This window comes from Phyllobates terribilis, unplaced genomic scaffold (genome assembly GCF_046119375.1).
Source record: "Phyllobates terribilis strain yellow unplaced genomic scaffold, ASM4611937v1 Scaffold_11__3_contigs__length_659146591, whole genome shotgun sequence".
Classification (NCBI taxonomy): domain Eukaryota; kingdom Metazoa; phylum Chordata; class Amphibia; order Anura; family Dendrobatidae; genus Phyllobates; species Phyllobates terribilis.
The window spans coordinates 348,875,532-349,019,710 of record NW_027362771.1 but is presented as its reverse complement, the minus strand read 5'-3'; the positions used below and the strand labels follow the sequence as shown (position 1 = coordinate 349,019,710).

At 42.9% G+C, this 144,179-nt stretch overlaps 3 protein-coding genes and 1 non-coding gene across 4 annotated transcripts; 2 read left to right on the top strand and 2 right to left on the bottom strand.

Annotated features, from left to right (window-relative positions):
* Positions 1-4,498: 4,498 nt before the first annotated feature.
* On the bottom strand, positions 4,499-4,570 carry TRNAD-GUC (transfer RNA aspartic acid (anticodon GUC)). The gene has a single exon. It is a non-coding gene; the product is annotated as a tRNA-Asp (tRNA).
* A 112-nt stretch (positions 4,571-4,682) lies between these two features.
* On the top strand, positions 4,683-14,986 carry NEIL1 (nei like DNA glycosylase 1). The gene is made up of 10 exons (XM_073652870.1): positions 4,683-4,831; positions 5,433-5,850; positions 7,803-7,922; positions 8,016-8,079; positions 8,888-8,987; positions 9,071-9,198; positions 9,300-9,327; positions 11,462-11,517; positions 13,030-13,435; positions 14,735-14,986. The coding sequence occupies exons 2-10, from the start codon at positions 5,435-5,437 to the stop codon at positions 14,752-14,754; spliced, it is 1,338 nt and encodes a 445-aa protein (XP_073508971.1). The 5' UTR covers positions 4,683-4,831; positions 5,433-5,434; the 3' UTR covers positions 14,755-14,986.
* An 11,788-nt stretch (positions 14,987-26,774) lies between these two features.
* Positions 26,775-95,032, top strand: MAN2C1 (mannosidase alpha class 2C member 1). The gene is made up of 26 exons (XM_073652874.1): positions 26,775-26,956; positions 28,276-28,401; positions 30,383-30,506; positions 32,575-32,645; positions 32,881-33,058; positions 42,326-42,515; positions 46,829-46,935; positions 48,137-48,247; positions 62,173-62,265; positions 62,361-62,477; positions 63,619-63,714; positions 63,996-64,141; positions 68,440-68,563; positions 69,912-70,033; positions 70,491-70,576; positions 71,143-71,304; positions 76,072-76,154; positions 76,795-76,889; positions 77,827-77,931; positions 78,003-78,159; positions 78,537-78,680; positions 84,463-84,572; positions 88,792-88,871; positions 89,677-89,822; positions 93,037-93,140; positions 93,919-95,032. Exons 1-26 carry the CDS (start codon positions 26,817-26,819, stop codon positions 94,034-94,036), a joined length of 3,135 nt encoding a protein of 1,044 aa, XP_073508975.1. The 5' UTR covers positions 26,775-26,816; the 3' UTR covers positions 94,037-95,032.
* Positions 95,033-96,578: 1,546 nt separating this feature from the next.
* LOC141166311 (long-chain fatty acid transport protein 2-like) lies at positions 96,579-143,610 on the bottom strand. Its single transcript, XM_073652876.1, has 10 exons — positions 143,046-143,610; positions 129,881-130,090; positions 124,089-124,247; positions 121,955-122,079; positions 117,051-117,245; positions 116,154-116,244; positions 115,554-115,752; positions 98,630-98,727; positions 97,995-98,125; positions 96,579-97,226 (listed from the first exon to the last, which is right to left on the bottom strand). The coding sequence occupies exons 1-10, from the start codon at positions 143,548-143,550 to the stop codon at positions 97,050-97,052; spliced, it is 1,890 nt and encodes a 629-aa protein (XP_073508977.1). The 5' UTR covers positions 143,551-143,610; the 3' UTR covers positions 96,579-97,049.
* Positions 143,611-144,179: the final 569 nt, after the last annotated feature.

The window sequence follows — 144,179 nt, the reverse complement described above, 5'->3', positions numbered from 1 at the left end:
GAAGAGAGCAGTTGTGGAGTACCAGCTGCAACAAGGCCGTCGATATTCAGGTCAGACTCCACACATGAGACCTCAGGAGTGGACCTGGATGTCTGACATATGTACCATCTTGACAAACTTTGAGGAGTCAACCAACATGGTACGTGGCGATGACGCCATCATTAGCGTCAGCATTCCACTTGTCTGTCTTTTGCAACGCTCTCTGCAGAGAATTAAAGAGGAGGCATTGCAGCCAGAGTATGATGAGATGGATGAAGAAGCCGTAGCGGTCGATTACACACAGCCCAGCCTCATCTCATCCCAACGTGCATTGGGGGACAATTAGAGAGAGGAGGAGGAGGAGGAGGAGGATGAGGAGGAGGAGGAACAGGAGCTGGTATCATGCGCTGTAGACGGTAGTACCTGTACAACTGTCATACCGTCGGTTCAGCGTGGGTGGCCTGAGGACAGGGAGGAGGAGGAGGAGGAGGAGAGCATGGTCAGTCGTCATCTTGGTGAGGACACGGAAGTCTTGCCCATTACCAGTCTGGCACGCATGGCTGACTTTATGTTACGCTGCCTTAACCGTGACCCTCGCGTTGTCAAAATGTTGGGTGACAGTCATTACTGGTTGGTGACACTTTTAGACCCCCACTACAAGGAGAATTTTCACTCTCTTATTCCTGAGGTGGAGAGGTCTACAAAAATGGGGCAGTACCAGAAGGCCCTTGCTGCAGAACTCTTAAAAAAATTCCCATCTGAACACGCTAGCGGCAGAGGTCACAGTTAGTTGACCAACCAAGGCGTACAAGTGAAAGAGAGGCAACTCCAATCCAGCAGAGGCAGGGGAACACTGTCAACATTCTGGGACAGTTTTCGGAGACCCGCCCAGCTTACAGGCCCTGAGGCGTAGGGTACTCTCACAAGGAGTGGAAAGTTTCAAAAGATGGTGAGGGAGTACCTTGCCGACCGTACCAGCGTCCTTCGTGATTCCTCTGTGCCTTTTAATTATTGAGTATCCAAGCTGGACACTAGGAATGAACTCGCTCTGTACGCCTTGGAGGTCTTGGCCTGCCCTGCCGCTAGCGTGTTATCGGAGCGTGTTTTTAATGCCGCTGGGGGAATTATAACTGATAAGCGCACTCGCCTGTCAACTGACAATGCTGACAAGCTGACCCTTTTCAAAATGAGCAAGGGCTGGATTGGGCCAGACTTCTCATCACCACCAAATGACAGCAGAGTAACAAAGTTAAATCCACTGAGTTATTTCGGGAGGTGTATTCACATGCACAGCTTCACACCCACACATGGGTATACGCTTCCTCATTTTGGCAGTTTTATGTTCTTCTCCTTATCCTCAGCCTCTACCACCACTATACCATCAGGGTGACCGTGGTCCGTGTTGCCATTATTGAAAGTTCCTCCGTCCTTATTTTTGTCAGCTTTTGCTTGGAAGGCATAAGCAAAGACTGTGGGAAACCCACTCCCCAATAATGGGAATAATATTTTTAAGATACTGTACTGTATGGCTCTTGGAAGGGGCATTTAAAGCGTCTTGTTAAGCTACTGCGACCTCCACCACTTTTCCGAGGGGCATTAAAAGCGTCTTCTTAAGCCACTCTGAACTCCACAGCTCTTCCAAGGGGTATTGAAATGTTGTTTTTAATTACCTATAACCTCCACGACTCTTCCAACGGGCATTGCATTTCCTCCTAATTTTAGTCAGCTTTTGCTTTTCAATGCAAAGGCGAAAACTAAGGGAGACCCACTCCCCAATAATGGGTAGAAGGATTTTAGTACGCTGTAATCCACGTCTGTTTCAAGGGGCATTGCAGTTGCTCAGAATTTTTGGAAAGCCTTCCATTCACAGCTTAGGCCAACAGTGTACAGGAGACCCAGTTGCTATAAATGGAAAAAACTGTTTAGTTAAGGCCCTCTGACCTCCATGTCATTTCCAAGGGGCATTGGAGTGCCTCAAAATTTTTGGTAGGCATTGCACTCACTGTATGCCCTATAACTGTGTAGCCGAACCGCTCCTTTTGTTACAGAAAGATATCCTACAAGACATATGTGGTCGACTGGCCTGATATTGATGTGAATGGTCCCTGTTCCTCCTGCTCGTTCTCCTTTGCCACCACCTCATCCATCATTTATCACCCGAAGCTTTGTTTTAACGGGAGTCATAGAACTGGGATAGTAGCAGGAAAACATCCAGCAATCCTCGGAGGAGGTAGGATATGCGCCAAAACGCTGACCACCTCAGGCCTAGCCGCTACTACATACATGCGCTTGGCATTCCAAGAAAACAAAGCAGATGCTAACTTCTATCATCATCATCATCATGCTCCTCACCTTGGCACTCAACTCCCCTGATGGAGAAGCCAGGGCCCACCGGAGGAGTCTGGTTCTCTGGTGGGCTCGTCCAATGCTGCCCTAAAGCAGGCCGGGCTAAGAAAAGTGTGTGTGTGTGTGGGGGGGATGTTCCAAGGAGAAATAGGGGTGGCTGGGGACCGTTTATGGACACCCGGCTGCACCCAGGCGGCTGGGGACCGTGTGTGGACACCCGGCTGCGGGGCGGCGGGGGACCGAGTATGGACACCCGGCCGCCCCCTGGTGGCTGGGGACCGAGTGTGGACACCCGGCCGCCGGGCGGCTGGGGACTGAGTATGGATACCAGGCTGCCAACGCAGCCATGACGTGGTGGCCAGATTCCGCCTCCACATGCCTAAAAGGCCCAATTTCAAGTGCAAGAAAGCAGTATGGTATTGCAGCCTGGGGGTGGATGGGTGGATGGGTGGTTGGCTGCATATTTGCGCTTGCATTGCAAGGAATGGGGGAGGTACAATTGAACACTGCCCTGGGACAAGAACTTGCACGGGGATAGCTGCAAGTCTGCATCTTCTGATGCGGAAAGGATCACTTCTGATGGGCACACTTTTAGGCAGTGACCTGGGTGTCAGAGATGCTTCCAGGGGTCTTCCCCATGCTGTTCCCATGTCTTTTCAGCCCTGTATGCATGTGTCACACAGCACATGGCCAGATAAGGTTGTAAAATGTTAAAATAACATTTCCTGTTGAATGCATTTGTCACGGTTGAAAGCAATACAAAAGTGCAAAAACGCATAAAAAAATGCTACTTGTGAACATAGCCCAAGGTGTGGAGGAGTATTTTTTTTTGGTTATTTATTTTACCTTATACACAAGTCTTTACCCTGGAAAGGAAATTCCTTAACATATTTCACAGGAAAGCAGTTTCAGTTTCGTTTTTGAACGTTTTATTGTGAGCCCTTAAAAGTGGCTTAATACCTCTGACCACGTTGTTGACAGCAGTGACCTGGGGTCAGAAATGCTTCCTGGGGCGATCCCCATGCTGTCCCCATGTCATTTGAGCACTGTCACTATCGTTTTGGGCACTTTTTAGGCTTTTAAAAGACTGCCGGGGGTGCCGCCGCAAAAATGCTCGGGTCTCCCATAGACTAACATTGGGCTCATTGCTCGGGTTGAGCACCCGAGTATCACGGCGAGCTCGGCCCGAGCTTCGAGCACCCGAGCATTTTAGTGCTCGCTCAACACTAACGGCCAGCACCTTTCAGCCCTAATATGCAGCATTCTATAATGCTGTATATCTGCCCCCAACCCGACCTGAAAAAGACCCTTTATTATACACAGTTGGGGGGCAGTCTGGTCCGATTCGTGTCGCTGGTCCGGCACCTCCCATTTTGTTATGATCGCCATCCTCCTTCTTGCTTCGTGCGGATAACGCGTCAGTACGTCATCGACACAGTGTCTCCCCAGCATTGCAGTCTTGCCCTGACGAGGGCAGAGTAAAGTACTGCAGTGCGCAGGCATGGAGATCTTTGACCTTTCCAGGCACCTTCGCACTGCAGTACTTTGCTCTCCCCTCTCCAGGGCAGAGAAGTCCGCCTGAGCAGGAGCGCAGTGCTGGTGACCCTGTGTGATAGCGTAGGACCAAGGGCAGACATATCATTAGTGCAACCTGTGCGGCCGCACAAGGGCCCAAGAGGTAAGGGGGCCCATTTCTACCTCCAAAGCATGTGCAATTTTACATTTTTAGGAGCTCTTGGGCTGCAAAGGGCCCATATATAGTTCTTGCACAGGGGCCCTTTTCTGTCTGTGTCCTCCAATGCGTAGAACGCATCATCTACACGAAGCAAAAAGGAGGGCGGCGATCGTAAGAAGGGAGGTGCTGGACCAAGACGAGTGACACCCATCGGGCCCGACCGCCCCCAGGTGAATGTAATAAAAGCTCTTTTTCTTTTGTCAGGTCGGGTTGGGGGCAGATTTACTGAAGTTATATACTACAGATAGACATGAAGTTGTGTAGGAGATTGGCTCTTTTAGGTTTTCTCAATAAGCTGGGTTCATAGTATGGATTTGTGTTTTTATGTAGTGTGTACAACTGTACTGAGTGACAATAAAAATGATCCTAGAAATGAGTACAATTTGGATAAAGTAAAACTTACCGATATTTAGAAGTGCAGTAATAAAAACCACAACCCTCCCCGTCGGGGAATTGAACCCCGGTCTCCCGCGTGACAGGCGGGGATACTCACCACTATACTAACGAGGATTGGCTGTGTGCTGCTCTGCACATTCCTCACTAGGAGCTGATCACGAGGCACATGTAGGGATGTACAGAGTGCGCATGTTCTATTTGTTACTGTCTGTTCCCACTGAGAACCAGTCACATGTACCAACTAGAGACTACCTATACCAGCAAGCAACGCGACGTTAGAGCCCGCCTCCTCAACGCAATACAACAATAAGAAGTCAGGAGGGCGTTACCAGGTGGAAGTCGGAGACGTCCGGGAGCGGAGTGATAACGGGGCAGGTGAGTGATGTTACCGGGCAGGAAGAGTAATGCCCCGAGTGTACGGCGATGCCGTGCAGCATGATGCACCTTGCATAACCTCCACAGGGGGGCGTGGTTCCGGGCAGTGCGACTCGTGCTGTGTCCTGCTGTAAACATGTGGGGTTCTGTCCTGTGACCGGGCTGGGGGGCACTGATCACATCCTGGGCGCTGCAGCTCGGGTAAGCCGCTGTTCACACTGGCCGCCTGGTGATCGCTGACCTCATGTGACTTGTTAGGAGTCAGATTCCTCATGGAGCAAATACAAGTTCTGACTTGTAAGAGGATAATAAAATCACATCCTGGGCATAATCCTGCCAGACGCCATACTCCAGCCTGTGGTGATGATGCCTGGCCACCGGCATGTGAGCACCAGACACCAGCTATGGCTGCAGACCAGAATACGGGGTCCGCTGAGGGATTAGTAACTTCTTAGTTCATTTTATACTGTAATTTATGGTATTTTATACTGTAATTTATGATAAATATCTATCTATACACATGCACATGGGGGTCCTGCTGAGATAGGTGGGTGTACGTGGCACTGCTTATCTTTCTCACCCGGCTTCCTCTCCATTTCAGACATGCCGGAGGGTCCGGAGCTTCACCTTGCCAGTCTCTATGTTAACAAAGTATGCCATGGATTGCATTTTGGGGGAGACGTGGAGAAATCGGCTGTTAGCAAAAATCCTGAAGTGCCGTTCAGCTGCCCGAACTATACCATCAGTGCAGTGTCCCGGGGAAAGGAGGTGAAGCTGCTCCTCACGCCCGTGGCCGGTGCCGTGGCATGGGTGGTCTTCAGATTTGGCATGTCTGGAAGTTTCAAGCTCACCAGCGAGGAGGAGATCCCGAAGCACGCTCACCTGCGCTTCTACACTCTGGACGTTCCCCGGCAGGTGCTGAGCTTCGTAGACCAGCGTCGCTTTGGAAGCTGGGTATATAATGGCACGTGGCAGCCGCAACGTGGGCCTTGTGTGATGACGGAGTATGACAAGTTCAGGTGCAGAAACGCAAGATCTTGGGTGGGGTCGTGCCGCTTTGTATGTGGTCACCTCCTTTGGACAATACTGACCTGAGCTTAATTTCTTCTTTCTTTGTAGCACTCACATTCCCTTTCATCAGGGGTGTATGATAAGTGACTGCAGCTTAGCCCACCTGTCCCTACTGAGTAGGTGCTCGTACACACACCAGTGATTTTCTTATACAAGAAAATGTGTCTGATTTTGAGTGAAAACATTTTTTTTTCTTAACAGTCTGTGAAAAAGGGACAGCACTTCGATGGCCTCTAAGTGCTGTCCAATTTTTTATTCTTTCGCAGACCCATAAACTTATTTCTGAGTTTGATCTGAATCGCTGATGAACATCAAACTTGTCTCCACCATTCTACATGGACCACGCAATTCGCAAAAAAATCAGACATGTGAACAGTCCCATAGACCGGATTCTGTGAGAACATGGATAGCACTAATATGCAAAAAACAGACGTGTGAGTGAGGCCTAAGTATAAAAATCACCCCTGTGTTATCATAGGCTCAAACTACCGCTCAGTCCATCCCCCATACTTCACACTGCAGCTTTCCGGTTCTTATTTGCTGATGTGTATAAAGAAATCTGCTACAATAGATGTGCTCAGTAATGGGGTATGTATCTGTGTGCTCGCTTCCTGAAGAGCGCAGAGATGGGATACAAATCAGAAGGCGCCTTCTAGTGGGGTGAGCAGTAGGCCTGAGGCTGGCCATATGTGTTAGATGAATGTCAGACAAACGATGCTTCAGCCGACAGCGATCTCTGCCAACATCCCCATACATAGGAGTGTTTGCTCTGCCGAGTGTTTCTGTGTTTTCTATGAGAAAGCCGCTGGCTGACACGTCAGGTGGCAGCTTATCTCCAGGAGAACAAGGAAATCGTCAGGTGCCAAAATGGGACATGCGCTATTGACATCTCTTCCGACCGTCAGTCGGCCACCGCCCCCATACACCTAAAACAGTCAGCTGAACCCATCGATAATGGTGGGTTCAGACGACTTTAGTCTAATGTGTATGGGAGAACTAAATATCTTTAGAGTGTTTTATATACTGAACTTCCATAGTTCTCTTTTCTGTATATGGTTTGAGTATTCCTGACCCACTCATCACCACCTGGAAAGACTTCTATATACAGCTGGCGATGAGGGGGTCGGGAATGTATAGGAAAGACTTCTATTTACTATACATTTCCGACCCTCTCGTCACCCACCCCCTGTATACAGAAGTCTCTCCTGGGCCTTCCCGACCCTCTCGTCACCCACCCCCTGTATACAGAAGTCTCTCCTGGGCCTTCCCGACCCTCTCGTCACCCACCCCCTGTATACAGAAGTCTCTCCTGGGCCTTCCCGACCCTCTCGTCACCCACCCCCTGTATACAGAAGTCTCTCCTGGGCCTTCCCGACCCTCTCGTCACCCACCCCCTGTATACAGAAGTCTCTCCTGGGCCTTCCCGACCCTCTCGTCACCCACCCCCTGTATACAGAAGTCTCTCCTGGGCCTTCCCGACCCTCTCGTCACCCACCCCCTGTATACAGAAGTCTCTCCTGGGCCTTCCCGACCCTCTCGTCACCCACCCCCTGTATACAGAAGTCTCTCCTGTAATAAAGGTGAATGAGCTTAAAACAAGTCACTAAAATTCCTTATCGAAGGATAGAACAAATTGGACCAAACGTCTACATGAGAACAATAGGGTCCAGTCCTGGAGGTTAATGCTCCTTCCCATCCCTTTAAAGCCACAACTCCCGCTTCTCTCTGTCACATAAGATAGGTGGCCGGTCCCACATAAGTTGACACATTTACACAACTCCTCGCTTTTGTATAGGCATAGGGCATCAGGACAGGAGTTGTTTTCATGAGGAAGCCCCTTTTAAGTCTTCAATTATTTAGAAATATTCTGTCTTATCTGCCATTTCCTTTATTCACATAGGGAGAATGTTTTAAGTCACTTAGCTGATAAACCGTTTGACAAGGCTATCTGTGAAGTTCTGCTGAACCAAAAATACTTCAATGGTATTGGCAACTACTTACGAGCAGAGATCCTGTTTCGGTTGGTATATGGATTTTTTTAGCAGTAGTATTATGACACTTCCATGTTACTGTAATTACCTAAAATGAATAACTTCATGTGTTTTATGGCAAGGTTGAAGATTCCTCCATTTATGGCAGCTCGTACTGTCTTGGAAAGCATTAAGGATCAGAGCCAGGTGAGACACAGACGCCCACAGTCTTGATACTGAATTGCTGCTCCTAGTCTCTCACTAGATAAGTTGTGTGAATATAACTCTGATCATTTGTATTGCCAGTAATGGCCCAAATTACCTACAAACAGGTCATTTTTGGTGGCTCCCAGGAGGACATTACATCATTTTCGCTCTATAGCAGAACTTTTAGTAAGGTGGCCAGAAAGCATTATAACTAGTGATGAGCGAGTATGTTCTATTAACCCTTTCGGTGAGTATTCTTGGGCCGAGCTCCGAGTATTTACAGCTGCTCGGTGATATGGTTAAATCGCTCCTGTGTCCATGATTTGCAACTGTTTGACAGCTTTATTACATGAGAGGAATGTCTATTTCTTACACATTTCTCACATATAATAAAGCTGTCAAACAGTTGCAAATCATGGACACGGGAGCGATTTAACCATATCACCGAGCAGCTGTAAATACTCGGAGCTCGGCCCGAGCGTACTTGGACAGAACATACTCGCTCAACCCTAATTAGAACACTATTTACCTGTGGATTATGCCTCTTATCAATGAGTTGGGCACATGCTATTTCTGCGCAACTCTCATTAAAATTGGCCATCGAGACCCCAGTCTTAAAAACATAGGCCCCAATTAATTAAGATAGCACACGGATGAGAAATGTGTGAATGTAGCTTTAAGCATATTGGTATTGTATTATTTACTGAAATTAAAAATTCTCAAGTGAAAATAATCCATATTTGCTGGAAATGACATGAATGGACTGTACTAAGGGATGGATGCTAACGGTTATATGCTGTTCCTACAGAATGCAGACCTCTCTCTAAGTAAGAAAGTCAAAATCAAGAAAGAAAATCCAGACCTCCTACAGCTTTGTAATTTGGTGCCTATGGAGGTTATTGAATTGGGTAAGCATGAATTGCTTATTTCCTAGCCATGTGGATGGTAAGAATTCATTGCCCTCTGACTACCTGCTTTTTTTTTTCTTTAGGGGGTAAAGGGTATGAACCTGGTTATAAACGAGAGGACTATAGTGCCCTAATGAAGTGGATGCAGTGTTACTATGTTCCAGGAATGAAATCTTTGAAAGACCATAATGGGAGGATGATCTGGTTCCAGGTGGGCTATATAATTTTACAGTAAATGTGTTGCAAACAAGTCTGTATTATGGGAATTTCTAGTTTGATGCTGCTAACTTTGGCTGTATGATGATTTTACAGGGAGAACCAGGTCCACTTGCTCCAAAAGGTACCTTTCTCTATACCAGTTGTCATATTCACTACTCCTGTTATTTTCGCAAGCTTTTTAGCTCACGTTGAAAACCTGCACAGATCTGTATTCTTCTGCTTCGGATATTCTCATTGTGCTTATAATTCCTATGCATATCCATGGTTACAGACTACAAATAAACACTTTGTAGTCTGATCCAGTGGTCATGTTAACGGTTTCTATCTGCCCTTCTTATACAGGGCAGATGCGTAACCCTTAAGATTGCAAGATCAGAAAACACACACAGTTCCTGCACAAAGGGGTAGAAGTGTTAAAACTGCCTTTTAAAATCTGTTTTGTATAATCTAATTAAAGGGAATATTTAATATGAAAACTACCTACTGTTTCAATCAGGCCTTAATGTTAAATTTATTTTTATATCCTCATCTGTATCAAATAGCTTACAATTTTCACACTGGCCACTGGAGCTATTTTATACTACTACTTACTGTTTTTTTTCAGTAAATCCACATATACATTACAGCAGGGGTCCCCAACCTGTGACTTGTTAGCCACATGTGACTCGCGGCTGATTGACAGCTTAGTGCATTACTATCAGGTCTAGCAAAAAGGTTTGAAGAGCAGTTCCCAGATGGTGACCTGGCAACAGCAAAGAGCAGATCTATAATATACATAAACTTGTTTTAAATAGGGGAGTGAATCATCAGAAAAACGACCTAACTCCTTCCTGACATTGGATCTACTGGTACGTCCAATGCTGGGTCCCCATGTTTGCTGTGGGTTCAGGAGCTGAGCCCGCACCATACCTGGTAGATCATAGTGGTTTTACACAGTCAGCGTCTGTCGATCGACAGCAGTGAGCAGAGCTGAGCTCCGTCTGCTGCTCTTAGCCCCTTAAATGCCGCTGTCATCCTTGACAGCGGCATTTAAAGTGTGCGGTCTGGGGAGCATATGCTGTAGGGGGTTGCGATGGCTGCCAGAGGCCTGTGAAGTTCAGCCTGTGAAGACTGAATCTTTTACTGTATATTAGACCAGAACATGGCAAGTTCCAGTCTCCTATGAGGACTGAAGATTTTTTTTTTTTTTTTAAATCTAAAAAAAAAATAAAAAATCCCCAAATTATAACTACTTGAATCACCCCCACCTCTTTCCCCCCATTAAAAATCAAGAAATATTGGAGATAAACATGGTATCACTGTATAAATCAGATCTGTCAAAATATAAAACTATCCAAATCAGTAAAACGCCATAAAAAGGGAAAAAAAAATGCTAAATTGAGGTTTTTCAGTCACTGCAACTACACCAAAAAATGCAATAAAAAGCGAAAGTCATATTTACCCCAAAATGGAATCAATTAAAATTTGGCCTGTACACATTAAAAAAAAAAAATCCCTTGCACAGCTCCAGTGTCCTAAAAATTAAAGCGTTAGAGGGCCGAGGAAATGGAAACATAAACAATATATCAATTGTAGGGGTTCTACTCACTTAGGTGCGTCGAGAGGCAAACAGGAAACGTTTTCGTTAAAATGTCCATGTCCATTTATTCCTTCATAAACCCAGCAAAAGCAAAACAGGCTTTTGAGCAGGTAAAACAAAGTAAAGTAAAGAGTCCTTTAAGTAATGTCTCTGGTTAGCCAGTCCTGTGAGCACACAGGCTGGGTAGCGTCCAGTACACTTGCTCGGTCTGGAGACAGCAACACACAGGAGGCCTTCTCTCTCTCTCCAAACACACAGACCATGTGCCAAACAACTGCCTCCATTTTATATCTTAACCACACCCAGAGGTGAGGTATGTGGGTAGCAAGACCCACCCATCTCTCATGGGTATATGGAAGAAGAAATTAAAAAACAAACAAAACAAAAAAAAAAACATGGCTCTTATAGGATGTGGCAGAAAATCATCCAGTTGGGAAGGGGTTAAGGCTCTATTAAGAAACCATGATGCATAGACTGATCCATCATATGATGATTACCTGAGCTATCCAACAGTTCCTATTGATTTGAAATAAGTTCTATTGCGTTCTGCCAATGTGTCCCTCATTATTAAGGGATAAAACAATGTTACAGCAAATATGAACAGGACCTAAACCATAATATATATATATATATCGTTTTTTTTTTATTATTATTAAAATACCTATCTAACTTGTAGGGAAGAAAACAAGACAGCAAAGCAAGTCTGTGGCCGTCAAAGGCAAGCCAATTAAGGTACCATTTAATAAAAAGTAACTATTACTTGAAATTATTTTAATATGTTTATAGTATATTACTTTTGGGCCTATACACCTTGGACATATTTATTTATTTCCATGTTGTCACCCATAAGTGCACACAATAAAAACCCAATGCTGACTCTTGAATACCTAATTAATGATAGGAATTTTTCTCTTTTAGAGTATGTGCACACATCACCTTTCCTGCCCAAAAAGTGAACATAATGTACGGAAATGTAAAAACGACATTGCTGCACACATGTTCCCTCTTTTACTACTGCTTTTCAAAGGGGTTGTCCTCTACTTTATATGATTCCCCCAGGGCCCATAAGTGTTTCTCTAAATACCTTGTGGTGCCTTTTCTGCCTGTGAGCGGCGCTATCACTAGCTGCTCACAGGCATCATGTGACCATCCGCTGACGTCACAACAAGTCCAGGCTGCAGCCGAGGGTCCCTCTTCCGCTTTCCACCGGTGGCTGCTAGGCTGTGGGCGGAGTTACCCCATGCGTCACACCCGGCATCCACTGCACGCTCTCCCTCTCCTCATTCGAGAGAGCGTGCAGTGGATGCTGGGTGTGATGCGTGGGTTAACCCAGCCCACAGCCCAGCTTCCACCGCGGGGAGCGCATCACTGATGTCACGCCTCACTTGACGTGACATCAGTGACGGGTCACGTGATGCCTCTGAGCGGCCAGCGATAGCACTGCTCAGAGGCAGAAAAGCTACCGCAAGGTATTTACAAAAACACTTCTGGGCCCCAGGGGGATACATTGGGGGGTTCATATAAAGTAGTGGACAACTTCTTTAACTGTGCTAAGGTCCAGAGACCATTATACTGTTAAAGGAAGTAGCATGTTCATTTTTCAGTGGTATCTGCTAGAATGCCTCTTGCAAATTATTGTTTAAAAGGATAGAAAAAAGTTGCTGCTGGCTTTTTTCTGAAGCAGCTTTGTTTTTAAGAGGTTTTCCTACGCGATCTGTCAGCAGGATTTCAACCCCCACTCCCAAACAACTTATCTGCCCATGTAGCTTTCAGCAATACTGAGAAATCAACATTTGAATTCATATGCAAATGAGTCTGAAGGGCTATGGTAGATCTGAAGCCTCTGTCACTCCAGCTCTATTCCATGCCCAGCACTGTCTCCTGCTGCTTGACTGATGACTCATTTGCCTGAAGTCACACAGCATAGAGGCTGTCAGTCTAGCAGGAGGAAGTGCTGGGCAGGGAATAGAGCTGGAGTGACAGATGCTTCATATCAACAGCCTTATTTGTATATCAGTTCATCCATTACCGACAAATCAGAGTTTGAACAGACTGTGTGTGTGTGTGTGTGTGTGTGTGTGTTTTTTTTTCTCTCTCCATTACTTCTTGATCTTACTTTGGGTTCTCTTATATGTTAAACACATTTTGCTAGCGAATGCTTTTCCTTGTATTTTTTTTGTATAGAAATATTGTTTGTACATGTGGGAAAAAACACCAATTTTAAATAACAATGTGCACTCCTAGGTTGAAACTAATGCAACTAAAAGGAAAACGAGGAAAAAATTATCCTCTGTGAAGAAGGAATGCAAGGAAGATGTGAAGGTTGAAGTAGAAGAGGAAACTGCTGTCAAAAGAAAAAGGACAAAGATGGCTGAAAATCCAACTGAAGATGCAAAAGTGAGAAATAAGGGGGAAGGAGTAAAGAGGTTGCAGAGAGGAAAGAAAACAATGGATGACCATGAAGTGAAGGTCACAAGGCGAGTGTCCCTTCGAGGCCCAATGCCAAAGACTCCGTCAAAAAGAGGAAAAACTTCAAAACAGTCAGAGGGTTCCCTTACACCTAAACCCAGCCAAAGGAGGCTGAAGTCTGAGGAGGACAACCTGCCATGCAACGCTCCGAAGTTGAAACCTAGGACAAGAGGAAAATCTGGTGAGTTATTCTTCTTCTTAGGCTGTTGTGGTGTCCACCCCAACCCTTCCCTCAAGCATTAGAGACATATATGCTCTTGTGAGATCATCTGTAGGCCTTAGCCAAGGATTTGCACAATGCCCCAACTTTTGAGGACAACTTGATGCTACAGTTTAATGAGCTTATGTTGAATGTCAGTGTGTTTTACAGAAGGAATCCTTACAAATAAGCGTGACACTTTTAAAGGGACTTTGTCAGCACAGAATGACAGTTCAAACCAAGTACAGGCACATGAGGCACCCTTGGCGTGGCCAAATATTTAAATACACCTTTCGACATATTTAGTTTGGACAGTCACTCTGTGCTAACAGAGTACCTTTCAATACATTGTTAAAATAGATCTAGCTGGCTGCTTGAGATATCTTGTAATGTAACACGGCACCTAAGAAGAGGTTTTGGGGGGAAGAAGGGGTTTGAATTCTTGTCTGATGGAAGCTGTGATGTCACCTGAGCACTGCAGCCAATCAGTGGCCTCTAATGGACCTCTTCAGTCTCACTTCCTTAGGATGAAACTGACACCTGGAATAAGTGAAAGCTGCTGCTGCTACTCTCTGACTTCCTCTGGACGTCAGTTATGTCTGAAGAAAGTGAGAGTGAAGCGGCCCATTAGCATTCACTGATCGGCTGCAGCCAGTGTCACTCAAGCCCTAACATTGCTGGAGCTGCACCGGCACTAGAGGAGAGTACGCTTACGTTTTACTTGGGTTATGAATAAGAAGCACAATGCTTCAAAACGCATCAGCCATTTTGTTCTATTAAGGGACTTTTAATTCCTCTTTGTTTTTTTGATACTTCATCCTTATGTTGCATTTTCTGGAAAAAAAATAAAGGTCACGGGTTTTTTTTTATCTATCCACTGTGGATTTGGGACCCTGTGCATTCATGGGGACAGGTGAGGCAGTTATCCCATTTACCTACTTAGATGACACTATTTTGATGTGCAAATTTCCTCTTCAGAGAAAAAGAGGACTTGTACTCTATAGCGTCACCTATTGGAAGCAGCAATACTACAAGTCACAATCAACCCTTTAACGAGTCGTGCAATATGAATTGAGATTCTGATTTGGCTATTATCCTAATTTGCAGACACTGTGTTTTGGGCTGTTGGCCTTCGTCAGTGTGTGTGTGTGTGTGTGTGTGTGTGTGTATAAAATATATATATATTATATTATATTATATTATATTATATTTTTTTTTCTTTTTTTTTTAAATTTCTAAACGACAATTTTATTCTTTTATTTTTTTATTTTTTATTCCCAGCTGTACAGAACAAGACATGAAGAACACCGAGGAAGAAACCCGGTGATTCTTTTTATGGACTATGATTCTTGAGAGGGAAAAAAATAGGTGGTGGTTGTTTTTTATGTATGTCTTTTAAATGTTTCCTCTCCCAAATACCGATTTTTCTGTTTTCTTTCTTTTTTTTTAATTGAAATGGATTTTATGACTGCAAAATATCTTACTCCTAAAATGTTCAATAAAATAAACTATAGTTTTATTATTTTGATAAAATTCAATGTGTGCATTTTGTTTTAATATTACATACGTATTGCTGAAAAATAAAGTTAGAAAGATTTTAATAATGTCAGTGGGGGACATTTTCTTAAAGGAAACCTGTCATGTCTGATTAAAGCTATTAATCTGCAGGTTAATAATGTTATGAAGGAGCCCGGCCGCTGTACTGAAAGTGTGGAACCTGGGAGAAAATGAACATTTTTCTCCCAGGAGCCTCCAGCTTTCAGTCATTCCGGAGCAGCTGAAGCAGGCCTCGGCACTTTGACTTGCCCTGCTGAGCCAGTTGTATCAGTGCAGAGCTAGCTGTCTATGCTGTGAACGGTGACTGAAGCAGTGCCAACACGCCTGTATGACTGAAAGCCGACGGCTCCTATTAGAAATAAAGGTCCCTTTCTCCTGGGTGCCACACATTCAGTACAGCGGATGAGCATCTTCATAACGCTAGTAACCTGCAGACTAACCCTGCAGGTAAATAGTGTCAGGCTATGTGCCCACGATGCAGAAATGAAGCAGAAAATTTCTGCAGCATTTCTGCATCTCCCTGGCAGAAAAAACGCATGCAGATTGTGCATGCGTTTTTCCTGCAGAATACGTGCGGATTCACATGCGTTTCCGCATGCAGATTGACAAGCGCTTTCCAGGCGATTAGCATCACTTGCAAAGTGCTTGACAACTAGGTCACACTGTATAAATCCATGCAAACAGCATGGATTTATACAGTGTGAACCGTAAAAATAAAGCTATACTCACCCCCGATTCCCCGGCGTGGCTGCAGCGCTGCTTCCTGGCTGGTTCCCGGCTGCCGGCATATCGCGAGACAGAGCGTTGAAGGGCCTGCGGTCACATGACTGTGACGTCACCGAAGGTCCTTCAGCGATGCCGGCTTGCAGAGAAGCCTTCGGAAAGGTGAGTATAAACTTTATTTATTTTCTTTTTTTTACAGGTACAATGGTACCCAGGTCTGGATGAGAGTCTTCTCTCCTCCAGAACTGGGTACCATCCGCACATAGAGACGCATAGAATTCGCTTGTAGAAATGTACAGACGCTCATTCTATGCGTCTCAATGCAAGTCAATGCCGGCCATTCCGCTGCGCTTCCGCAAAATTAAATGACATGCTGCGGATTTTTGTACGCAGCATAAACGCTGCGGAAAAATCCGCAGCATGTGCATAGAACATGCGGAATCCCCTTGGAGACCATGGGGTGCGGATTACCTAGCGTTTCACAAGCATTTACGCTGCGGAAATTCCGCAGCATAAACGCTTGAAAAACGCTACGTGGGCACGCAGCCTTATCGAACATGACTGGTTCTCTTTTTCTTAAGGGAAAAGTACAAAAAATTAATGAAAATAAACTTATCACATCTTGCTTGTCCATGAAAGAAAGCCAAACCTATGGCCTGCTGTAGATATTACTCTGTAGTTTATGCCAATTTCTGGTTCTACACATGTATAATACATTTTTTTTTAGGTGTAACCCTCAACTAAGACCCAATCACTCCTATATTTAATCCCTTAGTGACTGATATTTTTACCCTTAATGACCAGTCCACTTTTGTTTTTTTTTTAATTCTGACCAGTGTCACTTCATATAATAATAACTCTGGAACGCTTCAACAGATCCCACTGATTCTGAGATTTTACTTTCGTGACACATTGTACTTGGTTAGTATTTAGGTCGACATGTTTAGCATTTATTTGTGAAAATATAGGAATTTTGGCCAAAATGTTGAAAAATTCGAAACTTTCAATCTTTATATCCTTAACCCCTTTGTGACGTGAGGCGTAATAATACATCCCTGTGCCCTAGGCCTTAATGACCAGGTATGTATTATTACACCCCGGCAATCGCACCTACACAGAGGCTGTCCGATTCAATCAGCTAACACCCGGTGCCAGGAGCGGTCCCGCATCGCTTTCGGCACATTAGCCCCAGAAATGCAGCATTTCGGGAGCAGGCAGAGGTAAGACAGCTCCTCTTACCTTGGATCGGAGGCCTCACGACATCATCGCAGGGTCCTAATCGTTTCCATGTTGACCCGATGTCATCATGACGACATCTGGGTCACCAGCAGGTTAGTTAAATCATGCACAGTGCATCATCTATCCAACGTGTCAGTGCAGCATTGACGGGCCGCATAGCATAGGGATGCTCCAATAGTGGGACAAAGTAATAAACTGAAAGACCTAAAAAACAAAACAAATTGTATAAATTGTAAAATAATATTGTACCCATAAACAAATATTATGAAAAAAAAAAAATAATAAAATGAACAATAAGGCTATGTGTGCACGTTCAGGAATTACTTTCAGAAATTTCTGAACCGTTTCTGCACCTTTTGGCAGCAAAAAACGCTGGGGAAAATCCACAGCATTTTACATGGGTTTTTTGTGCGTTTTTGCCATGCGGTTTTTCCAATGCATTGCATAGGCGAAAACGCATGCGGAAACGCACAAAGAATAGACGAGCTGCGTTTTTTTTCTGCACATGAAATCCGCTCAGGAAAATTCCTGATCATGTGCACAGAACTTGCAAAATGTCATAGGAAATCATGGGATAAGGTTTGCAATGCGCTGTTGGCCCATTTCCGCACTGAAAAAACGCCCCAAAAATGGACTGTGTGCACATAACCTAAAAGTACACATTTGGTATCTCTGCATCCAGAACGATCTGACTTATAAAACTGTCCTGGTAGTTAACCCCTTTAGTGAACACAGTAAAAAAAATAAATAAAAAACGGTGCTTTATCATACCGCTGAACAAAATGTGGAATAAAACGCAATCAAAAAGACGAACATAAATAAAAATGGTACCGCTGAAAACGTCATCTTGTCCCGCAGAAAACAAGCTGCCATACAGCTCTATCAGCGGAGAAATAGTTATAGCTCTCAGAAAAAAGCAATGCAAAAATAATTATTTTTTCTATAAAATAGTTTTCATTGTGTAAAAGCGCCAAAACATAAACAATATAAATGTGGTACCGCTGTAAACGTACTGACCCAAAGACTAAAGCTGCCTTATCAATTTTACCACACATGGAACGGCATAAAAAAAAAAAAATCCTGAATTGTTGGTTTTTGTTTATTCTGCCTCCCAAAAATCGGAATAGAAAGCGATCAAAAAATGTCACATACCCGAAAATCGTACCAATAAAAATGTCAACTTGTCCAGCAAAAAACAAACCATCACATGACTCTGTCGGCTGAAATATAGAAAAATTATAGCTCTCAAAGTATGGTGATGAAAAAACTAGTCTTTACAAAAAAAACGTCTTTTAGTGTGTGACAGCTGTCAATCATAAAAACCCCATATAAATCTGGTATCGCTGTAATCGCACCGACCCGAAGAATAAAGTCGTCTAATCACTTATACCGCACGAGGAACAGCGTAAAAAATAAATCAAACCAATTCTTCACCTACTGTTGCTTTGTTCATTCTGCCTCCCAAAGATCGCAGTAAGGCTCAACGCACATCTATTCTACACTCTGGGCTAAGAGCTTATACCGGGGTTTCAGTGTAAATCTCTGAAATACGTGATTCAGATGCACTCCTGGCAGAGGATTCCCTGTAATGAGGCAGATGGAGGCACTGTGGACTCCGTCTGGCCTGTGATCCCACGGTGTCCGTCTTTATATTAGGGGTGCATAAAAGTGCCATCAGACAGTTTTGTGAACCTCAAGGAAAAAAGGACATCGCTGAACAGAAGCCAGACTGAGGCAGAGTAACTCTGCTGCCTCATTATACTGAATGGATTCCTTGGGATTAGGGTTAGGGTTGAGTTGGGGTTGGGATTTTTTCAAAAGTAAAGAAAAAAAAAAATGATGATATGGTGACTAGTGTTGAGCGCAAGTGCTCGCTACTTAAGTTTGCATCGGGTACTAGGGTATGCACCGAGTATAGCGGGTGCTCAAGTGACATGCTCGAGTCTCCGCCCCATATGCTTCGCGGCTGTTATACAGCCAAAAAAACCTTGGGGGATTGCCTGCCATGCATGAGCAATCCCGCGTGGTTTTTTTTTTTGTTTGGTTATCTAACAACCGTGAAACATGCGGGCGGGGACTCGAGCATGTCACTTGAGCACCCGTGATACTTGGTGCATACCCGAGCACCCGATGCAAACTCAAGTAGCGAGCACTTGCGCTCAACACTAAGGGCAACATATTCAATATGATGACCTAATGTTATCAAATTCTGTGTCGTACCTGTGGGTTCGAAATGTTCACTATACCCCTTGTTAAAATCCATTTCCAAAATGGTGTCACTTGTGGGAGGTTTCCACTGTTTAGGCGCATCAGGGGCTCTCCAAACACAACATGGCGTCCACTAATTATTCAAGCAAATTTTACATTCAAAAAGTCAAAGGGTGCAACCCAGCAGCAGGACCGCTACATCCTCCTTTGTGCAAGGAGGAGCAGTGGCAGAGCCCTGCAAAATGACCACCAGCAGGCCACTAACATCCATGTGTCTGCTTAAACTGTCAGAAACAGACTCCATGCGGGTCCTACGTTCACAAGTGGGTGTTGTGCTTACAGCCCAACACCATGCAGGACGGTTGGCATTTGTCAGAGAACACCAAGATTGGCAGATTCCACACTAGCACCCTGTGCTCTTCACGGATGACAGCAGGTTCACACTGAGCACGTGACAGAGTCTGGAGACGCCATGGAGAACGTTCTGCTGCCTGCAACATCATCCAGCATGACCGGTTTGGCCAGGCTCGGACTGGCCTGGCGGGGTGCTGGGAAATTTCCTGGTGGGCCCCGGGCCCCCTGAAGAAAAGACAGAGGAGAGTTTTAAAAAAAAAAAAAGAAAAAAAAGTGGTTGCGGGCTTTTTAAGAGCGCGCGCACGCACTTTCACCGCCGCGATGCCCAGGACAGTAGCGGAAGGGGCCTGGGAGCAGGAGAACAGGGGCTGCACTGCAGCGTCATTTAGCAGACAGGGCCGCACATCTGCTAAAAGTGACGTCACAGCGCGCCCTGCACTGCAGTCTCCCGCCTTAGGAGCGCGTCTGTACATTCTATGGGCCGGACTGGAGACAAGCCAAGGTAGTGTACAATTTGTGTGTGTTTGTATGAATTTTTATGTATATGCTGCCTGCATGTGTGTGTATATGCCTGCATGTGTGGGTGTGTACAGTGTGTGTGTATATGCCTACATGTGTGTGTGTACAGTGTGTGTATATTCCTGTGTGTACAGTGTGTGTATATACCTGTGTGTGTACAGTGTGTGTATATGCCTGTGTGTGTGTGTGTGTACAGTGTGTATATGCCTGTGTGTGTGCGCAGTGTGTATATGCCTGTGTGAGTATGCCTGTGTGTACAGTGTGTGTGTATATGTCTGTGTGTGTTCAGTGTGTGTAGTGTGTATATGCCTGTGTGTGTGTACAGTGTGTGTATATGCCTGTGTGTACAGTGTGTCTATATGCCTGTGTGTATATGCCTGTGTGTGTGTATATGCCTGTGTGTGTACAGTGTGTGTATATGCCTGTGTGTAGTGTGTGTATATGCCTGTGTGTATATGCCTGTGTGTGTAGTGTGTGTATATGCCTGTGTGTATATGCCTGTGTGTACAGTGTGTGTATATGCCTGTGTGTATATGCCTGTGTGTGTACAGTGTGTGTATATGCCTGTGTGTGTGGTGTGTATATGCCTGTGTGTGTGTAGTGTGTATATGCCTGCGTGTGTGTATATATGCCTGCGTGTGTGTATATGCCTGCGTGTGTGTGTGTATATGCGTGCATGTGTGTATATGCCTGCATGTGTGTGTGTATATATGCCTGTGTGTGTATATGCCTGCGTCTGTGGCTATATGCCTGCGTGTGTGTGTATATGACTGCGTGTGTGTGTATACGCCTGCGTGTGTGTATATGTCAGCATGTGTTTGTGTGTCTGTATTTGAGTCCCTGCATGTCTGTGTGCGTGTCTACGTGTGTATATGTGTCTTCACACGTGTGCGTGCTTCCCTGCGTGTCTGCATTTTTGTGATTGTTTGAGTGTGTCTGTGCATGACTGTGTGTACATGTTCCCATTTCTGTGAGTATCTGTATCTGCGTGTGTATATTAGGGCTCTTTCACATGTCCTGATATTTACGGGACTGGAGATATCCGTTTCCACCTGTGTGTCATCCATGTGACACATACCGGCGCTTGGTAATCAGTGTACAGTTAGCGCTGTTCCCAAGACCTGGGTGCTGAGCGCTGCCCTCATCATAGATCCCTGCCAGCGCTGCGATCAGCAGCAGCAGGGTCAATGAAGAGAGTAGTAGTCTACTCCCACCGTGTCCAACTGTAAAAATAGGAATAAAATAAAAAAATCCTTATACTCACCTCTCCTAAGTGTCACCCGCAGTAATCCATGCGAGCGCTCATGCCAAGGAGAATGACTAATGCAGCGAGCGGGCCCCGGAGCTGCGCTTAGTGAATGACAGGGCACCGCTTGTTGAACGCAGCTCCGGGGCCCACTCGCTGCAGGAGTCATTCTCCTCAGCATGAGCGCTCACACAGATTACAGCGGGTGACACTTAGGAGAGGTGAGTATAAGGATTTTTTTATTTTATTTTTTACAGTTGGACACGGCGGGAGTAGACTACTACTCTCATCATTGACCCTGCTGCTGCTGATCGCAGCGCCGGCAGTGATCTATGATGAGGGCAGCGCTCAGCACCCGGTGCTTGGGAAGAGCTCTGTCATCAGTGTGCGGGACGTTTTGCGGCAGGTGCAGCAGGTAAAAAACAGACATGTTAGCGCGTTTTGCCCACGGACACCACATGGTCTGTGGAAAGTGGAAACACACTGACATGTGCATAGACCCATTCATTTGAATGGGTTTACGTGCGTCAGTGTCTCTGGTAAGTGTGGAAACTGTCACCGCACATACTGACGTGTGAAAGAGCCCTTAGTATGTGTCTGTGTGCACTTGTTTTCGTGTGTGTAAGCGAGCTTCTGCATGTCTGTGTGCTCTTCCGAAGATTTATTATATTTGGGGAGAGATAGGAGAGAAATTTTAGGAGACAGAATGGGGAGATGTGTGAAGAAACAGTATGGTGAACTAGGGGAGGGGTGGGAATGGGTGCGGTAACAGAATGGGGAAGGGATGTATGAGACAGTATGGAGAGTGGGGGAATAGTGTGAGGAGACAGTATGGAGGGAGAAAAGTGTGAGGTGACACAGCACAGAGACTAGGTAGTGTGGGGGAAGGTATAGAGATGCGGCAGTATGGGGGAACAGTGTGAGGGCACATCAAGGAGGGAACAGTATGCTGAGGAGGGGGAGTGTGATGACTGGGCAGTGTAGCGAGGACACCATATTAGAGAACAGTGTGAAGAGGGTGCCCCATATGGAAAGGAGAGGACAGTGTGTAGAACATGTACCATAAGAGGGGTAGAGTGTATGTCATGTTTTGTGCAGGGAGCATTGTAAGAGTTAGGTTTATTCAGGGGCTCAGTGTAGATATTTGTATTCAGGAGCATTATAATAACACTGCTATCTTTAAGGGCATCATGACGGGATGTGCTGCAGAAGACAGGAGAAGATGGAAGTCTGCAGAGACGAGCTGTGGATGAGAAAAGTCATCAAGGGGTCTGGACAAGAGGAAGAAAAGAAAGAGAACGACTCTAATCAGAGAAGACGTCTCAGGTAAGATACCTGGATGTAAATGTTCATTTGTGATCCTGCCTGTGTCTCATCAGTACTGTGGTTCCTGTATGGTCCGCAGTCTGATGATGACTGATAACAACTCCCAGTATCTCTATTGTTAATTACATACTGAGAGTTGTAGGTTTATGTGATACAAAGATATATGGGGCTGACCTGATATTGCAAATGATAGTGGTTCAGATGATTCATGTACTGATGTGTTTGTGCGCGTCTGCGCATCTGGAATAATATGTATATTTGTAAGCTGCGTGTATGTAAGAGTCCATTGTGGTGTGTAATAACATTCATATGCTTGAGGCACCTTTACTAAATCTATTAGGACTCTTTCACATGTGTTAGGGAATTCCATTTGTCTTTCCACATTTGGGAACAGACAAGTGAAATTTGCTAACCTTGTCATAACTGTCACCATAGGGATGTGCTTGTATGGAGCGGGTTCAGGAGCTGAGCCTGCTCCATACCGAGCAGATGTCGGCTGCGTTACATAGCTGGCGCCTGCCTGTAACAGCAGTGTTCAGAGCTCACCTTAATTGCTGCGGTTATGAGTATTTAAGTGCCCTTGTCAATCACTGACAGCGGATAGCACGATGGCCGGTGCATGCAGTCACCTACTCCCTTCAGCCCCCTGTGACGCAGTTCCAGGTTGCTTATGGGTTGCCAGTAGTGATGAGTGAACGTGGTCGGATAAGGTGTTATCCCAGGATGCTCGGATATTATCCGAGTATCTTGTAGTGCTCTGCTAATGTGCTCGAGTCCCTGCGGTAGCATGTTTTGCGGCGGTAAACAGAAGCAACATATGCAGGATTACCTAACAAACAGGCAATTCCTGCATGTGTTGCGTCTGTCTACCGCCGCAAAACATGTAACCGCAGGGACTCGAGCATAGTAGCAGAGCACTTCAAGGTACTCGGATAACAACTGAGCATGCTGGGATCACACCTTATTCGACCACGTTCACTCATCACTAGTTGCCAGGTGCTGCTGCCATGTTAGTCATTCAATGAAGCTCAGCCTGAGGTTGGGCTCCATGGAAGATGCCACAATCAAGGTGCTGGAAGTTATTGCAGCACGCTCACTTTGTAATTTGTGACTGTAATGTCTCCCTCCTTGCACCGACTCTATGACAGGAAGCGAATGGCGACAGGGAGAATAAAACGTAGTTTTCTCCGTGTAGCCAACGCTTTTCCATTAAACCATCTAACCAGGCTTTAAACCCTATTTACCTGCAGATTAACCCTATATCTGCAGATAAATAGCGTTTTTCAAGGTGACAAGTTACCATTAAAGGGACTCTGGCAGTATGGAATGACTGTTCGAACAAAGTCTGCTTGGTGCTCCACAGCACGGCCAATCATGTAACTATAGTACAGTCATGGCCAAAAGTATTGAGAATGAGACAAATAGTAATTTTTCCAAAGTTTACTGCTTCATGTTTTGTAATGGCAATTTGCATATACTCCTGAATGTCAAAGAGTGATCAGCTTAACAGCAATTACTGTACTTGCAAAGTCAAAATTTGCCCAGAAAATGACCTTTAACCCCCAAAACACATTTCAACATCATTGCAGTCCTGCCTTAAAAGGAGCAGCTAACATCGTTTTAGTGATTGATCCATTAACACAGGTGTGGGTGTTGATGAGGACAGGGCTGGCGATCAATCAGTCATGATTACGTAAGAATGACATCACTGGACACTTTAAAAGGAGGCTGGTTCTTGGTATCATTGTTTCTCTTCAGTTAACCATGGTTATCGCAGCTACAAAGATTGCACCTCAGTCAACAATCTATCGCATCATCAAGAACTTCAAGGAGAGAGCTTCCATTGTTGTCAAAAAGGCTCCAGGGCGCCCAAGAAAGACCAGCAAGCGCCAGGACCGTATCTTAAAACTGTTTCAGCTGCGGGATCGGACTGCCAGCAGTGCCGAGCTTGCTCAGGAATGGCAGCAGGCTGGTGTGAGTGCTTCTGCACGCACTGTGAGGCGGAGACTCTTTGAGCAAGGGCTGGTTTCAAGGAGGGCAGCAAAGAAGCCACTTCTCTCCAGAAAAAACATCAGGGACCAACTGATATTCTGAAAAAGGTACAGGGAGTGGACTGCTGAGGACTGGGGCAAAGTCATTTTCTCTGATGAATCACCTTTTCGATTGTTTGGGACATCTGGAAAACAGCTTATTCGGAGAAGAAGAGGTGAGCGCTACCACCAGTCTTGTCTCATGCCAACTGTAAAGCATCCTGAAACCATTCATGTGTGGGGTTGCTTCTCAGCCAAGGGAATCGGCTCACTCACAGTCTTGCCTAAAAACACAGCCATGAATAAAGAATGGTACCAGAATGTCCTCCAAGAGCAACTTCTCCTAACCGTCCAAGAGCAGTTTGGCGCCCAACAATGCCTTTTCCAGCATGATGGAGCACCTTGCCATAAAGCAAAGGTGATAACTAAATGGCTCATGGAACAAAACATAGAGATTTTGGGTCCATAGCCTGGAAACTCCCCAGATCTTAATCCCATTGAGAACTTGTGGTCAATCATCAAGAGACGGGTGGACAAACAAAAACCAACAAATTCCGGCAAAATGCAAGCATTGATTATGCAAGAATGGACTGCTGTCAGGATTTGGTCCAAAAGTTGATTGAGAGCATGCCAGGGAGAATTACAGAGGTCTTGAAGAAGAAGGGGCAACACTGCCAATATTGACTTGCTGCATTAACTCATTCTAACTGTCAATATAACCTATTGGTACTCATAATATGATTGCAATTATATTTCTGTATGTGATATAAACATCAGACAAACACTAATAAAAACCAGAGGCCAGCAGATCATGTGAAAATATAATTTTGGCGTCATTCTCAAAACTTTTGGCCATGACTGTACATTATAGAAAAATATAACAAGTAATAAAACCGTTTATGGTGGGCTGTAGTGTGGGCCCCTAGAGTCAGTTCCCCTGGTGGGCCCTAGGCACCCCAGTCCGACCCTGAGTTTGGCAGTGGGTCAGTAATAGTGTGGGGTGGCATTTCTTTGGAAGGCCGCACAGCCCTCCATGTGCTCGCCAGAGGTACCCTGATTGTGGTGATCACAGCGTGTACTGAAATACTGATGAGAGGCTGCGATCACCTCACCCCGGACCTCCTCTCCCCGCAGGCACTGAGCAGTATGAGAGATGACAAGGGAAAAGTGCAGCCCACAGCATACACTGCGGGCTACACAAGGATGCTGCTGAAATCCTCATGTGCAGAAGATGTCTGCAAACTCCATGAGTTTTTTAGTTGGAAAAAAAAGTTTCTCCATTCTGTCAGTCCGTGAAAATCAGACCGCACTGGGATGTCACCTGAGAGTGGTCGGATGTTTTCCACGGACCCATAGACTTGCGTTGCCAATTTTGATCTGACACTCGGATCAAAATCGGACGTCTCTAATTTTTTTTTTCTCGGACCGCTCTGTCCAAGTTAAAAATCGGACATGTGCACAGCCGCAGAGTATCATAGGTACGAGTGCTGTCCGTGAAAACCACAGATAGCACGGATACAAGAAAATCTGCTGTGTGCACGAGCCCTAACAGATCTGCTCCACCATAACATGTCCATGTGCCCCACAAGAGTATACTGGTAGCCCTTTCATGCCCCTTCAGTGCCACACAAGCAGGATGAAAGCTATGAGACAAGCTCTGGTTTGGGGGCAGTAAGGTAGACAGTGAAAGGAAGAGGGTGCTGCCCCCAAGGTTAGCAGCAGACTACTGGCAATGATAGAGGGGCCGGGATTGCACCAGAATGTGTAGCTGGGTTACATAATGGGGCACAGGTGAGCCAGCCATGTTACTTGTCCTCTATCAGATCTGCACTTGTTTAGTAACTGCAGGACTACAGCCACAGCTGGAGCAGTTGCCCCTGGCAACCGACCACATCACTATTGTCCTACACTAGAAAATGAAAGCTTAGTCCTAATGAGTCTATTGGAAAACTGAGCACATCCTCTAATTACAGAGGGAACTCGGGCACACACTCCCAGCACAACTGCCCGGTTTATTATCCTGCCAGCCACATAGCCGCCCGCAGGTGCACAGCGGAGTCCGCCTGTTCTGCACGCACTGTCAGCCCTGCTCTGCTCCTGCTCTGCTCCTGTCAGCGCTGCGGCACTTCCGCTTCCGGTGTCTAGCTTCAGCGGTCACGTGATGAGTATACCGCTCAGCTGCTGTGCCATGGAGGAGCCGTCATCCCGGCGCCTGGTGCAGAAGAGCAGGAGGGCGACTCTGGAGCGGGTGGAGAAGTTCATCTCCGCGCTGTACTTCACTGACTGCAACCTGCAGGGGAGGTAACGTGCGGTGCGATCGCTGCTCCCCTCCCCCTCCTGTCTGTGGAGCTTAAAGGGATAGCTTTAGTTCCTTTTTAGTTTAGAGGGATTGTCTGGGTTCATTTAAAACGAGCATGAAATGTTTGAAAATATTAATGGGGTCTTTCTACTATTTGACCCCCCCTTGATATGTCCACAATCCTCATAACCATGGCTTTTCCAATATACTGTTATCACCTGCGCACCTCGGTGTGGGTCATGTGACCCTTTTGCTTCCTGTCTATGTCCGATCTACCCATCATCTGGGCACAGGGTTTGGATGAGATGACATGAGAACGTCACTCTGCTGCTGACGTCACATGAAGGGACTGAAGCATCATCAGGATCCATAGAGACTGGTCTGAGCTTGCACCTCAGTGATCCTCGCCAGGAAACTGCATGCATTCATCATGTCTGATGGTCACATGACTGCTGCAGCCAATCACTTGCCACAGTGGTCATGTGCATTACATGTAGGCATCATTGCCAAGACCACTGATTGTCTGCAGAAGTCACATTCAACATTGAAGGTGGGGACCACCTGGGAATAGCAATTACTGAGTTTTGTCGGTGGTCTCCTTGGGTGCCACTTTGGAGGAGCACAGACCAACCCATCTGTCCTGGTCCTCAGTTCAGCCAAGCCACCCCATGGGATTTTCCAATGTGTGACAGAGCCTTTGTACTCTTTAGATTCCAAAATCTCACAAGTTATTCCCTATCAGCAGGATAACATGCTTATTGCATAAGGGTCTGACTGATGGGACACCCACTGATCTCGAGTAAAGAGCTCTGGAGACGAGTGAACAAAGCTCCGCAGAGTCCCGTCTTCAATGGAGCGGAGGTGCTCGTGTTCTGCTTCCATGTCATTCATTGCCTATATGACCTGTCAAAATGGCTGAACTCTGTATTCTGCTTTTTCTGTAAGTCCCATGGACAATGAATGGAGCGGAGGTCGAGCATACAAGACAGGTCCATCCTGGTCTCTGCTCCATACTCTGTAGAGCCCCATTCTCAGATTTCCATAAAAATGTTCTTGGGATTGCTGGAGGCCCCTTTGGGTAAGTGGTAGCTTGTTATTTTGGGAATATTTCTCACTTTCTCCTATATTCAGTACTCAGCATGCTGCTGTGGGCAGGCCTCTTGTAGTCCATATTAAACAGTCTGTAGTCCAAAATTCCTTGCTCCGTGGCTTCAACATGTTGCACAAGCAGATGTGATCACATATACATAATATAGAATATATTTATATATTGTCACATAATCCCACATTACAGTGACTTTGATTTGGGTGTATTCCACAGACTGTACGGGTCGTCGTGCCCAGTGGATTCTCTTTCTTGCTTCCTTACTGAGAAGAGGATTTCATATGACGATGCGGTGAAGGGTGATTTTCAGACGGCTCATGTTGGACAAACCTTTGGCCCTACGTAAGTATAATAAAATCGCGGACTATGTTTATTGGACTTAATTATTATCCAGTGTTACAATAAAGGCAAGTATGTATAACAGAAGGCAAGGCAAGTATGTATAACAGAAGAAAGGAGTCCCAGCATCTATAAAGTATAAAACCTCCGAGCATTAAAAGGCTGCGAGGTCACCACTGACGGGTATCAGGCCAGTCCTTACTCATAGCATTCAGCTAAACGGCTTGCACAACAGTACACGGATAAGATACCAATCAGATATGTGGAAAAATATTGTGAAACTGATACAAAAAGCACACTTCTAGTAAAAAAAGAAACCCAATGTTACAACAAGAAACGTAAAAAAGCAAATGAAAATGTCACCATGAATAGAAATCTGTAACACGGGGACTCATTGATGTTTAAAGGGTATGTGAACCATAACCCGCCTGAAAAGCACTAAAAAATGGTAAAAAGAATGAACCTGAGTACTGAAATATAAGATCGGCTTGCTGTACATTTGTTCATTGTCTTGAGATTCTGTTAACCTTTGCAGATTTCCAAAGCCGCAAAGCGGTAAAAAGAAGTGATCTGATCATTCTTCAGGCAGCTAGCTATATAAACCAGTAATAAAAATAAAACAAAAAAACGCCGGTTGCAAAGCTATCACAAAATAATCGAAAAGACACCAACCAAAAAATGATCACCTATATTTCCTGAAGTGTCTTCTGCTTGAAAAACTTAGCGGGTTCGCCCAAGTTTAGAAGATGTCATGTGCATGTACCCAAATGCTGTAAGATTAAGCCCTGCCTTCTTTTAAATTATTTTGGTGCACTATTGTTCAATAGAAATAGATAAAATGCCGTCTAGCTTAGTAATTCCCTCCTGGGGTCTCCACCATAAAGGGAACAAATGACTCTTAGTGTTCTGCACTCGGAGCAATGGTGTGTCTCCATGATGCGGTTCTGCAATGTGGATGATTACTGCAGGCACGTTAACGGTGTGAGAAAAGGTGTCCAACCACCATATTGTACCAGTAGTGAGAAGTCTCATGTATTGTTTTCCAGTATGCTGGCTGTTATTAGCTAGCACCTATCTGTTTATAATGGAAACCAATATGTAGATGTGAGCAGAGAATTACCCTGTGATTAGTTTAGCTGCTATGATTTCATTGTGGTAACCTTACAACTTATTTTTAAGAGTTATAGGGGTTTTCTCAAGGTTAATTTTCAATCAATAGATCTTTGAATAATAATAATTTACACAATTGGATGTGATTATAAAAAAATGTTCCTGTGCTGAGATAATCTTATAAATGAGCCCCTGCTGTGTACTGTGTAATGGCTGTATCTGACTGTACAGGAACATGGTCTGATCATACCACAGCTCCTGGGCAGGGGAGGAAGCAAAAGACTATACAGACATTACAGCAGGGGATGACAAATTACTTTTTCTTTGAGGTAAAACATTTCTTAAAAACGGACAGGCAAATGCTTTACCTTAGGCTATGGTCCCACTATCAGTATTCGGTCAGTATTTTTTCTCAGGAGTGGGTGATAAATGCAGGATTGGTGACTTGTTTCTATTATACCTTTTTTGATTGTTCCTCACCTGGTTTTTGCTCCCACTCCTGACTAAAAAAACCTACCAAATACTGATATGGGGCCGTGGCCTTGCAAAATGAATCCTCTGTGATCCCCTGCTGTCCTCTCTGTATAGTCTTTTGCATCCTCCCCTGCCCAGGAGATGTGGTATGATCAGACCATGTTCCTGCACGGTCAGACACGGCTATTACACAGTACACAGCAGGGGCACATGTATAAGATTATCTCAGCACAGGAACATTTTATTTAATCACATCCAATTCTGCAACTTTTTGGGAAAACTCTTAAGTGACTTACTAAGGTGTTTTTTTTGCTTACCTGTAAAAAAAAAAATAATGCATTTTTTGTCTTTTCTGAGCAATTAATTTCTGTTACCATTAATTTGGTTTATTTTCCTTAAGATGGTGGACATGCTGGTTTAAAGTCCAGATTCTTATCCCCAAAGAATGGTCGGGACAAGAGGTTCATCTCATATGGGAAAGCGATGGCGAGGGTTTGGTGTGGAAGGATGGCATGCCAGTGCAGGTAGGAAATGATTCCGGACATATTCCTAGAGTTTGTATATGTAAACCCTTTTCAGTAATCATAGATCAGCAGATTATTTAATAGGAACATGAAGGACTTGTGGCCACGGCTGTCATCCAGCACATCCACACTTTTATGACTTGTTTGAGTAACACTGTGGATTTCTCCCAACTACTTTTTAAAAAGGATGAAATTTGCTGCAAAAATATAAATCAGAAATTAACAGGCTGCAGATTTTAAAGTTCACACCGCTGGTCAATTTCGTTGTGGACAAATTCCACAGTGTATGAATGCGAGTCCAGAGAAACTAAGTACTCCCTCTTTGAATTTTATGGTTTCAGGACATAATAAAACACATTTTGGTCCTTAGAAGGTCTTAAAATGTGATAAGTAGAACATATGACAAATTACAGAGTGTCCTAATTTAACAAAAACTAGGCCAAACGTCAGAAGCAGTGTGTGAAAAATTAAGTACACCCTTACCTGCTTTTAATTATTAGCAACCAGGCACTGCTAAACAAATGCCCTTAATTAACTGTTCATCAGCAAGTGTGACTAGCTCTATAAAATCCAAAATATTACCATTTTCTGGTCTGGAGCATTCAGGCACAATACCAAGGAGGAAAGACATCAGAAATGATCTTACACAATTAATAGTTGCTGCCCATTAATCTGGGAAGGCTAATAAGGCCATTTCCAAACAATTTGGAGTCCATTATTCTACAGTGTATAAGATTATTCACAAGTGCAAAACTTTCAAGACAGTTTACAATCTTCCCTCAAACTCACCCCAAGGTCAGACCATGTTTGAGAAGTTTCAAAAACCCAAGAGCAGCTAAGACTCTTAAGGGTCTCAAAACACTAAATGTTTAAGTTAATGACCGTACAACTAGAAGAAGACTGAATGAGTATGACTTCTTTGGAAGGGTTGCCAAGAGAAAGCATCTTCTTTCTGAAAAGAACACAGCAGCACAAATAAAGTTTGTAAAGTTGCATCTAGACAAGCCAAAAGACTTCTGTCACAATGTCCTTTGGACAGACTAGACCACAGTGGAGATGTTTTACCATAATGCCCTGCGTCAATTTTGGCGAAAGCCAAACGCAGCATATCAGTACAAACACCTTATACCAGCTGTGATGATTTGGGCCTGTTTTGCACCCACAAGACCTGGGCACTAAGCAGTCATTGAGTTCATCATCAACTCCCCTGTATAATCAAGTATTTTAGAGTCAATTGTGAGGCCATCTATGCAAAAGCTAAAGCTTGGCCAAGATTGGGTAATGCAACAGGACGTTGATCACCAGCAAATGTACATCAGAATGGCTGAAAGATTAAAAAAAAATCTAATTGTTATAGTGGCCAAGTCATAGTCCAGATTTCAACCCCATTGGAATGCTATTTCTCCGTGCATGTATCTTGTTCAAAGACAAGTCCAGTAATCTTTTATTTGGCCAGTCCGTTCCTCTATTACTGAGAAATCTGCATTTGAATTCATATGCAAATTGGGTTGAAGGACTATGGTAGATCTGAAGCCCTCTGTCACTCCAGCTCTATTCTCAATCCAGCGCTGCCTTCTCCTGCTTGACTGACAGCCTTTTGTGCTGTGTGACCTCAGGCAAAGGAGTGATGTGAGAGACTGATGAGGCCATTCACAAAATAATTACTGATCATGCTGGTAAAGCTACAAGCTATTCATTTATGGGATGTACTTAAATTTTTTCACACTGCTTTAGCATGTTGGCCTAGTAGTTCCTAACTAAGTAATGATCCATTGTAATTTGTGATATGTTGCAGTTCATCAGAGATTGTACTTACCAAATTGTAAGATCTTCTAAGGATAAAATTATAAAATGTGTTGTTTTGTTTTTTTTTAAATTGTATCCTGACATATAAAACTATAAAATTCACAGAGGGTGTACTTACTTTTTTTATTACTGTTTTAAAGTCCTTACTGTACTGTCCTTTTTTTGTACAATTGGGCATGGTGAATGGATACATGCTATGTATATCGGTGTTAGTGGTTAGTATAAAGCTATGAAGCCTAATCATGAATTTCTGTGTATTCAGGGTTTGACGAAGGAGGGTGAGAAGTCCAGCTTTATATTATCCCGCCATCTGAAAGTAGAGGACCCATTAAGGTAAGATACTTTTAAGGGATGTGGTTGCAAGTGATGTCATCAAATGTGACATCCTATCTAAAGGTCATATGGGATTCTACACGCACAATGCTGGAGCGCTAGACTGGATGATGCATTGTGGGATAACTTCTTATATTTCATATAGTATTGATGAATCCATTCTGTTTGACAAATTATATTAATGGATATTTTAGCTTTACACAGTTTTTGTTTTGTTTTTTTTCTTTTGTTTCAGCATGACCCTGTACATCGAGATGGCTTGTAATGGTCTTTTTGGGGCTGGTCAAGGAGGCATGATTGCTCCTGTAGATCCCAAGAAAACATTTACACTACAAAGAGCTGAGCTCGCTGTATTCAATCGTGATGTACAAGAGCTTCTTCTGGACTTTGAGATTTTGTATGACATGGCCAGGGTAAGTTGTTTTTTTTTTGTTTGTTTTTTTTGCCACACCTCAATTTAGATATCTGTAATGTATTAATTGCAAAGTTTTATTTGTTTTACTATGGTGGCAGACTCTGACTGGCCCACAGGGGAGCAGGAGAATCCTCTGGTAGGCCCCAGTGAAGGAGTGCTAATGAGTAGTGTTATTACACTTGATTCACAATTTGTTGAAAAAGGTTTAATCTAATCATTCACAAAACAAGCTAGCCAAATTAATATTACATAGAAGCAAAAGTAAATTTGTGTACTCGGATCAGGTTATTTTTGTATGTAGCTGAACAGTGGGCCCCAAGAATCAATATTACTGGTAGGCCTTTGCCAACCCAGTCCGACACTGTATGGGGAACATCATGACTCATTGTTGGCCATTGGGAGGGAGTCAGGTACAGTGTTGCATCATTTCAACCGGTGTTCTATCCTTCTTTAGGTTTATTAACTGCTGTGCCTGCCCTATGCCAAGCATCCTGCTGTACAGGAGCTGTGCCATTCACAGTGCCATTCGCAGTGAGAGCTAACTGTTAAATGCAGCTTGGCTCCCTCTTAAAAAAAAAGTATTTCTTTAAAATTGCTGCATCCATAAGGACCCATTCTATAAAACTATAATGAGAAGCGATTAAAATGTTGAATCTACCCAGAAATGGTATCAATAAAAACATCGACTTGTCACACACGGGCCACGGACTGTGCTTACCCTGGAAGGGCGAAGCTAGGTGTCTACTGGGTCTTTACCAGAGCCTGTTGTGGTGAGGATAGGCTGGGCTGCTGGTAGACACCTGGTAACACTCCAGGGCGGTCCCCGGGACTGCAGCAGCTGACTGGAGGGTCAGAGGCACTGGTACTAGGTACAGGAGGCAAAGACAAGGACGATGTCAGACAGTCTGAGGTCAGGGCAGGCAGCACCGATTAAGGATAGAGAAAGTGACACCGCAGATATCAAAAACTCAATGCATTTCAAATTCTTTAGTGTTAAAAAAAGGCCCAGGGGCGTGAGATTTACATACATGTCAGAAGCAAAAACATGCAATGATTAAGACAGTTATCTGAAACGCGTTTGCATAAATTTTTAATGGTTTTTAGAGATGAAGTTGCGACTTCCTTTCTCTATTTTTGCACTATAAGGTATGGCTTTTAATAGCAGATTCTGATGCTGGATCACTGTTTTTTGCTTCTGCCTACCTCTCACCACATTACTAGTCTCCGTGCATGAGTCTTCTTATGGGTAAGCTGACTTTTTTTGCTTTTTTGATTATATGCATGTTATCCTCTTTGCTGGAACTGTAATACACTGTAATTTTTTGCATGAAAATATGCTGCAGAACTTAGCCTAAATAAGTGCGTCTCATACTTGATGCAGTAGCTGGTTGTAAGTGAGGTGAGGATACGGAGGCCATTATCATAGAAGTGATCATATGCTGCACAGTCTTTCCCTGGGAGGGTGAGGAAAGTGCAGTATGGCCAGCGGGGGAGATGAGTTTTTGAAACCAGAAAACTTCTTTTAATTTTTGCAACCTCTGCTGCTTCATTGCAACTCAAACTGCCAAATCAGTCAGTAAGGATTTAGGGCACTTTTACATGGCGATATTTTGCATCAGTATTTGTTAATAGACGCCAGGAGTGAATCCAAAACACAGAAGAGGTGAAAATGTTTCAGTTATTATTTTTCTCTGTTTGTTCCCCTCTGGTTGTTAGCTTAAAAATACTGATGTAAATTACTGCCCAAAATACTCACTGTGTTAAAGAGGCGAGGAAGCTGCTTGTAATACTATAATATAAATCCTTATTCCGGGGATGAGTGCACACTTGCAGGTGCTGTGGTGCAATGCTTGTCTTCTCTGCTCCATCATACTCCCCAGAGCAGGAACAACCTCTGGGGCAAAACTCCTGCCGGAAGATGTCCAGACGTATCACTCATTGATATGTGATGGATCCAGACTCCCAAATAAAATTAATTAGACAGAAGCATACATAATAAATACACAAAGCATTGCAATTTGGTGTCAAACGTTCTCAACTTTATTTTAATTTACATGACACTGAAAATGGCACAACCCCTGACTCACGAAGAGTCACCCCCCACCACTCAGGAGAGGAAAACCCCCTGTGGAGGAAACCTCTAGGGAACCATGGCTGGAGAGCTGCCCTTCCCTTGGGCTTAGAGAGTTAGTGCCCATATAATAGAGTTTTAGAATTTGTACCTTTTACTAGATTTACAGAGAAAAACATAAAAAACATAAATATCGACTATAAATGTGATAAACTGGATGTGGTAGAGATCTGACTGTGATATCTGCCACCACATTGATTGCTGGAATGAATTTGGTTGATCTGATTGCCCAGGTGGATGTACCATTTCTCTCTTACAGATGCAGGTCCGCCTCTTAAGAAGTTGGACACTCTGTTAGAGTTCTTTATGGATAACCCCTAATAGGATAAATATCCCCCCCCCCTCCCAGTTTGTCACCTATTAAAGTCATACATTCGTCCATGAACCCCCAAATGAGAGCTGCTCTATGTAGAGGGTAACAGAAGGCGGATCCTGTGCTGGGGACCCCCTTCTGTTACCTTCCCATGCCCTGGGGCGTCTAAAGCAGACAGCCCCTTTCCTTGCTAGAACCTCCAAATTGCATCAAGGTTGGCACATTACGTGGGGTGGTCAAGCTCAAGGTCCTCAGGCGCATCAGTAATGGCGCTGAACATGGCAGCTCGGCATTCTTTTATGGAATCTTCTTTATGAAACTTGTTTATGACCTCAAAACAGTTGTCATGGTTACTACAAGGTCTATTACTGATGCAGGGCCCAAGTATTAACCCTTTCATCATTGGTAATTTGCTTTCATTATAGAGGCAAATAACTGCACTTGTTACCAAGCAGGATCCTTATCGTTATGGTTCCGTTAGACACCATATAAATACAGATTAAACGTGCAATTTTTTCTGGAGTGCTTTGCACTTTTTAGATCCAGAGATTGGGTTATAAGTAGCACTTTACAAAGAAAAAAATTAACAGGAAATTACTTGTAAAATAATATTATAGGGAATTGCAATTGAAGCATTTTCCTAATGTACATTCTACATAGTTATATACAGTGCATTGTGAAAGTATTTGGCCCCCTTGAACTTTTCTACCTTTTGCCACATTTCTGGCTTCAAACATAAAGATATAAAATTCTATTTTTTTGGGAAGAATCAACAACAAGTGGGACACAATCGTGAAGTGAAACGAAATTTATTGGATATTTTAAACTTTTTCAACAAATTCAAAACTGAAAAGTGGGGCGTGCAATATTATTCGGCCCCTTTACTTTCAGTACAGCAAACTCACTCCAGAAGTTCAGTGAGGATCTCTGAATGATCCAATGTTGTCCTAAATGACTGGTAATGATAAATAGAATCCACCTGTGTGTAATCCAGTCTCCGTATAAATGCACCTGCTCTGTGATAGTCTCAGGGTTCTGTTTCAAGTGCAGAGAGCATCATGAAGACCAAGGAACACACCAGGCAGGTCCGAGATACTGTTGTGGCGAAGTTTAAAGCCGGATTTAGATACAAAAAGATTTCCCAAGATTTAAACCTCTCAAGGAGAACTGTGCAAGCGATCATATTGAAATGGAAGGAGTATCAGACCACTGCAAATCTACCAAGACCCGGCCGTCCCTCTAAACTTTCATCTCGAACAAGGAGAAGACTGATCAGAGATGCAGCCAAAAGGCCCATAGTCACTCTGGATGAACTGCAGAGATCTACAGCTGAGGTGGGAGAGTCTGTCCATAGGACAACAATCAGTCGTACACTGCACAAATCTGGCCTTTATGGAAGAGTGGCAAGAAGAAAGCCATTTCTCAAAGATATCCATAAAAAGTCTCGTTTGAAGTTTGCCACAAGCCACCTGGGAGACACACCAAACATGTTGAATAAGGTGCCCTTGTCAGATGAAACCAAAATCAAACTTTTTGGCCACAATGCAAAACGATATGTTTGGCGTAAAAGCAACACAGCTCATGACCCTCAAAACACCATCCCCACTGTCAAACATGGTGGTAGCAGCATCATGGTTTGGGCCTGGTTTTCTTCAGCAGGGACAGGGAAGATGGTTAAAATTGATGGGAAGATGAACGGAGCCAAATATAGGACCATTCTGGAAGAAAACCTGTTGGAGTCTGCAAAAGACCTGAGACTGGGACGGAGATTTATCTTCCAATAAGACAATGATCCCAAACATAAAGCAAAATCTACAATGGAATGGTTCAAAAATAAACATATCCAGGTGTTAGAATGGCCAAGTCAAAGTCCAGACCTGAATCCAATCGAGAATCTGTGGAAAGAGCTGAAAACTGCTGTTCACAAACGCTCTCCATCCAACCTCAATGAGCTCGAGCTGTTTTGCAAGGAAGAATGGGCAAGAATTTCAGCTTCTCGATGTGCAAAACTGATAGAGACATACCCCAAGCGACTTGCAGCTGTAATCGTAGCAAAAGGTGGCGCTACAAAGTATTAACTCAAGGGGGCCGAATAATATTGCACGCCCCACTTTTCAGTTTTGAATTTGTTAAAAAAGTTTAAAATATCCAATAAATTTCGTTCCACTTCACGATTGTGTCCCACTTGTTGTTGATTCTTCCCCAAAAAATTAGAATTTTATTTCTTTATGTTTGAAGCCAGAAATGTGGCAAAAGGTAGAAAAGTTCAAGGGGGCCAAATACTTTCACAATGCACTGTAGGTTGAAAAAAGACCTAGTTTAAACTTTATGTTCCTATCTTCAAAGTTATACATGTTCTATTGCTAGATTATTTGTAACTCACAATGTTCTGTTTTGTTAAAGTATTCAGCCCTTTTTTAAATGTTGCTATAGTGTCTGCCATTACTATCTCTTGTGGTTGTCGTTCCACAGTCTGACTGCTCTAACTGTAAAGAAGCCTTTCCTATTTAGCTGACAGAATTAGTCATCAGAAGCACATAACCATGAAATATGCAGTGATTATACACTACCCATTATAAAAGTGTCTAGTGTGCTGCTTACTACCGTGTTTTAGCTAAGATACCAGACATGCTTGTTAGGAGAGATGAAAAAGGTAATGGGGGATGACATAAATATACTGATGAACTCTATATAACATCAAAAGGGAAGACAGGCCGGCACATCTATTCTTAGCCATATTATATCCAGTTTTTTAAAAATGGTTACAGCCGTTAAAGGGGTTTTTCACCCCAAAGGAAACTTTTAGCAAGTGCAGCTTATGGAATAACTGAGTGTGCAGTATATACAATGTTAGGATTCAGCTCTGCTTATTTTTGGAGCGGTTATCACTGCAGGAATGTGTTTTGCGCTAAATCGTGGTCATGTTCTGACGAGATTGTCATCTGCTTTACTCAGCAGAACATTGAGGTGATGAGAATCTACTCAGCATGTAACTGCGACTGTATAAATCCCATACTTACAGTTACATGACAAAGCGGTGGAAAGCCGTTGTAACGGCTGCAGTCTTCCGGTGTAAATGCTCCTTTCTCCTGGTCTAGATAATCGTTGAAGTCAGTATCTAGTAAAGATAACAGCCCATAGTCTGCAATGTTTATTGGTAATGATACGGCGCAGGTATGTGCACATAATCTTTTTGGTGCAGAAATATCTGCAGCAAATATTTGTCTCTTGGCAGGAAAATCTCCTTGATATTGCTGCGTTTTTTAAGAGATTTTTTTCCCCGTCCTTACAATGGGTGAAAAATGCAGAAAGAATCGACACTGCAGACATGAAACTGCTTCACATCTGCAGGGAGCCAATAAACTGCTTTTCCATGAGATTTCAGACATCTCATTCACTTTTCTGGTACAGCGTTTTTTTGGATTATGGAGCTCTATATTACAAATATGTCCGTCCCTCCAGATGACAGAAATTAACATTTTCATGGAGGGAAATTTATATTTTACTTTGTTAATTCAGTTTTGTCTGTCGATGATAAAGTGAAGTTTGCAGCAATTTTTATTTAAAAAATGTGACGAAAATATTTCGCATTCACTACACATCACGTGTGCCTGTGTGCTCCCAAATGCCAGGGCTGAGCTTCCGTTTCAGTCCGGCCCTGGTTAAAAGCCATGTCAATCGGGTGACTAGTCCAAAAGGCCGATCCTTGGTGGCTTCTCCTTGCCAGTTTCTCGTGGGTGACAGAATTCCTCTTATGTGTGTCACTCAAGGAGAGTGGCCCAAGGACCAGTCTTTTGGACTAGCCATCCTAGGGGCACGGCTTTAATATGTATGTTTTTCTATGAAACAAGTACACAGAAAAAGAAGTATGCAAAGAGAGGGATCACCTAAAAATAATCAATATTGATTAACAAACTAGCCAAACATACCATATTTTTTGAACTATAAGACGCACCGGACCATAAGACGCACCCCAAATTTTGGGGTGGAAAATAGGAAAAAAAATATTTTTTAGAAGATGGGGTCTGTCAGGTATCTTACCTGGGGGGTTGGTGGAGTGGGGGTCACAGGAGGCAGGTTCCTTCAGGAAACTGGCCCAGCGGAAGTGGAGGAATGCTGCTGACCCTGGATACATGAAGCCGGTGCTCCTGCAGTTGCGAGTTGTGGTGATGGTGGAGCAGGATCACAGGTCCCTCCATTCCCCGCCTCAGGAACCCAGCGGCGGCAGCAGAAGAGGCGAGATTCCGGTGTCTGGCTGGGGCCTGTGCCGGGCTGTGAGCGGCGTCCGGTGGTGCGGCAGAGCAGCGTGTGCGGCTTCCGGTGGCCGCAGCCATCTTCCTGAGGCCGTGATCTATAGGAAAAATGGCCGCCCGAGCTCCCGGTCGGCACATGCGCCGACTCGGGTGGCCATTTTTCCTGTAGATCACGGCCTCGGGAAGATGGCCGCAGCCACCTGAAGCCACACATGCTGCTCTGCTTCACCACCGGACATCGCTCACAGCCCGGCCCAGGCCCCTGCTCCTCTACTTCACCGCCGGATGCCGCTCACAGCCCGGCACAGGCCCCTGCTCCTCTGCTTCACTTCCTGACACCAACCACTCCAGCACAAGTACAGGCCCCGGCTCCAGCCGCATCTCACCTCTGCCGCCGGCGAAGGACCCTGCGATCCCCGCTCCACCACCATCAGTAAAGTAAAGTTTGGACCATAAGACCGACCCCCCCCCTCCCATTTTCCTTCCAAATTTGGGGGAAAAAAGTGCGTCTTATGGTGCGAAAAATACGGTATTTAAAAAGCACAACTGGCTATGACAAAAAGACTAGGGTCTAACCTGTCTGTAAGTAAAATAATTTAGGAAACCAAAAGTACCACCTTAGTGCTAATACAATACAGATAATACTTATACCAATAGTATAAGGATGATGTTCTCTGACCCAGACCCTAAAATAAGGGCCAGTAGTGATACAAAGTGCATAGAAGGTCAAAGGTAAATAAACATACAGTACATGATGTGTATAAGGCACAGAGTATATTCTTCAGTTATATGATACAATCAAAACAAAAGGGGCTCAAAAATTATACTGCCGGTACAATACAGGGATGAAGAGGCCCCACGCGTATCGCCACTAAGAATGTGGCTTCATCAGGGGTAGAAGTGTCACTTGGGTTTTCTTTTTACAGTGTTCAATTTGCTATAATTGCCAGGTAATGTGATTTTTCCACATCTGTTTAATTACAGTGATCCCATACTTCTATAGTGTTTTTTTATTATTTTTATTTTAGAAGTGGTTATTTAAAGAAAATGTTTTCTGTTCCTATTTTCTGAGGCTCATAGGTATTTTTTTATTTTCTCAAGCAATTAATCTGTGTGAGGTCTTGTTTGTTACTTGGCAAGTTGCCATTTTTATGTGCACCTTTTTTTTTTTTTTATTATATTTTTTGGGAATACGAAATATGGCAATTCACACATCGATTGGGAATACGTGAAGAGATTCCAATTTTTTATTTTTAGTCCCTGTAGAGAACTTGTACCGCCATTATTGGATTATACAGTAAAAATCAGCCAGGTTCTGTGCTTCATACGAGTACAAAGATGGCTGTGATTGGGGGTCTTTAGTAGGCCCACAGCTGTTATGGTAACACATCAACCCACAATTAAATGCTGCTGTTAGAGTCTGACATCAGTGATCGTAGGTACCTCCGATTGTTGCTGTTAGAGGCAGGTCCTGGCTGTATAACACAGCTGGCACCGACTTTGATGGAACGGGATCAATCTGAGCCCACTCCATGCACCTGCATGAAACATTCCTACACTGGGAAGTACCGCAGTTAACATGTTTGTATGCTTGAGTCTGCATTATTTATAACATATATGATAATTGGAAGATTTCTGTGATTCATAGACTGGCCTCAACCCAAATTCAACAATCTCTAGGGCATTTATGTAGCTGTCAAGGCTTGGTTAGGAGACTCACGGTCGGTCTTGCATTGCTGTCCATCTTTGGACCTTGACATGCGGATGCGTGAATGCAGCATAAGCCTGACATATCCTTAGATGTACGACATTATATGTTAAATAAACCTAAAAAATATATATATTTGTCATATGCCATCAGTGTCCCATGTTAAAAAAATAAATAAATAAAAGCATCTTATTGTATACAATGTATTGTGGGGTGTTTTTATGACCCAACTGTTGTGATAGCTGTAGGCTGTATCTGACAGATGTCACCTATAGGTTGCCATACTGAAAAGAGTGCGCTAATATATAGATTTTTGTGGCGTGAGCGTCTGGATTGGCATCATGGCAAATCGTACATCGATTCAAGGAAGGACATCTCTATCTTTATTGTATTCTTTTTATGAAACGTGATGTTTAGCTATTTCACTTTACACCACAATGCAGGGACTGGCTGCGGGTCTCCTGACCCAAGTGTGACAGCTTCATAAAAATATATGAAGCCATCAGGCTCGGGTTGGGAGAGCCACGGCCAGTCCCTGCATTAGCGGTCCATGTTCAGTCCGATTGCCATGAACGTCTGAATGAGCCCTTAGGCCACGGCCCCACTATCAGTATTCGGTCAGTATTTTTCTCAGGAGTGGGAGCCCAAACCAGGTGAGGAACAATCAGAGAAAAGGTATAATAGAAACAAGTCACCAATTCTGCATTTATCACCCACTCCTGGTTTTGGATCCCACTCCTGAGAGAAAATACTGATAATGGGGCCGTGGCCTTAGAATGGTTCTGGCCGTCTGACAGAAAATATTTAATCTTTATTAACATTGCAACACGCAAATGCTATTTTTGTGATCCTTTTTCCAGTTGCTTGGTGAAGATAACCAAAGAAGCTTCCAGGCTCTTTATGTGGCCAATCAAATGGTTAATTTATGTGACGTCAACGACCCTGGCACCTTTGCCACTGTCCGCAAGTTGTCTGCTAAATTCTTCAGCCAAAAAAATGGTGACAGCCAGCACACTATCCATGCCATGGGGCACTGCCACATTGATACTGGTAATTCTGACATTATAAATGTGGGCCGGTGCCCTTTTTGCCTTTCTCCTGAAAAATGTCTGTGCTTTATAATTATTAAGACCGGCATTCGGTAAGTAGGTGATTTTTCAAAGATACACAAGTTCCATTCATTCTCTTACGCTTCTAGATGTGCTTGGTTAAAAGTCCTGTATACTGTTAAGGGCAGTTTTCTCTATTCTTAAAGGGAACCTGTCATGTTTAGAAATGCAATTTATCTGCAGATATGGAGTTATTCTACAGGTAAATAGTGTTAAAATCATGCCGGCCTTACTCAAAGCACGGCTACATTTAGTCGCTTGCTTTCAGTCATCGGGGTTGTTCATTGAGCGGTTACTGGAAGCACGGCTACATTTAGTCGCTTGCTTTCAGTCATCGGGGTTGTTCATTGAGCGGTTACTGGAAGCACAGCTACATTTAGTCGCTTGCTTTCAGTCATCGGGGTTGTTCATTGAGCGGTTACTGGAAGCACAGCTACATTTAGTCGCTTGCTTTCAGTCATCGGGGTTGTTCATTGAGCGGTTACTGGAAGCACGGCTACATTTAGTCGCTTGCTTTCAGTCATCGGGGTTGTTCATTGAGCGGTTACTGGAAGCACGGCTACATTTAGTCGCTTGCTTTCAGTCATCGGGGTTGTTCATTGAGCGGTTACTGGAAGCACGGCTACATTTAGTCGCTTGCTTTCAGTCATCGGGGTTGTTCATTGAGCGGTTACTGGAAGCACAGCTACATTTAGTCGCTTGCTTTCAGTCATCGGGTCGGTTCAGGGAGCAGTTACAGTTACCGCTGACTATACTGAGTACAACTGTAAAGCTCCTCAGTGAGAGTGTGCAGAGCAGGCTGTCAATCAATGTGTCAGGGATTGATAACCTTGCGCTCACTGTATAGTCAGCTGTGAGTATTACCGCTCCCTGCACCGCCCCATTGATTGGAAGCGAGCGGCTGCTGGGAGAACATAGCTTTATTTTCTCCCTGTAACCACTGTACAGTAAGGCAGGAGAAACAAGATTTTAAGACTGGGTTTATCTGCAAATTATCTATATACAGGTGCATCTCACTAAATTAGAATATCATCAAAAAGTTAATTTATTTCAGTTCTTAAATACAAAAAGTGAAACTCCTTATATAGAGTCATTACAAACAGAGTGATCTATTTCAAGTGTTTATTTCTGTTAATGTTGATGATTATGGCTTACAGCCAATGAAAACACAAAAGTCATTATCTCAGTAAATTAGAATACTTTATAACAACACTTGAAAAATGTTTCTAAAATCCAAAGTGTTGGCCTACTGAAATGTATATTCAGTAAATGCACTCAATACTTGGTCGGGGCTCCTTTTGCATCATTTACTGCATCAATGCGGCGTGGCATGGAGGCGATCAGCCTGTGGCACTGCTGAGGAAGCCCAGGTTGCTTTGAAAGCAGCCTTCAGCTCGTCTGCATTGTTGGGTCTGGTGTCTCTCATCTTCCTCTTGACAATACCCCATAGATTCTCTATGGGGTTATGGTCAGGCGAGTTTGCTGGCCAATCAAGCACAGTGATACTGCTGTTTTTAAACCAGGTATTGGTACTTTTGGCAGTGTGGACAGGTGCCAAGTCGTGCTGGAGAATGAAATTTCCATCTCCAAAAAGCTTGTCAGCAGAGGGAAGCATGAAGTGCTCTAAAATTTCCTGGTAGACTGTTGCACTGACTTTGCTCTTGATAAAACACAGTGGACCTACACCAGCAGATGACATGGCTCCCCAAACCATCACTGATTGTGGAAACTTCACACTAGACCTCAAGCAGCTTGGATTGTGTGCCTTTCCACTCTTCCTCCAGACTCTGGGACCTTGATTTCCAAATGAAAATTGGAACTCTGGGACCTTGTGGAGTGTGTCAATGACTGCCTTCTGGACATCTGTCAAGTCAGCAGTCTTCCCCCATGATGGTGGAGCCTACTGAAACAGACTAAGCGACCTTTTTAAACGCTTAGGAAGCCTTTGCAGTTGTTTTTTGTTAATTCTTGTAATTTACTGAGATAATGACTTTTGTGTTTTCATTGGCTGTAAGCCATAATCCTCAACATTAACAGAAATAAACACTTGAAATAGATCACTGTTTGTAATGACTCTATATAATGAGTTTCACTTTTTGTATTGAAGAACTGAAATAAATTAACTTTTTGATGATATTCTAATTTAGTGAGATGCACCTGTATATGAAAGTAAATAACATTTCTCTATGTGACAGGTTACCTTTAAAAATCTATGAAAAATGGATCCGTTAATCATCCATCCGCTTTTCTTTCATTTGTAACGAATCCAGTAAGCAAAAAATTGATCCATTACAAATGAAAGAAAAACAGATGGCAGAGATCAGCTATTAAAAACGGACAACTTTTTTGCCAACAAATTGTTGCTGGATCTGTTCTAACAGATCACTACTGGACATGTGAACATAGCCTTACTTATACAGTTAGGTCCATATATATTTGGACAGAGACAACATTTTTCTAATTTTGGTTCTAGACATTACCACAATGAATTTTAAACAAAACAATTCAGATGCAGTTGAAGTTCAAACTTTCAGCTTTCATTTGAGGGTATCCACATTAAAATTGGATGAAGGGTTTAGGAGTTTCAGCTCCTTAACATGTGCCACCCTGTCTTTAAAGGGACCAAAAGTAATTGGACAGATTAAATAATTGTAAATAAAATGTTCATTTCTAGTACTTGGTTGAAAACCCTTTGTTGGCAATGACTGCCTGAAGTCTTGAACTCATGGACATCACCAGACGCTGTGTTTCTTCCTTTTTGATGCTCTGCCAGGCCTCACTGTGGTAGTTTTCAGTTGCTGTTTGTTTGTTGGCCTTTCTGTGTGAAGTTTAGTCTTTAACAAGTGAAATGCATGCTCAATTGGGTTGAGATCAGGTGACTGACTTGGCCATTCAAGAATATTCCACTTCTTTGCTTTAATAAACTCCTGGGTTGCTTTGGCTTTATGTTTTGGGTCATTGTCCATCTGTAGTATGAAACGACGACCAATCAGTTTGGCTGCATTTGGCTGGATCTGAGCACACAGTATGGCTCTGAATACATCAGAATTCATTTGGCTGTTTCTGTCCTGTGTCACGTCACCAATAAACACTAGTGACCCAGTGCCACGGGCAGCCATGCATGCCCAAGCCATCACACTGCCTCCGCCGTGTTTTACAGATGATGTGGTATGCTTTGGATCATGAGCTGTACCACGCATTCGCCATACTTTTCTCTTTCCATCATTCTGGTAGAGGTTGATCTTGGTTTCATCTATCCAAAGAATGTTCTTCCAGAACTGTGCTGGCTTTTTTAGATGTTTTTTAGCAAAGTCCAGTCTAGCTTTTTTATTCTTGATGCTTATGAGTGGCTTGCACCGTGCAGTGAACCCTCTGTATTTACTTTCATGCAGTCTTCTCTTTATGGTAGATTTGGATATTGATACGCCTACCTCCTGGAGAGTGTTGTTCACTTGGTTGGCTGTTGTGAAGGGGTTTCTCTTCACCATGGAGATTATTCTGCGATCATCCACCACTGTTGTCTTCCGTGGCAGCCCAGGTCTTTTTGCATTGATGAGTTCACCAGTACTTACTTACTTTCTTTCTTTCTTTCTTTCTTTCTTTCTTTCTTTCTTTCTTTCTTTCTTTCTTTCTTTCTTTCTTTCTTTCTTTCGCCACTCCTAATATTGTAGCAATTTCTCGGATGGGTTTTTTCTGTTTTTGCAGCTTAAGGATGGCTTGTTTCACCTGCATGGAGAGCTCCTTTGACCGCATGTTTACTTCACAGCAAAACCTTCCAAATGCAAGCACCACACCTCAAATCAACTCCAGGCCTTTTATCTGCTTAATTGAGAATGACATAACGAAGGGATTGCCCACACCTGTCTGTGAAATAGCCTTGGAGTCAATTGTCCAATTACTTTTGGTCCCTTTAAAAACAGGGTGGCACATGTTAAGGAGCTGAAACTCCTAAACCCTTCATCCAGTTTTAATGTGGATACCCTCAAATGAAAGCTGGAAGTCTGAACTTCAACTGCATCGCTTTGTTTTTAAAATTCATTGTGGTAATGTCTAGAACCAAACTTAGAAAAATGTTATCTCTGTCGAAATATAACTAACTGTACATACTGGGTCTCTGACTTATTCTATAGCATTACTTGATGCACTCGAGATCAAAACAACTTGGATTATACTTGGATTTCTTTAGGTCTGATCTGAACTGTGTATGTATAACTTTACGGTTAACATAACATGGATTTTCACATCTTATTCTAGCTTGGTTGTGGCCGTATGAGGAAACCATTAGAAAATGTGCCCGCAGTTGGGTAACTGCTGTACAACTGATGACAAAAAACCCCAATTTCACCTTTACATGCTCTCAGGTACACCTAGTGTCATGATTTTTAAAATCCAAACTACAAGAGTCATTCTCAGGGTGCAGTCAGACAGCCATATAACACTGATGACGATCGCATCGCAATGCTCAGACTGGCCGGCTGCTCTCCTGACCTGAGCGTTACAGCATGGTTTTTCTGTGCAGCTGTTGCACTCGGTCAGGAGAGCCGCCGGCCAGTCCATGCACTGGAGTGCGATCATTGTCCCAGTTATACGGCTGTCTGACTGCCCCCTTAGGGTATGCACATACGTTGATTATTTCCTGCAGACATTTCTGTCTCTTGGCAGGAAAAATGCTGCATAAAAGAACACGTCTGTTTTACATCATAGATATAGGTAAGAACCACCCTTCAAAATTTTCCACGTTTCTGCATAAATTTGACCTAAATTACAGATTTTCACACAATTCCTAAAAGAGGATAAAGAGAATCAAATCAGTCAAAAATATTAGGCTGTCATTTTTAATGAAGGAAAATGATTCAATATGATTCTGCGGTGGAGGGGGATGTGGTGACATATTCTGTTTTTATTTTTGGATATTTCTGACTATAATGCTTCTTTATCTAGTATCTATTGATTCTTTTTTGGGCATTACATTGCACCAAATTTCTATAGCTCTGACTTTCAGAATTGCATTATAATTAACTTTGTGGCTATACATATGTGCATATACATGAATGCCTCTTATCATTCCTTTGTTTTCTTATCTTCATTATTTTGTGTTTCTTGTCCCCCCTCCTCATGTTTTCATTGCTTCTTGATTTTAATTATTAACTTTTCATTTTTATTGTAGTCGTGTACCTCCAATAAAATATATATTGCTTACATACCTTTTTTATTTCTGATTATTATGGAGTAAGACTGATATGATATTTTATATTGGAATTCCTTTTTTGATTACCGTATAAGTTTCTTTCATATATCTATGATGTATCTGAATATAATTTTGATGTGATATAAATAAATGCAGGGCCAATTCAGATCTGTGTTCCCGTTTTGTGCTGCTACTAAGGTTCTTCTTGTCTAATACCAAATATTGTAATGTAAAAACTATGTGATGTTGGGAGACTGTACGTATCCGTATCCTAAGTGTAGTCTCACATGTAGAGCTGTACACTAGGTTTACTGATAATTATAAAATTGCATGCTTAATAATTTACAATATTTTATTAATATTCATTTTCACAGGCTCAGCAACTGGATTGGGTGAAAACGTGGTATCCAGGATTGTATTCACAGATTAAAGAGTTTGTGAAACTTGGCCAATTCATACCGGTTGGTGGCACATGGGTGGAAATGGTAAGGCCATACATTATCTTTAGATTAGATCAAATCAGAATATTAAGTACGCAGACCTATGTTATTTATTCATGTTGCTTGTACAATCCCAATATATTTCTATCATACACACTTTTTTCATATTAATAGGGGTTCTATTGGATTTAAAAAACACTGGCAGAAAATGTTCTAAAATAACTATTGCTTACTTATAATTAGTGTTGAGCCACCCCCGTAGTGTTCGAGTTCGGTTCGGTTCGTCGAACACCCGTGTGTTCGCCGAACTGTTCGTCGAACTGTTCGTCGAACACCTTCGAACACCGTTAAAACCAATGGCAGGCAAACAAAAACACATAGAAACACATAGAAAACACCTTCAAAGGTGTCCAAAAGCTGACAAACTGCTCAGAAGACATAACTAACACATGGAAAAGTGACAAGTACATATAGTCATGCGAAAATAAAAGAGGTGGAGGAGTAAAAGGAGGGGGAGACACAGATATAGGCATGTCATGCCCTTCTAAAATCCAAAAAGTGAGAAGCCGACACGGCCAGTCCGCTCCTGCCCGTGCCACCTCCGTGTCGCCGGGTTTGTGCCAGAGCCGCGGTGAACCCTGACGGCCAGCCCCCCTCTCCCAATACTGGTGCCTGTCCGCTGGTGGGTCGAGCGAGCCCCCCTGTGGTGGAGGCAGCTCTAAGCTTTTTAATTTAAATTGTCTCTCTAATTTGAATGAATACACTTTAAATCCATTTACAAGGATCTATTGGAGGGCAAGTCTCATGCCAGCAGCCGCGGTAATTCCAGCTCCAGTAGCGTCCACTAAAGCTGCTGCAGTTAAAAAGCTTTTATAAGGATCGAGCTCGGCTGTCCACCGCAAGGCATCCTACTGCCAGTCCCAGCCCCTATGCCTTGGGGTGCCTCCTGATGCTCTTCACTAAGTATCCCATGGTCCCGAAGCATTTCCTTTGAAAAAATTAAGTGTCTAAACTACAGGTGGTGCAGCTTGCTTAACAGCCGGGATAATCCGCTCACTAGCAGACACTGCTACTAGGCACAAAGTATTTCCTGGGCTAGATGCAGTTAAAAATTTGTAATTAGATACTCTCGTTGGATGCTGAGAAAGCATTCCATAGAGTCTCCTGGCACGCCATATATGATTCTCTTAAAAAGCTTGGGGTAGGGGTCTAGGGGACCCTTTTATAGCCAAAATCACGGCCCTGTATCGCAATACGTCACCTAGGCTGAAGATAAATGGAACTGTAGCACCCTGAGGGCTCGGTTGCTACAGACGTATTGCACCTCACCCAGAGGTGTGATATCTCACTCTCAGGTAAGGATGGAGTGTGGATCAGGACCCGACACCTGCATGCATTACACCACATTGCCGTGGGGCAGGGCGACCAATATGCCCCTGAGATGGGCACGACAGTCCCTGTCCCTGGCTGGAGTGGGGGGAGGGAACACTGAGGAAGGGGAACCCTGTAGTGCAGGAGCAGGGAGGAAGCAGTTCCTGGGTGCATTGAGAAGGGAGTATAAAAGGTGGGCACCATCTTAGTTCAGTGCAGAGAAGTCTGAGCAGAAGTGGCAGGGAGCAGGGGCTCTGCATGAGCTCTGCTCCGGAGGCGGGCCTAGTAACAGAGGCCCAGGCCTGGAAGAGGGAGAAGGAAGGAAGAGGAGCAGAGAAGGCTCCAGGAACGAGGAATGAAGGGATCCCAGGGGTGCGGACGGGCGAGTCGCCACCGCACGCCCGAATCCACCTGCGTGGAGGGGTCAGGCCAAAGGGGGAGACCGGTCCCCGAACTAGTGGAGGCAGGAAACGACCCTCAGCTAGAAACCGGAGGCTCTGACATTTTATGTGGCGCAGCCCCTCGCTACACCCGCTAGGAAGGCACCACATAGGGTCAGGGAAACTGGCGCCAAGTTTACCAAGAGGAGGCCCGAGGCAGCCGGACAGAAGTGTTGGTAAGAAAGGCCAGACAAAGGACACACAAAGGGGGTCCTGTGAAGTGCTCCAAAGTTATCTGGGAGTTGTCTGAGCCCCTCACCTGGTGAGCACAGTACGACGTGGGCAGCCGTTACCTGCAGACGTGGTCTGGATAATAAGAACTGTGAGTAAAGGCCCTGAACTGCATCACTGACTCCGTGTCGTTACTGCTGCTGCCCTGCACCATCACCCCCATCCTCCGCATACACTGCCCTGAGGCTATACTCCTCCCGTGGGGAGTTATGCTACGCTCTGCTGCACCCACAACACCAGCCTCAGTGGTCTGCCCTGTAGCGGCGGTTCACTCTGACCGCAATCCACGGGTGGCGTAGTCGGACATTTAAACATGAAAACCACATAAATAGTTCCGCCACTGGTTTGACCGCCCTGAGCCACGGAACTGGGTCGCCGCCACGAAGACTACAACCACCAGCATCCACCAAAAAGGGTCCGGCTCCGGGTGTCCCAAGGCCCAGGGGGTGCGTCAGAACATTTTCATCACCTTTCACAATCACCAATGGGACAAGGCAGTGATGTCCTCTGTCCCCTCTCTTATACATCCTAGTGACGGAGCACCTGCTCTCATCAATTCGCCATAACCCCAATATTAGGTGGATTGAGGTGGGAGGCACCGAGTACAAGTGCTCTCTATTTGCTGATGATGTCCTAGTATATATCACTCAATCACATATATCCATCCATGCTGTTATGGCTGAAATAGATCACTTTGTTACATGGTAAAATTTTAAAATCAATGCAGCGAAGTCTGAGGCCCTCGATGTCTCCCTCCCTAAATCCATATAGGATTCCATCCAGTCCAACTTTCCCTTTGCCTGGCCCTCACAGGGTATCAAATACTTAGGAATTCCTATTCATAGAGACCTCTCCCATCTATGTTATCTTAATTTTGGGCCCTTTATTGAACAACTCCATACAGACCACGGTTGGCAAGTTAGAACTGTAAGATTCACTACGTGAACCACTGGTGTTTTGTGGAAAAGCACATGTACACTGCGTTCCAAATTATTATACAAAAAGTGTTTAGGAGTGATAAGGGAAGAATTTGTTTGTTTGTCAGTTAAACTCATTGATGGTGATGTGTGTCAGGGCTCTTTATATCACTGTAAGCAATTGCAGACACCTGTGCTAATTAGTTTGGCAGGTGTGTCCAATGAAAGGCAAGACTACTTAAGAAGGCTCTCTCACATTATTAAGCAGCCTACATTTTCTGCCAAAATGGGAAAGAAAAAGGATGTGTCGGCTGCTGAGAAGCAACAAATTGTGGAGTGTTTAGGTCAAGGCATGACTGCAATCAACATTGTGCGATGATCAGGATGAAGTGTCTTGGCAATCAAGAAGTATGTAGCTGATTCACAGTACACACGTGTGCGTGCTGATAAGGGCAAATTGAGGACTCTTTCCTACAGGCAATTACGTCAGGTTGAAAGAGCAGCGGCAAAAAAGCCTTGTCATAGCAGCAGACAAGTTTTTGAAGCTGCTTGTGCCTCCAACGTCCCCCGAACAACAAGATGCAGGGTCCTTCAGAGGTTTGCAGCTGTGCATGCGCCATCCTGTCGACCTCCTCTATCCACTTCACACAAGCAGAAACGGCTCCAGTGGGCCAAACATTACATGAAGACTGATTTCAAAACTGTTTTGTTCACGGATGAGTGCCGTGCAGCGCTCGATGGTCCAGATGGATGGAGTGGAGGATGGCTGGTTGATGGACACCCCACGCAAACACGGCTACAGCGCCAACAAGGAGGAGGTGGAGTAATGTTTTGGGCTGGAATCATGGGGAGAGAGATTGTCGGCCCCTTTAGGATCCCTGAAGGCGCTAAAGATGAACTCCATAATGTATGTGGATTTTCTCAAACAGCACTTCCTGCCATGGTTCAAGAAGAAGAACCGTGTATTTCACAGCAAGATCATTTTTCTGCATGATAATGCACCATCTCATGCTGCACATAAAACATCTGCATCTCTGGCTGATATGGGCATAAAAGGGGACAAACTTATGGTGTGACCCCCATGCTCCCCTGACCTCTACCCCATTCAGAACCTTTGGAGCATCATTAAAAGGAGTGTCTATGATGGCGGGAGGCAGTTCACATCTAAGCAACAGCTCTGGGAGGGTATTCTGTCCTCATGCAAAACAATTGAAGCAGAAACCATCCAAAACCTGACAAATTCAATGGACGAGAGAGTTCAGAAGCTCCTTTCGAACAAGGGGTCCTATGTGAAAATGTAACATCACCTAGAATAAAGTTTTGAGTTGAAAACTGTTTGATTTCAGTTTCTAACAACCTGCTAATGCTTATAATTTCAAAAATGACCATTTTTTTGGTCTTTATTAAAATGAAAAGGTTGATCGAAAAGTTTGGGGGATCTAAGAGTGTGGCAACCCAGTAGTCATGATTACTTCGAATTCTGACAATATGAGGGTCATGCTGCAGGTAGTGCAGCAAGAAGGCACTTATGTGCCTTGCGCATCTCGGAGCCCCAAAATTATTTTCCGGGCTAGATGCAGCTAAAAATTATTTTTAATTTTAAATCTGGTGAAGCTTTAGTATAGATGGCCTAATAGGATCAGTGCTGCACACTGCTACAAAGCCCAAATTATTTTCCAGTCAAGATACAGATAAACATGATTAGTAATTTGAAAGCTTAAAACGGTTGGTAGGGTGATTTTAACCAATCATCAAGCTTTTACTCTCCCCAGGATGACACAGGGGTAGAAAAGTCGTTTCGGATCCATGATTTGTTCATCTTTATGAACGTGAGTCTGTCTACATTATCAGTGGAGAGCCGCGTGCGCTTATCTGTCAGCACACCACCAGCAGCGCTGAACACACGTTCAGACAGAACGCTGGCTGCGGGGCATGACAAGATCTCCAAGGCGTAAGTGGCTAGCTCCGGCCATTTATCCAGATTGGAAGCCCAAAAAGAGCAAGGGTCCAGTGACACAGTCGTGGCTTCAATGTTTACTTGGAGATACTCCTGTACCATCGTCTCTAGGCGTTGACTATGTGTCAGACTTCTTGTCTCCTGTGGCCTTGCAAAGGATGGGCTAAAAAAGTGGTGAAATGATTCCGCAAAATTGATGTTACCAGCAGATACTGTGGTTCTGTTACGGTTTGAGTGCTGAACACTTGACGGTCCCACGGTTGGCAAGTTGGAACTGTGAGATTCACTACGTGCACCACTGGTATTTTGTGGAAAAGCACATGTAAGATTCTGCAACAGTCTCTGCTGATACTCCTGCATGCGTGCATCCCTTTCTATGGCAGGAATAATTTCTGCAAATTTACTTTTGTACCGGGGATCTAACAGTGTGGCAACCCAGTAGTCAGGATTATTTCTAATTCTCACAATTCGAGGGTCATGTTGCAGGTAGTGCAGCAAGAAGGCACTCATGTGTGTTGCGCATCCAGGAGCACCAAGTCCCTGTTGTGTTGGTGGCGAGGTAACAATCATGCTTCCTTCCTCTGTCCTCTCCCCCCAACCTCGCACAACAGAAATGTGATCAAGGTCTCCCTCATCTGATGAGTCTTCCATCAGTTCGTCCTCCACTTCTTCCTGGGCTCCTGCACCTTCCTCACTAGTTTGGCTGCTACCATGCGCCCTGGTAAAACCATCTCCCCCACCCTCACATGCCTGCCGCCTTGGTGCTGCCGACCGTCTGGACCTTGCAGATGTTAGCCCTTCCGCATACAACTCCTCCTCCTCTACTTCCTCCACCTCCTCTTGTGCCACCACCTGACTCCGAATTCTGTTTAACATGTGCTCCAGCATGTAAATCACCGGAATAGTCATGCTGATAATGGCATCGTCAGCACTAAACATCTTCGTCGCCATTTCAAAACTGTGCAGAAGGGTGCATAGGTCCCTGATCTGAGACCACTCCTCCAGCGTGATTTGCCCCACCTCTGAATCTCGTTGGCCCAGGCTATACGTCAGAACGTATTGCACCAGGGCTTGTCGGTGCTGCCACAGTCGCTGCAACATATGCAGAGTTGAATTCCACCGGGTAGGCACATCGCATTTTAGCCGGTGAAGTGGCAGGCCCAACGACTTCTGTAGAGATGTAAGTCGCTGAGCTGCGGGATGCGAACGGCGGAAGTGAGCACACAGCGACCGTGCCCTCTGCAGAAGGCCATCTAGTCTGGGATAGTGGGCTAAAAATTGCTGGACAACCAGGTTCAACACGTGAGCCATACAAGGCACGTGTGTGACATTGCCCCGGCGAAGGGCCGCACCCAGGTTTGCAGCATTGTCGCACACGGCCTTCCCTGGTTTCAGGTCCAGTGGAGACAACCATTCATGAAATTGGTTCTCCAGAGCTGACCACAACTCCTCAGCTGTGTGACTCACATTTCCCAGACATTTCAATGTAAAAACCGCCTGATGACGTTGAGCCCTACTGCCAGCATAGTAAGGAGGTGTGCAGGATCCCTTCTGCGCAGTTAGAAAGCTTGTGGCATGACCAGACAGGCTTTGGGTGCAGGTGGAAGACCGAGAGGAGGTTGAGGAGGCAGAAGCAGTGGAGGAACTTTGACATAAAGAGGATTGACGCACAACTCGTGGGGACGGCAAGACTTGGACAGCAGCCCCTTGTCCTGCTGTCACCATAGTTACCCAGTGCCCAGTCAGCGACATGTAATGCCCCTGTCCATGCCTACTCGTCCAAGTGTCTGTGGTGAAATGCACCCTGTCACACACCGAGTTTCTCAAAGAAGCGGTGATGTTGTGTGCGACATGCTGGTGGAGCGCAGGCACACCTTTCTTTGAGAAGTAGTGCCGACTGGGCATCTGGTACTGGGGCACTGCGACGGACATAAGGTCTCGAAAATCCTCTGTGTCCACCAGGCGGAAAGGCAGCATTTCTGTAGCCAAGAGCTTGCAGATGGTGAAATTCAACCTCTTAGCTTTCTCATGGCTAGGAGGAAATGGTCTTTTACTTGTCCACATCTGAGGGACCGAGGGCTGGCTATTGTGCTTAGACGGGGTTGATAAGGGTGTCCCCGGCAAACTGCCGGTCTGTGAGGAAGATGCAGGCGGACATGTTAGGTTGCCTTGATCCAAAGGTGGTGCTATCGATGTCGGACAGCGCTCAACACCAGCTGGTGTTACCACCTCCAAAGAAAATGATGACCTGCCAATCACGCTGGCTGTTGCGGGTAAAGAGGTGGCAGGTCTGCGCCCCAAAACAGGTGTGACTGCTGTCCCCCCAGTCACAGAGGATGAAGAGGCCGCGGATGCACAAGATATGGCAGACGGTGATTGGCCTGGCCGGCTAGGCCGCATTGTAGCACACTGAGCTTCCCACTGCAACTTATGCTTCATGTCCATGTGCCGGTTCATGCATGAAGTACTCAAACTATGTATTTTTTGGCCTCTACTTAGCTTTTGCTGACAAATGTTACAGATAACACGAGTTGGGTCATCTTTATCGATCTGAAAAAATGCCCAGGCTATGCAAGGCTTAGCACCCATGCGACCTGAAGAGCCACCACGACTTGTGGTGAGAGGCAGAGTTGTGTTTGAGGATGCAGTTGTTGACGTGCTTCCAGTACTACGTCTCTGTCCAGGAAGGCGCAACCTGACCTCGTCGTCACTAGCATCTTCCTCCACCTCCTCTGCTGACCTCATCTCTTGGCTGACTGTGGGTTGACAGTAAGTGGGATCTCCGACCTCATCATCATCACCCTGTGCGTTATCACACCCGTCGTCCTCAGAGCCAACCTGTTCCTGCCCTGACAAAAAACTAAAGTTGTCGCTCCAATCAGGTATTTGAGTCTTATCATCGTCTTCCTCATTGTCTCCACCAACAGGAGTTACAGTTTGGGAATGAGGGTCTACATTATGGTCAGAACCTTCTGCGTCTGGTCCTGGATCCGACTCATAAAGATTCTGGGCATCAGTGCAGATCATTTCCTCGTCTGGATTCACAGAAGCGCTGGAGTCGACCTCTGATTCCCAGGCTATAGTATGAGTAAACAGCTCTGCAGACTCAACCATCTGTTCTACCTCATACTCAGACGGGCAGCTGGAGATTTGGGAGCTGTGAGGAAGCAAGTGCGATTTGGGTGACACCTTTGAGGACTGGAGTATTTGTGATGTTGAAGTTGATGTGGAGGAGAGCCCACTTAAAGGAGCACTTGATATCCGTTGAAGCACCTGCTGTTTTTGTGCCTCATCTGGAATTTGTAGCGATTGGCGTGGCCGTAAGAAAGGGATCTTATCACATTGTCCGCTAAAAGAAGTAGATATTTTAGTTTGGCTGGAAGATGGTCTTTCTTCTGCAGATGTTACTGTTGCTTTAACACCTACCCCACGGACACAACCTTTTTTCCCCTTCCCAACACGCCTATTCCCCTTTCCACCAGCAGCAGGCCTTTTTCCACTCATTTTGGTGGTTAACTAATTCACAACTCTGGAGTTGTTTGCACAAAAAAACAATGGATGGTAACCGAGCAGAGCTGAGTGGCCAAACTGTGGTATTAGGCCAAAACTATTGGCTGGGTTAGATGCAGAAAAAAATTATTTTGAATTTGCAACCTGATGGAGGTCAGTATAGATGGACTAATACAAATAGTCCCACACACTGCTAGAAGCCCAAATATTTTTTCAGAGCTAGATGCAGAAAAAAATATTTTTAATTTGCAACCTGATGGAGGTCAGTATAGATGGACTAATAGACCAAGTCCCACACACCGCTAGAAGCCCAACTATTTTTTCAGAGCTAGATGCAGAAAAAAATTATATTCAATTTGCAACCTGCTGGAGGTCAGTATAGAAGGACTAATAGAACAAGTCCCACACACTGCTAGAAGCCCAAATATTTTTTCAGAGCTAGATGCAGAAAAAAATTATTTTTAATTTGCAACCTGATGGAGGTCAGTATAGATGGACTAATAGACCAAGTCCCACACACTGCTAGAAGCCCAAATATTTTTTCAGAGCTAGATGCAGAAAAAAATTATTTTTAATTTGCAACCTGATGGAGGTCAGTATAGATGGACTAATAGACCAAGTCCCACACACCGCTAGAAGCCCAAATATTTTTTCAGAGCTAGATGCAGAAAAAAATTATATTCAGTTTGCAACCTGATGGAGGTCAGTATAGATGGACTAATAGAATGATGCTATGCCCAAAAGATTTTACTTCACTAGGTGCAGTAAAAAAATTGGTATTCTATACACAGGTGTTATATCTTGCAACACAGATAGGCTACTCCACTGACTAACACACTCTGCAATAGGCCAAAAAGGATTAGCTTTGCTAGATTCAGCCAAATGCTGTGAAAAAAACTTGCACAGCACTGGCACAGACCTGCCTGGCAAAAACTGATAGGAACTGATGTAACCTAGTCCTGAAAAGGACTCCAATTACAATTAGTCTTTACTCCCACAACCTATCTATTTAAGAGCACAGACCTCCCTGATAAAAGTCGTAGGAAATGCTGTAACCTAGTCCTTAAAAGGACTGCAATCACAACTATTCCCTACTCCCAAGCTATCTGTATATTTGTGCGAAAATTGGCTTGAAATTAACAAGGTATAGCGCACACAGCAACAGCGGTGCCGTCTAACACGCAGCTGCAGCAGTGAGAAAATGGTGGCGACGGGGAAAATGGCTTGGTCTTATAGGGCAAGGACATGTGACATACACTGCCAATCACACATGCCCTTGCTTGTGTGAAAAAAAGCACTTCGCTCCGTGTGTGCGCTGCTGATAGGCTGACAGATTGCACCTCCCCACTGCAAATGCGGGAAAGAGAAAAAAAAATGGAGATCTTCATTGTTCCTGCAGAGATCCATCCCCTGCCCCTCCCCCCACCCCGCTGTACACTCAAACTGCGTATTAACATTAATTTTCATCATTACTGAGAAAAAATCCAGTTATGATTTTGGTGCACGAACAGTTATCGAACATAACCTCGAACAGCCGAATTTTTCTCAAATTGTTCGTGTTCGCCGAACGGCTCGAACACCGCCCAAAACAGCTCGAATTTGAGATTGGCGAACAGTTCGAGTAGAACAACGCTCATCTCTACTTATAATCCCTATGGGACCATTTGGGGATGGAATATTACTCCTATCTTTCAAGTGACTTCTGCAGCCAATCACTTACCTCAAGGTTGACTTTTGCATGTGATCACTGAGGTCGGCGATTGGCTGCACTGAATGAATTGTGCATGTGATGTCATCGCTGCGGGGATCACCAAAGTTGTGGCCCTGGTGTGTGGCTGGGAAAAAGTAAAAGAAAACAAACAAAATCCCACTATTGGGGCTCGCTCCCACGAGCGTGTAACACGGCTGAGTGCTAGCTGATGTTTTATCGGATAGCACTCGGCCCAATGACACAGTCAACGCATGGAGCCGCCTTGGTGTTGGTCAGAGTAAATTGCAGGAAGAAAAGGAAAAAATCTCCAGTGTTGAAAGCAAGATAAATATAAGCAAAACCGTGATTAAGGTTTAACTGCCGAAACGCGTTAGTTTGACCAGTCCTCTGTAGTGCACAAGCTATTATGCTTTTTAATTGAAGAATTAAAGGCAAAGTTTGACTTAAATTTATCTTATCAACGCTGGAGATTTTCTTTCCCTGCAATGTTATACTATGGAGCAGTGTTGACTATGATTTTATTTTTTCTCAAGCTGATTTGGCATGAGAAAAAGATCACTGTGTGCTGCGAGTGCATCTGATAATCGGACCACGCGACTTGTATGGGTGCGTGTAAAACATCGGACTGCAGTCTTATATTATTTGAGTGCAGTCCTTTTTACGCAGACAGAGACAATAGAGAAGATGGAGAAATTAAGTTCTCCATCTTCTCCGCACCTGTGCTGAGATTCTCTCACGCGAGAGAATCAGATCACAATAAACGGACACTCTGCTCAAACTCTGAAAGTTTAATTCGAGTGTTATTTGCATAATCGCAAAAGAGAAAGCAAAAAAGGGGAATATCAGCTCACCCACTTAGAAGATCGCAGCACGGAACCAGCAGTGCGACTGGAAAAGTGAATCAGGAGACCAGGGAGAATCCAGCTGTACGAATCTTCTAAAAACAATTGTACTTTATTTGGTCATAGAAAAATTATTAAAACAACCTTAGGAGGACATCAGCAAATGCGTTTCGAGCTATGAGTTCTTAATCATTGCATAGTGAAAAACCGCATGGAGATGGCGTCATATGTCATATCCTGCTAATCACATGCTCCAAAAGAGCTAATCAAGATTAAACAAATACACACAAAAATAAATAAAAACATGCGTCATGCAAAAGTATAAAAAATATTTGAACAGCAAGGATAATATTCCAAAAGAGAATATATGCATTAGTGCGTCTACCCAATAGAAATGAAACTCATTCATAATGATACATCAGATCGTGTCTGATGTTCATGCCGGCCGGCGCGCGTGTATTTGGAGTGTAGATCCACCAGCTTTCTCTATTTAGGAGTTTTCTCCTATGGTCGCCTCCTCTATGTGGTCTTATACCTTTCTCAGTGCCAATGGTATTAAATGTTGTTGTATCACCATTATGGCAAACTGAGAAATGTCTTGAGGCAGCAGAATATTTTGTAGTTAATTTATTGTGAGCGTCTGACAGGTGGCGTCTAATACGTGTCTTTAAGGAATTACATGTGCGTCCTACATATTGTAGACGGCATGCACTGCACGAAATGACATGAATGATGTAGGTGGAATTGCAGTTAATAAAAATTTTTATGTTGTATACTTTGGTAGAAAAAGATATAAATGTTTTTTCACTAGTTATATGGGTACAGCACGTGCAAATGGAATGTCCACATTTGTAAAAATGTAACCAGGTCGTGGAATAAGATTGACTTGAGTTTAGATACAGGCTCGGTGACAACAGGTCCCCCAAAGTGGGTGCTCTACGGGCTGTGAATGTGACTGGAGATGAGAGTACTTCCTGGAGTTTTGAATCTGCATATAGCATAAGTAAATATTTATTTACTATATTTTTAATTGCTGGAAATTGAGGGCTATATTGAGAAGCAAATGTAACATGGCTAGAAGTTTTAGTTGTAATTTTTCGTTTTGTTTAGATCATATCTTTTCTATTTTTCTGGTTAACAATATAGTCTGCCCTATTTAACATACAATTAGGGTACTCTCTCTCTGATAGTCTATTCCTAACCATTACTGCTTCTACTGAATATTGTTGGGCGTGACTCGTATTCCTTTTTGTATGTATTAATTCTCCAACTGGTATGTTGGTAATGGTTTGTTTGTTGTGGCAAGAGGAAGCCAATAGAATTGAATTTCTAGACAAACTCTTCAAAGGTGTAATAACAACTTCAGTATCTTTAAAGCTCAAAGTAACATCCAAAAAATCTGTTTGCATTTTTTGTAACTTATAGGTGAATGTTAAGTTCATGGAGTTGTCATTAATAAATCTAACAAAATCCTCTGCCTCTTCCCTAGTCCCGTCCCATATCAGGAGTAGGTCGTCAATATAACGACGAAACCTCCTGATATGGGAGAAGAAAGGGCAAGAGTCTGAGAAAATAAAAAGTTTTTCCAAATATGCCATAAAAATATTGGCGATCGAGGGGGAGAAACTCGCCCCCATAGACGCATTTACATAATCGGCCTGATTCTCTCGCATCACAGAACATGTGGCCATGTGACCACAGCCTCAGAATAAGGCTGGTGTTAAATAGCAACATATGTCGTGCGACTTATGGGTTTATCCAGGACTTTTTTTTTTTTCGTTACTACGGGCCTAAAAGCTAACAGGCATGTAGTTGCTAACTACCTGCCCATTCTACCCGGCACACAGTGTTAATTGACCACTTCTGTCGGCATTTCAGCTGCTACACGTCAACAGAGCAGATCTTCATCTACTAGGCTGCTCTGTCGACGAGGCGTGCCTGCCGACCTCATGCTGATTGACAGCCGGCTCTCCGCTGTTAGGCAGTGGGGAGCCGGCTGTCAATCAGCATGACATCATAGTCACACTTCATCAATAGAGGAGAGCGGAAGAGAAGCCGCTGCTGTCGATGTCACTTGAGCGGAAGCCACTGAATCGCTGACAGGAGCGGTCTGTGACCTCTATATGCTGGCAGACACCAGCAGTGGGCACAACAGGCAGGTAGGTAGCAACTGCCTGCCTGTAAGTTCTTGGGCCCATAGTAAAAATAATAGTCTCATATAACCACTTTAAAACATCTGTGTAACTTGTCTGCAACTTGCAGAATGAGATAGTAGGCATGGACATATCCTAATGTCCCTCATTGGGGCGAAATCATTTTATTCTATTTATTCCTTGGTTACCGTGAAATATAAGTCGCTTCATAGGTCTGTGTCAAATACTTATCATTTTGTAGCCCTAGTTAAGGAACATGTATTTTTGGCTGAGGGAACAGCATCTTTGTGGAGCCAATCATGATGATGCTGCCAATGACTTAACAAGTGTTTGCTGAGACACTTATTCAGTCAGTGGCAGCATCATCATGATTTGCTCCACAAAGATGCTGTTTCCTCAGCCAAAAAAACTTTCAAGCCATCTGGATTTGCAGATGTGAACAGAGACGTAGGCTTTGTTTTACAATGGTGGAAAACATACGGGAATGTCTAAATTACCAATCAGCCATCAGTTGATGCCCTGTTACATGTGAAGGGAAGAATTTTACTAAAGTTATTGATTAGAAAATCTAGTATTTATTTGCTATAGATGGATTTTCTCATGACTCAATGTGATCTGGTAGTTCTATTGGAAGGTGTGGCAGAGCTTTTCATTCTGGGATGATGTCTGCTAGGTGATTCACATCATATTGGTGGATCACTTTCAGCATGTACTCTCCTAATGTATTCTCCACTTCTCACATCTTTTATTATAATCCTGATGTATGCCACAAAAGCCTCCTTTTACCAGGCAGTAGGTCTTCCCTTGGGTTACATTTCTGTTTAACTTCTTCTTTTAGGATGGCAACCTTCCTAGTGGTGAGTCTATGGTGCGCCAGTTCCTGCAGGGTCAGCTCTTCTTTCAAGAAGAATTTGGAAATCTGTGCTCTGAGGTGAATAGAGAAGCGAGATGGGTTAAATAAATGAATGCCTTATAATTTATTATTTTGCTCGTATAATATACTATATATTCTCATCTATTTCCTAGTTCTGGCTACCGGACACTTTCGGATACTCTGCTCAGCTGCCGCAGTTGATGAATGGATGTGGGATCCGTCGCTTCCTCACTCAGAAATTAAGTTGGAGTCTGGTTAATGCTTTTCCTGTAAGTCAGCAAGAGACCAATGTGTCTGTCCATCTATTCGTTATATAGAGGATGATATATAGCATTGTTACAGCTCCTATTTCCTTTATACCGTAGAAGGTTTTGGAGCAGAGGCTGCTTTACATGGTGCTTATTGAAATGGCTGTCATTGTAAATCATGAAGAAGATGGTAGAGCTTTGTAGGGGTTCTTCTATGACTATTGGAGGGTAGTCCTAAGCAGAATCCCTGTATTTGATGTTCCTGTCTTCTAATAGGGAATAGGGACTGGGGAAGTACAAATGGATATAATATCTATAAATTTTACATTTTTCTGGCATGTCATGGAGGACTTATTAGGAGCCACATGTCCCATAGTGAGTTACCTTATACATACTCTATGCATCAGCAGACTGTGATTAATGAGTGCATGAACTCCACTATTGCTCCATACGTTAAAAAAGTAAGGTATTTAGTTAGCGTTTTTTGAGCAAAGAGAGCAAAAGCCATCCAACCACATCAAGGTGACCTTTTAATATGGATGGACTCTATCACTGATGTCCTATCTCTCTATATGCCAGACCAGGCCTCATCTGAATTTGGAAATCAAAGAAAATCAGGCGTAGCTCACAATTAAAACCTTGTCTCTGAAGGATGTGAGGATAAGGGTGCTGAGTCCTGCATGAGGCCACCCTCCCCTCCCATAATGTATACAACACAAAAAAACAGGGCCCGCACACCTTTTGGTATTAAATTTATTGTAGAGGTACACAAATATACTATAGGGCCAATAAACAAACAGACAGTACACATACACTATGCGTCAGCACACTGAATACATGAACTCCTCTATTGCTGTAAATGTTAATAGCGCAAGGTACTTAGCGTTTTTTTTTATTAAAGCGCTCTGAGCTATTTTATGGTGTTACCATATAAAGGAATGAGATTTTAATGCACCTGCACTTTGGATTTGCTCATTTTGGTGTCTTTGCACCAGTTCACATAAGGTAGGCAAATGTCCGCTGCTAGTAGTCAGACCTCTTTACAGTGAGTGAGCACAGCAATAATAGAAAGTATAGCATTGCATGTAGGATATAATCTTATGTTTGTAGACATTTCAGGGAATAAACTATAATTTTATTTTCATACTTTATTTCCATGCAGCATCATACGTTTCACTGGGTTGGTATTGATGGGTCAAGGGTCCTTGCTCATTTTCCTCCAGGGGACTCTTATGGGATGAAGGGTACAGTGGAAGAGGTGAGCGAGGACGTCGATATCCTTTATTTTTATTATCTTGAGTTTATTAACTTGTTTCCTACATTAATTTAGGACAATTGTGCTCCTTTCATGTATTACAATATAAAAAAAATATTATCACCGTGAAGCCTGCTCCTATGTGAGGCTTGTGGTGACATGGCTCTACTGTATATGAACACTTGGGTTGTAGACCATTGGCAGTGGAGCAGGGGTGCCCTGTTGTTCCGTTCTGCCTTGTCTGACAAATCGGAAGTGTGATCATTTACTGTATGATTATTCAGACACTTAAAACGGTCAAGAACAACAGAGACAAGGGTCGTGTCAACTGCGGTATTGTCCTCTATGGGTATGGTGATGGTGGCGGAGGTCCAACCGAGAAGATGATGGGTAGACTCGAACGGATGAAAGACACAGACAGTTTGCCCAGGTCAGTGCATCTCACAAAAATTACTTGCTACCAGCTGGATCTTTTTTTTATTTAGTTGCCTAATCCTAAAATTATGGAAAAAAAAATAAAGTTGTTCTGCCTCAGCCTTATTCCAAATCTACAGTATTTGGAGTTCTTACATCATGAGATTATCACAGATTTTTGCAGGCCTGTGGTTCTAGGACATATTACACAGGACTACAGCCGTACACAATTAACATTGAATGAAAACTGAAAATAATAAAATCCCTTCATGTAGAAGCCAGTCATGATGACATGATGGCGGATGAGTTATTTTAGACAACACTTAGGCTGCGTGCCCACTATGTGTTTTTCAAGCGTTTTTGCCACGGAATTTCCGCAGCGAAAACGTTTAAAAAACGCTTGGTAATCCGCCCCCCATGGTCCCCAATGATAATCCGCATGTCCTGTGCACATGCTGCGGAAATTTTCGCTGCAGATTATCATTTCGGAAAAATACGGAGCATGTCCAATAATTTTGCGGACACGCAGCGTTATTGCCACCATTGACTTGCATTGAAACGCTTAATATCCACATGACTACATGTGGACATGCGGATATTAAGCGATTCAATGTGCTGATGGTACCCGGGTCTGGAGAAGAGGAGACTCACCTACAGACCCGGGTACCATAGTACCTGTTAAAAAAAGAATTTAAAATAAAAAATAAAGATTATACTTACCTTCCGATGTCCCCCGGTCTCCTGTACGATGCGTCCTGTCTCTTATACGGCTCGCAATGGTCTAAAAGGACCTGTGGTGACGTCATTTAGTCATGTGACAGGTCACGCGACCGCTGATGTCGGTCGCGTGACCTGTCACATGACTAAATGACGTCATGGAAGGTCCATTTAGACCATCGCAAGCCGTACAAGAGACCAGATGCATCGTACAGGAGACCGGGGGCCAACGGTAGGCAAGTATAATCTTTATTTTTTACCATTTTTATTCTTTTTTTTTTAACTATTAACTTGGTCACACTATATAAATCCATGACGGTTGCTTGGAAAACGCTTGATAACCCGCATGCAGAAATGCATGCAAAAACGCTTGACAAACGCTTCTACCTGGCGGGAAAAACGCATGTAAAATCCACATGCGCTTTTCCTGCCAGGGAGATGCGGAAAAAATCTGCAGCATTTCTGCATCGTGGGCACATAGCCTTTCTCATATGATGTGTTCGGAAATATGGATGTTATAGAGGGGGTCCATCACTCGGCAGTTTGCCTATTAATCAGGGTGCAATTCCCCTATAAAAAGTGCCGCACTTCTGGAGCATCCAGCTTATCTTTACACAGCCCACTGATATCATTGTGTGGCTGCAGGAGCAAAAGAAGTGTGTCACAATCAGCTCCTTGTTGGGAGACCTGTGACATAGAAAGACCTGGATAGGTCAAAACTTTTTGGTGATGGTTGTTAACCCTAATTTTTAGTTAGGTAATTATTCTGTGTTCCCTTGTTCTGCTGGTTACATTTTTCTTTTAACTTATGCAAGCGTCATATAAAAAGAAAACCCATACACTGGTTAGTAATATGGTAGTTGACATTTATCTATGTGATAGGGCTTCTCAGAGATATTAGAAATACACTACGACATCGATCTATGTGATAGAGCTCCTCTGAAATATTAGGGAAACACTACGACATCTATCTACAGTACAGACCAAGAGTTTGGACACACCTTCTCATTTAAAGATTTTTCTGTATTTTCACGACTATGAAAATTGTACATTCACACTGAAGGCATCAAAACTATGAATTAACACATGTGGAATTATATTCTTAACAAAAAAGTGTGAAACAACTGAAAATATGTCTTATATTCTAGGTTCTTCAAAGTAGCCACCTTTTGCTTTGATGACTGCTTTGCACACTCTTGGCATTCTCTTGATGAGCTTCAAGAGGTAGTCACCGGAAATGGTTTTCACTTCACAGGTGTGCCCTGTCAGGTTTAATAAGTGGAATTTCTTGCCTTATAAATGGGGTTGGGACCATCAGTTGTGTTGTGCAGAAGTCTGGTGGATACACAGCTGATAGTCCTACTGAATAGACTGTTAGCTGCTTTTTTCTTGCCATAATACAAATTCTAAGTAAAGAAAAACTAGTGGCCATCATTACTTTAAGAAATGAAGGTTAGTCATTCCGAAAAATTGGGAAAACTTTGAAAGTGTCTCCAAGTGCAGTTGCAAAAACCATCAAGCGCTACAAAGAAACTGGCTCACATGAGGACCGCCCCAGGAGAGGAAGACCAAGAGTCACCTCTGCTTCTGAGGATAAGTTTCTCCGAGTCACCAGCCTCAGAAATCGCAGGTTAACAGCAGCTCAGATTAGAGACCAGGTCAATGCCACACAGAGTTATAGCAGCAGATACATCTCTACAACAACTGTGTGCCCACGATGCGTTTTTTAAGCGTTGCCGCAGCGGCAAAAACGCTGCAGAAACGCTTAAAAAACACATGATAGAAGGCCTGCCATGTTCCCCAATGATAATCCGCATGTGCTGTGCACATGCAGCGAAAATTTCTGCTGCGAATTATCATTGCGGAAAAAAACGCAGCACTACCAATTATTTTGCGGAAGTGCGCGTTTTCGCCGCCATTGACTTGCATTAGATCGCATGGATTACGCATCACTGTATATGTAGATGCGCATTCCATGTGTTCTAATGTGCGGATGGTACCCAGGTCTAGAGAAGAGGAGACTCTCCTCCGGACCTGGGTACCATAGAAAACTGTAAAAAAAAAGAATAAAATAAAAAATAAATATTATACTTACCTTCTGGCGGCCCGCGCTGTGGTCCTCCTTGCTTGCCGGCAGTGAAGGACCTGCGCTGACGTCCAATCATGTGACGGGTCACGCGACGCTGACGTCGGCAGGTCCTTCACTCTACCGCTGCCGGCAGCCAGGACGGGGGGAATCAAGACTGCGGGGGCCATCGGAAGGTAAGTATACATTTATTTTTTATTTTTAGCCAATCTTTAGGTCACACTATATAAATCCATGCCATTTGCATGGATTTATATAGTGTGACCAAGTTGACAAGCACTTTCCAAGTGACGCTAAAATCGCTTAGAAAGCGCTTGTCAACCCTCATGCGGAAATGCAAGTGAAGAACGCTTCACTTCCGCATGTCCCTGGCAGGAAAACGCATGTACAATCCGCATGCGTTTTTTTTCTGCCAGGGAGATGCAGAAACGCTCAGGAAAAAATCCTGAGCATTTCTGCATCGTGGGCACATAGCCTTAAGGGGAGACTTTGTACAGCAGGCCTTCATGGCAAAATAGCTGCTAGGAAACCACTGCTAAGGACAGGCAACAAGCAGAAGAGACTGGTTTGGGCTAAAGAACACAAGGAATGGACATTAGACCAGTGGAAATCTGTGCTTTGGTCTGATGAGTCCAAATTTGAGATCTTTGGTTCCAACCACCATGTCTTTGTGCGATGCAGAAAAGGTGAAGAGATGGACTCTACATGCCTGGTTCCCACCGTGAAGCATGGAGGAGGAGGTGTGATGGTGTGGGGGTGCTTTGCTGGTGACACTGTTGGGGATTTATTCAAAATTGAAGGCATACTGAACCAGCATGCCTACCACAGCATCTTGCAGCGGCATGCTATTCCATCCGGTTTGCGTTTAGTTGGACCATCATTTATTTTTCAACAGGACAATGACCCCAAACAAACCTCTAGGCTGTGTAAGGGCTATTTGACCAAGAGGGAGAGTGATGGGGTGCTACGCCAGATGACCTGGCCTCCACAGTCACCAGACCTGAACCCAATCGAGATGGTTTAGGGTGAGCTGGACCACAGAGTGAAGGCAAAAGGGCCAACAAGTGCTAAGCATCTCTGGGAACTCCTTCAAGATTGTTGGAAGACCATTTCCGGTGACTACCTCTTGAAGCTCATCAAGAGAATGCCAAGAGTGTGCAAAGCAGTCATCAAAGCAAAAGGTGGCTACTTTGAAGAACCTAGAATATAAGACATATTTTCAGTTGTTTCACACTTTTTTGTTAAGTATATAATTCCACATGTGTTAATTCATAGTTTTGATGCCTTCAGTGTGAATGTACAATTTTCATAGTCATGAAAATACAGGAAAATCTTTAAATGAGAAGGTGTGTCCAAACTTTTGGTCTGTACTGTATGTGAGAGGGCTCCTCAGAGATATTAGGCATACACTATGACATCTATCTATGTGAGGGGGCTCCTCAGAGATATTAGGGATACAGTATTACTTTGTGTTATTTCTCTCTTCGCCATCTCTTGTTTTCATACAACAGAGTTCAGTTTTCGACCCCAGACCGGTTCTTTTCTGCTTTGGAGACGGACACTTCTCAGCTCTGCACTTGGGTTGGAGAACTCTTTCTGGAGCTGCACAATGGCACATACACTACACAGGCTCAGGTAACGGACGCTGCGCTCTTTCTGTGAGCTTCATACATTAACTGCTTGTTTGATATGTTTTTAATCACAACTTCCAATGCATTGGAATAAACTATAAACTCTTGTGCTGCTTCTCTTGTTAGGAATGGCCGTGGCATAACATGCTGTTTTTGTATGATCCTATTGTTTGCCATGTGTGTATGTGTAGGACATGTTCCAAGCCTCAGATGAGGATCAGTTACTATTACAAGAAGGGTCTGAACCAATTGCCCAGACTTAAAAAAAACAAAACCTAAGCACAAAGACCGTTTTGCTGACTATCACATATTTAAAACTTAAAGGGGTATTCCCATCTTGAAAATCCTATCCCAACATGCCAGCATGTAGTAGGTGAAATCATAATATTAGCAAATACCTCCAGTTAGAAATGTGTAGTTCTTCTGATTAGCTATGTTGTTTACCTCATGTGTAGGGCATTGCAGTAGCTTAGGTATCCATGGTTACAACCACTCATAGTGACAGTTTGTTAGTTGCTTGTGGTTGTAACCATGTATATTTAAGCTACTGCAATGCCTGCACATGGGGTATGTGACATAGCTTATCAGAAGAACTATACTATATTTCAAATTGGAGGTATTTGCTAATATTATTATTATTATTACACCTACTACATATTGGGATAGGATCTTGCAGATGGGAATACCCCTTTCACTCTTCTTATAAAAAAGAATCCTACATGAACCTCATGTATCCTTGAGCAGGGATTTATTCTAGTTCCTATATGGACTTCTACAGAATGACTATATCACTATACATATTACTTGGCTGGTAACTAATGCATCACTTATGTATTAATCCTCCATCGTTTAGACAGAAATCCAGGGATGGGAAAGTGCAATGTGGTGGATTCTTCAGTGCTTGTTCTAGTATTCTGGAATGTGGTTGAATTCTGTTTCTAGTGGTGATCAAATTTAACCTTTATTCTCAGTATCTATCAAAGGGGAACCTTGTATTACAAGGGCAGTGGAAAATAAGAGCAGATTTATATTTTTATAACCTTTTGAAAGAATCTTTCACTGTGGGAAACTTATGAGTGCAGTTCCATGATTTTTTTGGGGGGAGCAATGCCCTGGATGAGAGTAAATACCGATGGGAGAGGAACGCCTTTACATCTACTTGTGCCTTTTACGATATGTGGAGCTTTTCATGGGAGTCTTCATTTGGTGCTTTTTTGGGGGATCATTCAGTGCTTACAATTGCAGCCGTTGCTTTATTGCAAATATTTGGACACCATTTTGAACAAAAAGGTAATGTAATAAACTTGGTATTAGTGCAAATATTTTGTTTTTTATGACTTTTTTTTCTTTAGATCAAGAAAGGGAACAGACAGTGTGAGCAGTTATTACATGATGTGGAGTTCCTCAGCTCGGTTTCTCTGGCCCAGGACAAGAGCTTCATTTACCCAGAGGATAAGCTCCGGCATCTCTGGAGGTGCACACCAATTCAATTCACTTCTCATTGATACCTGGCATTAATTAGTCACTGCAAGCAATTGGCATTTAATTTTTGTAGTGATATAGCACTGTCTTCATTTTTTATTATGCTGCACTGCAAAAGAAAACCACAAGCATTTCTGAAAAGTGATTTTTTTTTTATTATTATTTATCTTTAAAGCACCATTAATTACATGATGTCTCCTAACTAATGCATTAGTCATTATTCCAGCCAATTCCTGGTATTATACATTGTTTTGAATTGAAATACATTATCTTTTTTTGTATTACATGTATAGTGGTTATGTCATGCAAAGACAATATTACATAATATATTATGTTAATATATATATAATATTTATATAATTACATATTAATTATATATTATATTAATCCCTAATACATTATATATTAATATATTATATAGCGTATGATTTTCTCTGTTCACGCTCAAGGTTATTGCTGTTGAATCAGTTCCATGATGTGCTGCCTGGCAGCTGCATCCAGCTGGTGGTTGAAGATGCTTTGAGATACTATGAAGGTAAGATCATTTATTTCAGCCTCATATCTTTTTGTGTTTTTATTGGGTCACCGTATTTTAGTGAAATGACATTCGCCCATACACCTTTTAATATAACTATGTCTACCAACTTCTCCATATGCAAAATGTTCACGTGCGCCAAGTGTTTTTAATGGGGAGAATGGAGTAAGATGCTGTCAGAGAGCTCTGGCAGCAGCTTATCCAGGGGAATAAAAATATCAAGCATTTGTATCCAGACTGCCCAACCCTTTATCCCCCCCGACATAGAGACTCTTATATACCTTTAATGGTGGGCCGATGACGACTGATTTGGCGGGTCAGGTTACCTCCAATCTGGTGTGTATCAGATGCTTACAGACCCTGAAGCTAATACTGGTTATGTGTAACAGGATGAGGCTTTGTACATTTCATGACAAGTGTTAGAATTATCTGAGTAATGAAGTTTAGTGGTGTAATTATTATAATTATTCCATACATTTAGTTGAATAACGAACCCCGATGGTTAAAGGGATACATTTTACCTTCATCATTGAGCATTTCGGTTTTTTTTTTGTTTTTTTTTACAGAAATCAGAACAGAAGGAGTCCAACTTCTCAGCGATGCAAAGCAGACACTACTGAAGACCCCATCCCAACCTACGAGCAGTCAGTCATTCTGTGTAATAAACACTTTGCCGTGGGAGCGCACAGAGGTTATTTCCATTCCTGGATCAGCGGAGCAGCATTTGGGTACATTTCTCTAAGCTATTTTCTAATATACTTGCTTTAAAAATTCCCTAACTACACAGTGCATGCTGGGATACTCAAAGCATCAAATGGATAGGGAGTTAGGAGCAAAATGGCTTTGCCTTCGGACCACCCCCTTAAGCCATTCTCGTGCTCCCCTATCCCATGCAGGTACCGTTTCAGCATCGCCCAGTACCCACTTGCTGTGCCCCCTGGTCTTGTCCTTGACGCATCGGAAATGTCTGTTCAGCCAATCACTGGCCGACCCTTTTATCAAACTTCTTTCACTAGATTCCACTGCTCCATCCATGCCATTATACATTGACTGTCAGTCATATAGGGGAGATTTAGCACACTAAATGTTCCAGAATTCTGGGGTAATTTATGCCAAAAACTGTCTTTCAGAACTTGCACTATAATAAGTGTTTTAAACACTTTCTGCTCCTTGTCCAATGTGGGGCATGATCTAAGGTGTGACACAATGGTCATAGAATCATAGAATGTTAGAGTTGGAAGGGACCTCCTGGGTCATCTGGTCCAACCCCCTGCTCAAAGCAGGATTCACTAAATCATCTCAGACAGATGTCTGTCCAGCCTCTGTTTGAAGACTTCCATTGAAGGGGAACTCACCACCTCTCGTGGCAGCCTGTTTCACTCATTTGTTCACGCTAACTGTCAAAAAGTTTTTTCTAATATCTAATCTGTGTCTCCTCCCATTCAGTTTCATCCCATTGCTTCTAGTGTTTCCTTGTGAAAATGAGAATAAAGATGATCCTTCTACAATGTGACAGCCCTTCACATATTTGTAGATAGCTATTAAGTCTCCTCTCAGTCTTCTTTTTTGCAAGCTAAACATTCCCAAATCCTGCAACCGTTCCTCATAAGACATGGTTTGCAGACCAGTCACCATTCTGGTCGCTCTTCTCTGAACTTGCTCCAGTTTGTCGATGTCTTTTTTAAAATGTGGTGCCCAAAACTGGACGCAGTATTCCAGATGAGGTCTGACCAAAGAGGAGTAAAGTGCGATAATGACTTCACGTGATCTAGACTGTATGCTTCTGTTAATACATCCCAGAATTGTATTAGCCTTTTTTGCTGCTGCATCACACTGTTGACTCATGTTCAGTCTATGATCTATTAGTATACCTAAGTCTTTTTCACATGTGCTGTTGCTTAGCTCTATTCCTCCCATTCTGTATCTGCTTTTTTCATTTTTATTGCCCAGATGTAGTACTTTGCATTTTTCCCTGTTAAAACCATTCTGTTAGTTGCTGCCCACTGCTCCAGTTTATTTAGGTCTTTTTGAATCCTCTCTCTCTCTTCTCTAGTATTAGCCATCCCTCCTAGATTTGTGTCATCAGCAAATTTAATCAGTTTACCCTCAATTCCTTCATCTACATCATTGATAAAGATGTTGAACAATACAGGTCCCAGGACGGAGCCCTGTGGTACCCCACTTGAGACATTCATCCAGCTGGATGTGAAGCCATTTACGACCACCCTTTGAGTCCGATCACTAAGCCAGTTATGAATCCACCTAACAGTTGCCTGGTCCATTCCATACTTGGTAATTTTTTCAATAAGGATGGTGTGAGATACTTTGTCAAATGCTTTGCTGAAGTCAAGATATACTATATCTACAGCATTTCCCTGATCCTCCCAGTCAGTGATTCTGTCATAGAAGGAAATTAAGTTAGTCTGACATGACTTCTAAGTTACAAACCCATGCTGACTCTGGTTAATCACTTCATTCTTATCCAGGCACTTACATACATGTTGTTTAATAATTTGTTCAAAGATCTTTCCTGGTATAGAAGTCAGACTCACCGGCCTATAGTCCCCTGGGTCCAACTTCTTCCCCTTTTTGAAGATAGGAACAACATTTGCTCTTCTCCGGTCTTCTGGGACTTCTCCTGTTCTCCAAGAATTTTCAAAGATTATGGAGAGTGGTTCTAAAATTTCTTCTACGATCTCCTTCAGTACTCTGGGGTGTAATTCATCTGGACCTGGAGACTTGAACTCATTTATGTTAGCTAAATATTCCCTCACAATCTCTCTGTTTACAGATAACTTGGATTCTTCTATTCCTTTAATAGGACAGTGAAGATCAGTTGATGTTACATTTTCTTTCTGAGAGAAAACAGATGCAAAATAGGAATTAAAAAGTTCGGCCTTCTCAACATCCTTTCTTACCATTTCACCATTTTCATCCTGTAAAAATCCTATAGCATCTTTGACTTTTCTTTTACTTTTGACATACCCCCAAAATCCTTTTTTATTGCTTTTGACATCTCTTGCAAGCCTTAATTCATTGTCAGCTTTAGCTAGCCTGATACGTGCCCTGCAGGATCTGCAGACTGCATTATATTCTTCTTTAGATATGCCTCTCTCTTTCCATTTGATAAATATTTCTTTCTTTCTTTTTAGCATGTGTTTAAGTTCTGTGTTCATCCATCCTGGTTTCCTTAAATGCTTCCCATTCTTCCTACTTTTCAGGATTGTTAACGATTGTGCTTTGAGAATCTCATTTTTAAAAATTTCCCATCCTTCCTGGACATTTTTGTCCTTAAGGACATCCAGCCATTGGATCCTTCCTATTCTCTTTCTGAGTCTTAAAATCTGCCTTTCTAAAATCTAACCTTGAAGTTTGAGTCTTCACATGTCTTCCTCCTCTAGTTATCCAAAATTGTATAATAGCATGATCACTGTCTCCTAGGGTCCCAGCCACTTTTACCTCCTCAACCATTTCCTCCCTGTTTATAAGGATTAGATCCAAAGTAGCAGATCCCCTTGTTTTCTCCCCTACCTTTTGGAAGATAAAGTTGTCAGCAAGAGAGGATAAGAATTTGCTTGACCTGTTAGTTTTACTTGAGAGAGATTCCCAACAAATGTCTGGATAGTTGAAATCTCCCATGACCACTACGTCATATTTTTTGGAGAACTTGGTCATTTGATACCTAAAGAGTTCATCCATATCTTCAGCTTGCCCAGGTGGCCTGTAGTAAATGCCTACAATGGTGTCCTTTCCGTTGTTCTCTCCTTGTATTCTTGCCCAAACAGTTTCCACAGAACTCCCAGTCTCTGAAGCTTCAATCTCTGTGCAGATATACGCTTTTCTAACATACAATGCGACACCTCCTCCTCGTTTATCAAGTCTGTTTCTTGCAAATAAGTTGTATCCTTTTAGCCTTTTATTCCAATCATGTGTACCATCCCACCAAGTTTCAGTGATTCCAATGACATCATATTCCTTTTCCTGCATTAGTAGTTCCAATTCTCCTTGTTTGTTGCCCATGCTTTGTGCATTTGTATAAAAACATTTTAGTTTGTGATTGGTTTCTCTTCCTCCCATATTTTTATTATTTAAATTGTTTTGTCTTTGTTCTTCCTTTCCACTTCCAGTAGCAGAGATCTCAATAGTATTTGTCAGCTGTATGGCTTTTTCTGGCCTTTTGCTTCCCTTCCCACATTGTTCTAGTTTAAAGCTCTTCTGATGAGTGTAGCAAGGCGACTTCCAAATACATGTTTTCCAGTCTTCGTAAGGTGCACCCCATCTCTAGCAAGTAGTCCATCATATAGGTAATTCATGCCGTGATCCAGAAATCCAAATCCTTGTTGACGGCACCATCGACGTAGCCAGTTGTTCACCTGTAGAATCTTATTCCACCTCATTGTTCCATGGCCATCCACTGGGAGGATGGATGAGAAGACCACCTGCGCTCCCAATTCTTTCACTTTCTTGCCTAAGTCTTCAAAGTCACTACTGATGGTTGCCAGGTCCTTTCTTGAGGTGTCATTTGTCCCCACATGTATTAGCAGGAATGGGTAGTGATCTGTAGGTCTGAAGAGTCTTGATATCCTGTCAGACACATCTGTCAGACACATGGTCTAGAATCTTGGTGCACATTTCTGGCACGAAGTAAGCCAACTAGCATATGGGGTAAACCTAGACGAGACAGTCTTCTAACTCTCCAGATTTATCACCAGCATGGACCACTGTGATAAATCTGCCTCATTTTAAGACACTGGTCTACTGTAAGTTTGCAGTGTGTAAGAATTAGACAGTATTAATAAGTATGCCCAAGTGTTTAAAAATAAAAAAAAGGAGTACCACTGTGCTTCCCTTACAGTAAGAAAAAATATACCACCCTGATGCTTTTTTTTTTTTTTTAAATTTAACTCCGTCAAGTGAATAGGGAGTTCTGGCTGTTTTGCATGTGCACCAGGAACTGTCAATGTGAACAGAAGGCTTTAGACTAACTATCCATCCATCGCATAGCTATCATTTTCCTAGCTAAGAATAAAGACTCTCTGAGAAATATACGAGAGTTACGGGGTCACATTTCCTCATCCAAAATACCAAACAAATATAACAAGGGTTCTATGGGAATATCAATATTTAGAATTACCAATAAAAATTCTAGTATTTCCTCCCAAAAGGATCTAATAATTGGGCACTGCCATATCATGTGCCAAAAATTAGCATTTTGGAAACATGTACAGGCTTAACAGTTGATTTGCCAGTCTGGTAAATGACATTATGTTTCTTTGTTTCCCTTGCAAAAAAAGTTCCATTGTTTCACATTTCTATGAAGCCTAATGTGTTTGGGTTCTGAGAGATGTTACATGATATGTGGCAAAAATAGGTTTATAAACCAGTCCAAGGTGGCCAGTGTTTCATGTTACATATTCTGAAATGTATTATTTCCACTTTCTACCGGGAGGCTGCCATGTTTGAGTCCTATCGACATTACATATCTTTATTTTAAGGGTTAGTAAGAGTGCCTAGTATGGGCTATGCTGTGTTACCTGAAGAAGTGACTCCAAAGAGCCCTGTCACGGTTGTCATGCAGGTATGTACAGATCTAGTAGACATGCTTAGAGAGCAATCATTGTGTATGTATGTATATGTGTGTGTGTGTGTGTAATATATGTGATACCTCCATAAACACCTTCCTTTTTATATAAAAAACAATCGGATATGGATGATACACAATGATTAGTCTATATATTTCTCGGACTAGTGCAAAGAATGGTATGTCCTGCTGAGTCAATTAGTAGTCCTCAGAGCTTGTTTCCCCGGCTTATTCTGTAATTTTAGAAACTGAGCAGCACAAATCCAGAAGATATAAGTGGTATTGATGCTCCGCTCCTTGGAAGTGAATGGGGCAGAGCTGCAACACCACACTCGGCCTGTGGACAGGTGGACCACTGTTTTTGGAATAAAGTACCCATGATTTTATAATCCTCTACAACCTCTTCAGTTTCGCTCATTTTGTGGTTCAGTGCAAATATTGTCCACAGTTCTCAGTATGTGACATGGTGTTCTTTATTAGGTACTGACAATAGGTTCAGAAAAATGTCTGCCCCATGATGGCTTGCATAGCTGCTGACATGTTAGCTATAGAAACATTTGCACACGTGCATGAATGATATTAGCGGCTGCCTCCATAAGTTAAATACTTTTTTTTATAGTTATTCACTATTTTTCAGGACGATGGTTCAGTAATAATGGAGAATGGAATCCTGAAGGCCAACATTGATTCGATGGGACGTTTGACCTCTGTAAGGCTCTTATCCTCCAACAGGTAATGTAGTTTACAGCGAGTACTTTATAAAAGCTGTATAGCCCAAATGTCATATCGGTGGGCAACTAGAACACTTTTTCACCATCTGCAATTTAGTGTGCTCCTCACGTTGTAACATTACAGTAACTTACACAAGATTACATAAGTAAAGTTACCGATATAGGATTATTCCCATCTCATATGGTAGATGCATGTCCATATCTATCTTTAACAAGTTCCCTTTGGCAATTTTTGGAACTTCTTTTTCAATTAAATGGAGAGAGGCAGTCGTTCAACACAGAACGTGTGTGGGTCCCGCTCTAGAGATAGATGTGGGTCAAACCGCTGGGAACCACATCTTTGAGACATTTATGGCACACCCAGAGAATATGTCATAAATGTCTGATATGGGTTCATCGAGTTTAGGCTGGTCCAAGTGTGGAGCTCCACAACTGAATTGCATTTCAAAACCGCGTGACTGTGATTGTAACAGCCCATAAGTTGGATATGGAGGATACCTGTAGTAATTCTGTTCCGGATTACATTTCCATTGATATGTTGCACACCTGGACCTGCTGTCCTTTGCTGACCGGTTTGGTGCCACTTTTTCAGCAAAACTAAGCAGACAATAAGGATATTCTATTTGTATTTTTTTTTTATAGATTACTTCAAATATATTGCATGAAGAAATGAGCAATTTACGCTGCCTTACTCCAGTCCGTTCCTCTGTGGCAGAGGGTTTTCACCTCCGCGCCCAGCATCCTGGGAGCCTCTGGTGCTTAGTAGGCCCCACTATGTGCCCCACTAGGTCATGACGTGACGACTGGCTTCCTTGAAGGACCGGACTGGACTCTGGAATAATGCACGTTGAATTATTCACCACTAATTACATCTAGTACTTCATTTCAAAAAAACTTTGTATATCTGAATTTTAGCTAACTTTATGCTTTTATTTTAGAGAGTGCATTCCCAAAGCTTGTTATGGGAACCAGTTTGTGATGTTTGATGACATTCCCTTATACTGGGATGCTTGGGATGTGATGGACTATCACCTGGAGACAAGGTAACTTTTAGTAATCTTGGTTGGGCCCAGTAAGGTACTTGTTACTGGATTCTGTCTTGTTCTTATTGTAGGAAACCCATTACAAGTGTCTTGACTAAAACCAAGATCAGCAGTAATGGAGGGCTGAGAGGAATTGTGACGTATAGCTTGAAAATCAGCGATCATAGTACCATTGTGCAAAAGATTATCCTTGAAGCTTCAAGTCCATACATCAGATTTAATACTGAGGTAATGTAACTAGCGCAGCAGATCTGCTTGCATTCATTTCTAGACCAAATCTTTTTTTTAAAAAAGACAACTTGAATGAATACTCCTGGATTAAAATGGATCTTTTAGATTTAATTCCTTTATTGACACCATTTTATTTGGCCGTCATTAAAAGTGACACATAAATTTGCCACAAAAGGTTATTATTCTTTACATTGTGTATATTATTTTCTTTTGGAAATCTGCATTTTAATCCATGTCACTAACAGCAAAGATTATGTTTATGGGTTTTAGTGTAGATTTAATAGTCCATGGGTGATTTTTATTGTCCTGGCTTTTATTCTTCTGTATATTGAAGTTAATCTGTATTTCATACATGTCTATTTGCTTCACTACAGGTAACCTGGAATGAGGCTCATAAGTTCCTGAAAGTTGAGTTTCCTACTACAGTTCACAGCACAAATGCAACATATGAGATCCAGTTTGGACATTTACAGAGACCGACTCATCGCAATACTTCTTGGGATTGGGCCAGATATGAGGTTTGTAGTATATCATATTGGTATCATATATTGGCTATTTAATAACCACATACCAAGCAAGATTAATAGGGGCGTATAGCATTTAAAGGCAATAATTTATAACCATAATTTATAGAAAATAATGCTGCAAGTGTTCTTCATATGGAGCGCCAGTTTCTAGCTTTTGTTTCTCTCTCCTGATGTGATTCTTTCCTTTTGTACTAAATAACAGAGGCCATTATATTTCCCTCTACTGAAAGATATATGCTATATGGCAACATGTTTGTTAAAGCACCACTTTGGCTTTTTTTTTATTATTTCCCTGCCGGAGTGCTATCACTAATGCATGTGCCCTACCCCTAGTAATCTGCTTACCAGCCGCTGTCTTGTGTTCTTGGCGTCACTCTAGTCGTCTTCTGCAAGTTGAGACCTGCCGGATTGCTCCAGTGTTTGCTGGGAGCTGGAGGTGACTTCTCAATGTAAGGGCTCGCACTCATCTGCGTTTAAAACATCGCTCTGATGATCCGGAAAAGTAGGACGAGTGGCATATGATTTTTCTTACATAGCATCTGTATGCAATGTGTTGTTTTGTTTTCTACAATCATTTACAGGACCATTTACAGAGTTCTATGCTACAGAATGGTAATGTAGCCGTAAAAATCGGACGGCATAGGGATGGTCCGTGTGCCGTTGGTTTTTTTCTTTCACCCATTGACTTGCATTGGTAAGTCTTGTCCGATATACGAGGCCACACGCAACATGCTGCGATTTTCTTTTCTCATCCAGATTCCAGCTGAGAAAAAAAATCGCAGATGAGCACTAAATCAGTATATAACATTAGTCAGAGCGCAATCCGATTTTCTTATCTGATTGCACTCGTCCGATTTATACGCCGATGAGTATGAGCCTTAAGTCTGAGAGCCAGAACAGAGCTTTCATAGACTTACATTGAGAGCTTCTGACCATTACCTCTGACTTCCGGTCAGTCAGGATCTGCAATCACGAGATGACTGAGCGGGAAGGAGCTGCGCCGGGAACAGCTGAAGACGGGGACTGGTAAGTATATTACTAGGGGCTGGGAACATACAATTATACCACTCTAATGGCGAAATAAAAAAAAACCGCTGTAGTGGTGTTTTAAAGAGAAACTGTCAGCTGCTGATTCATGCTGCACAAACCACAGGCAGCATGAATCAGAGCCTGCCCACACTGCTCCAGGTGATTGACAGGTCTCTTCTATGTACTTACTTGGAAGAGACCTGATTATTATGTGGAGTAGCGCTGGGAAAACCAGACATGTCTCTTCTTCTCTGCCTATTGTCCTTGTCCGGATCTTCTATATTTTTATACCTGACTGTAATCATGCCGTCAGGCTCTGATTTATGCTGTCTGTGGTTTGCGCAGCATGAATCAAAGGGGCTCTTGAGGACAGGAAGGAAGAATGCATCCAAATATAAACTATATGTAGCCACAAGCATCAAACTCCTTTAAGGAAAGGAAGTTGTCCAGTACTTTTAATAAATGCTCCAATGTCCCCTAATGTATTTACCTTGGGCCCATAAGTGTTTTTGTAATTACCTTACTGTGTCATTATGGCCTGTGAGTGGCGCTATCGCTGGCCGCTCACAGGCATCATGTGACCCCCGGCTGCAGCCGGCTCTGATGTCACGTCAAGTGAGGCGTGACATCAGTGACGAGCTCCCTGCGGTGGATGCTGAGCTGTGGGTGGGGTGACCTCCCGCGTCACACCCAGCATCCACCGTGAGCTTTCCCAATAAATGAGGAGAGGGAACGCGTGCGGTGGATGCTGGGTGTGATGCGCGGGGTAACCCTGCTCACAGCCCACCACTCACCGTGGAACGCAGCACTGAGTCACCCCCGGCAGCAGCCAGAACTTGACGTGACATCAACGGATGTCAGAGCCGGCTGCAGCCGGGGGTCACATGATGCCTGTGAGCGGCCCGCGATAGCACCGCTCACAGACCATAAAGACACAGCGAAGTAATTACAAAAACACTTATGGGCTCAAGGTAAATGCATTTGGGCATTTGTCAAAAGTACTGGACAACTCCTTTAAAATGCAACTCTAGTCAAAAATGAAATATTCAGATCTTTGTCAAAGCTTTGGAGCTGTACTTGGCTTTTAATGCGTTGGCCAACAAACAACAGGTATAGGATGGATGATAAATGTATAATCACTGTACTTTATTATACCCTTTAATAATATGGGTGAAAACTGGAGCCGTAGTGTTCATACAAGACCCGCATTCCTGTTATTAGTGGGGGTCCTAGAAATCATACATTTATCACTAATATCCTTTAGATAAATACTAAATATAGTTTATAGGACAACTAGAGTTTCCGTTACTTAATTGCCACTGCTTTTAGATATAATAATAATACTATTATTATTATTAATCAATGGACTCGTGGAAGTTTGGTTCGTCTGGTTCGACCGAACTTTAGTCCAAAGTTTGGTTCGGGTATCAGAACCGTACCCGAACTTGAAGCTTGGACTTCTGGGAGAAGTTCGTGTTCGCAGTTCAACCCTGGACCCTAGGTGTCTAGTGCAAACTCCAAACTATACAGTTTGAGTTTGACCACCTCTAATTAATATAAGGATGGAAAAATAGATGCAATATAACCTGGACACCCTGGTAATACACTGCACTTGGTGAACTGCTGTAACTGATATAGAGATTCCAGCTCAGCAGTAGGTAGCGTTCACACAGGCACTGGATTCTTGTGTCAAAATAATGTGACGGTTATTTCCACAGGATGCACAGCACCAAAAACAAAACCATGAACGCAAAATCCCTAGCCTTGTCTAGGAACTAACTAAACAGAAAAGACCATGGCTACTCATACACGGCTGAGCTTGTCCCAGTTCGGTCAAACAAAACCGCTATTGTCCATAGCAACCACTGATACTTGCAGCTTGGTGCACAGAACCTGTGCAGTCTCTTATCAGAGAGAGATTCTGGCTTGTCTCTCGCTCCAGCTCCAACCCAATCCACTCTACTCAGCTTCCTCCAGCTGACTGACCAAGGTGAACACATAGCCTGGTTATATGCAGAGTCAGTCTGGTGCATTTAATCCGAACCTAGTGCTAGGTTTTAACCCTAGCCTACCTGGCTTTGCTGTATCCCCCCATCCCCTTTGCCCAATGCCGGGGACTGTGCACCAACAGCCAACACAAAGAACCTACAGGGCTTCAAATTGACCCGAACATGAGGCTTGGTGACGCGAGGGTGACCTAGTAACGTTGGCTTCTGACTGGGCAAACAAGCAAGGGATTTCGAGCGGGTCCATATCCTTCCAGGGTTTTAGAAGGTTGCCATAATCTATTGGAAAAGGCTTCCTTTTTACCTGGTTGGTGTACTTTTATAGTTGATCTCTCCCCCCCCTTTCCACCACCCTATAGGGTACCTGCCATTGGGTAAGGAACTTGCTCTCCACTGTGGCACTAACACAAGTAACCAATCCTCAGGCTTAAAATGTCTGTCTCGACCAGACTCATTATACCCCCTAGATTTTGCCTCTTGGGCCTTGAGGAGGTGCTCATTTACCTGTCCCTTTACTTTGGTCCCATGACGCAACAGAACATTATGCCTGGCCACTTGCAGAAAACAATGGTCGGATTCACGGCTTCTGGGGAACACCGTTTACCACACTTACATTTTCCAGAGTGCCTTTTACCGTAAAGTCCCTGAGCTGGGCAGTCCCAAAATTGTCCTAGGACTTCTCCAGGTCAGGGATATTCGCTTCAGGGGATGCTTCCTCATCCTCCTTTCTAACCAGTACAGTGAAAGAAATTCCTTGTTTACATCATGTGACCTTGTTACCATAGCCGTCTCCTGGCGGCATACTAGACTACTGGGTGCTACAGCTTTAACCCATAAGTCCCAGAACAGCAAATGTCACATCCGATAACTATAGCTTGCAATAAGTCTTTGATCACTCCCACTTTGTGGTACACGAAACCACAATCTGTGAGCATATCATCCTGGGTCATGGGATACTTCTTGGTGTCTCAATGGATACACGTTACCCCCACCACTTTCCCGAGGACTAGCACATGCGGAAGTCTGGCCCTTACCAGGGTCACCAAACTCCCTGAGTCCAGAAGTCCCGTCACTTGAACACCGTTCAAGGTCACGAGGCATTAATAAGGCCCATCCCCAGGATGAGGAACAGCACCAAGGCTGGGTAGGTGAAGTGGGAGTAGCGTCTGCCTATGGTCCATTGGTTCTTATGCCAGAGGACAATGGGCTGATACGTGACCCTGAGCACAACACCTCCAATAGACAACAGTACGAGATGTATCCCTTGAACCTGGCCCTAACCCCTCCTGGGTCTTTGTGTGTCTTTCTGATGTGGGTTTGGCCCCTTCTTTTGTGTATTCCAGGCTCCCTTGATTGCTCAGGGAGTTCTCCACGGCCAGGTATCTTTCCACGAGGCTCTCAATGTCAACTGCATTCTTGGGATCTCCTTGGGCAGCCATGCTTTGCACTGATTTAGGTATGGAGTGGATAAATCGACACACTACCACACTTTTTTCACCATCGGTGCCGGAGAGCAGGTCTCAGGCTGCAGCCATTTTTTACATCACTTAGAACAGGTCGAACATCTGGAACCGGGGAGGCATGTCCATGTAGTAGCGCCAGAAGTGCGCCCAGACTGCCACGGTTCCACATAAATGTGTCATAATCTCTGCCTTCAGCTTGTCGTACTTCTTTGGCAAAATCCAGGATATGGTCGTAGTATACTTTCTGCGGTTCCCAGGAAGGTAATGAGCTATGACTTTTGTCTATTGGTCTGGGGCAGTTTCTGCCTGTCTGCCACCCTCTCAAAGACAGTCAGGAAAGCCTTTACATCGTCCTCCAGAGTCATTTTCAGCAAGGTCTCACTTACTGTTAACCCCACACAGATACCTTCACTTTGGCTAGTGTGAGGTGTCGTCTCCGACTCTCTGCCAAGAGAGCCATTTGCTTCTGATGATGTTGTTGCAACTGCTGGATAAGGAATTTGTTGATGTCTTGTTGGGCCTGCTTCTGCTGCATATTAGCCTGGACCAGTTGGTTAATAAGCTCCTCCATGCTTTCAGATTGTGTTTTCAATGTTGTAGCTGCCTTTACCCAGGACATTCTGTCTTTAAACTGTAAACACCTGTGCCTGCATTCTCCACCAAATTGTAGGTATTCACGCTCAGCAGTAGGCAGAGTTCACACTGTTCGGTCAAAAAAAACAGCCATAGTAATCACTGATCCTTGCAGTTTGGGGCATATGGCCTCTGCAGTCTGTTCTCAGAAAGCGAGTCTGACTTGTCTCCCTAAAGCTCCAACTGAATCCATTCTGCTCCGCTTCCCCCAGCTGACTGTCCGAGATGAACACACAACCTGGTTACATGCTGAGCCAGCCAGGTGCATCTAATCAGAACCTGTAGTACTAGGTTTTAACTCTAGCCTACCTGGCTTTGCTTATTTGTAATTATCAGAGGATATTGGTAACATTAATTTATTTTTCACTGAGCCTGTGCTTATTGCGTACTCTCCAGACCGACTCCCTATATAGTCCCTATCAATCCACCTTTTATTACATATCCGTGATTCTTCCCTTGCTTTCATGTTATGATTTGCACCCCTTATACCTTATTGTGAGGTTTTATGTAGGTGTAAGGTGTGTGTGGGTGTGTGTGTGTGTGTGTGTGTGTGTGTGTGTGTGTGTGTGTGTGTGTACGCACGCATATCTATCATGTCTATATGTATGTATAATATATTCTATTTCCTGTTCCCTTTTTCAGGTTTGGGCGCATCGATGGATGGATCTGTCAGAGCACGGCTTTGGAATAGCCGTGCTAAACAACTGCAAATATGGATGTTCAGTGCTCGGGAATGTCCTCAGCCTTTCCTTGTGAGTCATTGCCAGCATTTTCTCAAATCTTTCTTGCAGATTTTGCGTTTTAGAAAAATGTCCCAAGTACATATAAAAACTCCTTCCTGAAGTAACACATGCACTGGACTCTCACTCAGATGTCCCTCATTCTTTGTTGTCATTTGCTCAGACAAGCGCTCACATTGCTGCAGTCATGTATTACTTAGACATATTGCATCCCGGTGCCATACATTATATAGGCTGCCAGGCCAGGGTAATAATATCTCACCTGGACAAATCTTATCTGGGTGCTAACATACAGTACAGACCAAAAGTTTGGACACACCTTCTCATTTAAAGATTGTTCTGTATTTTCATGACTATGAAAATTGTACATTCACACTGAAGGCATCAAAACTATGAATTAACACATGTGGAATTATATACTTAACAAAAAAGTGTGAAACAACTGAAAATATGTCTTATATTCTAGATACTTCAAAGTAGCCACCTTTTGCTTTGATGACTGCTTTGCACACTCTTGGCATTCTCTTGATGAGCTTCAAGAGGTAGTCACCGGAAATGGTTTTCACTTCACAGGTGTGCCCTGTCAGGTTTAATAAGTGGGATTTCTTGCCTTATAAATGGGGTTGGGACCATCAGTTGTGTTGTGCAGAAGTCTGGTGGATACACAGCTGATAGTCCTACTGAATAGACTGTTAGAATTTGTATTATGGCAAGAAAAAAGCAGCTAAGTAAAGAAAAACGAGTGGCCATCATTACTTTAAGAAATGAAGGTCACTCAGTGCGAAAAATTGGGAAAACTTTGAAAATGTCCCCAAGTGCAGTTGCAAAAACCATCAAGCGCTACAAAGAAACTGGCTCACATGAGGACCGCCCCAGGAAAGGAAGACCAAGAGTCACCTCTGTTTCTGAGGATAAGTTTATCCGAGTCACCAGCCTCAGAAATCGCAGGTTAGCAGCAGCTCAGATTAGAGACCAGGTCATTGCCACACAGAGTTCTAGCAGCAGACACATCTCTACAACAACTGTTATGAGGAGACATTGTGCAGCAGGCCTTCATGGTAAAATAGCTGCTAGGAAACCACTGCTAAGGACAGGCAACAAGCAGAAGACACTTGTTTGGGCTAAAGAACACAAGGAATGGACATTAGACCAGTGGAAATCTGTGCTTTGGTCTGATGAGTCCAAATTTGAGATCTTTGGTTCCAACCACGGTGTCTTTGTGCGACGCGGAAAAGGTGAACGGATGGACTCTACATGCCTGGTTTCCACCGTGAAGTATGGAGGAGGAGGTGTGATGGTGTGGGGGTGCTTTGCTGGTGACACTGTTGGGGATTTATTCAAAATTGAAGGCATACTGAACCAGCATGGCTACCACAGCATCTTGCAGCGGCATGCTATTCCATCCGGTTTGCGTTTAGTTGGACCATCATTTATTTTTCAACAGGACAATGACCCCAAACACACCTCCAGGCTGTGTAAGGGCTATTTGACCAAGCAGGAGAGTGATGGGGTGCTACGCCAGATGACCTGGCCTCCACAGTCACCAGACCTGAACCCAATCGAGATGGTTTGGGGTGAGCTGGACCGCAGAGTGAAGGCAAAAGGGCCAACAAGTGCTAAGCATCTCTGGGAACTCCTTCAAGATTGTTGGAAGACCATTTCCGGTGACTACCTCTTTAAGCTCAAGAGAATGCCAAGCGTGTGCAAAGCAGTCATCAAAGCAAAAGGTGGCTTCTTTGAAGAACCTAGAATATAAGACATATTTTCAGTTGTTTCACACTTTTTTGTGAAGTATATAATTCCACATGTGTTAATTCATAGTTTTGATGCCTTCAGTGTGAATGTACAATTTTCATAGTCATGAAAATACAGAAAAATCTTTAGATGAGAAGGTGTGTCCAAACTTTTGGTCTGTACTGTAGATGGATGCAGGAGAAGCAGATAGCGCTGTAATTGTATGACTGCTGCTGTATACTTACTTTGCTGCGCAGGAGAGGACTATGATCAGTTCTGCAGGGAGAGATGGAGCTGGCTTCACTGGCCCCTGAATGCAGTATGGATAAGGAGTAAAACCCAATTAACAAAACAGATTTTCTAGTCGTCAAAGCATTGTGGGTTCTGTACAATACTGATTTACTGTATGTACCCTGTGTGCATGGTTATGGTGAATATAGTTTGTAATTTGCCAGTCAATAAGATCTAAAGGGATTTTCTCACGAACAAAAGTTCATTTTATTCAATAGAACTTGGAATAATAATAGTTTTCACAATTGGATGTGTTTAAAAAATACAGTATATATATTCCTGTGCTGAGATAATCTTATAAATGTGCCCCTGCTGTGTACTGTGTAATGGCTGTGTCTGACCGTGCAGGAACATGGTCTGATCATACCACAGACATTACAGCATGGCATTGCAAATTATTCTTTCTGTGAGGTAAAACATTGTTTTGTGAGGTAAAACAATTCCCTGCCTGTTTTTAAACAATCAGTTGTGATCTTCTGATGTAATGTCTGTATACTCTTTTGCTTCCTCCCCTGCCCAGGAGATGTGGTATAATCAGACCATGTTCCTGCATGGTCAGACACGGCCATTACACAGTACACAGCAGGGGCACATTTATAAGATTATCTCAGCACAGGAACATTTTATTTAAACACATCCAATTGTGAAACTTATTATTCAAATACGTATTGATTAAAATCAACTTTTGTTCATGGGAAAACCCCTTTAAGACTCTCATTCATTCAGCTTATATGGCTGTCCGTTGAACAATGATTTGGCAAATCATTCGGTCAGCAGCTATCTTGGCCATCTGTCCCATGCACAGGAGCGCTAGCTTGGCTGAGCACTTCTGTGTTTTCTATGAGCGAGCCAGACATGTCTGGTGGTCGCTTGCCTTCAGGATTACGATCAGCAGTCCAAAATCGGGCATGCCGGATCCTGAACTTCCCAGATAATTATTTATTTATTTTACTCGCGTATATAGCGCCATTAATTCCATTACAGGCATTATTTGTCCGAGGCTCCCGTACACCCTAAGCTGTTAGTCTAATGTTTATGGGGAGGCTTGACAGTGTTACTTTTCCTAGTTTTCTTGAGCTAAAATGTTACCTTCTTATGGTAGATGAAGTAAATTTTTACAGAATTTTTACAGAAGAAACCTTATGGAATCCAGTTGAAGTATTGTACCTATGTGAACAAGCCCTAAGCACATAAAATATTTGACTTGAAGAGGTTGTCCCATGAAAAGTATTTCTTGTAAACTGTAGAACATGTCAAAGAAAGTGTATTTTCAATATACGTGCAAAAAGTTAGCATGCGGTTGTTATATATACATTACATTTTCACCTGTAGTGGTGTCCCCTCCTGAGGCTGGAATGTTGGCCCACCTTCAGTGGGGACGCACATGCTCAGTAGCTTCCCCGCTCATGCGGAGTGATCTGATAGCAAAGAGGATGATAATATATTACTAAAAGAGATGAACTGAAGCATGTGCAGTAGCAAGCGGGGACAAGAGGATGGGAGAGATCTTAGTAGATAGATGGTAGATTTCTAGATGGAACACCAGCTATTTCTTACTGAGATCCCGAAGGCTGTGTCTTAGGGCCTATTGCACTAGGAATACAGGAGATGAGATGTTAGGCCTTGTTTCCATATATCAATTGTGTTCAGTAAGTTTTTTGTTGTTTTTTTAATGTCAGAGCAGGAAACAACTGATCCAAAGTTGTGCACTTGGCGTACCGTTCTGGAATCCAGATTTAGATCAGGAAAACGTTGCATGTAGAGTTTTCTGATCCAGCTGTAAAACCATTTTCTCAATAAATGAGAACTATTCCATAGAAATCAATGGGATCCATTCTTGTATTACTTTCTCTCTGACATTTTATACCTCAACACGGGGATAAACCACAGGATGGCCATATGAATGGAAACAAGGCCTTAGCAGAAGCTAACTGCAATGCACTCCTGGGAGAGTCAATTGCTTTTTGGTCATCTGGAACAAACTATGGCCTGTCCATAGGAAGAGAAGCGACCAGAGCTGCAGAGTAGGGCATAAAGAGGTCTAAAGGGGACATTATACTGGATAGTGGTGAAAATAATCATGTGGATTATTCCAGAGGTTATTCATAGTTCATGGGATAACGCCTATGATATCAGAAATGATAAAAATCTGCTATTCTAAGAAGCCACATTCACAATGTTGTAATTGTTTTGGATGTTTTATTAGACTGCGAGCTCCAAAGTCCCCTGACGCCACTGCTGATGTTGGACATCATGAGTTTTCCTATGCACTTATGCCTCATGAGAGTACGTATGGTTATGAAATATCTAATAGATAGTATACCTGTTCTATTGTTTTATGTGTGACTTTTGTGGATAAAAATACATCTATGACTTTTGTGTTAAATGTATTTTATTCCCATATCACAATCGGTATAAAAAATAAAAAAATAAATAGAAAACTTGCAGTTTTCGTACTGTCCACTTGGACATTTTTAAACTTTAAGGGAACCTGTCATGTCAAAAAAACTCTATTAACCTGCCGATATGGAGTTAATCCTCTGGTTAATATCTGCTGAGCTGGCTGTCAGTCAGTGCCGAGGAGTGGTTCCAGTTACTGCTCACTATGTACTGAGCAGTGACTGAATCCGGAGGCTGCTGGGAGGATTACAGATATTTTCCTCCTGGCAGTCGCGCTTTCAGTGCATGACTATGGGCGTGGGGAGCAGTGAATATTCATTCTCCTTAATAGCAGACACACCGTTCGCCGATGCCGCTGCTCCTGCAGATGCTCAGCGATCACTATTACAGAGAATGAATATTCGCTGTTCCCCATGCCCATGGGAGTAGAGACCAGTGAATATTGTTTCTCTTTAATGGCGGGCACACGTGATCGTCGAGCAGCTGTAGGAAGAGCGGCCTCAGCTCCTCCTTTTAACTTGGAATATGTAATTTATAACCATGGATAATTTAGTTTGTCATGGTGTCTCGTAAACTAGACAAGATGCCTTCTTCTTCTAAGACCATATGCATGAGTTTCTGTTCCCATATTTTATTGAGCTTTTTTCTTCTCTTTTACATGGATATTAATTACCTTTTTTCTTCTTATCAGGGTCTTTTCAGGAAGCTGGTATAATTCAGCATGGATATAACTTCTGCATGCCCCTTCTCACCAGTACGGCACTCTCTGCAGAACAGAAGACCTGGAGCGCTTTTACTGTACTTTCTCCAGCCATAGTGTTAGAGGCGGTTAAAAAAGTAAGTACAGTTTGGAGGTGATTTATCAGAAAACGGGTGTAGTATACTTTAAAAAGCTGGAAAACTTTTGTGCAATACGAAGTTGCACAAAAATGTTGTGACTTTTGGCATTTTTCCACCAAAATGGGCGTATCTGGGGAGAGGCCGAGATGGCTACACCAGCCGAACAAAATTCATCATTGGTCCCGTCATTTCTTATGCCAGAGATTTCTTACTCTAGTCCCTGACTGAAGTGGCATTCCTGACAAGGCGCATGCCACTAATAAGATGCTCCGAATTCAGTAATTAGTGTGCACCACTTAATGAATTGGGTGCCTCTTATTCCTGCCCACCACTTAAGACTTGTGTATGAAAGGCCAGTGATAATGAGATGGATCCTTTGTCTTTTCATCCGACAATTGCTGTGAATTCTTGGCTTATATATTTGCCAGATCTGCTTACACCTCTTCTAGTATGATCTAAATAAAGGGAACACTTAAAGAACAGAATATCACTTCAAGTAAATCAAACTTCTGTGAAATCAAACTGTCCACTTAGGAAGCAACACCGATTGACAATCAATTTCACATGCTGTTGTGCAAATGGAATAGACAATAGATGGAAATTATTGGCAATAATCAAGACACCCTCAATAAAGGAGTGGTTCTGCAGGTGGGGACCACAGACCACATCTCAGTACCAATGCTTTCTGGCTGATGTTTTGGTCACTTTTGAATGTTGGTTAAGCTTTCACACTCGTGGTAGCATGAGACGGACTCTACAACCCACAAAAGTTGCTCAGGTAATGCAGCTCATCCAGGATGGCACATCAATGCGAGCTGTGGCAAGAAGGTTTGCTCTGTCTGTCAGCATAGTGTCCAGAGGCTGGAGGCGCTACCAGGAGACAGGCCAGTACACCAGGAGACATGGAGGGGGCCGTAGGAGGGCAACAACCCAGCAGCAGGACCGCTACCTCCACTTTGTGCAAGGAGGAACAGGAGGAGCACTGGCAGAGCCCTGCAAAATGACCTCCAACAGGCCATAAATGTGCATGTGTCTGCACAAACGGTTAGAAACGACTCCATGAGGGTGGTATGAGGGCCCGACGTCCACAGATGGGGGTTGTGCTCACAGCCCAAAACCATGCAGGACCCTTGGCATTTGCCACAGAACACCAGGATTGGCAAAGTCGCCATTGGCGCCCTGTGCTCTTCACAGATGAAAGCCGGTTCACACTGAGCACATGTGACAGACGTGACAGAGTCTGAAGACGCCGTGGAGAGCGATCTGCTGCCTGCAGCATCCTTCAGCATGACCGGTTTGGCAGTGGGTCAGTGATGGTGTGGGGTGGCATTTCTTTGGAGGGCCGCACAGCCCTCCATGCGCTCGCCATAAGTAGCCTGACTGCCATTAGGTACCGAGATGAGATCCTCAGACCCCTTGTGAGACCATATGCTGGTGCGGTTGGCCCTGGGTTCCTCCTAATGCAGGACAATGCCAGACCTCATGTGGCTGGAGTGTGTCAGCAGTTCCTGCAAGATGAAGGCATTGAAGCTATGGACTGGCCCGACCGCTCCCCAGACCTGAATCCGATTGAGCACATCTGGGACATCATGTCTCGCTCCATCCACCAACGTCACGTTGCACCACAGACTGTCCAGGAGATGCTTTAGTTCAGGTCTGGGAGGAGATCCCACAGGAGACCATCCACAACCTCATCAGGAGTATGCCCAGGCATTGTAGGGAGGTCATACAGGCACGTGGAGGCCACACACACAATACTGAGCCTCATTTTGACTTGTTTTAAGGACATTACATCAAAGTTGGATCAGCCTGTAGTGTGTTTTTCCACTTTAATTTTGGGGATGACTCCAAATCCAGGCCTCCATTGGTTAATAAATTTGATTTCCATTGATGATTTTTGTGTGATTTTGTTGTCAGCACATTCAACTTTGTACAGAACAAAGTATTCAATGAGAATATTTCATTCATTCAGATCTAGGATGTGTTATTTGAGTGTTGCCTTTATTTTTTGAGCAGTGTGTGTGTATGTATTTATGTATATGTGTGTATGTGTATAGGCTTATATAGACAAATTATACATCATTCTTGTTTTAGCAATTGTGCATCACAGGTGAATTGTGGATGGTATTAAACAAGCATGATGTATCATTTGTCTGTATAAGCCTGAGGAAGGAGTAATAATCTCAGCTCTGGAACGCGTAGCATAATAAAGTATTCTTGCATGTTACCTACATCTATTTTCGAATCCTTGGCAGCGCTATCTAGAGCCCCTAGTTTTTTCTATTCCTTTGCTACCATCCATTTTAAAACAGTTTACTGGAAAACAGGAAAAATAAAGTATGGTGAAATTGCCAAAAAAATAGGCAATTCCAACATTGTTTTCTAGGTTTTGTGCTCATGGCGTTCATTTTCCAGTAAAAATGACTTGGCTTCTAAATTGTCTAGGTCAGTGCAATTACGGAGATACCAACTTGTCCACTTTTTCTTTATTATTTAAGGGGTAAAAAAAGTAAATTTGTAAAAAAAAAAAAAAAAAATTGGATGGTTTGACGCTGTTTTTGAGACTTGTAATAGAAACAGGTCTTTTTGGTCCATGGAGCTGTGTGAGGGCTTTCTTTTTAGTAAGTTAGCTTTTTTATACCATTTTAGAACAGATATGACTTTTTGATTGCTTCTTTTTTAATTTTCATTGCTGCGACCCAAAAAATGCAATTTTGGCTATTGGAATTTTTTTCTCTTTACGGTGTACTGATCTTGGTAATTCATTTTATAACTTTAAATTGTCATAAACTTTTATGGATGCAGCAATACAAAATATGTATTTTTTTTAAAACTTTTTTTTTTTATACATTTATTGTTACCTGGGGAAAAAGGAGGAGGGGGAGTCAATTTTTTTTAAAGCTTTGTTTTAAAGCTTTTTTTACTGTATTTTAGTCTCCCTGTCTATAAAATGGCTAATGATGGAGGAGCATGTGACTAGGTCTCTTCCAATTGGAAAACGATTCACATGGGAAACCTGTTTTTTCAATTGGAGGAGGCTGATGGACATGTTGTTCCACCAGCAGTCATTTTAGCAGGCGAGTTGTGCAGGAGGAGAACCTGTCATATCAGTATAATAGTAAGTACCTCAAAGTCATGTCCTCAACACGTCTGTGTTACAACCCCTTTAATCGTGATTCTTTTTTCTTACAATACTTGGTGGTTCTCATAGGCAGAGAAGCGGCCGGACTCTCTGGTGCTGAGGCTGTACGAGTCTTACGGGAGCACTGTAGATACCTGGCTGCAGACTTCACTCCTGGTTAAAGAGGTTTTCTTGTAAGTATACAAAGAAGTTAATATTAGTACACTCATATTTTCTTTTTTTTTTTTTTTTTTTAACAATTTATGATGAACAAGTTTCAAGGTAGATTACACATTTTGCCTTCTGTGGCCTATATACTTGCAGTGCTCTTACCTTTTGCTATTGGTACTAAGATAGATATACCACTTTTAAAGCTTTATTTTGATTGGATTCTAAGAGCATTTCTTAGGTTCACATTACTTTTCATCCCATGTTCGAGACTTTTCAGCGACTTCTGTTGGAAGCCCTTAAAAATGGGATTCAGATGGAGGAACCATTCTCTATAACGAGGGAAATAGAGCCACTTTGTACTCCGTGTGACCTCTGTTCTGGTGGTTGCCATCTTTTTAGACCCTGCTTTTGTATCCACCTAAAAGACAGAACCTGCCAGTACAGAGGCTAGACGTAGTGACTCTGTCTTCCTCATTATAGTGAATGGCTTTATTGGGGGTTACATCTAAATCCCTTTCTTTTTTTCTAAGGGTTTAGATGGGAATCCCCAACCGTCACGAACATGTGACCGTAACGTGATGTGAACCCGGTGTAAAGTTTATACTTCTTAGCTTTTAGCGGCTGGATTTTAACAGCGGGATGAAGAATTAATATCACTGCCACTTTACGAACAACGTGTCAGTCTCTTCCCCAGATTCCCCACACGCCCTGCCCAGGCCAGACATCTTATGTCACATTATAGCATGATGTGAAATAATCCACATCAGCAGCATAATTGCAAACTATTCTTGCTCTTCTCAGGTGCGACCTCCTGGAACGTCCATGCAGCAGCCAGTCCATTACGTTAGAAGACCAGGGGGTGAAACTTTCCTTTACGCCATTCAAGGTGCTCTCTATCCTCCTGGTTCTGCAGAGATAGCTTCTAAGTGAGCACTAGAATAGTCGAAGGGGTTAACGTTTTTTTTTTTTTTTTAGATCTTGTATTTTATGCCAACTCCAATTATTCCAATAGATTTCCTCCTGAATATTTGTAAGAAGATCTGCAAGCTCTTATTTATTAAATTCTTGCATGAAATTGCAATTCTGGAGCTTGTTTTCTTAGGAATCTGTATTGTGCTCTGTTGTTCCTCCTTGAAATGTGGAAGTACATTGACAACTGGGTGTTACCAGTTATGTGACTTTTTTATTATTCTCATGACATTTTTGCCCTGTTTCGAAAATGTGGGCAGAGCTGGAAAAGGGGCGTGGTGACCTCTGCTCATCAAATTCATTACTAGTGGCGGTGTTCACTATGTCACAAATGATACTCCAACAGTGACTGGAGTAAGATTTGTGGCAAGGAGCGCACAGATGTATGGTGCTCCTGATTCTTGAAGAAGCATACGCCTTTTTATGGATCAAGAGCATCTGACTCCAGCCTATCTCCTCATCTAGACTGGCGTGAACAACACTGGTCTTGATGTATCTGGCTCATACTCTTTAAAAGAACGGTAACACCCAGTTGTCCATTAATTCAGAAAACAGGAGAAATTACAGAGGAACCGCACAATGCAAAGCTATGAAAAATGCGGTCCAAGAATTACTTGTTTTATTAAGGATAGAAGTATTTGCTACCACAGATGGGTCAGTAGAGCTGACCGGTCCTCTTTAAAGTGGACCAAAGTAATTCTAATAATTACTGTAAAGGCCTATAAGATTATGGGATTATTCTCTTACTGTAAATGTTTCAGGTTGTAACATTAACCTGCATATTAAATTTTTGATCAGTATATTTTTATTCAAATGAATAAAACAAATTTATCACGAATTTCAGACGTTTTCATTGTCAATTTGCATACATTACTGCATACATTTATATACAAGGACTAGTTACCTTTTTGAAAATTACATTGTCTTTTCTTATGGAACATCCAAGCCTTAGATCCCTTATTCTGTTTTAGGATTCCCTTGTTAAAACATTTAATTCTTTATCCTGATTGATGTTTTGTAGATAAGTCTGCTTACAAAAGTTAGGTAGGTATAGTCCTATTTCAGTTGACATGACTCTATTATCAGTTTGGGTCAGTCTCGGGGGTTGGTTAAATGATTAAACATATAGATTCTAGCAAGGTATTGTTGCCAAGTATCAGCGTCACTGTTATTAAAAGGAACCTTTACACAAATATGGAGAGACATGTCAATTATTATCAGTTGGGCGACGAGAAGACGGATAGCAGCTGCCACCCGGGCAGCCCAACGTTTTTCCAAAAGTGTGGGGAAGCCTGTTGCCCTTTCTTGCATCCCATTAATTGGGACTTCCCAGACAGGTTTATTTTAAAGTAAAACTGGTCAACAATATGTAAGTATTGTGACAAATAACACCAGAAGTTTTATTACATTGTTATTTTCTATTTTTACTAAATATTTTTGTTGACTCCTTAGCTTAAAAGGGTATTTCCATGTCAGCCCTTCATGGCCAAGATGATAATGCGGTGGCTGGAGGTGGACATGACTACCAAAACAGCTGAGCGGGCTATGCTACACTACACATTCACTTCTGTAGGAGCTACGGGAAGAATAGCCCAACCTGTTTAGCTGTTTCCACAATCTGGCCACCTGTTGTGTTCAGATATAGACCAATTTTCCCATCCCAGTCATGAATGGCTAAGATGGAAATACCCCTTTAAGCAGAAATTATGCAGAAGATTGAAATGTTCATGTCTCTACATTGTTGTTCCATATCTTATTTGGCAGTAGACTTATTAATAATGTAGGCCTACAGTGGCATGTAAAAATTTGGGCACCCCTGGTCAAAATTACTGTTAATGTGAACAGTTGAGCGTAACTTCACAGAACTGGAAGAATTTGCCAAGGAAGAATGGATGAAAATCCCTCAAACAAGAATGGAAAGACTCTTGGCTGGCTACAAAAAGTGTTTACAAGCTGTGATACTTGCACAAGGGGTGCTACCAGGTACTAACCATGCAGGGTGCCCAAACTTTTGCATTGGCCCATTTTTGTAATTTTTTAAAATGTAAAAGATGAAAATTATATATATATTTTTTTCCTAAAACAAAGTAAATGTGTCATCTTTAACTTGAGGCCTTTTAGAGATGATTTCATCTTCAACTTGTTTAACTGTTCACAATAACAGTAATTTTGACCAAAATTTTACATCCCACTGTAATTTTATAGTTAACCCTTCATTATGTTTTATTAATTAGGCAGAAATAAATGGTTTTGCATATACATTGCCAGAAGTATGGACAAATCGGTAGACAAGCCATTGAGTTTAATTTCTTAGATGAATGGGTAATGAAAATGTAAGGAGAACACTTCTACACTAGTAGTGCTTTGGGATACTTGTACTTGAAATAATGGCAGCCAGCTTGACCTATTCTTTTCCCACGCACGGCATGGAACGTTTCAAAGCCCAGGTTACCGCAGAGAATAGCAAGCAGTGGAATTTATATGAATGGAGATGACTGCAAATATTTTCCTTTTAATTAATATTAAATCATTAATGCAAAGTTCCTATAAACATTTTGGTAAAATCGTCACTTTTGCTAAATCCATCAGTGCTTACAATAACATACAAAAAGGTTCGGAGTTAGTTTTATATAATCATAGTGGTAATGCACTGGTCTTCTCTATGCACAGGCATTTGTGTAGATCGCCTTATAGGTCCCTAACATTAAACGTTGTGCTTTATGATTCATTTCTTTGTATCGAGCACGCAGAAGTCCCCCATTATGTCCAGTCTGTGAGTTTTTTTATCTTCATTCTATTGCATTTCACCATAAATCCGTGCGATTAGGATGCAAACATTCAAATTGATTAATCTGAGCTGGAAGCAGCTATAGTTAGAACTACAATCGATAAAGAAATCCTTGGATGCTAAGCATAGGAATCCATGGTAAAAAAAGAAAAAAAAACATGACCACACTTTAAAGCTAAAGTTTCAGTTTCTTTTCCAGAATAGCTTTGTAAATGGTGGAATCCATTGGTTTGTATTGTTTGGTAGACTCATCTAAAAAGTACAATGGATCTTTTATAGTGAGGGGATCAAAACCTTCTTTGACCAGTTCCACTTTACGCTGCTTGTAGGTTCCAGTAACTTCAATAGCGTCCTGTAGATTCAAGCAATACCAGATTAGACATCATTATTATAATAATAATATTTTTCTTTATATAGCGCCAACATATTCCGCAGCGCTTTACAATTCAGACAGTTTACAGACATATAGGCACTGTCTCCATTGGGGCTCCCAATCTACATTCCCTATCAGTAAGATGTCTTTGGAGTGTGGGAGGAAGGAAACCGGAGAACTCAGAAGAAACCCACGCAAATACGGGGAGAACATACAGACTCCTTACAGATGTCATTGGTGGGATTTGAACCCAGGACCCCAGCGCTGCAAGGCTGCAGTGCTAACCACTGAGCCACCGTGCTGCTTAATAATAATATTAATATTATTATTATTATTATTATTATTATAATAATAATATATATTTTTTTATAGATATAGCGCTATCATATTTTACAGCACTTTAAAGATATTGTTATCTCTGTCCCCATTGGGGCTCACATTCTAATTTCATCATGGATTAATTAAGTGCTTTCACTACAGATTTAAATGAGAGAATACTGATTCAGTCTGAAATTAGCCACAGTACCTGTCATCTAGGGCCGGTAAGAAAGATCCCCATACCCATTAGATTATCAAACTATCACTTCCATCTATATCTATGATCAGCTGTAATGATATGTTTAATTCTCAGTTTGCATACATTTACTAGCATATATTAAAATATATAATATTACATTACAAGGATGAGTCATTTTGTTAATAAGATTAGATTAATGGATTCAAAAAGTAAAAAAAAAAACGTATTACCTGTATTCGCACAAAACGAGGTCTGGCGTAATTGGGTAAATAATCTACCACTTTATTGTACAGTTTGTCTCCATCAAATGATTCTCCTTGCTTAAGCTTAATGGATACCATTCCAATTCTTCCTTCATGATCTAAAAAAGGGAGGAAAGTCATAGCATAAAAAATGTTGCTAAGGGTGATTTCGTTTTCAAATCTGTTCTTCTTAAAAAGATCATCCTTGTTCAGGACGTTCATCTATTAGCCATAGTGGAGAACGACTGCCTCAACAGGCAGCAGTCAGAGTTTGATGGCCGATTAAGGGGAGAAGTTTGGCCGATTCAGGTGAGAAGAGCGATCTAGTTTGTTAGAAACTGGTAGAAACAAGTAGCAGCATATGCTCTATAGGAGCATTTTTTTTCCTTCTACAATATATTGTCTTATCCATTGATAAGAGATGTGTATAGGATTTTCTTTTAGCCACTAAATCTTACTTTAAATCAGCAAGTGAGAACTGTCGGTATAGTAAAATAATGAAGCACTGCTCCCATTTTCCTAGAGAAACCAATTAAATGTTGTGTTAGATTCTTCCATGTCTACAGGTATTTGATAATTGTAATAATACTATATACGAGCTGAAATACAAATTCTTTACTTACAAGGGACAGGAACCCCATACACATTGGCTTCTTCAACAAAGTCAGTCATCCCAACAATATCTGCTACTTCTGTAGTTGCAACGTTTTCACCTTTCCATCTATAAGAGAATAATATATAGTCAAAAAGTATTACATCAGTGAGGTTTTTGCCTGGAAGAGATGAGCAATGTTTCACCCAAATGGAAGTTCATACAGATGGGATCTTAAAGAGTAACCGTCATCTTAATTTTTATTTCATAAATCAATAGTACACATGAAAATAAGCAGTTTTGTAATACTCATCTCATCAGAGAAATCTGTTTCTTTCTCTTACAGAATTGATGAGTCATTATCAAAATTCTCAATTCTGAGGTAAAATTTGTATTTTTGAAGACTGACTTTCCCATCAGTGAGATAGGAGATAGCAGTTGCTATGAATACAATTATATGTAGACAGGAGGAGGGAGGAGATAGACAGAGCTCCTCCCTTCTATCTACATAAAATCTCATCAGTAGCAGCCGCCATCTCCCATCTCAGTAATGTAACAATCTGTCTTCACCCAATAATCAACTTAAGTAGAAAGTTGTCGCGGTGCGACAAAAACTATTTGATCATTAAGAAAGAATGCCTGGCCATCAAGTGGTCCCTAGGCGCTTTGAGGTGCTACCTGTTAGGTTGGAAATTTAGGTTGATATCGGACCATACCATGCTAAAGTGGATGAGGGAGAAAAAGAGGAATAATTCCCGAATAACGCACAGGATTTGAATTTTCACGTGGAGCATAGGCCCGGTAGATTTCATGGGAATGCCGATGCACTTTCAGGGGAACACTGTTTGGTGGCAGAAGGTGCCCAGCCCCGCGGCTTTGGGCAGAGGGGAGGTGTGTAATAAAGCATGGACAACGTGTATGTATCATCACGGTGGTTGGCCTCGGTGATGTAAATCCCGAAAAGACTACCAAAAACATTAAGTTACTGAGTAGTTGTTTGATTGGATTCTGGATCTGGGATTTAGGAGTGACCAGAGAGTTGGGTTGGAATGGTCACTGCCGAATTCGAGCCCAGGCTTTACAATTCTGTTATTAGGCAGTTGAGACAGCTCAGCTGGAGAGCTGTGTTGGAGGTGCATTTTCTGTGTTGTGGTGAAAAGCATTGAAAGCTGCTGGAACTCCTGCTGTGTGCGGGACCAAGTGTCTTCTTGGAGAAAGGACTATTTATGTTACACCTTATTGTGCCAAGAAAACGCAATAAACGTTATTTTTGTGTTGCACCAAAACCTTCGCCGGTGCTAAACCGAATGCATACTGCTGAGTTCAAAGCCTACAGTGGGATTACACTAAACGATCTGATTAGACCTTTAAGCCAGCCAAAAGATCAATTCACTGGACGAACGAAAAATTTTCCAATTTACATGACCTGATTTTTGAGAAACATTTCCTCCTAGGAACACTCATTCTCTGCAATCGGGCCATTTAAGTGCACCCTTACACTTTAGGTTTGATGACCTTGTAAAGGCTATGTAAGTGATCTGCATAAATATAAATATTTCTTCCCTATGATAAGTAGTCAGAGACTTGATTTTAACATTTTGTTTATTTATGGAATTTTAACTCCATTTATATGTAGAAATTTGAGCATTATGCATGTTCCAATGTCCCGCACCTGTATAAGGCTATTGTCCTTTGTGTTTAATACGATTGCTAGGCAGCTGCACAGCTCAGGTGCAGTTTGTTGTGTCTTCTACAATTTCCATTAATAACAGGGTCTGTTGGCTGAAAATACAATCTGGAAAATGTTCCCAGCTAATTAATCTGCTCCACAGAGAGCCTACAGACTGCTAACATACAGAGAATATATTTTGCTTAGACATGACATTTAAAATTTCAGATAAGCCGGATCCCATGCTTGTATTCCAATCCTGCACTGGAAGTAACATATTTATTGCTTAAAAGGAAAGGTTGTGCAACCTATAGGCAGCATGTTATAGAGCAGGAGAGACTGACAAGATTAAAGGGAACCTGTCGGCAGATTCATGCTGCTTGAACGGCGGGCAGCATGAATCAAACACTGACTGTTTGATTGCTGCCATGTTTGTTTTACTCTGAAAAGCTGCAGAGTTTCAGAACAAAGATTTTTTTCTAAGCTGCCCAGGGACTACAATCCCTTGCAAAAATTATGGAATCACCGGGCTCGGAGGATGTTCATTCAGTTGTTTAATGTTGTTGAAAAAAAGCAGATCACGGACATGGCACAAAACTAAAGTCATTTCAAATGGCAACTTTAGGGCTTTAAGAAGCACTAAAAGAAATCAAGATAAAAAATGTGGTACTCAGTAAGGGTAATTTTTTTTCAGACCAAGCAGAGGGAAAAAATTATGGACTCACTCAATTCTTAGGAAAAGATGATGGAATCATGAAAAACAAACACACAAAAGAACACTCCAATACATCACTAGTATTTTGTTGCACCACCTCTGGCTTTAATAACAGCTTTCAGTCTCTGAGGCATGGACTTAATGAGTGACAAACAGTACGCTTCATCAATCTGGCTCCAACTTTCTCTGATTGCTGTTGTCAGATCAGCTTTGCAGGTTGGAGCCTTGTCATGGACCATTTTCTTCAACTTCCACCAAAGATTTTCAATTGGATTGAGATCCGGACTATTTGCAGGCCATGACATTGACCTTATGTGTCTTCTTCCAAGGAATGTTTTCACAGTTTTTGCTCTATGGCAGGATGCATTATCATTAGTGATGAGCGAGTATGTTCGGTTAACCCTTTCACCGAGTATATTCACCCGAGCACCGAGTATTTATAGCGTGCTTGGGCTTTAAGTTTTCGTCGCTCCGTGAACATGATTTGCGACTGTTTGACAGATTTAATACATGTGAGGAATGCCTGTTTTTCCAGCATTCCTCACATGTATTAAATCTGTCAAACAGTTGCAAATCATGTTCACGGAGCGACGAAAACTTAAAGCCCGAGCACGCTATAAATACTCGGTGCTCGGACGAGTATACTCGGCGAAAGGATTAACCGAACATACTCGCTCATCACTAATTATCATCTTGAAAAATGATGTCATCATCCCCAAACATCCTTTCAATTGATGGGATAAGAAAACTGTCCAAAATATCAATGTAAACTTGGGCATTTATTGAAGATTAGTGTTGAGCATTCCGATACTGAAATATCGGGTATTGGCCGATATTCGCGGTATCGGAATTCCGATACTTAATTCCTATACTTTTGCAATATCGTATACCGGAATCGGAAGTTCCCATAATGCAATGAGCCATTTTCATTTTATTCAGCCAATGAGGATCCTAAGAAGTGTGGGCACATCCTGTTAGGCATGTAGGCATCTTAACTAATGGCATGGCTGTGATTGGCTGCTGAAATGATGTCATGATGCACGATAAAAGCCGCCGCCGCCATTTTGAGCTCACTCTGCTGTGAATTCAGTTAGGGATAGGACGCTGTTGTTCTGAGGGACAGTTTTAGCTACCTATTTGGTCTATTCTGCTTTACCCAAGCTACTTTATAAATCGCTGTGCCTTGCAGTGCTAGTGCACAGTTCTCTGTGCTGTTCACCGCTTTCTGCAAGGTCCGTGTGTGTGAGTGCAGCTCACCCTGTAGTGTGTGCTTCAACCACGTCTGGTTGTAGTGCACTCAGTGTGTGTCACTGCCTCATACATTGTCCTTTTTTGCCAATTCATAATTTTTCCTGATATCTCCTATTAGTGTGGTGGTTCCATCCGTATTCAGCTAAATTGGTTCCAAACACACTATATAGGAGTAGTTAGAGGAGCCTTTCTGCAGCATTGGGCCCTGCAGCCCCAGCCAGATTAGTATTAGCCTATTTTTTGTAGCCTCATCTATTGCATTGTAGGTTACCTTCCTACATTGTAATAGCTACAAAAAGTTTGTGATACTATCGGTATTACATCTTTAGGCACATCCAGTGTCTTTTTGTGACAAAAAAAACCTAAATAAAGTTCACCAAACACTCCACTTTACAGTTGTGTAGGCCACATTAGCTCATATTAAAGTCTAGTCCACACTTTATAAAATTAGTGTTTCTTATACCTGTTAGCAGCTGTTCAGGAATAAGCACACTAAGCCCTTAGTACTTTTCTGCCTTTCTTTATCAGTCTACCAAGATGAAGAAGGTAGGGAGTAAGGCATGTGGGCGTGGGCGTGGGCATGGAGTTTCTGCAGGGAGAGGACGTGAGGATTCTGTGCCTGCAGGGAGAGGACGTGGGGATTCTGTGCCTGCTGCGGGCACCAGTGACTCAGCATCCCCGTTTTACCAGGGAACAGTCCTTTATGCGCAGCTTTGTAGGAGCTAGCCGTACCCCACTGCTGCGGGAGGACCAAATTGAAGCCGTTGTCGGATGTATGGCAGCTAACGCATCGACTTCAATTAGTTCCAGATCCTCTCAGGTCCTGAGCACTGAAGACCACCCATCTGTCTCTTCACCACCTGCCAAATTGCCCAGGCAGTCAGAGAGCCCTGGACAGGAGCCATCTCTACTTCTGTTCTCTGAATCTCTTGGCTTGGAAAGAGGGGGCCAGCCAAGCAGAATTCGAGAATTTGAAGAAGAGGTAGTATGCAGTGATGCGCAACCATTTTGTCTCTCTGAATCTGAAGAGGCGGGTGGGCCAGTGCCTATCGTCAGCAGCACACCTCAGTACGCATCTGATGATGAGACTCAGGTGCCACTTTCTGGTGCATACTGTGCTGTCGAGACTACCCAGGAGAAGCAGTTGTTTGAAGAGGGTGGTGTAGATGATGAGGTCCTTGACCCATCATGGCGTGAGGGACAGGAAGGTGGTGGGAGCAGCTCTGAGGAAGAGATTCCCCGAACAGCCCAAAAAGGAGGGAGGGGGCAGACTTGGTTGCCTGTAGCCTCCACTTCGGCACCCATTAGGAGCATGGCTCTTCCAAAACCCAAAGCGGGCGCTCCCAAGACTTGCAGTGCCTGGTCCTTTTTTGACACAATTGCAGATGACATTTGCTTTGTGAAATGCAAGCTGTGTAATCAGAAGGTGAAAAGAGGGAAAAGTGTCAGCAACCTCAATACCACAAATATGTGGAAACATGTGCGGACCAAGCACGTGGTGGAGTTACAAAAACACTGAAGACCTAGGCCAACCTACAGCGCCACCTACCACCTCTTCAGCTCGTGTTGTAGCCTCTTCCTCCAGCTCACACACAGCTGGTTCAGCTTCCTCACAGGATCGCCATGGAAGAATCTCTGGCACTGTTGTACAGAGACACAATGTAATTCCACCCACAGCACCACTTTCCCAGTCATCCTCACACTCCCAGGCCAGTCTACAGCCATCGTTAGCACAGGCATGGGAGAAAAGGCGCCCATACTCGGCAAACCACCCCCGAGCACAGGCTCTGAATGCTGGCATTGCTAAACTACTGGCTCTTGAAATGCTATCATTCAGGCTGGTGGAGACTGACACATTCTGTAACTTTATGGTATTGGCAGTCCCACAATACAACGTGCCCAGCCGCTTTTATTTCAGCAGGCAAGCCGTCCCTGCCCTGCAACATCATGTGGAGGGAAAAATTAAACATGCGCTGCAAAACGCCGTCAGTAGCAAGGTCCACCTGACCACCGATGCGTGGACCACTAAGCATGGACAGGGACGATACCTTTCCCTCACTGCCCATTGGGTAAATGTTGTGGAGCCGGGTACAGATCTTGAGAGTGGTGCTGTACGTGTTCTGCCAACTCCAAGGATTGCAGGAATCCAGTCTGTACACATTGACTCCTCCTCATACTCCAGTTCCTCTGAATCAGCGCTGCAGGAGCCGTCACGGTCTACCTCCACATCGACCCGTGAATGGTTACCTGTTATGATGACCGATATGAGCACAGCCGTGGCCAAACGTCAACAGGCCGTATTAAAATTAATTTCTTTGGGGAATCGAAGCCACACAGCGCAGGAGCTCTGGAATGCCATCAAGCAGCAGAGCGACGTGTGGTTTGTGCCAGCGAATCTCCAGCCAGGCATGGTAGTGTGTGACAATGGCCGAAATCTGGTGGCAGCTCTGGGCCTAGGCAACCTCACTCACATCCCATGTCTGGCACATGTGCTCAACTTGGTCGTGCAGAGTTTTTTGAGGGACTATCCGGATCTTGATGCACTGCTTCACAAGGTCCACATAGAGTGCGCTCACTTGCGGCGTTCCAGCACCGCAAGATCACGCATTGCAGCTCTGCAGCGCCGATTACGTCTTCCGGAACATCGCATCATATGTGACCTACCCACCAGGTGGAATTCAACGTTACATATGTTGGAGAGGTTGTGTGAGCAGCAGGCAGCAGTAATGGAGTACCAGCTGCAGCAGGCGCAAACAAGTCGCAGTGCGCGCCGTTCACACTTCACCACCACTGAGTGGGCCTCTATGAAGGACATTTGCCACGTTTTGCGTGCCTTCGATTATTCCACGCGGATGGCGAGTGCAGATGATGCACTAGTCAGCATGACTATCCCCCTTATCTGCCTGCTTGAAAAAACACTGCAAGCACTAAGGGACGAGGTTTTGGAAGAGGTGGAGGATGAGGAGTCACAAATGCCATCTGCTTCTCTACAGTCTGCGCAACGTGGTTCCTCACAAAGGCCTAGGCAGGGGACACTTTGTGAGGATGAGGAGGAGTCAATGGATGAGGAAGACATCTGTCCAGAGGAGGGAGGTACACAATGCTCTAGTAGTCAGTATCTAGAGCGAGGGTGGGGTGATGCAGAGCAGGCAGAGATCACGCCTCAAGCAGGGGACAGCGTTTCTTGGCCAGTTGGCAGTCTGCAGCACATGGTTGATTTCATGCTGCAGTGCCTGAGAAACGACCGCCGCATCGCCCACATTCTCAACACGGCTGATTATTGGGTGTCCACCCTCCTAGATCCTCGCTACCGGGACAACTTACAAAGCCTCATAACACCGTTGAACCGGGAGCGTAAAATGCGGGAGTACCAAGACGCACTGGTGCATTCCATCATGTTCTCCATTCCAACCGAGAGCAGTGCTGCTAGTGCTTTACAAAGCAGCTCAGTGCGTCGAGGCAGTGGAGGAAGCTCTGCACAAAGAGGGAGCAGAAGCAGCGCCTGAGCACAAGGCAAGACCAGTATGGCCGAAATGTGGCAAAGTTTTGTGTCCCCGCCGCCACAAATGTCTACACCATCACAGACGGCTCCAGTCAGCAGGAGGCAACATTTCCGTCAGATGGTGACAGACTACATGTCTTGCCCTCTTAGTGTACTCCCAGACGGCTCTTCTCCCTTCAAGTTTTGGGTCTGTAAGCTGGATACATGGCCAGAGCTTAGTCAGTATGCATTGGAGGTGCTAGCTTGCCCTGCTGCTAGTGTATTATCGGAACGTGTCTTTAGTGCCGCAGGTGGTGTACTAACAGACCGTCGCATGCGACTATCCTCCGATAACGTTGACCGGCTTACTTTTCTCAAAATGAACAAGGCCTGGATCTCTCATGAATTTGCCAGTCCTCTTCCAGAATAAATAATTGGTTGGCAACAGTATCCAGGTCTCCTGTTGTGTTCATGTTTCTACCACCTGAACTGTAATCCCTGAGCTCCAACACTGCCAGTTGGCGCTCGGAAGTGCCGTCTGCACAGTCAACACTTGCTGCCGTGTTATTGGGGTTCAGTAACGTCAGCTGTTCCCCTGCTGTGCGGACGGCAATTTCTCCTGCTCTGTCCACATTCTCACTACTACAGATTTTAAAGTTGCTCCAATTACACCTCTGGCTCCTCTGTTTTCAGTATTATTCCTGAGCTCCAACACCGCCAGTTGGCGCTCGGAAGTGCTGTCTTGCACAGTCAACACTTGCTGCCGTGTTATTGGGGTTCAGTAACGTCAGCTGTTCCCCTGCTGTGCGGACGGCAATTTCTCCTGCTCTGTCCACATTCTCACTACTACAGATTTTAAAGTTGCTCCAATTACACCTCTGGCTCCTCTGTTTTCAGTATTATCCCTGAGCTCCAACACCGCCAGTTGGCGCTCGGAAGTGCCGTCTGCACAGTCAACACTTGCTGCCGTGTTATTGGGGTTCAGTAACGTCAGCTGTTCCCCTGCTGTGCGGACGGCAATTTCTCCTGCTCTGTCCACATTCTCACTACTACAGATTTTAAAGTTGCTCCAATTACACCTCTGGCTCCTCTGTTTTCAGTATTATCCCTGAGCTCCAACACCGCCAGTTGGCGCTCGGAAGTGCCGTCTGCACAGTCAACACTTGCTGCCGTGTTATTGGGGTTCAGTAACGTCAGCTGTTCCCCTGCTGTGCGGACGGCAATTTCTCCTGCTCTGTCCACATTCTCACTACTACAGATTTCAAAGTTGCTCCAATTACACCTCTGGCTCCTCTGTTTTCAGTATTATCCCTGAGATCCAACACCGCCAGTTGGCGCTCGGAAGTGCTGTCTGCACAGTCAACACTTGCTGCCGTGTTATTGGGGTTCAGTAACGTCAGCTGTTCCCCTGCTGTGCGGACGGCAATTTCTCCTGCTCTGTCCACATCCACTGTACTACTCATTTAAAACCTCCTCCAATTACACCTCTGGCTCCTCTGTTTTCAGTATTATCCCTGAGCTCCAACACCGCCAGTTGCTGCTCGGAAGTGCCGTCTGCACAGTCAACACTTGCTGCCGTGTTATTGGGGTTCAGTAACGTCAGCTGTTCCCCTGCTGTGTGTCTGGCAAATTCTCCTGCTCTGTCCACATTCACACTACTACAGATTTTAAAGTAGCTCCAATTACGCCTCTGGCTCCACTCTGTTTTTAGTATTTACCCTGGGTTCCAGCACCGCCAGCTGGTTCTCGGCAGTGTCTTTGGCACGGGTACTCCCTCCTGCCCAGCCTGGTTCCAGCACGCCAGCTGTTACCGGGTAGTGTCAACGTCACTTTGCCTCCAATGCGTTGTCCTGTCGTGTTGCGGTCGGGTTAGCCGACTCTATGGTGCCTGCAGTTTAGGTGACTCCTATGTGGGCTGCGGGATCTGGCAATGAAGACTGGTTCCATAGTGCCAATAGGACAAGCACCCCCTGTAGGACTGTGGGTTTTGGTAACTGCGGCCGGCTCGCGGCCTTGAAACTTTTTTTTACATGGGTACCTTCTGCTACCCATCCGGGTTCCAGTACCGTCAGCTGGTTCTCGGCAGTGCCTTTGGATTAGGTGCCTCCTTCTCGGTATCCAAGTTCCACCAAAGTCTGCTGGTCCTTGGTAGTGCTTTCTGGCACAGGTACCTCCTGCTTAGTAACCGAGTTCCAGTACCGTCAGCTGGTCTTCGGTAGTTCCATAGGCTCTTGTACCTTCTGCTACCCATCCGGGTTCCAGTACCGTCAGCTGGTTCTCGGTAGTTCCATTTGCTCTTATACCTTCTACTACCCATCCGGGTTCCAGTACCGTCAGCTGGTCCTCGGTAGTTCCATTTGCTCTTGTACCTTCTACTACCCATCCGGGTTCCAGTACCGTCAGCTGGTTCTTGGCAGTGTCTTTGGCACGGGTACTCCCTCCTGCCCAGCCTGGTTCCAGCACACCAGCTGTTTCCGGGTAGTGTCAACGTCACTTTGCCTCCAATGCGTTGTCCTGTCGTGTTGCGGTCGGGTTAGCCGACTCTATGGTGCCTGCAGTTTAGGTGACTCCTATGTGGGCTGCAGGATCTGGCAATGAAGGCTGGTTCCATAGTGCCAATAGGACAAGCACCCCCTGTAGGACTGTGGGTTTTGGTAACTGCGGCCGGCTCGCGGCCTTGAAACTATTTTTTACATGGGTACCTTCTGCTACCCATCCGGGTTCCAGTACCGTCAGCTGGTTCTCGGCAGTGCCTTTGGATTAGGTGCCTCCTTCTCGGTATCCAAGTTCCACCAAAGTCTGCTGGTCCTTGGTAGTGCTTTCTGGCACAGGTACCTCCTGCTTAGTAACCAAGTTCCAGTACCGTCAGCTGGTCTTCGGTAGTTCCATTGGCTCTTGTACCTTCTGCTACCCATCCGGGTTCCAGTACCGTCAGCTGGTTCTCGGTAGTTCCATTTGCTCTTATACCTTCTACTACCCATCCGGGTTCCAGTACCGTCAGCTGGTCCTCGGTAGTTCCATTTGCTCTTGTACCTTCTACTACCCATCCGGGTTCCAGTACCGTCAGCTGGTTCTTGGCAGTGTCTTTGGCACGGGTACTCCCTCCTGCCCAGCCTGGTTCCAGCACACCAGCTGTTTCCGGGTAGTGTCAACGTCACTTTGCCTCCAATGCGTTGTCCTGTCGTGTTGCGGTCGGGTTAGCCGACTCTATGGTGCCTGCAGTTTAGGTGACTCCTATGTGGGCTGCAGGATCTGGCAATGAAGGCTGGTTCCATAGTGCCAATAGGACAAGCACCCCCTGTAGGACTGTGGGTTTTGGTAACTGCGGCCGGCTCGCGGCCTTGAAACTTTTTTTTACATGGGTACCTTCTGCTACCCATCCGGGTTCCAGTACCGTCAGCTGGTTCTTGGCAGTGCCTTTGGATTAGGTGCCTCCTTCTCGGTATCCAAGTTCCACCAAAGTCTGCTGGTCCTTGGTAGTGCTTTCTGGCACAGGTACCTCCTGCTTTGTAACCGAGTTCCAGTACCGTCAGCTGGTCTTCGGCAGTTCCATTGGCTCTTGTACCTTCTGCTACCCATCCGGGTTCCAGTACCGTCAGCTGGTCCTCGGTAGTTCCATTTGCTCTTGTACCTTCTACTACCCATCCGGGTTCCAGTACTGTCAGCTGGTTTTCGGCAGTGCCTTTGGATTAGGTGCCTCCTTCTCGGTATCCATGTTCCACCAAAGTCTGCTGGTCCTTGGTAGTGCTTTCTGGCACAGGTACCTCCTGCTTAGTAACCGAGTTCCAGTACCGTCAGCTGGTCTTCGGTAGTTCCATTGGCTCTTGTACCTTCTGCTACCCATCCGGGTTCCAGTACCGTCAGCTGGTCCTTGGTAGTTCCTCAGCCTTCTTGTACCTTCTGCTACATTTCCAAGTTCAAGCTTTTTGAAATGGTTCTTGGTAATCACTCTGGATCTCCCTGACGAGGACCCTGAAGACAAGGACCCTGAAGACCAACCCGAAGAAGACGAGGACCCCGAAGACGACGACCCTGAAGACGAGGACCCTGAAGACCACCCCGAAGAAGACGAGGACCCTGAAGACCACCCCGAAGAAGACGACGACCCTGAAGACCACCCCGAAGAAGACGACGACCCTGAAGACCACCCCGAAGAAGACGAGGACACCGAAGACGAGGACCCCCGAAGACGACGACCCTGAAGACCACCCCGAAGAAGACCAAGAAGATAACCCTGAAGAAGTTGACCAAGAGGACAAAGAAGAGAAGACAAGCACCAAGATACAGAAGAACAAGAGACAGAAAATCAAGAAGCAGAAATACAAGAAGCTGCATAACAAAAAGCGGAAGAACATTAAGCATAAGACTAAAAATCAGAGCAAAAGATAATATCTAAATTATAAGCAGAAGATGACTAAGCAGTGTATGGGGGTGAGTCCGTTCCTCCTCGTGGTGCCCCTGGAAAAGACCTGCTGCTGCAGGCCAAACTGAACGCGGACAAATCCTGTTGTAAATCTTTTGTGACGGGCAGAACGAAAGGTGTAATGTCCAACCTTTTATAAATAACAACTACAGGAATGCCTGTCACAAATAAGAATATGATGAAGAATTAGAATATGAAGAATGTAAAAAAAGAATAATACGAAGAAGGTGAAGAAGATGAAGAAGGTGAAGAAGAAGTGGATGAAAAAGATGCTGAGGATGATGGAGAAAGTGTGGGAGAAGTAAAAAAGAAGGTGAAGAGCATGGAAGTAGTGAAACATAAATATCTGACAAAATATAAAAATACTTAACATAGTCAATATTTCCGTAACTCAGAACGTCTTAAAAAAAATATTAATTCCTGCTATTCCATTTGATTGGGCTAAACCTCTATGCCTTTATTGTCTCCCCCACCTCCCCCAATACATTCTACATTATTCTTAGTTGTTTTCCTTCATGTAGAATTTTTCAGTACTTTTTCAGTATCGGTCCGATCCAATCCGATCCGATATTTCCCGATATCGGAAGGTATCGCTCAACACTATGGAAGATGTAATGACCGCCATCTCCCCAGTGCCTTTACCTGACATGCAGTCCCATATCATCAATGACTGTGTAAATTTGCATGTTCTCTTCATGCAGTCATCTTTATAAATCTCATTAGAACGGCACCAAATAAAAGTTTCAGCATCATCACCTTGCCCAATGATTCGCGATTCATCGCTGAATGTGACTTTCATCCAGTCATCCACAGTCCACGATTGCTTTTCCTTAGCCCATTGTAACCTTGTTTTTTTCTGTTTAGGTGTTAATGATGGCTTATGTTTAGCTTTTCTGTATGTAAATCCCATTTCCTTTAGGCGGTTTCTTACAGTTCGGTCACAGACATTGACTCCAGTTTCCTCCCATTCGTTCCTCATTTGTTTTGTTGTGCATTTCCTGTTTTGGAGACTTATTGCTTTAAGTTTCCGGTCTTGACGCTTTGATGTCTTCCTTGGTCTACCAATATGTTTGCCTTTTAACAACCTTCCCATGTTGTTTGTATTTGGTCCAGATTTTAGACACAGCTGACTGTGAACAACCAACATCTTTTGCAACATTGCATGATGATTTACCTTCTTGATAATCCTCTCCTTTGTTTCAATTGACATCTCTCGTGTTGGAGCCATGATTCATGTCAGTCCACTTGGTGCAACAGCTCTCCAAGGTGTGATCACTCCTTTTTATATGCAGACTAACGAGAAGATCTAATTTGATGCAGGTGTTAATTTTGGAAATGAAAATTTACAGGGTGATTCCATAATTTTTTCCTCAGAATTGAGTGATTCCATAATTTTTTCCCTCTGCTTGGTCTGAAAAAGCTACCCTTACTGAGTACCACATTTTTTATCTTGATTTCTTTTAGTGTTTCTTAAAGCCCTAAAGTTGCCATTTGAAATGACTTTAGTTTTGTACCATGTCTGTGATCTGCTTTTTTTCAACATTAAACAACTGAATGAACATCCTCCGAGCCCAGTGAGTCCATAATTTTTGCCAGGGGTTGTATGTGTCTCAGCCTGCTAGTGCGATGTGGTTCCCCGCAGATTCTTCCCGTCCTGCTACCCGTGACTGACCGGCATCTCCCTATAGACTCACCTTTTCAGAGACCTTTTATGAAGAGTGGGGCAGGAAGAAGCCACTGGGGAGCAATTCTAATGTATGGGCCCCAAAGTTCTTGTCTTGTCTTGCTCTAGTCAACGTGTATACGCCAGAAAATTAGCATACCACATTCTGAATTATTGCAAAAATTTTGCACAATGCGGCATTGTGCTAAAATTTTGCAACTTTTGTGGTTTACCCACCAGTTTGAATCAAAAGTACCGGCGTTTCTTATGGCCAGAAATGTTACTCCTCTCAATGACGCACACCACTGATAAAGATTTCTGTGCATGTTAAGTGGAGTGCGCCTGTTAATGAATTCAGAGCATCTTATTCCTGCACGCCCCTCACTAAAGCCCCCGTCTCACATAGCGAGATCGCTAGCGAGATCGCTGCTGTGTCACGGTTTTGGTGACGCAACAGCGACCTCACCAGCGATGTCGCTATGTGTGACACTTTGCAGCTATCAGGCCCCTGCTGTGAGGTCGCTGATCGCTGCAAAGTGTCCTGGACCATTTTTTGGTCGTTGCCCTTCCGCTGGTCAGCACACATTGCTGACCAGCGGGAGCAGCGATCAGGCTGGTAACCATGATAAACATCGGGTTACTAGGGGCACACGCGCACCTAGTAACCCGATGTTTATCATGGTTACCAGCCTGCTAAAGTGAGCGGTAACCTCCCGCTCACTGTAGCAGAGTGGTAACCATGATAAACAACGGGTTACTAGGTGCGCGTGTGCCCCTAGTAACCCGATGTTTACCATGGTTACCAGCCTGCTCCTGCAGCAGGCTGGTAACCAGGAGCAGGACATCGTGGAAAGATTCTTTCCACGATGTCTCTGCTCCCCTGATCGCTGGTGAGCCTGCCTGTTTGACAGCTCACCAGCAACCACATAGCGACGCAGCAACGATCCCTGACAGGTCATATCGTTGTCGGGATCGTTGCAGCGTCGCTAAGTGTGACGGGGCCTTAAGACTAGTGTAGGAAATGGCAGTCTTAATGGATCAGGCTGACTCTGCAAAGTATGTTTGACCTGAAAGGATGTTGCATTTTAGAGTAAAACATGCATAGCTGAAATACAATGCCAATGTCTGATTCATGCTGCCCATGGTTTGGATAGCATGAATTGTTGTCAGGTTCCATTTAATTAATTAAAACCTCCGCTCATTCTGGATTTAGCAGTCAAGCCTTAATCCTTAATTGTCAGTACAGTACACTTTTAAAAGAAGGCTGTTACACAGGGTGGACTTTTCTGCTGGTGTCCTTTTAGGTTTTGTTTTTACATTGTTCACTTTGCTCAATAAACTTGATAACTGCGGTATATTCTGCAGGTTGGTTAAAAATATATATAGTTCAACTTTTGCACAAAACAGTTTTTAAAAAAAACCTGCATGAGTGGAGTTCTCATTGATGCCATTTTGGGTACACAACAGTTTGATCACCTTTAGTGCATTGTTGGGGAGTATAAAGAAAAGAAATAAGCATTTTAGCTATTTGGTTTTAATTATTTTTTTTCCCTACAGTGCTGTTTAAATCATATAAATGTTTTATTATACAAATTGTTTTGCGGCCATACCACTTATATATTGTTGTTTTTCTTTAAAATGTCCTTTTTTTCATTAAAAAAAGAAAATTAAATAATTAAAAAATAACCTTTAACTTCTAACTATTTCTTTTTAGTCCAAGTTGAGGACTAGACCATGAGATCCTTTGATTGCTTATATACTTCAATACTTCTTCATTTGTCACTGCCTAGGGGATTTTAAATGGCAGGTATAGAGGCCATGGTTAGGACTCCGACTGCCTGGGAAACCCATTGGCACTTCACATTCAGATGACAGGAGCTAATCCACTATCTTCAATGGAGTAACAGAAGTATCCCACTCCTGTAAATCTATATACAATAGATGCCAGGTTCAGCATTGTGTCACGCCGGAGCAAGAAAATGCCCGGTGTGTGGCGCAAAAGAGGGGAAAACTACGGAAAAACAGGTAAAGGGAGCCCTGATGATAGGGAGAGTGATAGAGACCCCTAAACACTCACCTGAGACTGAGCCTTGTGCTCCCTATCTTCTCTAGACGAGTCCTTCTTCCCATCTGGGCGATTACATGTCTAAGGCCTGGCTAGCCCTGAGCTAACAAGGACTAATAAGTAGGGTCGTAAGACACTAGTCTCACTACTACAGTAAGAAAACACAGAGAGGGAGGCAAACAGGGAGAAATCAAACAACACATTTTTAGTTTTAACGAGAACAACTTTAACTGGAACAACCTCTTCTGGGAGGCAGCATAGAAAACCTATAACTGGCTTAGAAGAGTGCTAGGAGTGAGTATAGATGAGGATTAGAGCCATAAGGAATCCCAGCAGGATCAAAAAGGAATTCTTAACCCATTCACCACTAAGTGAAAATCAATCCACTCCACTTAAGTTAATCGCCGAACAGACTCCAAAGAGGACCTACCATCTTCCAATCACTGTGCCCTTCTGATCCCAGATACCACAAAGGTCTCATGGTGGTACATTTGTGACACATTGACTGTGGCACTTAAGAAGGCAACAGCCAAACTTATTTCTGATTCCAACTGTTAGAGCATAGTGTTATATGTCTAATATAGCTGGCATCCGCAACTACCATCAATAAGCTCTGTTAGTCATTTAATCACCAAATCTGCTGTGTATCTTGCTAACTAATGTCCATCCAGAGTGTCACAACTCTGTTGTCAGATTACCCGGGGCCAGGGACTCCTTCCCTGTCCCTATTGCTAGGGGCGCCCTAGCTATCCTTGCTTCCGGATTACTTCTGATGGTGAAGATGCCAGCGCCACTTTGTTGAACTCCTGAATCTGCTCTCTATCTGTCCCCCTTCCCTCCCAGGGAAGTGGGGCTTAATAGTGTATGTATATACACAAACCAGACTAACAAGGGAGGATGTCCAGGGATAAATGAAAATACAAATCATAAAAATATGCACTCACACACAACAGAGAGGAACACCGGAGAGAAAAGGATGGAAGACCAAATTCGAGAGGATGAGGATTTGCACACAGCCGAAACACCAACCAACAGTCACAGATCATCACTCCAAACTCCTCTACCAACACCTCTGATACACACCAGGCAGTATGAAACTATCAATGGCAATCCAGATTGCCAGAGGAGAGTATATATAGGAAAGGGGAGTGGCCAATTCTGAAGAGGTGATGTCAGGAAAGCTTCAGAGACTCTAAGCTAAACAGTTTAACCCCTGCACTGCTAACAGAAATCTGCACAGTTTAATATGAAGAAGTGCTTCTATTCAGTGCAGGAGTACGTGAAATCAGACGCTGTGGTCTTCTGGCCCCGCTCTGTCGTGGTAAACCTGTGACACAGAGGATGCATTGTCACACGCTCATCACAGTTCTAACACCACTTTTCATTTTGTTGTACAAACTGATTTGTTTGCAAAGCAGATTTCAGCCTTTATTTTTGGGACAGACCATAGCTGATCACTGCCAGCAATATGACCTCTTATTGAGATGCGGCTAGTAGAGTGACCCTCGTTCTACTGGCTTTCCCTGCCAGTTAGGATGCACATTGCTCCCACCCCCACCGTTGTGCAGTGACACGCTTGATCAAATCTTGGCTGTGGAGTGTGAAACATGAACTCCACCAATGAGCAAAACTATCCTCAACACAGATGGAGCTTTCAGAGCTGCAAGAAGACATACTAGATAGCTTACCGAAATGTGTCTCCGACACGATCCTGGAAGAAGACGAAGTCTTGTTTATCTATCATTACCAAATCTCCTGTATTAAAATACATATCTCCCTTTTTAAACACATTTCGAAGCCTCTTCTTCTCAGTCTGTGATTCTTCTCCTGCATATCCCGTGAAAGGATTAGTAATTGTAATTTCAGATATTAGCAAACCAGTTTCTCCTGTAAGCAAGTGGTAATAAACAAAGCAATGTGTTAGCCATTTGTAAATTACTACTTGTATGGTGATGGTGACGGATCTACTTTTTATTGAATGTATTTAGCTGAAAAAAAAAATCGAATGGTACACAGTTGAAACATAGCCACTAATTTCTAAATATAATGGTTTTTCTATACTAAACAAAGGTTCCAATAATGTGACCACAACTGCATGTACTATGCTTCTAGTTAGCTTATTATCTAGTGTTCTGAGCTAACTTGGGAGACAGTAATGATAAATGTTGCAGAGCAAACTTATACCTTGAATTCCCCTGTAAAATACAGATAAAGTAGATGAGACAAACAAGTTCATGTTCAATGTATTAAGTTATTATTTTAGTTCGGCGCATAAGTAGCATTTTTACCTTTGGCAACACGAATGCAATGTCCTGCAGCATCACGGACTGGTTCATCCTTTTCCACATCATATTTGATCACATCAGAAGGTCTCACGCGCTAAAATACAACAATTTCCAGAATCCACTTAGTAAAATTCTTGTAAAATTTGACTTAACTTTTCATCAAGTCTGAATATAAAAGTGATCAGAAGATACAGTGAAAGGAAAGCACTTTTCTACTTTTTGCATATTTTCATACTTTTGACGAAAGTTGGCAACTGAACGTTGTAGCGGTGTTTGTCAAAACCAAACACCCTTTAAATCAGTTCTCAAGTCCAAATTTTGTAGTTTTCAATATGAAGTCACTGTCACCGGAATTACCATACAAAATTAGCCTAAGAGGTAATTCAAAAATGTAATAAAAAAAATAATTTTCACTTTTATTCGACCTTTTTCATAACATATATTAGTCATTCTAGACTACGCAGAAAGACTGCTGTTACAGTAGGAGGTCAAGACTCCACAGGAGACTGACATTTTGGAGACGCTCCATACTGTAAACAGGTTTGATATTTCAACTTTTCAAAAGTTCTGCCTAAGTTTGCTGTTTTCTCTAAAGAGGTTGTCCACTACTTTTTCATTGATCAATGTCTGATCGGCCGGGGTCAAACACCCGGCACCCCCACCAAACAGCTGTTATCGGTGCCGGCCGGAAGTACTTACTTGCCGAGCTTGGCCATCTACTTGTAGTGGTTGCAACGAGGTACTGCACATCAATTCAATAGAGTAACAGCTGATCCGCGGGGGGGCCGAGTGCCGATCAGACATTGATGGCCTATCCTGAGGATAGGCCATTAATGTAAAAGTAGTGGACAACCTTTATAAAGTTAAGATACACAATAATCACAGTTCTATGTTACTTACCCTTAATAGGCTGTTGCATCTTCCTATTGCTCCTTCTTTTCTGGTGTAGTTAAAAAAAAATGAGTTTCCTTCTGTTGCCGCATAAAATTCATAGATATGTATATTACCAAAACGATTAATGAATTCCTTCCATACATCTTGCCTTAGTCCATTTCCAACTGCAAGTCGCACACAGTGGTCCTTATCATTGTTTTTCTTGAAGGAACAAGAAAAATTATGAAAGTCAGTATTTCATATCAGTATTTATAAGCCAAAATCAGGAGAGGAAAACTATACTAAAAACACGTCACCACTTCTACATTTTTCATCCACACCTGGTTTTGACTTACAAATAGTTCCAGTGGTGAATAAACAGATAATATTCCAACATTTCAACCAAAAAGGTTTTTTTCAAGGAATCTGTAGAGAAAATCTGAAAGGAAATATGAAGCCCCAGAAGAGCTACAGTTAGGTCCATATATATTTGAACAGAGACAACATTTTTCTAATTTTGGTTCTAGACATTACCACAATGAATTTTAAACAAAACAATTCAGATGCAGTTGAAGTTTAGACTTTCAGCTTTCATTTGAGGGTATCCACATTAAAATTGGATGAAGGGTTTAGGAGTTTCAGCTCCTCAACATGTGCCACCCTGTTTTTAAAGGGACGAAAAGTAATTGGACAGATTAAATAATTGTAAATAAAATGTTCATTTCTAGTACTTGGTTGAAAACCCTTTGTTGGCAATGACTGCCTGAAGTCTTGAACTCATGGACATCACCAGACACGGTGTTTCCTCCTTTTTGATGCTCTGCCAGGCCTTCACTGCGGTGGTTTTCAGTTGCTGTTTGTTTGTGGGCCTTTCTGTCTGAAGTTTAGTCTTTAATAAGTGAAATGCATGCTCAATTGGGTTGAGATCAGGTGACTGACTTGGCCATTCAAGAATATTCCACTTCTTTGCTTTAATAAACTCCTGGGTTGCTTTGACTTTATGTTTTGGGTCATTGTCCATCTGTAGTATGAAACGACGACCAATCAGTTTGGCTGCATTTGTTGTTCACTTGGTTGGCTGTTGTGAAGGGGTTTCTCTTCACCATGGAGATTATTCTGCGATCATCCACCATTGTTGTCTTCCGTGGGCGCCCAGGTCTTTTTGCATTGATGAGTTCACCAGTGCTTTCTTTCTTTCTCGGGATGTACCAAAATGTAGATTTTGCCACTCCTAATATTGTAGCAGTTTCTCGGATGGGTTTTTTCTGTTTTTGCAGCTTAAGGATGGCTTGTTTCACCTGCATGGAGAGCTCCTTTGACCGCATGTTTACTTCACACCAAAACCTTCCAAATGCAAGCACCACATCTCAAATCAACTCCAGGCCTTTTATCTGCTTAATTGAGAATGACCTAACGAAGGGATTGCCCACACCTGTCCATGAAATAGCCTTGGAGTCAATTGTCCAATTACTTTTGGTCCCTTTAAAAACAGGGTGGCACATGTTAAGGAGCTGAAACTCCTAAACCCTTCATCCAATTTTAATGTGGATACCCTCAAATGAAAGATGAAAGTCTGAACTTCAACTGCATCTGAATTGTTTTATTTAAAATTCATTGTGGTAATGTCTAGAACCAAAATTAGAAAAATGTTGTCTCTGTCTAAATATATATGGACCTAACTGTATGGTTGTACAGTAGTAACCCATGACTCAGCTTTGGAGGGATTAATTAGTGAAGGGTTAATTAGCCTACATATCTTCACATGGGTAATTAGTAGGGTCAAAAGTTTAAGGGGTGGAAATATGGGGGTGGTTCCAAGAAAGAGCAGGCATATGGTGCTTCTCACAAAATTAAAATATCATCAAAAAGTTAATTTATTTCAGTTCTTCAATACAAAAAGTGAAACTCATATATTATATAGAGTCATTACAAACAGAGTGATCTATTTCAAGTGTTTATTTCTGTTAATGTTGATGATTATGTCTTACAGCCAATGAAAATATAAAAGTCATTATCTCAGTAAATTAGAATAATTAACAAAAAACACCTGCATGGCTCCCTACGTGTTTAAAATGGTCCCTTAGTCTGTTTCAGTAGGCTCCACAATCATGGGGAAGACTGCTGACTTGACAGATGTCCATAAGGCAGTCATTGACACACTCCACAGGGAGGGTAAGCCACAAAAGGTCAGTGCTAAAGAATCTGGCTGTTCTCAGAGTGCTGTATCCAAGCATATTAAGGGAAAGTTGAGTGGCAGAAAAAAAGTGTGGTAGAAAAAGGTGCACAAGCAACCGGGATAACCGCAGCCTTGAAAGGATTATTAAGAAAAGGCCATTCAAAAATTTGGGGAAGATTCATAAGGATTGGACTGCTGCTCGAGTCATTGCTTCAAGAGCTACCACACACAGACATATCCAGGACATGGGCTACAAGTGTCGCATTCCTTGTGTCAAGCAACTCATGACCAATAGACAACGCCAGAAGAGTCTTACCTGGGCCAAGGAGAAAAAGACCTAGACTGTTGCTCAGTGGTCCAAGGTGTTGTTTTCAGATGAAAGTAAATTTTGCATTTCATTTGGAAATCAAGGTCCCAGAGTCTGGAGGAAGAGTGGAGAGGCACACAATCCAAGCTGCTTGAGGTCTAGTGTGAAGTTTCCACAATCAGTGATAGTTTTGGAAGCCATGTTATCTGCTGGTGTAGGTCCACTGTGTTTTATCAAGACCACAGTGAGCGCAGCCGTCTACCAGGAAATTTTAGAGCACTTCATGCTTCCCTCTGCCGACAAGCTTTTTGGAGATGGAAATTTCATTCTCCAGCAGAACTTGGCACCTGTCCACACTGCCAAAAGTACCAATACCTGGTTTAAAAACAACAGTATCACTGTGCTTGATTGGCCAGCAAACTCGCCTGACCTTAACCCCATAGAGAATCTATGGGTATTGTGAAGAGGAAGATGAGAGACACCAGATCCAACAATGCTGACGAGCTGAAGGCTGCTATCAAAGCAACCTGGACTTCCATAGCACCTCAGCAGTGCCACAAGCTGATCGCCTCAATGCCACGCCGCATTGATGCAGTAATTGATGCAAAAAGAGCCCCGACCAAGTATTAAGTGCATTTACTGAACAGACATTTCAGTAGGCCAACATTTCGCATTTTAAAATCATTTTTGAAGCTGTTGTTATAAAGTATTCTAATTTACTGAGATAATGACTTGTGTTTTCATTGGCTGCAAGCCATAATCATCAACATTATGGCTATGTGCCCATGATGCAGAAATGCTCAGGATTTTTTCCTGAGCGTTTCTGCATCTCCCTGGCAGAAAAAAACACATGTGGATTGTACATGCGGATTGTACATGCGTTTTCCTGCTAGGGACATGCGGAAGTGAAGCGTTCTTCACTTGCATTTCCGCATGCGGGTTGACAAGCGCTTTCCAAGCGATTTTAGCATCACTTGGAAAGTGCTTGTCAACTTGGTCACACTATATAAATCCATGCAAACAGCATGGATTTATATAGTGTGACCCGAGAAAATGTCAAAAAAGAAAAAAATAAATATATACTTACCCTCCGATGGCCCGCGCTGTCTTGCTTCGCTCTGTCCCAGCTGCCAGCAGCGGTTGACTGAAGGACCTTCCGACGTCAGCGTCGCGTGACCCGTCCTCTCCTCCACACCCGGGTACCATCCGCACATTAGAACGCGCCAATTGCGCAAGTACAGATGCAGTCTTGCGGAATTGGCGCGTTCTAATGCAAGTCAATGGCGGCGAAAATGCAGCGCTTCCGCAAAATTAATGGACATGCTGCGGATTTTTGAGCGCAGCATAAACGCTGTGGAAAAATCCACAGCATGTGCATTGAAAGTGCGGAATTGCATTGGAGACCATGGGGGAAGGTTTACCAATCGTTTCCCAAGCGTTTACGCTGCGGAAATTCCGCAACATAAACGCTTGAAAAACGCATCGTGGGCACACAGCCTAACAGAAATAAACACTTGAAATAGATCACTCTGTCTGTAATGACTCTATATAATATGAGTTTCACTTTTTGTAATGAAGAGCGGAAATAAATTAACTTTTGATGATATTCTAATTTTGTGAGACGCATCTGTATAAAGTGGAGGAGAAGATGGGAGGCCCTCAATAATTACAGGGGTACCACCCACCCACACCATTAATCTTGGATTTTAAAAAAATTTCAAAGCAACAATGGATATAGGTAGGGTTGTTTTTCGGTGTCATTTCAGTTTGGCGGTGGGAGGAGGTTCTTAGAGTCGTTGGAAAAGTGTGGTGGGGTGGTTGTACATCAATGAGATGACTCAATTGTGTGTTTGGAATTTGGTGTTGGAGAGTTTTTTCGACTCTTCAGTGTGGGGTCCTTGGGAAGTCGTGGCATGGAAAAGGTTTTCCCCTGAACTTGTGGTCTTGGCTTGGGGTATTGCCAGAAGATTGTTTGTTATAATAAAAGACGATTTAATCCAAACGACGTGTCTGTTTTTATTTTTGGAAAATCTGGAAAAGCATCATACAAGCTTCGCATCTGCATTTTTGTGCTGGGATTCTCAGACTATTTATTGATACAAATGCATATGCATTTACCGATTTTTTTTTTTTTTTCCGAATTTAATGCAATTCTCGGTGTTAAAGCCACACATGTAACTCAGCGTACTTGCAAGAGAAATTCACATGTTGCAGATTTGAAACACGCACCGCAGGTCAGTATACACAGTGTAAAAAAAAAACACAATGTAGGTCATTAGGTCATTAGACATGAGATTTCTATCAATCCCTTCCACTTTTCTGGAACTGTAAGACACTGAGCTTTTTGCACAGTGAAAATATGCAGCATGAAAAACTAATTGTGAGAACTTAACCTGATTGTTTCCAAGCAAACATTTGAAACAAATAATTCATTATAATTATCCGTACCTTAGGAGTGTTACATAAGTATCGGAGGATCTCCCCAATATACTGGAAGGATGTTACATTATATTTCCTGCAGTCATCCCAGAATTGGCTAGCGGAGAACTTGTTCCTTAAAACACAGGTTGCTCCTGGGTAAAAAAAAAAGAGGTATTAGGAACGAATATATAAGTTGTATATAACTGGAACTATGTATCATAAAACGCATCTTTGGTAATCACTGTTGCTAGTGTTAGTGTACAATGTCCTTTATAAGGGTCCTAAGATCACGGAACATTAAAACTTCATTCGGATGTCCGTGATTAACATACATGTTTTATCAGTGTTTTTCACAGATAAAACATATACCCATTATAGTGGAGTTGTTCACATGTTCATGTTCACTTCTATTTTTTATCTGACTCGTGGATCATAATTACCTATATAAGTCTATGGGACTGTGAAAATCACAAATAGCACATGGCGTGCTGGGCATGATTTATGTTGTTGAGTAGCAGAAGATTTCCAGTTTTTTTTTTTTTTTTTTTGATCAGTGGAAAATCACCGATGAAACACTAATGGTAAAAACTGACAGTAACCAAACACTGATGGAAATCAGATCCAAAACACCAATGAACAACGGTCCATGTTTAATGTACAAGAAAAATCACAAACATCTGTATGAGGCTCCATAGGGTTGTCCATTCCAAAAATATTTTTATTATTATTATTAGAGCACCATAGATTCCATGGTGCTGTACATGAGAAGGGGTTAGATACAAGATACAGATATAAAATGAGGTGAACAAACTAACAATGACAGACTAGTACAGAGGGGAGAGGGAGAATTTGCAGGCACTCTGTGTGCCAAATCATGACAGTGTGTACTGTGCACTGTTACAAGTCCCCTTTATGCCCCATGCGAGTGCGCAGTCATGTGACTGCATGTATGTGATTTGCATACCTCCGATCACGTGCCGACAAATATCATCTGAGAAGAGCAGTTGTCTAAGTGACCCCAAGTATGTGAATAGCATGCATGCAGTCATATGACTACCCACCCGCAAGGGGCTTACAGCAGAATTGTGACAGCGTGCACATCACACACTGTCAAGATTCAGAAGTAAGTAGTCACATAGAGTGACTGCACGCTTTTTTAATTCAGCCTAGACAATTCTTTTAAAGGGAACCTGCAACATGAAAATGCAGTCCAATCTGCAGGCACCACATTATAGAGCAGGGGAAGCTCCGCAGATTAATTATATCGTTTTGTGAGAAGATTCAGCATAACCTGTGTTTTCATCATTTACTGTAATTCTCTGCCCTTTATAGGATTTTGGGTCCAGTTTGCGGTCCTATCAGTGATTGACAGCTTTCTATGTATAAGACTGCATACAGAGATAGCTGTCAGTCACTGGTAAGACTGCACACTGGACCCAAAAGCCTATAAAGAGCAGAGGTTTAAATTATGAAAACACTGGTTATACTTTCCCCACAAATCTTATTAAATTTATGATGAGCAGCAGCGTTCACTACGCCACAAATCCTACTCCATTAGGAGCTGGAGTAGGGTTTGTGGCAAGGTACACACAGAAGTGTATGCCACTCGTCCGATGCTCCTGATTCATGAATTTCACTTGAATCAGGACCGTCTGACTTTAACTGTTCACTCCGGTCTTGATGAATTGGGCCCTAATCTAAAATGAATAACAGCTGATCAGTGAAGGGGTCAGGTGTTAGACTGCCACTAGTGATGAGCGAGTATGTTCGGTTAACCCTTTCGGCGAGTATACTCGGGCGAGTACCAAGCATCTTCAGCGTACTCTGTGATATGTTTGAATCACTCCCGTGTGCATGATTTGTGACTATTTGACAGCTTTAATACATGTGAGGAATGCGAAAGAAACAAGCATTCCTCACGTATTAAAGCTGTCAAACAGTCGCAAATCATGCACACAGGAGTGATTCAAACATATCACTGTGTACGCTGAAGATACTTGGTACTCGCCAAAAGGGTTAACCGAATATACTCGCTCATCACAAATTGCCACCCATCTGATATTAATGACCTATCCTGATGATAGGTCATCAATATTATATATCCGGACAACCCCTTATGAGATTAATATATGGATCTGGATAGACAGATTTATAAAGTTACCTTGCTGGATGCATCCACGAACACCAATCATAAGGCCAGCACTGTGGTATAAAGGCAGTGGAATGTATAGAACATCATTACCCGAAACTCCAGCCAGTGTACTTATCGAAGAACTTATCAGAAGACGGCCTTGATTTATCACAGCAGCCTTGGGAAGACCTATCAACACAAGTGTGCATTTTTATATTATTTAAATGTATGCAGCAGAAATATATCATATTTAATGATTCATTTTTTTTTTATCATTCTGGATTACATTTTGTCTGTTTACAGAAATAAAATATTTGTTTATAGGAAAGAAGTAATAAAAATGTAGCTTAAAATGTATGCAATATTCAAATTTTTACTATGTAACTTTATGTTCAGTTTTATATAGTCTACACTTAGCTATTTTAGCTCACAGTAGAAAAATGTCAAATCTCATCTCTTGAAAATATTTTTTGGGGGGGAGCTTTGAAAAATTAAATAAAATAAAATATATTAATAATCAATAATAATACACAAATGATGAAGGTTTTTTTTAAATAAAGTTACATTACACCAGGGGGAAATAAGTAAATTCACGTTCCATTTCAACTCCTTACAGCAGGTATATGCTCACTAAGCTCAATGATTCGTACCCTGTACATTGACAAAGCGGCTGAGCTCAGTGATTGGTTATGGTGCTGTCAGTATGACGTCACCACTGCAGCCAAACAACATAAACTGGAGCAGCGGTGAAGACACAGTGCTGGACCGGGGGATGGCACGTAAAGCTCAATTTGTTTTTTCAAAGTTAACTAAGCATATGGGCAAAAAAATGTTGAAAGGAGGAACCCATTTTAAGGAATTTATCTCATAAGTATACCATAGGCTAGAATCACATAACATTTGATAATTATATTTAGTGGGAAAAGGCCACTAAATCTATTCTTCAAGCTAATGGAATGTATGTGTATACATGTTTCCTATGTCTGAATAGAATACTTTTTACTATTAACAAAAAGTCAAATTTAAAAGCACAGTCGACTCGACTACACATTTAATACAATTGAGGCAACTGCATTCTGAAGTATATTGGCCAAATGTAAGTCAAATGGCACTTTTTGGCACATATTTGCTTAATCAAATTATTTATAATTTTGTATCTGCCATGTAAGCTAAGTATTTATCATAAGGCTGTTTGTGAACCTAGGCAAAGGGTACAGTGGTGGCCAAAAGTATTGGCACCCCTGCAATTCTGTCAGATAATACTCAGTTTCTTCCTGAAAATGATTGCAATCACAAATTCTTTGGTATTATTCTTTTAATTTGCTTGCAAGGAAAAAACACAATAGAGAATGAAGCAAAAATCAAATCATTGATCATTTCACACAAAACTCCAAAAATGGGCCAGACAAAAGTATTGGCACCCTCAGCCTAATACTTGGTTGCACAACCTTTAGCCAAAATAACTGCGAACAACCGCTTCCGGTAACCATCAATGAGTTTCTTACAATGCTCTGCTGGAATTGTAGACCATTCTTCTTTGGCAAACTGCTCCAGGTCCCTGATATTTGAAGGGTGCCTTCTCCAAACTGCCATTTTGAGATCTCTCCACAGGTGTTCTATGGGATTCAGGTCTGGACTCATTGCTGGCCACCTTAGAAGTCTCCAGTGCTTTCTCTCAAACCATTTTATAGTGCTTTTGGAAGTGTGTTTTGGGTCATTGTCCTGCTGGAAGACCCATGACCTCTGAGGGAGACGCAGCTTTCTCACACTGGGCCCTACATTATGCTGCAAAATTTGTTGGTAGTCTTCAGACTTCATAATGCCATGCACACGGTCAAGCAGTCCAGTGCCAGAGGCAGCAAAGCAACCCCAAAACATCAGGGAACCTCCGCCATGTTTGACTGTAGGGACCGTGTTCTTTTCTTTGAATGCCTCTTTTTTTTCCTGTACACTTTATGTTGATGCTTTTGGCCAAAAAGCTCTACTTTTGTCTCATCTGACCAGAGAACATTCTTCCAAAACGTTTTAGGCTTTCTCAGGTAAGTTTTGGCAAACTCCAGCCTGGCTTTTCTATGTCTCGGGGTAAGAAGTGGGGTCTTCCTGGGTCTCCTACCATACAGTCCCTTTTCATTCAGATGCCGATGGATAGTACAGGTTGACACTGTTGTACCCTCGGACTGCAGGGCAGCTTGAACTTGTTTGGATGTTAGTCGAGGTTCTTTATCCACCATCCGCACAATCTTGCGTTGAAATCTCTCGTCAATTTTTCTTTACCGTCCACATCTAGGGAGGTTAGCCACAGTGCCATGGGCTTTAAACTTCTTGATGACACTGCTCACGGAAGACACAGGAACATTCAGGTCTTTGGAGATGGACTTGTAGCCTTGAGATTGCTCATGCTTCCTCACAATTTGGTTTCTCAAGTCCTCAGACAGTTCTTTGGTCTTCTTTCTTTTCTCCATGCTCAATGTGGTAAACACAAGGACACAGGACAGAGGTTGAGTCAACTTTAATCCATGTTAACTGGCTGCAAGTGTGATTTAGTTATTGCCAACACCTGTTAGGTGCCACAGGTAAGTTACAGGTGCTGTTAATTACACGAATTAGAGAAGCATCACATGATTTTTCAAACAGTGCCAATACTTTTGTCCACCCCCTTTTTTAGGTTTGGTGTGGAATTGTATCCAATTTGGCTTTAGGACAATTCTTTTTGTGCTTTTTCATTGAAGACAAATTAAATGAAGATAATAATACCAAAGAATTTGTGATTGCAATCATTTTCAGGAAGAAACTGAGTATTATCTGACAGAATTGCAGTGGTGCCAATACTTTTGGCCACCACTGTATGTGCACACAATGGCTTTTTCAGGTGGTTTCCCCCTGGAACTCACATGATAAAGCTTTCAACAAACGATAAAAAAAATGAACATATACACAGCAATATCAAAACGACTTGCTGTGCATATGTTCATTCTTTTTTAACTTCTTTTAATCAATTCAGGCTTTGAAAGCCATGAAGCGGCTGAAAGAAGTGACCTGATCATTTTTCAGATGGCTTCTGCATGGAAGCCAACACTAGTTTATATATAAAATAGAAAAACAGCTACATGTGAAGAGACAGTTTTGTTAGATTAGGCTGTATTTCCATTACTTAATAATGATCTTTTTTTGCACTCCTGCACCTTTTAGATATTTTGATTGTTTCATTAGTCATTATCCCTCATGGCTTGGAAAGTATTGCAGTTATATGTGTTTGTAAGAAGAATTCTTACAACTACTGAACTGTAGGTAAGTCTGATTTTACACCAATTCGTATTGCACTTGCATAAGCTAAAAGTAGGAATAATTATATATTTCAGCAAATAAAGTGGCCAAAGTCCAAAAGTACACACAAATACAAAGAATACAAGTTAAACATTAAAAGAAGAAAAAAAACAAATTAGAGCGAAAAGGGAATTACTTATCTCTTAACACGAATACATTAATAACTGGCTGATAAGGAGGAGTACTATAGGTCCTTATGAAAGTTTCAGAACAAAACTTTCAGTTGGGAGATTTACATTGTAGAAATGCCCATAATTCTTTTGAGTTGACTGAGGAATGGTAGTGAGCAGTCTGGATGTTGTAGAATTTGCCCAAAATGCTATTTTTTCTAACACCATTAATATTAAATTGAAATAATATTTCAGAGATTCAATTACAATCTTAATTATATACTTTTCTGTCTGATTAATTATCATGACATGTATATAAGTGTTTGCTGATACTAAACAATACGTTTTATTTGCTGTGCAGCTCTGACAAAGTCTTTCTCATCCATCACACTCTATGTTAAAAAAAAATATAATACAGCTAAGGTCATATCTGCTTCTGCATTTTATTTTCTCCTTTATTTTACATTTTTGTTTCCTTTAATTTAAAAACAGTGACAATTATTAATGGCGCCTGACAAACCCCTTTGACTATAATGGGGTATGTCAGGTTTCCGTCACACTGTCTGCCATTGTCTGTTCATGTCTTTGAACAGAACTTGACAGATAAAAACATTTGCCAACAAAAATCGCTGATTTCAAAGTGGAGTCTATCAGCTTATATATTGTCCCCAGACAAAGCAGTGAATGTGAAACATGTGTCAGGCAATGGTGGCTGTCTGCTTAGGAAGTATCTGTTGTAGTAGCACTTGCTATTTATCAGTTCTTGGTGATTCCTACACTGTCATCATGTATACAATATATTATTGTTGACCGTTGTGTGAAGACCATTACTATCCTTATAAGATTTATCCTGGCATCAAGTTATTTATCTGTATACTAGATGGAGGCCTGATGCTATCGCATTGGGAGGGCGGTTATGTCACGATGGGGGCTGGCTTTGCAGCGTTGAGAATCTCTCCCCCCCATGTGCTCACCCACCTATCCACTCTCTCTTTCCCCCATGTGCTGACTTCTCCCATCTGTGCTCTCTTCTTTGACCTGTCTACCCCATGTGCTATCCCCCTTGTCTGCTGTCTCTCTCCTTCCTGTGCTGTGTTCTCCCCTCATGTGCTGTCCCGTTTGAACAGTCTCCCCCCCGTGCGCTTTCTCTCTCCCCCCGTGCGCTTTCTCTCTCCCCCCTGTGTGCTTTCTCCCCATCTGCTGTCTTCTCCCGTCTGTGGTCTCTTCTTTGATCTGTCTACCCCATGTGTTATCCCCCTTGTCTGCTGTCTCTCTCCTTCCTGTGCTGTGTTCTCCCCTCATGTGCTGTCCCATTTGAGCTGTCTCCCCCCTGTGCGCTTTCTCTCTCCCCCATCTGCTGTCTTCCTCTCTCATGTAATCTCTTCTTTGACCTGTGTACCCCATGAGCTCTCCCCCTTATCTGCTCTCTCTCTCCACCCCTGTGCTGTCTTCTTCCCTCATGTGTTCTCTCGTTTGAGCTGTCTCCCCCTGCAGTAAATCAGTACGCCGCCATCTTTGTGCAGGCAGATAGCGGCGGTCACATTAAAACTGCGCATGCGCTCCTCCTGTACAAAGATGGCGGCGGTTAGTGAATCATTCGGCTGATCCCGGCGGTGGCGTGTACGGCGTGTTCGCAACGGTGTTCCGCTGGTGGTACCGCGCAAGAAGCTGGTACCACCAGCGGTTTCCATATTGAGACACCCATCACTTCGGTGTCCCAATATGGCAGTCGACGAACTTCCACCGCTTGGAATTCTGGGATCCGGACACATCTAGATGGAACAGGATGCAAAGACATTACAAGGTTATAGATAAATCCACGTATATTTTATCCCTTTTATGCAGGTAGCCTAAATTCACACTTTTCTTGAGATATGTTTTCCTTTTGAATTTTACTTGTGTGTTTCTGACTTCTATATATACTCTTAACTTTGGGCCTTCATGTATTTTTAATAATTTCACATTTTTATTATTTTTAACAGTCTTGCACCTTATACCTGTTTTTTTTAAAAAAACAATTTTCATTAATCTTTGTATTAAACAAAGACTTGCATTTTTTGGCCTATTTGTTTGACTGGAGCTTATAATCTCCCCTTTGTAAAGTCAGCATACTCTTAGTAGCCAAAACCGCACAATAAACTTATGCTGTTTTGCCGATCGGCTCGCTGGAAAAATACAGCAGAATACAGTATGGGAATTACATGGCTTCTCGTTTTATGTGACTACACTGTATTCTGCCTATCACCATGACTGTAGTGTAATAAATGTGTCGTACATGTATTTTCTCTTCCTAATGATAACATTTTTTGGATAATCCAGGGATTTGTCATATGCATTTTGTAATTCAAGATTGGAGGAATTTTACTATAGTTTTTAAAGATAATTTACCTGTAGTTCCAGATGTGTAAATGTACAGCGCAGGTGTTTTCACAGTAGAACCGGACCTATAGGATTCAGGAATGGGGGCTTCAGAGGCAGCTTCCACTTTGTCAAGTAAACTTGAAACCCCTTCAGTAGCGGAGTCTCTGCCGAGGTAGAAAACCGTCACCCCATCTTCTATCAGAGCGGGCAGCAAATCTTCTATAGCAGCTTTCAGTTCTTGTAAAAATTAATGAAGAAATGTCATATCAGCCTAATAAATACAGTTACGGCTGAAAGTGTTTGCACCCTTGAAATTTTTCCATAAAATGAAGTATTTCTCCCAGAAAATTATTGCACTTACACATATTTTGTTATACATATATGTATTTCCTTTGTGTATTGGAACAATGCAAAAAAAAAAACAGAGATAAAAAAACAAATTGGGCATAAGTTCACACAAAACCTCAAAAATGGGCCGGACAAAATTGTTGGCACCCTCAACTTAATATTTGGTCGCACACCCTTTGGAATAAATAACTGCAACCAATCACTTCCTATAATCATGAAGCTTCTTACATCTCTCAATTGGAATTTTGAACCAATCTTCTTTTGCAAACTGCTCCAGGTCTCTTATATTTGAAGGGTGCCTTCTCCCAACAGCAATTTTAAGATCTCTCCACAGGTGTTCAATGGGATTTAGATCCAGACTCATTGCTGACCACTTCAGAACTCTCCAGCGCTTTGTTTCTATCCATCCATTTATGGGTGCTTCTTGAAGTATGTGCTTGGGGTTATTGTCCTGCTAGAAGATCCCTGACCTAGGATGCAGACGCAGCTTTCTGAGACTGGACACTACACTGCGACCCAAAATCCTTTGTTAATATTCAGATTTCATGATGCCTTCCACACAGTTAAGGCACCCAGTGCCAGAGGCATTAAAGCAACCCCAAAACATCTTTGAACCTCCACCATATTTATTGTAGGTACTGTGTTCTTTTCTTTGCAGGCCTCATTCCATTTTCGGTAAACAGAATGATGTGCTTTATCAAAAAGCTCTGTCTTGGTCTTATCTGTCCCCAAGACACCTTCCCAAAAGGATTTTGGCTTACTCACGTACATTTTGGCAAACTGCAGTCTAGCTTTTTTATGTCAGCAGTGGGGTCCTCCTGGGTATCCTGCCATAGTGTTTCATTTCATTCTAATGGTGATGGAAAATTCGCACTGACACTGATGCTCCCTGAGCCTGTAGTACAGCTTGAATTTCTGTGGAACTTGACTGGGGCTGCTTGTCCACCATCTGGACTATCTTGCTTTGCAACCTTCCATCAATTTTTCTCTGCCATCCATGTCCAGGAAGATTAGCTACAGTGCCCCTGGGTTGTAAACTTTTTAATTATGTTGTGGATTGTGGACAAAGGAACATCAATATGTCTGGAGATGGACTTGTAACCTTGAGATTGTTGATATTTTTCAACAATTTTGGTTGTTAAGTCCTCAGACAGTTTTCTTCTCCTCTTTCTGTTATCCATGTTTAGTGTGCCACACACAGGTACATAATGCAAAGATCCAGTCAACTTCTCTCCTTTTTATCTGGTTTCAGGTGTGACTTTCATATTGCCCACACCTGTTACTTACCACAGGTGAGTTTGAATGAGCATTCATTCTTGAAACAAAGTTGTTTACTCACATTTTTGGAAAGGTGCTAAAAATTTTGTTCGGCTCATTTTTGGGGTTTAGTGTGAAATTATGTCCAGTTTGCCTTTCTTTCTCTGTTTTTTTTTGTGTTGTTCCAATACACACAAAGGAAATAACCATGTGTATAATAAAACATGTGTAATTTCTATGGTCTTTTAAATGAGCCAGTACCCTACTATAAAGGACAGGGACAAATGTAATGTATTTGCCATTGCTTGGCATAGGGGTTATTCTTCTAGTTGTGCAGAGTATATTGCAATATGTACAGGGTGGGGGAAGAGGATGCGGAGGTGACTGCAGCCTCTGCCCCCTGCTTATGTCTCATTTGAGTATCCAAGCATGCATGAGAGATTCTCAAATGAAGCGCCATCAAACAGGAAGTAGGTAAAATAATAAAGCCGTTAGAGTAGCAAGGTAACAAAAGGGACTTTTTAATTAAGGCTTATTAGAAAGGAGATTAGATTATGACATTAAATAGAAAGACATTTAAGATTAAAATAAGTGTTAGTTTTGGACCACCCCTTTAAGTCCAAGTGGGTATGATCAGATTGTTTTCATTGAGGAGCGTGTGCTTCCTTCCCCTGTATGATGCTGACCAATCATAAGCAGGCACCAAACACTTAAAAGAAAGAAAAACACTTCCAAAAATACCTTGAAGCAGGTTTTTCAGTGTTTTATGTAATCACACAATCACACTTATGTCTGCTATTCTCAAGCATCTTGTGATAGAACCCTCCTGTTAGTTTTTTCTATTTTGCTGGTCACATGACTTTTTGCCTATATAATCCAGCTCCGCCCTCCTGGCCTTGCTGGACTTCAGTGTTACATTTATTCTTAAGCTAGCCAGGTGCCTTGTACCTTACTCTGTAGTTTGCTTGGTCTTTGACCACTAGTACTTCTGTTTGTTTGTTTGTCTTTGCTCTGCTACAATTTCTGCTAGGAGGTGTCCAACTATATCCCAGTCCTTAGTTCTTGTAGGGACCCCTCCCTTATATCTATAGGTCTGCGTTCAGACTAGCCGAGGACTTAGGCGGGTCTGTTCACAAGGAACAGGTCCCCCGCTGCATCGTAGGGAATCAGCTTAGTCAGTTTTCCTTTCTTTCCTTAGTGTTTGTAGCAGTTCATAACAGTAAGTCCAGCCCAAAAATAAAACACTCTAAGGAAAAAAAAAATCCTGATTTCAGCATGGTGTCGGTTCAGGAGTTGGCTCAACCCCTGCAGGGACTGTCATTGGAGGTGGCCGAGCTCCAGCAACACGTGAGTAGCTGTCCTGGAGCGCATTTTGTCGAACCGAAGGTAGGACTTCCAGATTTTTTTTTATGGTAAACGGCAAGATTTTTTTTTCCTTTAAAAACGCTTGTTTATTATATTTTCGTTTAAGACCCAGATCCTCGGGGAATGAATCACAGCGCATTGGGTTTATAATGTCACTTTTGCGCAAAGAACCACAGGGATGGGCCTTTTCTCTACAACCTAATGATCCGTGTTTTAGATCTGTGGAAGATTTTTTTTCTGCTATGGGGTTGTTGTATGATGATCCTGATCGAGTCTCATCTGCTGAAACTGAATTAAGACGTTTGAAGCAGGGATCAGGTGATGTGGAAAATTATTGTACATACTTCAGAAGATGGTCGGCTGAAGTGGAATGGAATGACTCCGCATTAAAATGTTTGTTTCATGATGGTCTAGGTGAAAGGGTTAAGGATCTGCTGATTGCCTTCCCAAAACCTGGAACCTTGCAGGAGGCAATGCAATTAGCCATATGTGTGGACAGGAGACTGCGTGCTAGGAGTAATGAAGAGAAATCTACTGCTATGGCAGCTCCTAGTTTTCAGAGGGTCTGTTCGGAGGGTGGAGAACCGATGGATATTGGGGCGATGTCACCCCACTCTCAGGAAAAAGACCGCAGGTTTGCTAAAGGATTGTGTTTTTATTACGGTAAATCTGACCACTTTATTAAGAACTGTGTGCTTTGTTTGAACAAAGAAAAAAAAAAAAGAGGTAAGTTACGCCCGCATAGCGTGTTTAAACTCAAAAGGAGTATTTCTTTCTGGAAGCACCTCATTCCAAGAGGAGTTGATTGAATTTCGGGTATTTGTGGATTGTGGTTCTACACTCAATGTGATTGATGAGGGTTTTTTGGAAAAATTTAAATTAGAATCCCGACTTTTGTCATCTTCTATTTCTGTGGTTTCTGTTGATGGCTCTCCCTTGAAAGGTATTACTCACAAGGTTTTTGAATTTCCCCTCACCATTAATGGTATCCACCAAGAGAATTTGGATTTGGCGGTATTAAATAATTTGCCTGCTCCAGTGGTTTTGGGGTTACCTTGGTTAAAATTGCACAATCCTGTACTGGACTGGTCTACAAATGAAATTAAGTCTTGGAGTCCTAAGTGTTATGATAGATGTTGTAACGGTCGCATTGCTGCTGTGGAAAGAGGGGAATTACCTGTACCTATTCAGGATTTTTGGAAGTTTTTTTCTGAGGAGGAGTCGCAAGTTTTGCCTCCTCATAGGGACTATGATTGTACTATTGAGTTTGTCCCTGGAGCAACTGTTCCCAAGAGTCGCTTATTTAATCTTACTATCCCTGAGAGAAAGGCCTTGGAGGAATACATACAGACAAGCTTGGCCGCCGGTCACATTAGACCTTCTAAGTCACCTGTGGCTGTTGGATTTTTTTTTGTAAAAAAAAAGGACGGCGGTTTACGTCCATGTCTGGACTTTTGCGAAATTAATAAAATTACAGTACGCAATTCCTACCCACTGCCATTAATTCCTGACTTGTTCAACCAGTTAGTGGGGGCCAAGTGGTTCTCTAAGATTGATCTCCGGGGGGCATACAATTTGTTACGTATGAAGGAAGGTGATGAGTGGAAAACTGCTTTTAACACTCCAGTGGGTCATTTTGAGAATCTGGTTATGCCCTTTGGTCTTACCAACGCACCAGCGTTTTTTCAGAACCTTATTAATGACATCCTAAGACCGTTGATCGGTAAGAATGTGGTGGTGTATTTGGATGACATTTTGATTTTTGCGCCGGATCTGGAGTCTCATTGGCAGAGCGTACGTGAGGTATTGCAGTTGTTATGCGACAATTCACTTTTTGCTAAGCTGGAGAAATGTGAGCTCGCTGTGCAGAGAATTAGTTTTTTGGGCTACATTATCTCCAGCGAGGGCTTTGAGATGGACCCGGTGAAGGTTCAGGCGGTGCAGGAATGGCCTAGGCCTACTGGTTTGAAACCAATACAGAGATTTTTGAGTTTCGCCAATTATTACAGAAAATTCATTAAGAATTTTTCAATTGTTAAGCCGCTGACCGATCTCACCAGGAAAGGTGCGAATACGGTTCAGTGGACTACTGAGGCCATTGAAGCTTTTGTGTATCTCAAGGAGAGGTTCAGTTCTGCCCCCATCCTTATGCAGCCTGATGAGACCAAGCCTTTTTTGGTCGAGGTTGATGCTTCTTCGGTGGGGGTCGGGGCTGTTTTGTCTCAGGAAAACAAGGATGGAGTACATCCCTGTGCTTTTTTTCAAAAAAATTTTCTGAGACCGAACTTAATTACGATGTCGGTAATCGGGAATTGCTGGCGATTAAACTCGCATTTGAACATTGGCGTCATCTCTTGGAAGGTGCTAAATTTCCCATTCAGGTTTTTACTGATCATAAGAATCTGATCTATCTTGATGCTGCCAAGCGCTTGAATGCCCGTCAAGCTAGGTGGGCACTTTTTTTTCGCGGTTTAATTTTTCTGTTACTTACATCCTGGGTACCAAGAATGTAAAAGCTGATGCTTTATCTCACAGTTTTTCTCCCATGGCTGGTACCGAGGAGGAGGAGAGCATTTTACAGGAAGGTGTTGTGATAGCAGCATTGGACTCCGTTTTGGAAGATGGGATTCTGAAAGCCCAGGAGGATGCCCCATCTAACACTCCCCATAGGAGGTTGTTTGTGCCTAGGAACTTTAGGAGAGATTTGTTTGTGGAGTGTCATGAGTCTCGGTTGGCAGGTCATCCAGGAATTTCGGAGACTAAGAGACTTGTAGGTCGCAGTTTTTGGTGGCCTGGGTGGCAGAAGGAAGTCATTAAGTGGGTGCGTCAATGTACTGTGTGTGCTAGATCTAAGTCTTCACATGCTCCTGCTGCGCGGTTGCTTTGCCCTCTGGAGGTTCCTAGTGCTCCTTGGACGCATCTTGCTATGGATTTTATTACTGACCTTCCTGCCTCTGAGGGTTTCACTGTTTTCTGGGTGGTCGTGGACCGTTTTAGCAAGATGTGTCACTTGGTTCCCTTCATCAAACTGCCCTGCGCCTGGACACTCGCTAAGGCTTTTGTTAAAGAAATTGTCAGGCTCCATGGCGTTCCTACCGACATTGTTTCCGATAGGGGACCTCAGTTCGTGGCTCGTTTTTGGCATGCCTTTTGTGACAGGTTGGGAGTCCATTTGTCATTTTCGTCTGGTTATCATCCTGACTCTAATGGACAGACAGAAAGAAAGAACCAGGATGTTGAACAGTTTTTGCGTTGTTTTGTGGCTGACAATCAAGAGGGGTTGTCTGAGTTTCTGCCACTGGCTGAATTTGCTCTTAACAACCATACATCCTCTTCTGCTGGGTGTTCTCCTTTTTTTTGTTGTACTGGAGACATCCGTCGTTTGGGTCATTCTCCAAATTGGTATCGGCTGTGCCGGAGGAGGAGAATTTTTCCGGTGATTTGGAGAGAGTTTGGACTGATGTACGTCGTAACCTTCAAGAGACTAACAAAAAATCCAAGAGGTACTTTGACAGGAAACGTCAAGAGGTTTTGTTTACTGTTGGTGACATGGTTTGGTTGTCCTCTAGGAATCTGCGTTTGAGGATTCCTTCTAAGAAATTGGGCCCGAAGTTTGTAGGTCCGTTTAAGGTGCTTCAGGTAGTTAACCAATCTGCTGTTAGGTTGGAGGTTCCTACCTCCTGGAAGATTAATCCGGTGTTTCATGTTTCCTTATTGAAAAAAGCTGATGTTTCTGATAGGGACGCCACTGTCTCTGTTCCTCCGGTGGAGGAAGACGGTGAATATGAAATTTCTCGCATTCTTAATTCTAGATGGCATAGAGGGAGATTGCAGTATCTCGTCGCTTGGAAAGGTTTTGGTCCTGAGGATAACTCCTGGGTAAGGGCGGATGATGTCTCTGCTCCTAGACTTGTCGGAGCGTTTCACAGGAGGTTTCCTGATAGACCTGGGCCTGGATGATCCGGAGGATCCTCATAGAAGAGGGGGTACTGTTAGAACCCTCCTGTTAGTTTTTTCTATTTTGCGGGTCACATGACTTTTTGCCTATATAATCCAGCTTCGCCCTCCTGGCCTTGCTGGACTTCAGTGTTACATTTACTCTTAAGCTAGCCAGGTGCCTTGTACCTTACTCTGTAGTTTGCTTGGTCTTTGACCACTAGTACTTCTGTTTGTTTGTTTGTCTTTGCTCTGCTACAATTTCTGCTAGGAGGTATCCAACTATATCCCAGTCCTTAGTTCTTGTAGGGACCCCTCCCTTATATCTATAGGTCTGCGTTCAGACTAGCCGAGGACTTAGGCGGGTCTGTTCACAAGGAACAGGTCCCCCGCTGCATCGTAGGGAATCAGCTTAGTCCTATTGTAGGGACAGTTTTCCTTTCTTTCCTTAGTGTTTGTAGCAGTTCATAACATCTTGTAATCGCTCTGCAGTGAGAGCAGAGCAAGCAGTCATTATGTCTCACACATGAGCATTCTGTATTTGGCTACTTCTGGGTGAGATGTAATGAGACCTTGCTCTGCTCTCACTGCAGAGAGATTACAAGTTGAGCACAACAGATATAAGTGTGATTCCAGACAGGTAGTGTGGGGGAAGGTGCAATACTGCAGAGGTGATAGTGCTATGAGAGGAGGAGAGCTGATAGAAGGGTTTGCAATGTGACACAGCTAAACTCAGCTGTGCTGCCCCCCCACATCCCAACTATTGCAGAAGTTTAGACCAGGAGATCAGAGCTGTATCTGTGATGCCCTGCAGCTGTCACAGAACTCCTTGTTGTTGCACAGATGGGATTCTCCCCAGTGGCCTCAATACATGCAGACACCTCCACCTAAGTCCACTATATGGAGCCCTGTCAGGTATATATATACTGGGGGGTGGAGTTGAGGAAGTCAGTCAGTGGGAAGCAGTGTGACACGATGCTGCAGCACCAGACAAGCTGAAGTCTGTGTGACTGAAAGCCAGGCTAGGCCCAAGCTGCGGGCTAGTCTGGCCAGTGAGAGCCTAGAGTGGGCTAGAAGGCAAGAAGGAAGAGAAGAGCCATGAGGGACAGAGGAACCACAGAGGGTTCGTCCCCTGTTGCAAGCCGGGCACTGGGCCCGAGCCTATTGGGATCTCTATGCCCAGTAGGGAATCCGGCATACTGAGGAGGATTTCATATCCCTCAGTCCACCCGTGAATAGCGCACACTCAGAGGACTAGGTACCATGAAGGCCCCAGCGTCCAGGGATCATGGTAACCAGTGGGAAAGCCCTCGCCTCCAAGCAAGACGGGTGAGAGAAACATCAAGGGAGCTAGACCCTGTTCCAGGCAAGTCAGAAGCTCCAGGGAGAGAGACAGGAAGATACAGGAAGGAGACCTTACACCCGCTCACTAGGGAGCAAGACCAGAAGTGCACACCACCTAAAAGTGCCCCGGACCGTACCTGACTACCATCTGCAGTAAAGGTACTGAAACTAGCCCCGGTGTGTGTGTTTGTTCTTCCTCTGACCTGGCTGGGTCCCATCTCCCCTACACCACCATCCATTACACCCCACGCTGCCCTGGAGCTAGCTCTACCTGTGGAGAGCCACACCATCCCTGCTGCCGTAACACCAGCTCCAGAGGACTGCTCCACAGCGGCAGCACCCCTTTAGCCGCAATCCACAGGTGGCATCACGAACACTTTAAATCCCTTATAAATATCCCCCCTTTTACTGACCGCCCTGGGTCACGGACCGGGCCAGCCAAACCTGCTCTAAGCCATGTATAATGGGACATGTTATTTTTTTGCTGTGTTGGTGCCTGCTTATGATTGGTCAGCATCATACAGGAAGCAGAAGTACACGACCCCAGTGAATACTCTAATAACAAACACTTGTGTTTAACGAAAGTTAACTCATTAGGTAGTAAATACTTTTATTGCTAATATCTCTGCAATGGAGAAGCAAAATTAAAAAAGACAAGTGATTTAATCAGCTTTGCAGCCACTATTACATTGCGTGTCAAGTTGAACATGAAACATTTAGTGAATAGTCCGCTTTAACTCATAACGTTTCGAGGATAAAAGCTATGTAATAAGGCATATAATGGGGTATTCCATATACAATATGCAATTAGATGAATAAGGAGGTACAGTATAGTGTTAACTATTGCACATCCCCATCTTAATCACTTCAGGGCTTCATTTAAAATAAAAACATTCCATACTCACCTCCTGCAATGTCGGTGCTGCTATTCCCAGTGGTCGCTGATTGGCTGCAGCAGACCCGTGGCTCAGCAATGTCACATGACCCACTGAGAATAGCGGCACTGACATAGCTGGACCAGCACCGCTGAGGGAAGTGGGTATCCACTGTTTTAATTTTAAATGGGGCCCTGAAGGGAATAAGTAGGTGTTGTCCAGTAGTTGACAGCCACTTTAATAAGGATGTCGTATTATGGCTCTATACATCTGAATTACCTTTGAATAATATTTGCGTATTTAAGTAGCCTTCATACCAGTTATACTATAGCTATAAGACTTTTGTCTTACTCATCAGAACGTCTATAGATCTATGTCCAATCCAGAAAAACATCAGAGTGAGAAAAAACAACTGTCAGTGTAAGGGCTCATTCACACGTCAGGTTTTGATGTACGTGTGTTGTCAGTATTTTCCACTGACAGCACACTGACATTATAGCCTATAAGAATATTCACATATCCAATTCTTTTCATATGCGGAGTATTGGTCTGCAAAAAAAAGATTTTGTTTGTTTTGCAGACCAAAAAGCACCCATTCAAGGGGCAGTGGAAAACACCAACAGCACATCGATGCCAACCACGATGCATCCTAATACTGGTTTTTTTTTTTTTTTAATGACTGTTTGCTAGGAGAAACTTAAGAAACCTCCATCAGACTTTTTATTTTTATTACAAGAGAAATGTGACACAGACACGGATGGTAAAAACTAACAGTAATCGAGAGTGGATGAAAATCAGATCTAGCATACTGATGAAAATCAGTTTGTTTTTAGCTTATTAGTAAAAATTTGAGCATTTAACCTTATCGTTAAAAAGAAATCTAGAAACTAGTCAACTATTTAACTGCTGAATGCCATGGCCTTTCAAGTCCCATTTGAGTGAAACATATACAGAAGGGCTCAGGTTAGTTCTTAGATTCATTACCAGGGACTTCTTTTTTTGTATATGACCTCATTCCTTTGTTTCCTTTGAAATCTCCCTTGTGTACCACCATGCTCATGCAGGGCAACAGTTGCTGGGATACTACAAGGCCCTGGGTACATACAGTTGGCATCAGCATCAGGACTGGCAGCTACTGAAATGCTGACGGTATGATAAATGGACAAGCCATACTCTGCCCAAATGACAGGGGATATATTTATTAACAGAATGGGTTTAATAATTCTTATATCATTACATGAAATCCTTCCTTAGAATGGAGCCATTCTCTATAGGACTGATGGAGATAAGTCAATATCTATTACAGTCCCTTAGACAATGAATGGAACAATTCTGCGCATTTACAGCCACTGCTCCTTTTTAATAGGGTATTTCAGCACACAGTCTCCAGTAATCAGCAAGTTATTACTTGTTGAAGACTTGCAAAGTTGGGAATGACCCTTTAAGCCCATATTTACACATTTTGTTTTAATGCAATTTTTGTTGTGTTTTATTGCAGTTATTTTAAGATAAAGGGAGATTTAATGCAAATGAGATAAGACGTACTGATTTTACACCCATTGTATCCATTGCTGTCTTTGGCTCCTAAAATGAAAAAACTGCTTTTGTGAAGCTTTTGGGAAGACTCTTTTGTTATACAACCCCTGGCAAAAATTATGGAACCACCGGGCTCGGAGGATGTTCATTCAGTTGTTTAATGTTGTTGAAAAAAAGCAAATCACAGACATGGCACAAAACTAAAGTCATTTCAAATGGCAACTTTATGGCTTTAAGAAACACTAAAAGAAATCAAGAAAAAAATGTGGTACTCAGTAAGGGTAATTTTTTTCAGACCAAACAGAGGGAAAAAATTATGAAATCACTACATTCTGAGGAAAAAATTCTGGAATCATGAAAAACAAACACACAAAAGAACACTCCAATACATCACTAGTATTTTGTTGCACCACCTCTGGCTTTAATAACAGCTTGCAGTCTGTGAGGCATGGACTTAATGAGCGACAAACAGTACTCTTCATCAATCTGGCTCCAACTTTATCTGATTGCTGTTGCCAGATCAGCTTTGCAGGTTGGAGCCTTGTCATGGACTATTTTCTTCAACTTCCACCAAAGATTTTCAATTGGATTGAGATCCGGACTATTGGCAGGCCATGACATTGACCTTATATGTCTTCTTTCAAAGAATGTTTTCACAGTTTTTGCTCTATGGCAGGATGCATTATCATCTTGAAAAATTATGTCATCATCCCCAAACATCCTTTCAATTGATGGGATAAGAAAACTGTCCAAAATATCAATGTAAACTTGGGCATTTATTGAAGATGTAATGACAGCCATCTCCCCAGTGCCTTTACCTGACATGCAGCCCCATATCATCAATGACTGTGGAAATTTGCATGTTCTCTTCATGCAATCATCTTTATAAATCTCATTGGAACGGCACCAAATAAAAGTTCCAGCATCATCACCTTGCCCAATGCAAATTCGCGATTCATCACTGAATAGGACTTTCATCCAGTCAATCACAGTCCACGATTGCTTTTCCTTAGCCCATTATAACATTGTTTTTTTCTATTTAGGTGTTAATGATGGCTTTTGTTTAGCTTTTCTGTATGTAAATCCCATTTCCTTTAGGCGGTTTCTTACAGTTCGGTCACAGACATTGACTCCAGTTTCCTCCCATTCATTCCTCATTTGTTTTGTTGTGCTTTTCCTGTTTTGGAGACATATTGCTTTAAGTTTCCGGTCTTGACGCTTTGATGTCTTCCTTGGTCTACCAGTATGTTTGCCTTTAAAAACATTCCCATGTTGTTTGTATTTGGTCCAGATTTTAGACACAGCTGACTGTGAACAACCAACATATTTTGCAACATTGCGTGATGATTTACCTTCTTTTAAGAGTTTGATAATCTTCTCCTTTGTTTCAATTGACATCTTTTGTGTTGGAGCCATGATTCATGTCAGTCCACTTGGTGCAACAGCTCTCCAAGGTGTGATCACTCCTTTTTAGATGCAGACTAACGAGCAGATCTAATTTGATGCAGGTGTTAATTTTGAAAATGAACATTTACAGGGTGATTCCATAATTTTTTCCCTCTGCTTGGTTTGAAAAAAATTACCCTTACTGAGTACCACATTTTTTTCTTTATTTCTTCTAGTGTTTCTAAAAGCCATAAAATTGCCATTTGAAATGACTATAGTTTTGTGCCATGTCTGTGATCTGCTTTTTTTCAACAACATTAAACAACTGAATGAACATCCTCTGAGCCCGGTGATTCCATAATTTTTGCCAGGGGTTGTAAATACAATTTTCTCACTGTGTAATGAAGAGTTTAGCGTTTTTTTTATATATATATATATTTATATCTTATGTTTCAATTCTTCATCGATTTACAGATGACCGATTTGTTGGCAGAGTGTTGTGCATCTTTGTGAAGAGAATATATTTGGGGCAAAATGCAATGGAGAAAGGGTTCAGGAGTCAGGACCAGTTTACATGTATGTTCATCTTTATGTAGGTGACCATGTGGGTTTCCGTAAGGCTACAAATCCCATGTGGTCACCTCTAGTTTATAGCTTAGAAGCTGTCTGAACTTATTTGGGGACAGTCTTGCCAGCACAGATTATCCATCAGGCAGATTCTCTAGTGAATAAATATAATCTGGAGAGTTTCCCTTTCATAATAAATATGACTTTAGATCAGATCAGTAAAATCAGATGACATTAACAAAATCTACAAAATTCATAATGAAATATGTCGGGTGACCTTTCAAAGGCGTTCCCAAAGTATTCATTTACAAATCTAACTTAATCAGTTTCTTTAAGTGACTTGGTAAGTGTAAAAAGTAGTAGGACAAGGGTGCTTGTTTCCTTCCAGTTAACTCCTTAATCTTATGTACCTAACATGCATTTCGTTAGAATACTTTAGATATACAGACACGCATCTACATATACTTAAATACTGAAATAAGATGTAGAAGCCACATGTATTTGATTCTGCCTGTTGAGCAAATGTAATTGCCAGCCAGACATTATACCATAATATGGTTATTCTAGATTCTTCTTACCTGGAGCAGCAATTAGCACTTTAGCACCGCAGCACTTGAAACAATGAAGAAAGGATTTAGAACGTATATTATAATTCATGCAAGCCATTGGGCATCCCAATTTGGCTAGTCCCAGCCAAAGCCAGATATATGCCGGCTCATTGCCCAGGAAGATGGCAACACAATCCCCTGTTTTCACTTTTGCATGGTGACTTAAAGCCCATGCTGCTTGGTTGCTTTTCAGTTCTATCTCCTTGTATGTGTACGACTGGTCTTGATATAGAATAAATGTATGGTTTGGTCTTGTGGACACCTGTTTCAAAAACATATCCAGCACAGAAAAAAAAGAGCTGCGTTTAACTGCTCGCTCTATCCTCCGTACGTAACCGATCGCTCTGAAAAAAAACCTTAAGTCCTTCCACAGGTAGGGGAAAAATATACATTTCAGCATCCATAGTAGTGGAATTCCTATTAAAGCTTTCTGCACAATAGTCATCCTGCACAACTGGGAAGTGTGAGTCTTCATTGTATGTCAGCCCGGTTACACAATGAAGCTGGGTAGGTGTGTGCTTACAATCATTAGCAGTGCAAAGACTACTGCCATGTACTATGAACTCTGAAAAGATCACATTTCATACCTTTAACCATTTAACCACCATAGTAACTCATCCCCATACGTTCCATACACAGAAATAATCTGTGTATTATTTTGTATGAGATATAATTAAATCCTGAATGTCCATTACATTATACCCCACCATTCCCAGACCTCACTGACCCCTCCACCATGCCATCACTGGCAGAGATGAAGAGTGACATGACCCTGTGGTTGTTAGACCATGGGCTATATGGGTAGCTGAAAAGATTACCTGTATATTAAACATGCCCTAAGAGGGGTTGTACCATAGAATAGAGGATAGGAGATAACGTCCCAATCATTGGGAGTCTGGCTGCTAGGACCCCTACCGATCCTGAGAATTGGGGCACTGAAGAGCCCCATATTAATGGAGTGGTGGTTGATCATGTGTACCTTCGCTCTATTTACTCTTATTGACCGCTGGATATATCCAAGCTCTGTGTTTGGGACTGCTAGGAAAACCAGCAGTCAGACCCCCAGCAAGAAGCTATCCCCTACACTGTGGATGGTAGATAACT

Excerpts from the sequence above, each read along its gene's own strand:
- NEIL1 (XM_073652870.1), top strand. The coding sequence starts at position 5,435 with ATGCCGGAGGGTCCGGAGCTTCACCTTGCCAGTCTCTATGTTAACAAA. Across the intron at positions 7,923-8,015 it reads CGAGCAGAGATCCTGTTTCG|GTTGAAGATTCCTCCATTTA; the intron begins GTTGGTATATGG and ends TTTTATGGCAAG. Across the intron at positions 13,436-14,734 it reads TAGGACAAGAGGAAAATCTG|CTGTACAGAACAAGACATGA; the intron begins GTGAGTTATTCT and ends TTTTATTCCCAG.
- MAN2C1 (XM_073652874.1), top strand. The coding sequence starts at position 26,817 with ATGAGTATACCGCTCAGCTGCTGTGCCATGGAGGAGCCGTCATCCCGG. Across the intron at positions 46,936-48,136 it reads TCACCTTTACATGCTCTCAG|GCTCAGCAACTGGATTGGGT; the intron begins GTACACCTAGTG and ends TCATTTTCACAG. Across the intron at positions 70,034-70,490 it reads AAGCTCCGGCATCTCTGGAG|GTTATTGCTGTTGAATCAGT; the intron begins GTGCACACCAAT and ends TTCACGCTCAAG.
- LOC141166311 (XM_073652876.1), bottom strand. The coding sequence starts at position 143,550 with ATGAAGACTCACACTTCCCAGTTGTGCAGGATGACTATTGTGCAGAAA. Across the intron at positions 116,245-117,050 it reads GATGCAACAGCCTATTAAGG|CGCGTGAGACCTTCTGATGT; the intron begins GTAAGTAACATA and ends GTTGTATTTTAG. Across the intron at positions 98,728-115,553 it reads CGTGTCGGAGACACATTTCG|ATGGAAAGGTGAAAACGTTG; the intron begins GTAAGCTATCTA and ends ATTCTCTTATAG.